The sequence below is a fragment of the Dromaius novaehollandiae genome, chromosome 19, assembly GCF_036370855.1.
Source record: "Dromaius novaehollandiae isolate bDroNov1 chromosome 19, bDroNov1.hap1, whole genome shotgun sequence".
NCBI classification, from domain to species: Eukaryota; Metazoa; Chordata; class Aves; order Casuariiformes; family Dromaiidae; genus Dromaius; species Dromaius novaehollandiae.
Genome location: NC_088116.1, coordinates 6979945 through 7101840, shown reverse-complemented (window position 1 = coordinate 7101840; position 121896 = coordinate 6979945). Strand labels below are relative to the sequence as shown.

Below are 121896 nucleotides of genomic sequence, written 5' to 3'. Positions count from 1 at the left end.
AGCAGACTGGCTGAGTGGGAAACAGAAGCCAGCAGTGATAGCTGGAGCTGTGGCGTGTCTGGCAGCTGTAGTCGCGGGAGTCTTGCTCTGGGCACGCACGCAAACTTCCCTCAGCACGCTGTGTCGCCTGCTCTGGCACTGCTGGATCCGGGTTTGTGCTGCATCCACCCCCCGGACACACATTTGCAGGTCTCTTGGTGTAGACAGACACTCTTGCTGCCCTCTGCCTCCCAGCGCCCCTAGAGCTAGATGCCCCATAAAGCAGCTCCGCAGCCATTTCACACCAATGAGCCTTTCCCCAGCCTCAGGAGGGCCGAAGAGGCCCAGCTCAGTGTTGCCCCCAGAAGAAATAGGCAAGGCAGGAGTTTCAGTGAACTACAATGCACCACGGCGTTTATTAACTCCAGATCAGTGTGATAAGCACAAAGCTGCACACACGGGATATCTCACCACACTCTAAGCTTGTTCCTTCAGCTTCTTCAGCAGCTCCCTCAGCTCCTCGATCTGGGCAGTCACGCTGCTCTTGGCGGTACCACCCGCGGCCGTGTACTGCTCCACACTGTTGATGAAGCTGAAGACCTGGGACACGTCGCTGGCAAAGAGGGGGCTGGGGAGGCAAAGAGAAGCAGAGTAGGTAGAGTGATGGGTGCTGTTTGCTGGCTTTAGCTGCTCCCTGCCTGCAGAGAGGGTGAGGGAGGGGAGCCTGAGCAGGGGCAAAGCAATGAAATTAGGAGCTGGACTCCTCTGGAGGGCTGGTGCTTCTGGGCCAGGCCATGAGTCTCTTCCATTCCCCCCACCACCACCACTGCCTGCTGCCCCTGCCCTGCTCGAGCTGAATGGTAGCAGTGGTGTCCCCTTGTCCCACTCCTGATATTCAGGCCTGGAGGATGTAGGGGTTCTCCGAAGGGCACCACAAGGAAGCCCCTAGTGAGGCTGGTTGATACCTGCCTGTAGAGGGGAAGTGTGGCAAGTAGTAATGGTACAAACCTGATGCTCTTCAGGTCTTCCAGGGTGAGATTATTGATGGTGATGCCCTTAGTCTCAGCAAGGTGGACAGCCTTCCCAGAGGCAGTGTGGGCTTGTCTGAATGGCATCTACAAGAAGAAGCAGAGGTAACAGTCAGTGACGAGGCAGCTGGAGTGCAGACTCAGAGGCAGAGATGGAGGTGCTCTCTTTTTTGGGTTGGTTGGTTGGTTTGCTTTTGAGTTAGGGCAATGCAGTCTGACTCCGGGTTTTCTGGGGTGGCATTTCTAAGAAATCACAGCTCAAAGTCTCCCTCTGGTACTTACTCCTTTACGAACCAAGTAGAGAGCCAGGTCAGTGGACAGCATTTCAGGGGTCAAAGCTTTCTCCATATTCTCCTTGTTGATCTGCAGAGAGGAGGGTCAGAGGGAGACATCACCATCAGCTCCTGCTTGGGGACACACTCGCTGTCACAGTGAGGGCATTTCCTCTGGAAGGGGCCTGGCTCTGCGAGGCCCTCTGCCCCTGGTGACCCCAGAGCAGAGGGGATCTGGGCAGCTGACAAAGGGGCTGCAGTGAGCCCCTGGATGAGTGCGGGCCTGAGGGATTTTCATCTTAGGACCAGGCTAGAGCTCACTTCCCTGTGTCAGTGCATCAGGAATGGCATCCCTGTGGATGCAAGCAGGACCAGAGTGTGTTCAGTAAGGAGAGGCCGAAGCCTTACCTGGAGGGTAGAAATGACTCCAGTGGCAACCTGGAGCACAGCAGTCAGGGTATCCACCACATCAAAGACTGCCTCCTTGTCCTCCTGTGTGGTAACATGGATGGAAGTTGCAGTAAGTCAACCTGAAGCAGCCAAAAAGCCCAGCAGCCTGAGCAGCGTGGCCAGCAGAGCCGGCACGGACATCGGAGGGGCTCCCCTGAGGGCTGCAGTGTGAACTGGAGCATGCAGGGCCTCATCCCCCCTTTTAGTGTCCTGCACCCCAGCAGGTCCCGCACAGGGAAAGCTAGTGGCAAGGACTGCTTGCAGATCAGAAGACAGTTGTGTCTTTTCAGAGAAATGGCGTGAGAGCAAATATTTGTTTTACCTGCAGATCCTTGTTGTAGGTGCTTGGAAGTCCTTTGAGAACCATGAGAATAGAGGCACACTGCAGGGAAGAAGAGGTCAAGCACTTAGCTATAGGAAGAGATGCATGTTGCCCCAGCAGCAGTCCCGAGCCAAGACTGCGCACATTTCTTTACACAGAGCCTTGAAGATCTCGAAGAAGGAGATTTTCTTCCTTTTAGAGCTTTACTAGCCCCTCTCTGAACAGTTCCCCCATTCCACTGCTTTCTTTAGCAGGCTCACCCGTCCAAACACGCGTCCAGCTTTGCCGCGGATCAGTTCCAGGCTATCAGGGTTCTTCTTCTGAGGCATCAGGCTGCTGCCAGTGCTGACAACAAAGGTGTTTGGAGTTTAGTGGTGAACAAGGCATCCCAGTCCCTGCCAAATGCCATCTGCAGGGATCAAGCAAAGACAGGCCATGCAGTGTGCTGGCCCAGCCGTCTAGGAGCAACATGTGGGTCTTCCTGCATGGATACCTGTCTATGGTGTAGGACAGTAAGGTACTGAGTTTCTCATATTTCCCAGAGCTGAGCCTTCATTTTTAGAGCCTTGTGTGGAGCTCCCATACAGTCCTGACCTTACTTGTGTCCCAAAGAGAAAGAAAAAAGGAGGCCTCCCCCCAAATCCCCCGAGAGGTGGTATCAACAGGCAAGACTAACAGCGTTTCTAAGGAGGACGCCGGGGCCTCAGAGAGCGAGGGTTGTGGTTGTGCCACCCGGAGGAACAGGAAGGGTGTTGGGATTGCAAATCACGGCTGTTCAAGGAAGGGCTTTGGCAGCAATTCCCAGCAGAGGAGGAAGTTTCACAGTTCTGCCATTCTACAGCCTGATCCTGCCAGCAGTTGCTGGGGAGCAAGCAGTGTCCTCTGAATACAGACTTCAGCAAGTTACCGGAATCAGTAAAAAACAATCATTGAAGAGGAATGGTGACCTTTAAGGATACCTCTACATAAAGGCAGCCTTTAAAGGCCCCAGAGTCTTAATTCTAGTGTCAGCCTTGTGCAACAGGGAGCCCCATCCCTGCCATCTGTAGCTTTCAGGTGGGGATAGCTGAGGAGGAAAGAGTGAGGGAAAAGCTCTCTGCCTAGAAACCCAGAAACCTACCTGTAGGCATCGGAGAGGGTCACAAAGCCAAACTCGCTGGTACTGTAGATGATGAGATCTTCAGCCAGCCTGCTAAGGTGGGTCATCAGCAGGGTGGCAACAAAGAGGAGTTCCACTGCAGAGAAGGAGGGAAATCAGGAGGTGATAAATGCCTTTTTTTGCTGACAAGCTAGGGAGCTTAGGTACAGGAACACTTACAGTGGGCAGAATCCCTAATGGTCTATAAAAGATATGAAGTAATTTATACCTCAGTGAAAGCCAGAAAGGCTAAAGACATTGGAGCTAGAGTCTTGGTAGAACTTTGGCTGATGTTTGCTGGGTTGTGGCAGGAGAACTCTATATTGCTCTAGGAAAAGGAATTCTGCTGCTTCACATACTGTTTCAGTCTTCTTTAGTGTGAATGACTGAGGGACACAGCCTAGGTAAGCAGGCACTGCTGATAGCTGGGCCAGTTATGAATGAGGTATGTGTCCTAATTAACGTGGGCTTAAGATACTTGCAAAGACACTGTTTGTATAGTTACTTCCCAGCAAGGCATTTCAGTCCCCTGATTAAATCAGGTTAACAGGGAAGGTCTTAGAAGCACAGTTATGAAATGAAGGAGGGAAGAAATAATAGAGCTGTGCTCACCCACAGAGTCTCTCTCGCTGATGGCATCCATGCTGTTCAGGCTGATGGCAGCAAAGTCCAGCTCTGTAAGGAAAGAGATGGACAGAGGAGCTCAGCCTTGGCACGACTGGAGCTTGAATGCAGCAGATGGTGCCAGCATGCAGGTAAGCCCTTGAGCAGTCCAAAGGACACAGACCTGCTGAGCGTTATGCTGAGCTGGGGCCCTTGTTATTTGCCCCAGGCTGCCGGGGTGCAGCAGAGGTGGTTGTGTCTCTGCTCCCACCTTGCAAGCGTTAGCTGTGTCCTTGCAGCAAAGAGCCTTAGGAAAGCAGGGCTCTGGCAGAGTCATTGGGAGCTGCATTTATTCCCCCCCATCCCTGCGTTAAGGTGCCGCGGTACATGTCCAGCTAGTGTCAGGGCAACGTGTCAGTGCTTGTCTCTGTCTGAGCTGGGAGGGCTGGACCTCTGCCATTCAGTCATCGGGAGACACTTACCGCTGCGCAGCAGCTCTCTATCGATATCCAGTGGGTTGCCAGCCAGAGCACCGCTGCCAGGGAAGAAAGCAAAACGAGTCACGCGTGACATCCTGCCCAGTCCAGCCAAAGCTGAGCTCTAGTAGACAGGGTAGCAAGGGTTGCCCGCTCTGAGCTCCACCCCACGTATTGCATACAAACGCCAGAGGTTCAGGGCTGGCGAGGCTCTGCCCCTTAGGCATTTTGCCAAGCAGGGTGAGGCCTAAGGATTAGGCAGGATGTAGACCTCACCTTCCCAAGGGCAAGACATTCATCCTCTTCTTTATCTCTCCCAGGCGCTCGGAGTCACGGGTCAGTGCAACGGCATGGCTAGGAAAGGACATGAGAGATGAAGCATCCCAAGTCAGGAAATGCCACGCTTCCCTCCCCAGGCATCTGACTGTGGGATCAGACCCAAGGTGTAGTGACCATGGGCAGCTGCAGTTCCAGCTTGCAAGGTTGGCTTTGGTGTGTCACCCCTGGCTGCCGCATCAGAGGACGATGCCCTTCCCGGCTCAGGCTGAGCAGGGCCCTGGGGATGGAGAAGGCTTGCTATGGGGTAGCAAGGAAGGAGGAGAGATGGTTACCTGAGCAAGAACTGGCTCCATCTGATGGGCTGAGCTTTTTGCAGGTGAGTGTAGCCAGGGAGGATAACATCAATTTCTCTGCAGGTGAAAGGAGAGAAAGCTCTTGTTGCTGCCCTGATCAGTGTCAGTCAAAGAGGAAGCCTGCAGGTCTCCTCCCCCGCCAAGAAGGCTGTGGCCTTGGGAAAGGACTTACATGGCAGCACGTTCCACCAGGGTCTTAATGAGCTGCAGCAGGTGAGTGGAGAGCACAGAGACGGAGTTCTTCATGAACAGCTTCAAGTCAGTCATAACCTGGACAAGATCGGCCAGGGTCAGCCAGAGTGGAATGTGAGCTACCCTGTGACCACGGTGTTCAGCAGAGAGCCTGATGGGAGGGGACATCTCCCCTCTTATCAACTGTGTCTTTGGTCTCTCTGACAAGTGAAAGTCACTATGTCTTGCTCTCCAGGCAGAGGACCAAAGCCCATTCTGATCAGTGGCCTCGTGAAACTGAGGAAGGGGAGGTGTAGAGAAGGAGAAATCAACTGGTTTTATACTTACCTGATCATTTCTGCTTCTTCCAGTGTGCAGCTTTCCAGCAATATCTCCAATCAGCTCCTGAGGACCAGAGAAAGATGGCTATGAGTGTCTCTGAACTGCAAGCATGAGGTTCCCAGGGAGAGCTGACCCACCCTGCATGGAAGGGCTGAGCTCTAGGATCCTGTAAGTAGCCGTGGGATCTCCTCTGGAGCAGGACAAGTATGAGTTCTATGCTTGAGGAGCGTCTCTTCCACAGAAGTGGAGACACTTTTTTGTGGCCCTGGGGTTTCAGTGCCACAAGGTGCTGAGCTGTTTTACCGTGGGACAGAGGCACGTGCGCTTAACCTCAGGCAGAGCTAGCTAGAGAGTAGCAGGAAGGAGAGGTTAGAGAGCCCAAACCTTCAGTCTGCGTTCATTGGCAGTGTGGATATCCTCATCACTTTTGTTCACCACAAAGACTCCTTTAGACCACTCCTCGGAGATCTGCAAACAAACACCAGCAGAAACACCAGTCAGCCACTGCTGATTCCCTGCTGCACGTGGGGGTTGTAGGTACCCATAACAAATAGCAGCTTCTGCCATCACAGTGGGAATCTAAGCCGAAGTCTCACGCAAGCTCTGGCATTGCTGTTCTTTCAGGCCGTGGCCGGCTGCTTGCTGTATCCAGTTATTCTATAGTGCCCTTGGTGGGATTCCCCTTTCCTCTCTGTACCTGTGCTGATCCTGCAATCTTACGGCTATAGGAGGACTTAAAAGCATTGCAATGAGCAAGCGAGTAGAGATGTCAGACACCACATTAGTATTGCACGCACAGAGTTTCCTATACAAACATTGTATAGTCTCAGCATTGTCCACGGTGGGTGAGCAGCAACAATGGATATTTTAAAACAGAAGTGCTTAGTTGCCGACTGCTCTTCACCCCTATGCAATACTATGCATCGACTACTACTAACTCAGGCCGCCAGACACAAAAGGATCACAAGCGCCAGCTCAGAAAGAACATTGTTAACTCATAGGGAAAGAGTTGCGAGGGGAAGTTCAGCGTGGAGAGGGTGGAAGGGAAGGGCATAGTGTGCCCCCCTGCGAGGCAGCAGGGCTTCAGAAATGCTCGCTGGGGCCTCAGGGTCTCATGCCTGGCTTGTCAGCTGGTTCACATGCTAGTGCCTGGCTCTGGTGCTGCTAGTGAGAGGGAATCTGAGCATCGATGCACCTCACAGGGTGCCTCCGAGAGTGCTGAGGAGCAGTGCGCGTGGGCCTCTCGGGCTGGCCCATGAGTCAGGGCAGCATTCCCCCTTTCAGCAAGGGCTTCAGGACATGCCTTGCTCTCAGGAAGAGGACATGAGGATATTTAAGAATGCTTTTTAGAAAAGCCAGTCAGGGAAGATGCCAGAGATGCTGCCAGGTAAGCTGCCATTGGTTCCAGGGCTAGTGCGGGAACTGTACCTAGGCCAGAGTAGAGGGGACAGTTTGCCAAGGACATAAATACCTTTTCCAGGCCACTCAGGATCTTCTCCAGCTCAGGTTTAGTGAGGATGCTAGCCTTCTCCAAGGCTTTGGCATAAGCCATGCTTGCCTGGATATCAACTTCAGACAGTCTCTGGTCAACGGCAATGGAGGAGTTGAGAATCTCCATGATGGGATCCATGCTTCCAACAAACCTTCCTCCCCATAGTTTATCCCCCTGAGAGAAAGGAAGTAAAAAAGGCCTATTAACTTCTCTTAAGGTCCTATGGACTATCTAATATCCAGTTAATTCTTTATCCAGCTCAGAGTCCATGCTCAAGCATGTTGTTTCAGTGCAGTAGCCCTGACCAGAAAGGCCGCTGGACTTTCAGACCTTTGCAAGCAGTTGAAAAGGTGGGGCCATGTCACTGTCAGTAGCATTTAGCCCTTAAGCTGTCAGGTCTGGCTCAGGAGTGCTCCAAGATGCTTTAGTTCAACAGGCCTATGGAGTGAGCATGTCCTGTCCTTGCAAACAACTCTATGGGCATGGGGTGCAAGACCAGCATGGAGCTGTCTAGTACGGCAGCTGCAGGTGCCCCAGCCTCTGATAGCCTCTTAGAGGGGAAAAAAAAGTCAGCAGGTCAGTGAGGAATACAGTGCAAGCTAGTATCTTGCAGTTTTTGGAATCAGGAGTCTTTTTTGTGTGGAGGCAATAGGAAGCTATTTCTTGGATTGCCAGAAGAGCTCTGAGCCAACGCAAGCCCGTTCCATTCAAACACTTCTGTAATTACGAAGTGCTTGAAGTTACGGTTTGAAGCACCTCCGGAGTCCAGGATGTGCTTTGCAAGCTTTGGCAGAAAATTTGCCTGAAACTGGAAAAGGTGCAGAGTCCAGAATGGGGAGGTCTGAGTACCTTCAGGATTAGAAATTTTCAGGAAAATTAAACCAGCACAAAGAAGGTTTAAAACAAAGTAATGCAAGAAGTTGTTTTTCCCCCCACCCTGACATTCAGGTAGTAACTTCATATACTTGAGCGTGTCATCGATAACTTCACCAGGTGACAAAGACAGGCACACAATTCCCGCTATGCATCAGAGAAGGGTGTGTGTAGACTTCTTCCCACCAGTGTTTCCAAAACTGAATTGGTTCATTAGCTCAGACATTTGTTTATCCGGGTAGGACACCTCCTGAAGCCCTAACTCAGGCAAACTTCCACTGAAGTGGACTGGAGTTTTACTTGTGCAGAAGCTTTACAACGTATTGAAACTCTAAAAGCAACTCTCCAGTGCTAGCAAGCACAAAGATGACACTGAGGAACATTTAGAGGAAGGGCCTATACATAGTTGCTACTGTCCAGTGGATAACACTGCTCTTTTACTTGATTTCTTAAATACCCCTGTCAGTCTCTTACCATGCCGTACATCGTAACTAGCAAGAACCTCGGCAAGTTGGCTGGGACAGCTGCAAGCTAGTCTGTGCCAGGCTTTTATCAGTTAGGCAGAGCACCGCTGAGTAACCTCACACACTCTTTTCCTGGCAACTGTGTCCACGTCCCTGCCAATCACGGCTGAATCAACGTGCCTGAGAGAGCAGGAGAGAGTGCCTACGGAGGAGGTACGATTGTAGGCACGAGGTGTTTGCGATCTTCAGGACAGCTTTGTCAATATGAACGGGGAGGAGGGAGGGCGAGAATCAGAATTCAAAAGTGTTACAGGTCCTGAGCATGGAGCCTGACATCCGCAGGAGAATGACAGAGGGGATGGGAAATCAAAGCCCCATGCCAGAAGCTAAGCGCTTGAATAGGGAACAGAAATCTTAAGGATTTCTTCAGTATTGTGGATTTCCACCCAAATCAGAGGTGGGTCAGCAGAAACATTGCAACAGATGTGTTTGTAATCAAGAACTCAAAACCAAAAGAACTTTTGATAGCTACAGAAGTCTGCTTAGAGAAGGAAGTGGCTGGTACATTCTGACAGCTGATGGATATTTGTGACCAGGAGCAGAGGAAGCCAGGACTGTAGCAGCCATTTCTCAAGGCAGAAAGCATGACTTGCTAGGGCGATTAGTCGTGCTTCATCTACCAGGCACAGAAACTGAAAATGTAGCTTTTGTGCATAGAAGTGTTTACACAAGCTGTTGTAAAGTATCTGCCTATGTACAAACAGGCAGGAATGAACTGCATCAGTTAGTCTCTCGCAGGTAGGAGGAAGAACCTGAAGGAAGGAAATGGCAGGCTGCACTGCCAGGAATTTGGAGTATAAGTAAGTTCAGCTTGCATTTGTCAGCACACCCCAGAGACAAGTACAGTAGGAGAAGCAAAGCTCGTCCTCACCTCGGTTGCCATTTCGGCCGACGTTTTGCTGGCATCCGTAGCAATCTCTGCAACTTGTGCAACCTGTGGAACAGCAAGGCTCAGCTCCGTCCCCCAGCACAGCCCCGGGGTCCCCGCCTGCTGCCCCAGCACCCCGCAAGCTGCTCTCCCCTCCAGAAGCCGAGAGCCCCAGCCCGACGGCAGCAGGACAGAAACCTCCGCTGCCTCCCCAGCCCTGCTGCCGGCCCCCCTCCGCTGCCTGCCCAGCCCCGCTGCCTGCCCGGTCCTGCTCACCGGCTCCAGCGCAGCCCCGGCTGGTCGCTCCCTGCTCCCTCCCCACCACCCAGGCCTTTACATGCCTCGGACTGGGGCGGGCAGCTCGTCCCGCCCCGTCGGGGCGGGGTGTCCCCGGGGCCAGCCCTGTTCCGTCCCCCGTGCCACTCCGCAGCACCAGCACCGGGGAGTTTTCTGCCTTGCCTTAGGAGCTGTGCAACTCTGCCATATTTTCTCTATGCACTGTCAAGGCCTTTGAGGGAGTGCTGGAAACATATCTGAATTTTTTTGTGCTCATTTGGGTTTTTCTTCTCCTTACTCAGCCCTGTTCTCATAGGCTCATAGGATAATTCAGGTTGGAAGGACCTAGTCCAGGTGTCTTTTCTGTGTTATTCTCTCAGTTCTACTACTCATCCCTTTTCTGAGTTGAAGATGAAGTCTAAGGTGCAGTAGGATCTTTGCATGATTAGAGCATGCTGGTTTCTATAGCAGGGTGGACGCAGGTGGAGTGACAACGCTAGCATCAGGCTTGGCTCTCCAGCCTCAATGAGCAAGTATCTTTTCCAGCTGGGTTTCCAGGGTGCTACACTCAGGCTCAATCCAGAGCAGGGCTCAGATTCTTTATCTGGTTTCATGGTTAACTATCTTAATGCAGCACCTTAAAAGCTTTCCCATAGAATCATAGAGTAGTTGAGGTTGGAAGGGACCCTGGTCCAACCCCCCTGCTCAAGCATGGTCAGCTAGAGCAGGTTGCCATGGACCATGTCTAGTTGGGTTTCAATTATCTCCAAGGATGGAGACTCCACAGCCTCTCTGGGCAACCTGTTCAGTGTTCAACCACCCTCACAGTGAAAAAGTGTTTTCTTACATTCAGACTGAATTTCCTGTGTTTGCATTTGGGCCTATTGCCTCTTGTCCTGCCAGTGGACAATGCTGAGAAGAGTCTGAAGAGTTCCCCTCATGACCATTTTCCTAACATGATGACCCTGTTTCCTTTTAGACTCCCAGGCTTGAAGGCCAACAGCGGATCATGATGTCTACACCTGAAAAACCTCTTTGAACCATATTGTCACCAGGTTGCTTTCTATTCTGAAGTCCCATATTTTTACTGCTTCTCTTGTCTTGTTCACTCTTTAGGAGCATCGTTGTCCTTGTTCTGGGTTTTGACAGGACACTGCTGGGGTGTTGGCAAAACAGTAAGTACTAGATTTATGTTCAGAATGAATCATATACAGGGAGAGGCTTTGTTTCATGATGTCTGTGATATTGGCTCAAGATTGGCTGTGTGGAACATACACAACTCATGCAAAGACTATAAATCTTTCTGTCTGAAGATACTGAACAGAAATTGCCCAAAGTGAGAAAGGAAAGGGGGATACCCAAGGTACTGCAGCCAGGAGGGCTTAGAGGGCACCCAGCCAGTCCTGGAACTTTTCCCTGAGATACCTCATTCTTGACTCACAGGGCCAAAAAAGGGAAGATGTGATTTCTGTGGCACTTTTAAAGTTCCCCTGTATCTGCTTTGTTATCTGCATTTTCATGTGGTTAATCACCCTATGTATGTGTGATACGTGATAGCTTTGATTTCTGTATATTGACTATATTTAAATGGTTAAATGGTTAAATATAACAATGAGAGCTCCAGTTTCTGTTCCATTAGTTTCAGGCCTCTTTATAACGTTTTCCACTCTGTGTGTGCCTCTGTAATGTGAGGCAGTAGAGTAGCTGAAGGTTCACAATACAGTAGGTTTGTGTCACCCCTGGTAAAGAGGCTGCTAGTCTACATGGACACATTTGGATATCGCTATCTCAAATTCATCCATGCTGCCTGCAGGGGACGTTGCAGTCAAACAGTACGTCTGTTCTCACAACTATTTTGTGAAGGCAGAGAAGTGTCATTAGCCCTACTTTAATAGAGAATTAGGGGATAGAAAGACCAGACATAGCAATGTTTTTAGAGCCAAAATATTCAGTGGGATTTTTCCAGAGCATGAAAGTAGCTTAGCTATCTTTTGCAGGGTGGAAGGGAAGAGGGACAAAGGAAAGAATTTACTACTTTGTGCAGTGTTTCAAGAGCCCCTCTGTGGGCTGGTCATCTGCCCGGTGTCCAGTGGGAGATACGTAGTCCTATATGAGATTTTCAACACCTTTCTGCCATTCTAGGTGCCCAAATAAGTTTTGAAATTTTGGCTGAAGTGTCTTTCCTGTGGTCTGTGATGGAACAGGGATTTAAGCCCAGGTTGCCTCAGAGTAGTGTCCTAAGCCACTGATCCTACTGTCTACCGAGAACTTCCTGTGATGAGGGATGATGTCTTAAAAACTCAGATTGCAATGAGTCATAGTAGAATGATGGTGAAAGTCTGCAGATAGTCTGCTCCACACTTCCCTGTAGTGTCTGTGGAGCTCCAGAGACCTCCACAGGTCCCTCCCAATCTAAATTATTCTATAATTTAAGAAAAGGGTGGATGGGTGGGAAATACCAGTGATTATGGACTACTCATTTAAGCAAGAGTCCAAGATGCAGTAATCTACTGCGACCCCCCCTTTTTCTTTTGTTTGACAGGGCACGGTATCACTCAGCACTGGCCACGGAGATGCTGAACTGTTGCTGCTGGGAACTAGAGGAAATCTAGTCAGCTGAGGCCTGTGAAGGTACTGAGGAGGAGCTAGAAGATACAAACAGGGAGGAGGAGGAAAGTGGCACAGATGAAGAAAGTTTATGGGAGGAAAGAAAAGAACTGTGAGCTGGGGGTGAGGAGACATCGCTTCTTCTGACTGGTTGGTGTTGCGTATTGGTGTCGTCTCTCCCTCTCCTGCTCCCTTCTCCTCTCAGCTAAGTGTGTTAAATGGTTTCCCTACCACAGCTAACCTATCTGGAGAGTAAGACACAACTGCCAAAAGAGAAACACTGCAGTAAGCAACAGAGCAAACACAAAAGAGCTTTACAGAATGGTGATGGAAATGTGCTGTTTTTTAAATGCCAAAGAATGGATCTGGTTTAGGGTCAGAATAAGGGGAGACTGAGGGTGGGAGGAACTGTTGAAGAAAGGGAAGTTTCTGTTGCTGGTGCTTCTGCATGCTTAAAGCACACATGCTACAAAGGTAGAGTGAAAGCGCTTTATGTCCATGAGGCACTTCGTTACTGGCAGGAGATATACATTTTGCACTGTTTGTGCTAGAGCCCCTAACATAAACACAGTGAGGCAATGCCTGTGTTACTGCCATTCCTCACCTGTGATACGGGGTCTTGTGATAGTCAGAGTCAATAGCATGTTGCTGCTTCAGCATGGAGGGAGGGGTGCTGAGCAAAATCACCAGCTTCATAGTGCTGTGACACAAAAAAAAAGCTGTCTATGGAAAGTGGCACCTCAGCACTCTGGTGCTAAGGCCAAGCTGGTCTAATGTTTAATGAAAAATGCCTCATCTTCCCTATGGACAACAGTTTCTTCTCTGCCTTTGAATCAAGCAGCAGGTGCATTTCATCCAGAAATGACAGCAGAACAGTAAGGGAGGGGTGATGTTTCAAGCATTGTATAATCAATTATTTTCTCCATAAGAAAGACAGCAGGTTTCTGCCCCTTCATTTCTCAAGTAAGGCTTTTCCTGGTCCTTGTTCTGATTTTATTTTTGTAAGGCCAGGAGGGAAGGTGGTAAATGATTTGCTAGAGGCGGCCACCGTGCCAGGCCTCTTTCAAAGCGCTCTGCCCTCAGCTAGCCTGGAGGCAGAGCAAGCCTGAGTCACCAGAGGAAGGAGCTTGGCCTGGCACCACGCAACCCCTGTGCTTTGGTGTGAGCCAGAGCCAGGGGTGGTTGTGTGATGGGCTGGGATCGCCTGGCCACGTCCTGCCTCAGACTAAGCAAGTTTCAGTGCTGGGTGGTGAGGAGACTTCTTTGGGGCCCTTAATCCCTCCTCGCAGGAGGCAAGCAGACTGGCTGAGTGGGAAACAGAAGCCAGCAGTGATAGCTGGAGCTGTGGCGTGTCTGGCAGCTGTAGTCGCGGGAGTCTTGCTCTGGGCACGCACGCAAACTTCCCTCAGCACGCTGTGTCGCCTGCTCTGGCACTGCTGGATCCGGGTTTGTGCTGCATCCACCCCCCGGACACACATTTGCAGGTCTCTTGGTGTAGACAGACACTCTTGCTGCCCTCTGCCTCCCAGCGCCCCTAGAGCTAGATGCCCCATAAAGCAGCTCCGCAGCCATTTCACACCAGTGAGCCTTTCCCCAGCCTCAGGAGGGCCGAAGAGGCCCAGCTCAGTGTTGCCCCCAGAAGAAATAGGCAAGGCAGGAGTTTCAGTGAACTACAATGCACCACGGCGTTTATTAACTCCAGATCAGTGTGATAAGCACAAAGCTGCACACACGGGATATCTCCCCACACTCTAAGCTTGTTCCTTCAGCTTCTTCAGCAGCTCCCTCAGCTCCTCGATCTGGGCAGTCACGCTGCTCTTGGCGGTACCTCCCACGGCCGTGTACTGCTCCACACTGTTGATGAAGCTGAAGACCTGGGACACGTCGCTGGCAAAGAGGGGGCTGGGGAGGCAAAGAGAAGCAGAGTAAGTAGAGTGATGGGTGCTGTTTGCTGGCTTTAGCTGCTCCCTGCCTGCAGAGAGGGTGAGGAGTGGAGCGTGAGCCTTTCTCCAAGGGGAAAGTCCTTGTGTGGCCCTGATTCTGCGCCACTAGTGCCTGACAGTGAGAGCTGGGGACAGACAAAAGGACTTGCTCCAGGGAAAAGCCATGAAATTAGGAGCTGGACTCCTCTGGAGGGCTGGTGCTTCTGGGCCAGGCCATGAGTCTCTTCCATTCCCCCCACCACCACCACTGCCTGCTGCCCCTGCCCTGCTCGAGCTGAATGGTAGCGGTGGTGTCCCCTTGTCCCACTCCTGATATTCAGGCCTGGAGGATGTAGGGGTTCTCCGAAGGGCACCACAAGGAAGCCCCTAGTGAGGCAGGTTGATACCTGCCTGTAGAGGGGAAGTGTGGCAAGTAGTAATGGTACAAACCTGATGCTCTTCAGGTCTTCCAGGGTGAGATTATTGATGGTGATGCCCTTAGTCTCAGCAAGGTGGATAGCCTTTCCAGAGGCAGTGAGGGCTTGTCTGAATGGCATCTACAAGAAGAAGCAGAGGTAACAGTCAGTGACGAGGCAGTTGGAGTGCAGACTCAGAGGCAGAGATGGAGGTGCTCTCTTTTTTGGGTTGGTTGGTTTGTTTGCTTTTGAGTAAGGGCAATGCAGTCTGACTCCGGGTTTTCTGGGGTGTGAGAAGGGGAGGCATTAGGAGGTAGAACTCCACCTGTAAATTACTATCAAGTCCACCTGGCAGCAGTTCCACTACTTGGGATACATGTAAAGAATGGGTTTCCAGCTCTCGCGTTTGTTGACCCAGACTGATCCTCACCTGGGGACAGAACAGAAGGCCTCATCTCAGGCCCTCACTGAGCAGCATTGTGAGTCTAAAGAAATCACAGCTCAGAGTCTCCCTCTGGTACTTACTCCTTTACGAACCAAGTAGAGAGCCAGGTCAGTGGACAGCATTTCAGGGGTCAAAGCTTTCTCCATATTCTCCTTGTTGATCTGCAGAGAGGAGGGTCAGAGGGAGACATCACCATCAGCTCCTGCTTGGGGACACACTCGCTGTCACAGTGAGGGCATTTCCTCTGGAAGGGGCCTGGCTCTGCGAGGCCCTCTGCCCCTGGTGACCCCGGAGCAGAGGGGATCTGGGCAGCTGACAAAGGGGCTGCAGTGAGCCCCTGGATGAGTGCGGGCCTGAGGGATTTTCATCTTAGGAGCAGGCTAGAGCTCACTTCCCTGTGTCAGTGCATCAGGAATGGCATCCCTGTGGATGCAAGCAGGACCAGAGTGTGTTCAGTAAGGAGAGGCTGAAGCCTTACCTGGAGGGTAGAAATGACTCCAGTGGCAACCTGGAGCACAGCAGTCAGGGTATCCACCACATCAAAGACTGCCTCCTTGTCCTCCTGTGTGGTAACATGGATGGAAGTTGCAGTAAGTCAACCTGAAGCAGGCAAAAAGCCCAGCAGCCTGAGCAGCGCGGCCAGCAGAGCCGGCACGGACATCGGAGGGGCTCCCCTGAGGGCTGCAGCGTGAACTGGAGCATGCAGGGCCTCATCCCCCCTTTTAGTGTCCTGCACCCCAGCAGGTCCCGCACAGGGAAAGCTAGTGGCAAGGACTGCTTGCAGATCAGAAGACAGTTGTGTCTTTTCAGAGAAATGGTGTGAGAGCAAATATTTGTTTTACCTGCAGATCCTTGTTGTAGGTGCTTGGAAGTCCTTTGAGAACCATGAGAATAGAGGCACACTGCAGGGAAGAAGAGGTCAAGCACTTAGCTATAGGAAGAGATGCATGTTACCCCAGCAGCAATCCTGAGCCAAGACTGTGCACATTTCTTTACACAGAGCCTTGAAGATGAAGGGTGATAATTCCTCACCTACAGGATGTCCCTAAGGTGAAGGGATGAGAGGAGTGCAGTTTTCCATGGCTGCTTTTAGAAGGGTGGATTGTCTCCCACAAGGGGCCAAAGCCTCTTAATGCTTGAGTACTGCTTGGGGCAGTACTTTGTTTCGTAAGCATGTGCTCTGGTCATCTGTGCATGTTTGACTGCCCTGCCAGCCTGTGATGGGTGCCTGGGAGACACCACTCAAGATATTCTATGGCTCAGGCTATTTTTTCTGACATCTAGTCTCCCAAAAAACTAGTCACAGTATACATAAGAGCTGTTTGATTATATTAAAGTGCCGTATAAAGGTAAATGTAAATATTGCCATTTTTATGGTTAGTATATACTAATTAGCCCACTTTTAATGAGTGTCTCAACGAATCCTCAGGAACCTAATGTAAGACTGCTTGAACTCAGCACCCACCAAGATTTACTCTAAGTGCTGAGACTCTGTGGAAAGGCAGAGCTAAGGAATCTCCCTCGGCATTCAGAGTCTGGTAAGAAGAAAGGAATCTGATCTCATTCCCCATTGAAACTGTACTAGCCCCAATCTGAGCCATTCCCCCATCGCACTTCTTTCTTTGGCAGGCTCACCCGTCCAAACACACGTCCAGTCTTGCTGCGGATCAGTTCCAAACTAATGGGGTTCTTCTTCTGAGGCATCAGGCTGCTGCTAGCACTGAAAATAAAGGTGTTTCCAGAGCTGAGCCTTCATTTTTAGAGCCTTGTGTGGAGCTCCCACACAGTCCTGACCTTACTTGTGTCCCAAAGAGAAAGAAAAAAGGAGGCTCCCCCCCCCCCAAATCCTCCGAGAGGTGGTATCAACAGGCAAGACTAACAGCATTTCTAAGGAGGACGCCGGGGCCTCAGAGAGCGAGGGTTGTGGTTGTGCCACCCAGAGGAACAGGAAGGGTGTTGGGATTGCAAATCACGGCTGTTCAAGGAAGGGCTTTGGCAGCAATTCCCAGCAGAGGAGGAAGTTTCACAGTTCTGCCGTTCTACAGCCTGATCCTGCCAGCAGTTGCTGGGGAGCAAGCAGTGTCCTCTGAATACAGACTTCAGCAAGTTACCGGAATCAGTAAAAAACAATCATTGAAGAGGAATGGTGACCTTTAAGGATACCTCTACATAAAGGCAGCCTTTAAAGGCCCCAGAGTCTTAATTCTAGTATCAGCCTTGTGCAACAGGGAGCCCCATCCCTGCCATCTGTAGCTTTCAGGTGGGGATAGCTGAGGAGGAAAGAGTGAGGGAAAAGCTCTCTGCCTAGAAACCCAGAAACCTACATGAAGGCTTCGGAGAGGGTCAGAAAGCCAAACTCGCTGGTACTGTAGATGATGAGATCTTCAGCCAGCCTGCTAAGGTGGGTCATCAGCAGGGTGGCAACAAAGAGGAGTTCCACTGCAGAGAAGGAGGGAAATCAGGAGGTGATAAATGCCTTGTTTGCTGACAATGCTCTGACTGGAGCTTAGATACTTGCAAAGAGACTGTTTGTATAGTTACTTCCCAGCAAGGCATTTCAGTCCCCTGGTTAAATCAGGTTAACAGGGAAGGTCTTAGAAGCACGGTTATGAAATGAAGGAGGGAAGAAATAATAGAGCTGAGCTCACCCACAGAGTCTCTCTCGCTGATGGCATCCATGCTGTTCAGGCTGATGGAAGCAAAGTCCAGCTCTGTAAGGAAAGAGATGGACAGAGGAGCTCAGCCTTAGCACGACTGGAGCTTGAATGCAGCAGATGGTGCCAGCATGCAGGTAAGCCCTTGAGCAGTCCAAAGGACACAGACCTGCTGAGCGTTATGCTGAGCTGGGGCCTTTGTTATTTGCCCCAGGCTGCCGGGGTGCAGCAGAGGTGGTTGTGTCTCTGCTCCCACCTTGCAAGCATTAGCTGTGTCCTTGCAGCAAAGAGCCTTAGGAAAGCAGGGCTCTGGCAGAGTCATTGGGAGCTGCATTTATTCCCCCCCATCCCTGCGTTAAGGTGCCGCGGTACATGTCCAGCTAGTGTCAGGGCAACGTGTCAGTGCTTGTCTCTCTCTGAGCTGGGAGGGCTGGACCTCTGCCATTCAGTCATCGGGAGACACTTACCGCTGCGCAGCAGCTCTCTATCGATATCCAGTGGGTTGCCAGCCAGAACACCGCTGCCAGGGAAGAAAGCAACACAAGTCACGCGTGACATCCTGCCCAGTCCAGCCAAAGCTGAGCTCTAGTAGACAGGGTAGCAAGGGTTGCCCGCTCTGAGCTCCACCCCACATATTGCACACAAACGCCAGAGGTTCAGGGCTGGCGAGGCTCTGCCCCTTAGGCATTTTGCCAAGCAGGGTGAGGCCTAAGGATTAGGCAGGATGTAGACCTCACCTTCCCAAGGGCAAGACATTCATCCTCTTCTTTATCTCTCCCAGGCGCTCGGAGTCACGGGTCAGTGCAACGGCATGGCTAGGAAAGGACATGAGAGATGAAGCATCCCAAGTCAGGAAATGCCACGCTTCCCTCCCCAGGCATCTGACTGTGGGATCAGACCCAAGGTGTAGTGACCATGGGCAGCTGCAGTTCCAGCTTGCAAGGTTGGCTTTGGTGTGTCACCCCTGGCTGCCGCATCAGAGGACGATGCCCTTCCCGGCTCAGGCTGAGCAGGGCCCTGGGGATGGAGAAGGCTTGCTATGGGGTAGCAAGGAAGGAGGAGAGATGGTTACCTGAGCAAGAACTGGCTCCATCTGATGGGCTGAGCTTTTTGCAGGTGAGTGTAGCCAGGGAGGATAACATCAATTTCTCTGCAGGTGAAAGGAGAGAAAGCTCTTGTTGCTGCCCTGATCAGTGTCAGTCAAAGAGGAAGCCTGCAGGTCTCCTCCCCCGCCAAGAAGGCTGTGGCCTTGGGAAAGGACTTACATGGCAGCACGTTCCACCAGGGTCTTAATGAGCTGCAGCAGGTGAGTGGAGAGCACAGAGACGGAGTTCTTCATGAACAGCTTTAAGTCAGTCACAACCTGGACAAGACCGGCCAGGGTCAGCCAGAGTGGAATGTGAGCTACCCTGTGACCACAGTGTTCAGCAGAGAGCCTGATGGGAGGGGACATCTCCCCTCTATCCACTGTGTCTTTGGTCTCTCTGACAAGTGAAAGTCACTATGTCTTGCTCTCCAGGCAGAGGACCAAAGCCCATTCTGATCAGTGGCCTCGTGAAACTGAGGAAGGGGAGGTGTAGAGAAGGAGAAATCAACTAGTTGTATACTTACCTGATCATTTCTGCTTCTTCCAGTCTGCAACTTTCCAGCAATATCTCCAATCAGCTCCTGAGGACCAGAGGAGGATTGCTATGAGTGTCTCTGAACTGCAAGCATGAGGTTCCCAGGGAGAGCAGACCCACCCTGCCTGGAAGGGCTGAGCTCTAGGATAGCCGTGGGATCTCTTTTGGGGCAGGACAAGTATGAGTTCTATGCTTGAGGAGCATCTATTTCATCATAAAGGTCTTGGAGACACTTTTTTGTGGCCCTGGGGTTTCAGTGCCACCAGGTGCTGAGCTGTTTTACCGTGGGACAGAGGCACGTGTGCTTAACCTCAGGCAGAGCTAGCTAGAGAGTAGCAGGAAGGAGAGGTTAGAGAGCCCAAACCTTCAGTCTGCGTTCGTTGGCAGTGTGGATATCCTCATCACTTTTGTTCACCACAAAGACTCCTTTAGACCACTCCTCGGAGATCTGCAAACAAACACCAGCAGAAACACCAGTCAGCCACTGCTGATTCCCTGCTGCAGGTGGGGGTTGTAGGTACCCGTAACAAATAGCAGCTTCTGCCATCACAGTGGGAATCTAAGCCGAAGTCTCACGCAAGCTCTGGCATTGCTGTTCTTTCAGGCCGTGGCCGGCTGCTTGCTGTATCCAGTTATTCTATAGTGCCCTTGGTGGGATTCCCCTTTCCTCTCTGTACCTGTGCTGATCCTGCAATCTTACGGCTATAGGAGGACTTAAAAGCATTGCAATGAGCAAGCGAGTTGAGATGTCAGACACCACATTAGTATTGCACGCACAGAGTTTCCTATACAAACATTGTATAGTCTCAGCATTGTCCACGGTGGGTGAGCAGCAACAATGGATATTTTAAAACAGAAGTGCTTAGCTGCTGACTGCTCTTCACCCCTATGCAATACTATGCATCGACTACTACTAACTCAGGCCGCCAGACACAAAAGGATCACAAGCGCCAGCTCAGAAAGAACATTGCTAACTCATAGGGAAAGAATTGCGAGGGGATGTTCAGTGCGAAGAGGGTGGAAGGGAAGGGCATAGCGTGCCCCCCTGCGAGGCCACAGGGCTTCAGAAATGCTCGCTGGGGCCTCAGGGTCTCATGCCTGGCTTGTCAGCTGGTTCACATGCTAGTGCCTGGCTCTGGTGCTGCTAGTGAGAGGGAATCTGAGCATCGATGCACCTCACAGGGTGCCTCCGAGAGTGCTGAGGAGCAGTGCGCGTGGGCCTCTCGGGCTGGCCCATGAGTCAGGGCAGCATTCCCCCTTTCAGCAAGGGCTTCAGGACATGCCTTGCTCTCAGGAAGAGGACATGAGGATATTTAAGAATGCTTTTTAGAAAAGCCAGTCAGGGAAGATGCCAGAGATGCTGCCAGGCAAGCTGCCATTGATTCCAGGGCTAGTGCGGGAACTGTACCTAGGCCAGAGTAGAGGGGACAGTTTGCCAAGGACATAAATACCTTTTCCAGGCCACTCAGGATCTTCTCCAGCTCAGGTTTAGTGAGGATGCTAGCCTTCTCCAAGGCTTTGGCATAAGCCATGCTCGCCTGGATATCAACTTCAGACAGTCTCTGGTCAACGGCAATGGAGGAGTTGAGGATCTCCAAGATGGGATCCATGCTTCCAGTCAATCTTCCTCCCAGATGTTTTTCCCCCTGAAAATAATGAAGTTAAAAGGCAAGTTAAAAATATTTATTTATATGTTCTCCTAAAAAAAGATCTTTTGCTCAATGTAGTCGTTATCAAAGTAAAGCAGAGTCCATGCTCAAGCATGTTGTTTCAGTGCAGTAGCCCTGACCAGAAAGGCCGCTGGACTTTCAGACCTTTGCAAGCAGTTGAAAAGGTGGGGCCATGTCGCTGTCAGTAGCATTTAGCCCTTGAGCTATCAGGTCTGGCTCAGGAGTGCTCCAAGATGCTTTAGTTCAACAGGCCTACGGAGTGAGCATGTCCTGTCCTTGCAAACAACTCTATGGGCATGGGGTGCAAGACCAGCATGGAGCTGTCTAGTACGGCAGCTGCAGGTGCCCCAGCCTCTGATAGCCTCTTAGAGGGGAAAAAAAAGTCAGCAGGTCAGTGAGGAATACAGTGCAAGCTAGTATCTTGCAGTTTTTGGAATCAGGAGTCTTTTTTGTGTGGAGGCAATAGGAAGCTATTTCTTGGATTGCCAGAAGAGCTCTGAGCCAACTCAAGCCCGTTCCTTTCAAACACTTCTGTAATTACGAAGTGCTTGAAGTTACGGTTTGAAGCACCTCTGGAGTCCAGGATGTGCTTTGCAAGCTTTGGCAGAAAATTTGCCTGAAACTGGAAAAGGTGCAGAGTCCAGAATGGGGAGGTCTGAGTACCTTCAGGATTAGAAATATTCAGGAAAACAACCCCAAAAGAACAAAGACAATCCCAAGAAGGGTTTTCAAGCCCGCTGTCTTTAGGACACACGGACCTCGCACTGCAATACCATGGACAGCGGAAAGCTGCCGGGGCAAGTCGCAAGGCGGTCTGTGCCCGGCTTTCATCAGTCAGACAGAGCACCGCTGAGTAACTTTAGAAACTCTTTCCCTAGGCACTGTGTCTACGTCTCTGCCAACCCCTGTTGAACCATCATGCCCAAGAGGACAGCCAGTGAGAGCCTACAAGGTAAGAGTGTAGGCGTGGGGTGTTTGCGATCTTTTTTGAGGCAGCTTTATCAATATGAGCTGAAAATCGGTCGGAAAAGCAATCTTTTGCAGATCCTCACTGGGAAGATAGTCCTCAGGGAAAAATAGCACTGGGGGTGGGAAATTAAAGGCTAGTGCTAGAGAGTAAGCGCTTGGGCAGGGAATAAGCATTTAAGTATATCTTCACTACTGTGGGTTTTCACCAGAATCAGAGATGGATGATCAGAAATACTGCAGCAAAAATTTTTGTTGTTCCCTCCTCTGTTTAAAACCCCAGAAAAACAAATCAGGTGGAAAAAAGCACTCTAATGAATATGGTAGGTTGCACTGCTGGGATTATAGCTAAGTTCAGCTTGCATTTGTCAGCACACCCCAGAGACAAGTACAGTAGGAGAAGCAAAGCTCGTCCTCACCTCGGTTGCCATTTCGGCCGACGTTTTGCTGGCGTCCGTAGCAATCTCTGCAGCTTGTGCAACCTGTGGAACAGCAAGGCTCAGCTCCATCTCCCAGCACAGCCCCGGGGTCCCCACCTGCTGCCCCGGCACCCCGCAAGCTGCTCTCCCCTCCAGAGGCCGAGAGCCCCAGCCCGACGGCAGCAGGACGGAAACCTCCACTGCCTGCTCAGCCCCGCTGCCTGCCCAGTCCCGCTCACCGGCTCCAGTGCAGCCCCGGCTGGTCGCTCCCTGCTCCCTGGCTCTGCTGCCCCGGCTTTTAAGTGCCTCGGACTGGGGCGGGCAGCTCGTCCCGCCCCGTCGGGGCGGGGTGTCTCCGGGGCCAGCCCCGCTCCAGTCCCCCCAGCTCCTTTCCACCCTACCCACCCCTCTCCTGGCTCCTGCTTGACTAGGGCATAGTTAGCAAATCAGGGAGAAAAGTTGCCTCTGAGGCAGAGTTGTGGCAAGGTGCAGGGATGGGAGAGATGCCATCGTTTTGCTTGGGAGCGCACTCCTGTTGGTCTAGCTTAAGGCACTGCTGCTGCAGAGCCAAGGTGGCATCTGGGTGGTTTCACTGACAAGACAGCTCCTTTTCTAGGAACCGTTTGCAATGTGCTTGCACTGAAGGAGTTGTCTCATTCCGACATCCCTCTCTAATGTGTATTTGTACATGTACTTGGTATGATGGATGGATCATTGATGCTCCGTCACCATCGCTGCCCCCCACCTGCAAACACACAAGAATAAAATAGGAGTTAATTGCTCTTTCCTCTTCCTGTGTGGATGAGCCTTCCCCCCCACATCGAAGGATGCTGCAGGTCCAGCTTTGGGGATTCCCTGTTGTCACCAGTTGCACAGGGTCACTCTCAGACTTCCTCCAGCCGGCTGCAGCTATGGGGCTGCGATTGTGCTGGCTGAAGTGCCCGTGCTGCCGTGGGCACAGAGTGTAGGATGGGGTCACTGGGGCTAGTGCCCTGCAGCCCTGGCAAATAACCCATATCTTAAACCCATCAAACTCTAAATTATCCTGGATGGAAAGAACTGATTTAAAATACAGGACAGCCACGTGAAGAGTAGCTCCCAAAGCTGTTCCTCAGCACCAAAATCTCATTAACTCCCCAGACACAAGGAGTACTTTACTGCAGCCCCTCCACAGAAACCAGATTGCTTTCTGGTTTGACTTAGTAAGTGTGCTACTGCAGTATAATATTTTTCAATCTGCACAGTCCGGACCTTTGAGGGAGCTCGGGGAGCATAATCCACTTTTCCTGTTCCCATTTTTTTTTCTTCCCTTTAACTGACCCACTTGTCATTTTCTACTGTTCTTCTCTCAGTTCTGCTACTTATCTCCTTCTCCTATTTTCACTAGGACATCTACACTAGGAAACAGTGCTTGACCATTTTGTTATCACATTCCTTCCTACTCTGAACCCCTCATTTATACCACTTTTCTTGTGTCGTTCATCCTTTAGGAATGTCCTTGTCCTTATTCGGGGCTTTAACAGAAGGTTGCTGATGTGTTGGGAAAATAGTAAGCACTGAATTCGTAACCAGAATGCATCATGTACGGAAAGCATCTTTATTCCATGATGCTTGTGATATGGGCTCAAGGTTGGGACACAACCTGTGTAAGGATTGTGTGTGTTTCTGTCTGAAGATATTGAACAGGACTTTGCCAAACTAAAAAAGGGGGAAAGGGAGGGATCCCAAGTGCTCTAGCCCAAGACTGGTAACACAGTGACTTCATATGAAGTATTTGTGATGATATATCCTGGATTTTGGACTTGCTCCCATTGAAATCAATTGTTCCACTGGATGCTGTGGGATAGGGTTGGGACATGAATCTGCAGCCACGTGCACCTGAGTATTACTCGGGGGGGACAACTTAGCTGAATTTCCATTGTGTTCCTTTTCGTAATCTATGCCTCGACTCCAAATCTGGTTTTGCAAGCAAGAAGCCCTTTGTGGGTGTTACCAGATGATCTTATTTTTATTAATCTAAGCCTGATATTATACATAGTAATGGATGTATGGTTTCATGTGGCATCTGTCAGCAGTATCACTGTGTATTTAACAAATTTTATCGGGATTAGTTTGCTTGTAGTATGTTATTTTAACTGCTGTCCTAGTTTGTATGTAGGAGATCTATTAAGTCTCTCTTCTCCCATTTCTACATGAAAGAGGCTTGGCATTTGGGAGCTGAACTTTTTTTTGGAAAAACAGTGAAACAGCACTGCAAAATAGGTCTTCTAATGCACACTGAAATGTATTCTCATCATTACCATCTTCTCTATTTGTTCTGTTTTTGATGTTTTTCCACTTGCATTTCCTGTCTTATTCTTTCAGTCTTTTATTTGCTTAGTGAAATAGAAAGTTTATCCCCTAAAAACCCAACCCACAGTTAAATACCAAGGAAGTTCTGGTGGAAAAGTATCATATGCTCCACTTATTTTCCATTCTGGGCACAGTGTCACAGCCTGCCGTGCATCCCCCTTCCAGGAGTTTAGCTGGCTAAGTCAGAGTTGAGCTCGGTTAGCTGGCTGAGTCGAAGGTCAGCTCCTTTACTGATAAAAGCTGTTGTGAAGAAAGCTCTAAGTGCGGCCTGCCTCTCCTTGCCCTTGGGAACTGCTTTGAAGCCGCGGTTTTACCGCTGGCTGGGGCCTGGGCTGCACCGCAGCTGTGCAGCAGCTACGTCTGCGCCTGGTTTCCCACCTCCGCAGCTCTCACCTGGACCCAGGCGCCCTGGCCGGGCTTCCTCGGCCGGCCTCGGACCTGCCTCCTCGCTGCAGGCTTGCTGGGTGAGCAGTGGACTGTGTCTGACCCTCACCGCTGTCTCTGGCCCTGATCCTGACCCGGCGGTGCTGCTCTGCATCCCAGCTCCTTGGTGGTGAGAGGTGGTCGTCATCGCGCTCTGCTCCCGGCTCCCCTTCCCTTGCGGAGCAGCCAGCCCTCGCTGCTCCACCACACATAGGTCGTACATTAATATTCCCAGCTATACTCTTTTCCAAGCTGATGCACTATGAGATAGCGAGTAAATTGCCCATTTTGCAGCACGGAGAGGTTTAATTAAATATATTTTAATGTCCTCCGAGATTAGAACATTATTTGTGCTTGTTTTTGTAATTAAGGTCACATTCTTACTATTTCTTTTAGAGTGCCTTTTTGTTGGCAGAGACTAATACGTGTGGAGCTCAGCTCTGAAGGAGTGCCTTAGCGATTTCCAGAAATACACTATTCATAGTAGGACTAATTGTAAAACCTGAGTCTGGTAAAGAAAGAAGATGACATAAGCTGCTGCACTGCGTTGTCTTTAAAAACATTCTTTTTTAACTGTCATTTTGGTTTAGAAAAAGAAAAAAGCTCTATAGACTGAAAGTGCTAGTCAAACGCACTGTCAGCTAGACCGGTGTGAAGCAGTGCTGACATTTTTTGTTAAAAAAAAAAACTTTGTTTAATGAATTTTGAATGTAAAAGAAAAAAAGACACTATAGGGTGATCAGCAAAATGCTGAATACAGTAAACATCTTTCATGACAAAGAATACAAATACCATGCAGATCTGCTTTCAATAGCAATTACTAGGCCCCCTGCTTTCAATAGTTAATGCCGAGGCCCCTCTCTCACCAGCCTTAGTGGTTACAATCACAAGCCAGTGCTTAAAATGTTGACATGCTAAGCACATTTAGAAAACCTATGTCTGCATTCCCTATGGATGGTGTAGCATAACTGTCTAACATCTAAAGTGCAGCAGTTAAAAACAAAGTTAGCTCAGCGAATCACCCCACCTCTCCTGGAAAGCTGTAGGCATGCATCTCTCCTAGAGATCTCCCTTCTGCCTTGCATGATGTCAGTGGATTTCTGGCTGGTCTATTTTTGTGAAATTTCCAACAGGGTTTATGTCTCCATGGGAAAATACTTAGGAAGAATATGTTTCTATCGGAAAAAAAAAATCAAAGCTATTGAGAGAGGCATGTGTATTATGCTGCTTCTTCCCAGCGGCTGGGATGGGACACGGTCATGGTGGATTCTAACACGGTATATCAGCAAAGGCCTGGAATGAAACTTGGAGAAACACTGAAAATGTAGATGATGAACTGGATTTGGGGCAGGGGGATAAAAAGGAGGTGCCAAGGAGAAACAAAATAAATGTGCTTAAGATTTTGAACCCATATCTAAAGAGAATGATGAGGGGAAGGCAAGGATTAGTGGATTTCTAGAGCAAAACTCTGAGAAAGTGTGGAAGTATATTCCTGAAAGAAAGCTGACATCCTTTCTATTCTTTTCCTCCCTTTAGCCTAGCTGGGAGTGGGTGTCTCAGCAGTTTCACAGGCAGGGTTTGAAGCATGGCAGAGAAGTTACAGAGCATTTGCTGTGCCAGTTTTGGCCCAATTACAAGGTCAGTTAATCCTGACATGAAAAAGGACAGCATCCATCACATCCTATCCACTGATTCACACCAGTGGCTTTCAGGCTGCAGCCTGAAGACCTTTCTGCTGGCTCTTTTTCCTGAGGAGTCTGTGAAAGGTGATTCTGGAATATGAATTAATTTCCCTCTGTGCTACAATTCGTGTATGTGAAGGGGGGCCACGTATCCACTGACACTTTTTTAGGGGTCTGCAACTGAAAAGGGTTGAAAAACCTTTGCCGTAGGCTTTCAAACTTTGCCCACCGCTTAGGTGTACGATCACGATGGGACACCCGAGTGCTGTGTCTCCCACTGCCCTCGCGTTGCAGATTGCCCTTGAACCGCTGCAGCCTGGTCCCATCGGTCAGAGCCGGGCGAGGAACAGCCCAGCGAGGAGCAAAGTCCCAGACCGAGAGCGGACTTCCTTCCGACTTGATTCTGGAGGGAAAACGGGGTGGTGAATTTTCTGCTGGTATCACAGGACAAGCGAGGGAGGTATGCACAAGGTGTGCAACCAGTTTGGCTCCCTAGATTTCTCTTAACAAGCATGCAAGTGCTCCTTAGGGAGTTACTGCTTTCATGTTTGTATATAAACTTTTACCTGAGGGGCCAATAGCAAAATAAATGATTTAATGTATTCCTGGCTCTCCAGCTCTGATGCAGACATAATTTTCCCTGCTGCAGCCATTGGGATTTTCAGCTATTTGCACTCAATCAAGTGTGTTCAGTTTTCTCAAGAGTGAAAAGAGCTCTTGCAAAATATAATAACGCCTATATGAAAAGAGAAAGAATAAGGGTGATGGTAGAAAAAGACATATCACGCTGGTGAGCTCGATAAGTTGTATGCACAGGTGCTTTCAAAGAAGACTGGAGGAAAGCAAGTATTACACAACTATTTCAGCCTCACATTGTTCTATTTGCACAGAGCTAGAAATTTGCTTTGGAAGGACCTTTAAAATACAATTTTCCCCTCATTGTCATCATATCTAAAGGTGGCTAATTTTCAGAATCCAAATAGATTTTCAGAACATGTTTTGCCCCAAGTGTCCTTATTGTACTGAGCTTTTTGTCCATGGGAGTTACTGTTCTGCAAAAGTGCAGTCTGTCTTTCGTTTAAAAATATAAAAATAATTCTATATTATATGCTAATTTTCTATATGATCCAGAGAGACTGGCAGGCACATGTTTTAAACTTTCGTGAAAGCCCAAGAGGTCATTTACTGTTCCATAAAGGTTTTGAAAAACTCTTTTTTGCTGAAGTGGCTGTGAGATACAAGAGTAATGGAATCCAGGCGTGAGCGCCCTCGCTGCGGTAGAAGGGCGCGGTCGGCAAAAGTGTTTTCAGCACCGGCATTGGTGGTTCAGTGGTAGAATTCTCGCCTGCCACGCGGGAGGCCCGGGTTCGATTCCCGGCCAATGCAGTTGGCTTCTTTTTTTCTCCCCCGCCGGCCCCGACCTTTCTTCCTCCTTCCCGGGCTCCAAAACCTCTTTCAGCTCAACCCCGACTCCCGACCTCCCCAGCGCTCCCCCTCGCCGTGGCTCTGCGGGCGGCGGCAGCACCGGCTGGGGAAGAGGAAGGGGGAGGGGAAGGGGAAGGTCCCCGCCCCGCCCCGGGCAGGCGGAGGCCGCGGGCCGCCTCAGCGCGCAGCCGCGCGCGGGGACAAGATGGAGGTGTAAGGAGCCGGCGGGCGCGAGGGCGGGCAGCGGCAGGGGGTCCGGCCTGCCGGGGGCTAACGGCCGCCGGGACCCGCGGCTGTGCTGGGGGGGGCGGTGTGTGTATATGGGGCTGCCCGCAGTGTGTGTGGGGCGGCATATGTATATGGGGCTGCTCGCAGCGTGTGTGTTTAGGGGGGGAGGGTATATGTATATAGGGCTGCCTGCAGTGTGTGTGTGTGTGGGGGGGCAGTATATGTATATGGGGCTGCCCACAGTGTGTATGTGGGGGGGGATGTATATATGGGGCTGCCCGCGGTGTGTGTGTGGGGGTGTATATGTATATGGGCCCCCATGCCATGCGTGTGTGGGAGGTATACGTATATGAGCCGTCCCACAGTGGGGGTGGGGGTGTATGTATATGGACCCTCCCGCCGTTTGGGGGGTGTGCATGTGTATGGGCCCTCCTGCAGTGTGTATGTGGGGGTGTACGCAAAAGGGGCCTCCCGCAGTGTGTGTGTGGGGGGGCTATATGTGTATGGGCCCTCCTGCAATGTGTGTGTGGAGGGTTATGCGTATATGGGCCCTCCTGCAATGTGTGTGTGTGGGGTTATATGTGTATGGGCCCTCCTGCAATGTGTGTGTGGGGGGGTTATATGTGTATGGGCCCTCCTGCAGTGTGTGTGTGGAGGGTTATGCGTATATGGGCCCTCCTGCAATGTGTGTGTGGGGGGTTATATGTATATGGGCCCTCCTGCAATGTGTGTGTGGGGGGGTTATATGTGTATGGGCCCTCCTGCAGTGTGTGTGTGGAGGGTTATGCGTATATGGGCCCTCCTGCAATGTGTGTGTGTGGGGTTATATGTATATGGGCCCTCCTGCAATGTGTGTGTGGGGGGTTATATGTATATGGGCCCTCCCGCAGTGTGTGTGTGGGGGGGTTATATGTGTATGGGCCCTCCTGCAGTGTGTGTGTGGGGGGGTTATGCATATATGGGCCCTCCTGCTCTGCGTGTATGGGGTTATACGTATATGGGCCCTCCTGCTCTCTGTGTGTATGGGGTTATACATATATGGGCCCTCCTGCTCTGTGTGTATGTGGGGGGTGTATGTATACAGGCCCTCCCGCCGTGTGTGCGGGGTGCCTGCTGCAGAGAAGAGCGGCCGTGGCAGCGGGTGCTGCTGCTCTGGCGGGAAGTGCGCTGTGGCCGCCGCGGCGTTTCATGCTGCCCGGCCAGGACCTGGGCCCTCGTCGCCCTGCCCTGGGCCCTTCCGCTCCTGCGCCTCCCCTTCGCTGCGCCGTGCTGACCAGGAGCTGAGGCTTTCTGTCTGCTCTACAAATATTGCTGAAGCGCCTGTTTGTTTGGGAAAAAGACATTGCAGCTTAGTCTTAATCCTCCTCTAAGTCAGCATCCCCCTGTCCTTCCTGCCCGGTGGGACGTGCGCGCACACAGCCGTCTCCCCTTCCTCTCGTTCGTGCGCGCCGGGCAAGGCGGCACGGAAACCCTCTCCTGCCGCTTCGGGGAGGGAACCGCTGCGTGCCAGCACCGCTGCCCTTACCCAGCTATTGCAGTTCGCGCTGTCCACGGACACTTTCTTATCGTTGAATGTGCCACACTTCGAATTCAGAAGTAAATAACGAGTAAGAAACATTCATCGAAATACTGGTTTATATTACATTGGCCTTAGTGTGAGTAGCAATCCATGGGGAAATGCCCTGCTGCTTTTGTATCCCCCAAAATGCTGCAAAACAGGTACACAGCCAGGCTTAAAGTTGCCCGAGGAAGGATAGGATTTACTCTACTGAAAAAAGATTCTTTTAGTACCATTAATTCTAATGGTGCCATTTATGCACCGCTTGTTTTTTCCTACGCTGAGTAGCCCAGTTTATTTGAATGCTGCTACTTCTTTTGGTAGCAATCAGGGTGCATCGGGGGCCCGGAGTCCTGGTCGGTGAGCAGACCCTTGCATCAGAGCGGCGCGATCTAGCCCGTTTCGGCCCTGGAAATTGCTACTGGAGTTTGATCTTGTACTTCCTGACCGCGTACCTCTCGCCTGGCAGCCCCTTCGGAAAAGGGCAATCCACAACTGGAAAAACCTGTCTTACCTAAGTCCCTACTGTTTCAGAAGGATCTGTTACTAGAGGAAAAAACCCTCCACAAAATGTTTTAGTTTAAATACAAAGCATTTCTCAACATCAGATTTAACACATGAAGTGCCAGTGATGTTTTTAAAGATGTGATACCACACACTAAGATACTTTTTGATGTTACATGGAGAAGACCTTCTCAATAATGTTTTGAACTAAAATTTGAAGCAGTAATAGCTGTTTAGTGATTACTTTACAGATTTGGTGTTAGCATGACGTTCTCCTATATTTTTTGTTTAAACCTTAATCTCACAAAAGTTAAGCATACTGTTTAGCTCTCTATTTAAAAATATGCACTAGAATTCATTCTCTATAATTTCTTTTTCTTAATGTAAATTCAAATTTTTTTTTAGCATTTATGAGAGGACAGAAAAAAGCAATTATATTTCTACTTTATGGATGCTACAGAAGTTTTTGAACAGTAGACTTGTTTGTCAATTTATAACTGTGGTGTTTCAGCACAACAAAAATTCTTGAAGATTTGAGATTCAGCTGGGCTTGTGTTTGCTATCCATTGTTACAAGAAAAAACAGGCATTTTTCTAAATGCCAAAATGTTTTTTAATTATAAAGGAAGCAATTGTCTTAAAGAGTTTTAAAATCAATTTCCCAGAGACTCTATTCTTGCACAGTAGATTATTGACTCTGTATGATCATCTCACCTATTTAATTGAGAAATTCTATATATTTAATTCTTCCATAGCAGTATTGTTTCTGACAGAGAATGCCCTTGATCCATAGGGATTTCTGTAGAGAGGGCCTGAATGCACAGATTCTGAAGAATCGCATTGACCCAGCAGCAGAAGCTATATGGTTTGTAAAACATGAATGAAAGCTAATGCATGTGTGAGCTCACTCGCTGAAGTTTCACCCCAGTCAGCTGAATGGAGTTTGAAGTTCATCTCAGCATATTTTAGAAGGTCCTTTTCATTTAAAAACAATACTAGAACCTGTGGAAGTTTGTGGACGGCATTTAACTTGTTTGAAAGTGATGAACGTGGCAGTTCTATTGAAGCGGCTGGCTGTGCTTGACAATACATTGTACCTTTTTTTCATATGCTGCCGCGCAGACCTGAGAAAGGCCTTTTTTTCCTTTTGTATGGTAACTTTCTGTTGTTGCGGCTGCCGCCTGTTCGCTCAGCAGATTGCATTGTTCTGGCAATGTATGGGCTCCTGAGTCAGTTTTTCTCTCTCCTTTCTTTTTTTTTTTTTTAATTTAAAAATACAAAATTACAATATCCCGTAGTAATAGAGCCATGATTAATTTGGAAATCCGCTTAACTCCAAGAGAATCCAGTTAGCCTGGTGGTGGTGGCTAACGATGATTCTTGCTTAATTGGGACAGAATTAGCGGGGAAGGGTTTGGCTGCTGTGCTAATACAGGAGTAGCTGTATAAAGATTGAAAGGATGAATAAAGAGTAAATGCAAGATATTTTTTATTCAGTATAGTGTGCGCGAATATAGTGCCATATCTGTATCTATACACATGCCTATTATATATACATTGTACTACAAATAGTCATATTGTCTTTTTGCTTGTTCTTGAGGAATAAGTAAATAAAGAATGTGTGTGACCTTACGCTTTTTCCTGTCAGTCTTATTCAGTTAAAACTTTCGGCATTTTTATGTAAGGAAGAAGCAATGAAATTGGGTTTTAGTTGGTGAAGCAGAGTGGATGAATAAAACAGTTGTGGCTGTATGAAGGGGTTGTGTGGTGTGAGTGTATTATGATTTATGGTGTGAATTGTGCAAAATATGCTGTATATTGATGTAATAATTATGATATAGAAAAGTAAATATTTTCCAAAGGTGGAAATGGCTTGATAATTTTAGCATTACCGAAAGTAGACTTCTTAATGATATTATGGAGAAACAAATCAGCTGTGAAAATCATGTCTGTTCTTTTAGAGTCAGCATGACTCAACAAAGAAACATTTCAGACAGTTTCATTTTGAATATAAATGATTTTTTTCTTTTTTTGTTTTCTTAGAAAAGATGCAAATGCTGCATTGCTAAGTAACTTCGAGGTAAGTTTATTTGCATCCTGACTTTAAACCAGCAGTTTAGTGCTACAGTCAGTCACTTGCATGCTGCTTTTGAAGTTGAAAGGTGCCAGTGGCAATCAGGAAGACCTGTATGTGATTTTTCCCATTTGATTTCTTTTTAAGAAAAAAACATTTTAAAAGGAAAACTGGAAATGTTTTCACTAGTAATGGCTCTTGTTTTATTATTTGGTTGGCCCCAAATTTATAAAATTGTTTTTTCAAATGAGGAGCAGATTTTTAGAATGTCAGTAGCTGCTGCCTTCTCTTCTTTTCACTATTTATATGTCATTAGTTTGCTGAATCCTCTTGCGTATGGTGGTTTGGTTTTTAGGATTTGACTCTCACCCAAATACAGAATTGCATAAAAAAGTGAAGTGACTGGATTCACTGTTGCTTTGACTTCAGATGCGTCACGTTGCATATCCTGAAAGTTGACACTCCTGTAACTGGACAGCAATGTCTAAAATACCTTTTTTGAATTTCGTCTTATGACAAGCCAATATCCCACCAAGTGAGCGATACCCTGATTGTTGGAGTCTCTTTAATGTTGCAGCTAAAACTTCTTGCAAAAAACTTCAAGCACTTTCCCAGACAGCTGCTGCTAGAATCAGTGTTTCGTGTTTAACTTGAACCTTGTGATGTGCAGCATCATCCAAGAGCCTACAGCTCATTACTGCATGATTATATTAAAGCCAGTGCTGCTGGAAACACAGTCGTACACCCCTGGTTGCGTGGCAGTGTGTTTTAAAGCTCTTGGGGTGTTTCCAGAGTAGGTTAGGTTAGAGCAAGGGTGAGGCCGTCTGCACATCTGAGATGTGTTAGTCGGGGTAAACACTAGCAGGAGCCAGGGATGTGCTGTGATCTGCTGACGTGGGGAAACTCCAGTGGCCTGTCTTAAAAACGTAATGAATATTGGCATACAAATAGTAAGAAACAAAACAAAAATACGTTGTTTCCTAATGTAGACAAGTTCTTAATAACTTTCCTGTCTCCTGAATAAAGGTATTTTTAGCAGGAGTAGAAAGAAATGGGGTGTTCTTGTTAGTGTGACTTAACCAGATAATGGAAAGTTTTCAGTGTTTTTACGATCATCATTTTTTTCAACAGTTTTAATAACCTAAGCCCTTTTGTTTAATTTTTTTATTGCTGAGATTTGAAAATTGCACAGCTGTTTCATCCTAATTCTGAAGTAAGTCTTGAAATGTTTTGTCTTGAGCCGCATCTGGGCGTACAGCAGAGCACACCATCTGGCAGATATTAGAAGAGCTTTAATGAGGTACTTAGAAAGAACTGTCTTACTTAAGAAATAGATGATACTATGTCAGCCAAACTAGTATTAAATGTCTGTTTGTTAAAAACATATACTGTTGTAGCAGAGAAAATAGCAAGTGTTTCAGAGATTATTTATTGCAAGATCAACTCTGCTTCTTTGTTCTTCGCTTGCTGGGATATTGCTGGGAAACTAGGTATTGCTGCCTGCTCGGGTTCAAGTAGTAGTGTTGGCCACACGTGCAATCTGTAGGTGTCCGAAAGTGATGGACCAAGCCAGGGAGGTGCTAGCCGCATTTCAGAATCCATTTTTTATGCTCTTCAATCAAAACTTTCTTCAATTTAGTTCCTCAATTTAGTCTTTGTGTTGGTAAATGTTCCCACATGTGTTGAGAAAGAGCAAAAGGAAGTGGGAAATGAAGTTACTGATCGGACTGCTTATTCCCAGTTCCCTTTCCCAACATGGCAGTTATGCATACAGCTTTCTGTTTCTTTGCAGGAAGGGATTTGCAGTGTCTGCGGCTGTAGGCTTCTGGGGCATGGTTTTTTATTGCTCTTCAAAATACTTATTCCCCTAAAACTCTGGTCCTCTTTTTATGTGGTCGTTATTTTCAGTTGCAATTTGACTGGCATTGCTAACATTCTCCTTACCAGGATAACATTTTGGACAGAAAGTGATGTTTAAAAGAAGAATTCCAGGCTGACACGTTCTGTGTTCTGTGCCTAGATTTCTTCTGTCATCTTGGAGTTGTCATTTAGTGTGTTGTTGTCACTAGTTGCATGTTCTTCATATATTTTCCTACCTTTCGAGGTGTTTTAAGGGTTAGATGTGCAACTCATGCTTTGAGGAACTCGATAAGAAGAACACTATAGATGGTGACATCTTATCTGAGTTGGTCTGGTTGCATTTATCTTAATTGCAGTTGGAAAATCCTGAAAAGCGTTGAGGGAATGGTGTTGCTGAAGGCAGGTTCTTGTGCGTATTTTTCTGTTTTCTTCCTGTGAGAGGAACTGTTACAAAAGAGGAGTGGATCAGCTTATGTAACTGAAAAGTGCACACACCTCTGCTTTACTTTCCTGAAATTAAGTTAGTATTTACTAAGATATAAGTTCATAGCTTTAAATTTGGCTCTCAAGTCATGGATTTGTTGTTATTGTGGTAAATACATGAGGTATTCCTTTTACATTGACGGTACAATATAGAAGCATTTGCTGAAACTGCAGGATTGGTAGCTGGCAATGTTCTTCTTTCTCACTGTCTAGAAATGTTTGTATTCTTCTATAAACTTGTCAGTTTACAAAACCATTGGAGGCGGAAGTGGGACTTAAATGGAGCTAGTTAAAAATAGAACAATAAGAAATGGTCTGTTACTTTGCTGTAGGTATTGGCTCTGGATATACTGTTAAGCTTGAAGCAAAAAGGCTGAAAAATTTCAGCCAGCTGTGATTTAATATGGGGTGATAATCATGCATCCAGTACTTAGACACCACTTTTTAAAAGTGTATATAAAAATTACAACAGATAGTGCAGAATATGGGCAAATAAGTTGCATGTGTTTATTTCTGGTGTGCTAAAATCAAGTATATTATTCAGGGATTTTATATATAATAAAGATGTTATATAGTGTTGAAGCATAGATAACAGATACTGTATTTTTATTAAACTCTCAGGGCATTCTTTTGGTCATCATAGAGGCTTTCTTTATTCTTTGGATTTCATTAATGATGTTGCAGAATTTATCTTTTCTAAACAAATCCCAACCATGAGGGTCAGGGGTTGCTTAGTGATAACTTTGTAGTGCTCATTAACAAGTGTGTTGCATTCTGGACTGTGACTTGGACTACAGAATCACCAATGAAGTCTCATCTAGTATAAATTGACTATTTAAAACATATTTCTCTGTTGAAGGTCTCCTACAGCCTGGTTAATAGGAATTATGCTTTGTAATTCAAAATCAAAATTACATGTGCTGTGTGGTTGCTCGGCTTCATTATGAAGTTGATATCTTCAAAGTGAAAGAGCTGATGCTCCATTTGAGTGAGGATTGGGCAGTTAGCTTTCCTGGCAACTTCGAAATTTTCTATCTAAATGCTGTGTTACATGGTGCACTTTGGAAAATTACAAAGTATGCTCCTTTTATGCAGTAGAAATCTGTGATTCTGAAAAGGACTGGTGAACCATGTGCTAGATGTTGGTGGATATTAAATTCTTGCCTTATTACTTGGTCATGTATGAGAATAAAAGAGTAATTTTGATGTTGTCTCAGCATTTTGCTGCATACCTGGCTATGATGAGTAAAGATTTTGCAGAGTTGCAACAGACTTGACAAAGCGCTTTCGCAAAAATTGAAACGTCTTCCTTGCCTTCAGGCCTGCCTCTGTGAATCTCAATCCTACATTTTTAATATTCACCACATCATAAATGTGAAGACATCTTTATTACATCTTTTCAAGAATATGACTAGTTATATTACACTGTGGTAAGGAAATAGGGAGCTAATGTAATCTGTGTAGTTTAGCATACCATGCTGGTTACTGCAATAGTTATTGTTACGACTAACTCCACTGGAATTTACAATAGCGTCCCTAATCTCAGGAGCATCTATAGATCAAGCCTGGATTTAGTTGGTTCCTGGCCACGTGACTGTTGTAGAGTTTACTTTTCTTCATGCAGATAATGTAAAATAGCATCTGTGTGAGACAAGGTATATATCCATTTTAATATTGTAGGTACATCTGTCAGAACAAAACCAGCAGAGCTGTAAACTTGTGTGAGATTATGCTTCCAGAATCACTCATGTATTTCAATGGGAGCTGGGTGCCAGGACAGCTGGGTATGACCCAACTCTGTCTGGGACATGAGATAGCATAAGCAGTGCGATGGCTTCATCCTGGCAACTTCTTCCTTTGGGATTTTTGGAAAACATTCAGCAAGTGCTGGAAATCTGTTTAAAATATTCATGTATTTATGCGCTACCAATTTATACAACTTCTTATTCAACGTTGTGTTGCCAAAACATTCTTCATTTTAATTGCTGGTATAGTTGCCAAAGAAACAACAGTTTCTTCTTGGTATGGTTGATAGGATTTGGCATTGTTAATTTATGCTTTCCTGTCGTAATATTTTAAAAACATTTTAGAATATTTTAACTAAAATACCCTCTTTTATTACTTTGTTTTTTTTCTTTCCCCAGGTGTACCAGTTACTTACTGATCTTAAGCAGCAGCGCAAAGAGAGTGGGAAGAACAAGCAGAGCTCTGGCCAGCAGAACCTGAACACAATCATGTATGAGGTGAGTAGAACTGTGAATTTCCTTTGCAAATTAGCACAAGCCAGAGTAATTCACATCCTGAGATGTTTATATTAATCACTTTGGATCATATTTATCCTATTGAAAAGTACAGTAAAATATCTATTTTTTTTGTCAGTTTTCATTATCCATGGCCAGTTTATCAGGCTGACTGTGCCGTAAGTGCAAAGGCACGGTGCTGGTTCCCTGCAGAGACAGCTGAGTCAGGGCAGCTTGTTCACTCAGCTGTAATGTGCTGTGGTCAGAGCTGCAGCATTTCCAGGATCACCCCTGGTTTCATTTTCTTCTCCTGTGCACAGAACAGAGTGTGGGCTAGCAGGGCCCGTGGATCCATGCTGACCACACGGTATCTCCTTGCTTCTCCCTGCTCAGTATTTCCTTTCCGGTATCTCCTTGCTTCTCCCTGCTCAGTATTTCCTTTCCGTAAGAACACCGGGCAGTGCAGTACCTCGGTCCTAAGTGACGAAGTGGGGCCGTCCTGTGTCCGGCACTGGTAATTCTGACCCCAGACTAGCTGGTCCTGTCAGGGAGGGCATGGGCGTCTGCACAGGGCTCCCTAAAATCTGTATCACCCAGGCTTTTCCCTTCTTTGGAGCTTCCAGCCTCCCAGCTACCATGTGACACAGCATCGACTACTGTTAGAATAAAGCTCTCCTATTCAGAGATTTGGAAGGAAACGTACTGGCTAACTGTTGCAAAGCACAGGGTTGAGACAGGCGGTGTTAGCTGAGGACAAAATCTTGCTCTTATTAAAATCTGTCACAAAAACAACATTTCTGTTTTAACCGTGGGGGTTTTTTTGTTTGTTTTCTTTCTTTGAAGATTGCCAATGTTCTGTCCCACCAAGATTAAGGGCAGAACTTGCTGTCATTTAACGAATCAATGATACCACCTAGTCATGGTTTCAAAGCTGAGGCATAGATCACATATAGTATTTTCTTATTAACAGAATTCAACTAATAATTTATAAATAAAAAGAGGAAGACTTGGACAACCAGAATCACAAAATTATAGATATACATATCAACAACAGGTGGAGACCAGATGAGTAATAAATATTATCTGTTGCTAGGAAGAACTTAAAAAATCATATAATACAAATATTAACATTTTTAATATCTCAAATTAGCAGTTTCGTAACAGAATAGCGATACGACCTCTTGTGTCCATGTCTGAGATTTGCATGAGTATCCCCATGGCTGGCAGTGAGCTGAATGCAGTTTGCCTTGCTTGCATGAGTAATCCCATTGAGCAGTGAAACTACTCATGTGAATAAGATTTGGCCTAGGCTTTGTTTTTGTTTTAGTTCTGGCTTTGTTTGAAAATTTCTAAGCCTCAGATTCAACAAAATAGAGGCTTACCAAAAATCTAGTTTAAATCTTTATGGAGGCTAACAGTCTATTCCTCTACTTCTTTGAAACAGCTGAGAAAGACCCCGTAAGTATTTTTATATCAGAATATACCTTAAAGTTTTAACTGTCTTGTTATATTGCTGCATATTAAATGCCTATGGGGTGCTCAGTTTTGTACAGGGAGTAAGGCTAGTGTAAAATCTAGATATGTTTTCTCTGTATTTCTTATATTACTGAAAGAGAACAGGAATTTGATCTTAAGGAATTTTTTTTTGTTCATGCTGAGTATGTCTTTGCAAGCCCTGTTCAGGCATGTATCCACTGGTATTGAAATGACTAGATGAAGCTTACTAAGGTGGAGCCATATTTTGATACATCTGGCACTTTAATTGATTTGAAAATGTGGAAAAAGCCAACCTGGAACACAAATGACTCCCATTAAGTAATTAAATTTTATTACATAAAAATATGGTGGTTTCATTTCAGTCATTATTGGTAAATAATAAATCTGTTTTACCCAAAAAGGTCAGTCAGTCAGGACTTACAGGAGGGATAGTTATCTAACACATTATTATGCTTTTAAATATATATCTCAGTAGTTGCATAAAACTGGTCATTAAGAATACTAGTGATTCATATTTCATCAACTCTGTCTATTAAGTAGGATGAACTGTCCTGTGTTGTTGAATTCTGTTTTCATTTACCTAGGCTTTTAAAATGAAAATATATTTTAATGGAAATATACTGGAAATAAATTTGCATATTTTCTTAGTTGCCGTATCCTAAGAGAGTCTTGTAGATTATTTTTTTTCCCAGTATCTTGTTTTCTGTTCTGTAAATACCGATGCAGCTTTTTTGGCTTCTGACTTTTCAAATACTCACTTTAAAGATTTTCTGAGAATAATTATGTATGTGGAAGAAAACTGAAAGCGTAACATGTAGAAGGTACTCTATGCATATGGCATCATACTGCACATTTCTGTCTTTTTGTGTTTCCGCTCTAGATACTGCATCATTAGTCAGTTGTATAGATATCTTTAAATCTTTATGTGTATAGCTATGCAGTATCAAGAGATGAAGATTTTTTTCCTTAATTCAAAACAGATATTGACAATACTCTTACAAATCCTTCAGTTGCTGGTACATACGATGCAGACAATGCAAGTATTTCTATAACTTTTCCTTTGATTCTCATTATTTCCAATCCTTCATTTTGGTGTCTAATTTAAGCAACATTTAGAAAGATTTTTAAGCTGCTGCCAATGAAAAGACAGGTATAAATTGGAATTTGTTTGTGTTTTTCTTTTAATAGAGGTTTGTAACCACATTTTTTTAATCAGCTCGAATTATGTGATATATTTATTATCTGTCTACTCGGTGTCATGTTTTAAAGAAAGCAAATACAACATCTGCTGTGAAAGTTAGCTGAGGTTGATAAGTGTTATATGTAAAAAACGGAGCGAAGAAATAAATTGTCTCAAGTCAGATAAACATTTCTGAATAAAATATGACAATATTCTTGCAAATTTTTAATGGCAACCCACTTAAACTGCTTCTATGCACTTAAAGAAAGCATTAACAAATATGCCTCTAAAAGATGAGAACAGCCATAGCTTGGAAAGTCTTTGCTAGTGCTGTGCAGCTTGAGCGAGCTATTCATGGGCTGGCCGTGAAAGTATCCCTGATCCTGAATTCATGAAAACGTGGCAGAAGATAATGTGGTTTTCAGGATCAATAGTATTCAGCTTTTCTCAAGTGTAACAAAAGGACCTGGTACCTTTCTGAGCAAGCTTTGAATCTGTAAATATCTGTTGGTTTTAAAAGGAAAAATAAATCTGAATGATGCCATTCAACACAGTAATAAACATTCCTTGATCACAACCTTAGATTATATCTCACACCTGAGATTATTTCATTCCAGCCAAGAAAGAAAATACATTACTAACCAAGTGTCTTTCACAAACAAGGTGTGTTTCAGTAGACAGAGCTAAAACTCATTCCTTTCCTGTACTCTTCAACATGCAACTTCAAGCTGATATAATCCCTCTTTTGTGCAGATCGGGTACATGACTGTCCAGAGCTACAGAGGGAATGGTCAAAGCTGAAACTGTAACACGGGTGTGCAGTGAGGTAGCTGGATATGATGTCTGTATGGAGTTAATTCTCTGGGGCTTTCTTGACAAGTATTAATGTAATTTCTGTCACATAAAGTTGTAGCTAGGTATTGCCTGTTTCTTACTCCTTTAGTAACTCTCAGTATTAGTCTTATTGAAGAAAGAAAAATCTAAATGATCTGTGTTGACTGGGACAGCGCTTTCCACTATTCAGAAAAAGTTTAAAAAAAACAAACAAAACCCTAAATTGACTCCAGATTTTTCTGAGTAGTCCTGAGGAGACCTTTCAAAAAATAACTTGTTTCACAGACAACACAAAGGCAAATAATAACTGTTAAATAATGTATACTTTCCTCCTACCCCCTACAGACGCTGAAGTACATATCAAAAACACCATGTAGATACCAGAGTCCTGAGACTGTAAGAGATTTCCTCATAACAATGAAAGGCCATAAGCTAACCAAGTAAGTAGAGATGTATCTTTAAATAAAAACATAAATTCATGGGAATGTTGAAAAAACACCATATGCACAATATGATAACCTGTTTTTGATTAATGTATTAACATATTCTAATTATTTTCTGTCACTATTTATATCCTCATCCAAGTATCCTTTCCTGCACTCATATTAACACATATATGCATGAATATTTGCTTAATAGGCCTGTGTTTTCCAGTGTTTTTCTCAAACAGATTCTTGTCAGTATTTCTTTTTTAGCATGGTTTCATATGGTCCAAGCACAAAGTAGAATTTATAAAATGTTTGGTGAGGAAGAACAATATAAAATGCAAATGGGTTTTGAATACAGTAAGAGAATTGTGATGAAAACAACCTCAATTTATTACCAGCTTTCTCATTTTTATGAACTTTCTTAAGCAAAAATGCATTCATTCCTAAAAGTGGAAGAAGATGACTATATTACAGGGAGGTAAGAAATAAATAAAATCATGATGCAGATGTATAAGAAATGTGTTCTTCTGAAGCTAAATTTTATGTGAATCCGTGAACCGCAGCTGCTTCACATTATCTCTCTTTAATCAGTGTTCAGCAAATTAAGGTTTTCATCTTTCCTGTTTGTGGTCTTTATCCACTGACATTTGTGTCCGCTAGGGTTTCTAAGAGGTGTACACTGCTTGATTAATGCACTATTCAGATAACAGAAGTTTTTTTCATCGTTTCCAGGAAGGCTGAACTATAGGTCATTCTTCTTATTTTGGGAAGTCCTGCATAGAAAATCTGACTGTTTTCTTTTGCAGTTACAGGAAGATTCAAAGGTTTTTTTTCTCTCTGGCAGTGGTATGAATGCATATTTACAGTGCTGGAAACACATAATCCTCTCAAACCTCTCTTCAGAGTGTGAATGAAGCCTGTCATAAACAATCAGACCCAAAAGTAATTGAATCAGTGTGTTACTTCTTCAGATAGCTTTAATCAGTCATCTTTTTGTGAAAGGGTGCATTTAAAGCAGAAAGTACAAAGGCTTAGTTGCTTCTGAATGACTCCCTCTTCACCATGAAGGGATGGTTTATGCTGTATAGACACTGGCTGCATTTTTACTCTCTGCTGGTTTTTTAAGGAGTTCATGCTCTGGGAAGGAGGCTTTTGCTGCTTTGGTTGCATCACAGAAAGAAATGCAAGTTGAGAGCATCTGGAGAGCGCAATGCTACAAGGGAAGTGTTCAGCCTGCCCAAAAGCATGGTAATTTGAGTAGAAAGCAGGTTCAGTGAGCTGTTTCATTGACCTTTTTGTGCCAGTGCTCTGCAGATATTTATCACAGTATCCAGTGCATTAGCAGCTCTGATCCCAGTATTGCTCTCATTGCTGACGTTGGGGAGGTGGCACTTGGAAGTTTTGTCATGGGTATTGTCACTTTGCTTGTACTGTACTGCTTTCTTTTGTAGGACTGAAATTGCCAGGTCAGTATGTCAGTGTTTCATCCTCATATAGCTCATTTTATCCAGCAGGATACTACTAATTTATATAGCAGGCAAGCTATCGTAATTCTTTTCTAACACAGAGGTATTTAAGCAAGGGGGAAATACTCTATTTACTATAGAGAGGTGGTAGTATGGAAATGAAAGAGGTATCTTAAAATCTGTAGCAAGCATCTCAGATTTCTAGTACTATATGTGTCATCTTTGAAGTGAAATAAGCTTGCTCAGTACGTGCAGGACAACAGTTTCAGAAAGCAACAGAAGAATGCTGTATCACAGAAAAACAGGAGGAAGTTAAAAAGGCAGAGTGGGATTTTTCAGAAGTAGCTGAATGAGTTAGGAATAAAAGTCCCATTAAAAGTCAAAGAGCTTTTTGTTCTAAGTCACATTTCTGAAATTCCTTCTGATAAAATTACAGAGGCAGAATTTGACCAGGACCTCGGGGTTAACACTGATACTCTTACAGAAAGTCGTGAGAGCTCTGCTACCGTGTGTGAGATACCTTGACTGCGTCTGATCCCCAGCATGGTCTCTCTGAAGCACTAAATGACGTTGGGCCGGAAGGGCGGAGAATTCCAGCTACAGAATCTCCCGTCCTGCCTAGGTGTCTTGGAGAAGGTTTCCTACCCAGATATTCACCTACCCCAGTCCTGTTTGTTCTGTGAACTCTAATAGCAGTGCCACAAAGCGTAAAATTGTTACGAGCTTTAAATGATTTTAATTTACGAGCTTTTTAACTATTCTGTCTTCTCTATATGGATGCCAGAAAGTTCCTTTGGTTTTACATATCATCCTCTGTCCTTTTTCTCTGAATGAGAGTCTGTAAGTGAGAGAATTACTTCCAAGCCATTTTTGTCTGTATAACAGCAGAAGGATGAGAGTTAAGAGTAATCTGCTAGTCTAGGTTAAAAAAATAAACAGCATTTATGGCCTGTTAGAGCTCAGATTGGACTGTGATACCTTTGTCACTTGAAAATCTTTTACAACTTTACTCTTAGCTAATATCTTTGTCATCTGAGAAGGAATTTGCCAGCACTGTGCTTGCCATGTACTTTATGAAATAAGAACCAGAATTGTTTAGTATGATCTTGGCACTTTTTGTTTCCCCTAATCTTTTCCATTCAGCCACTCCAAGCTAGAGGTATCCAAGCCATCTGGCAGCCACTTCTCACCAAAACACAGAAAGCATGTGGTGTGCAATTACCATATAATACGTTTTATGTTAAACATTATTGCCTCCAAAGAACTCTTGAACTACCCTTTGGTTCATAACCAAGACCGTTTCAACGCTACTCTGTTGTTAACTAAATAGGAAAACTGAAGGTTTTAATCATTTCCATCTTGTGGGGTGAAGGTGATGTTTGTATAAAAGGTTCCACTTGAGGTTTCATTCTAGTTAGCTGGTACAATGCTTTCTTCCTCTTTGAGAGGAAAGAAGCTGTGACATTTGCTCTCCAGACCTTGCTTACGTGACCTTCTCAGTGTAATGACCTTTCCTCCCACGAAGAATGATGAACCCCAGAGTCTCTTTGCTGCTTCCATCCTGGGTGAGGCATTTGAGAGACACTCTCTCCCTTAATCTCTTAGCTGCTCATATGCTGTCTCTGTTGGTAACAGTTTTTTACAGGTAGCTGATTTGATGCAAGATACATGTAAGATGATTTAGTATTGGCTTACTGGCAGAAGATAAAGGTATAATTTACTTAGTGTCTGTTCTCTTACTGGGGATTGATGCTGTGTTTGTGAAACCATGAACTCAGTTGTGGTGTATCCGATTATTTGAGCTTCTGCGGTTGTATGATTTAAGAGCAAACGACGCTTTTAAATACGTCATTTGATTTACTTTTTAAATAACCCTAAATAATTGCACTTGTGGAGGGGTCCATTATCCTCTCCCACCATATAAACAAATTCTTCTGTATAACCAGTGAGTGCCTAGAACTCCTCTAGCAGCAATTTCTGTTTTCTCGTAGCGGAATTGAGGTTCTGGTTAAAAGGGCTGGTCTAAAGCCCCTGTCATCTGCACTGCTTCCTCCGCCCCTTACATTCCTTGTTATGTCGCTGCCTCTAATCGAGGAGAAAACCATTAAGCAATGTTTGTGCTGTTAATTAGGCTCAGCAACTTATTTTCTAATACTGAGGCTTTGAAAATAGTTCACCAATTCAGGGGTTTTAACATAAGGAGAATTTGCAGCTACGTGGGAAGAAAAAAAAAAAAAAGGGAAGATGAGCTCCCTTTCCCTGGTCAGCATGTTATTGCAGCTCCCAAGCACTAGGTCGTGCTAGTGTATATAAAACTGTATATAAAAATGGTGAAGACCAGATACTTTCTAGAGAAGCACCAAGCTGTGGATCGAGGCACGTTCATTTAAAGAATGGAGCTTTAATCAAGTGAAATCTCAGTTTTCTTGCCCTCCTCTTACAAATAGCAATACGACCCGTGTAGAATGTGTTGCTGGTATGGCCACGTGTGATGTCCTAATACGTTTGAGCTCTGGTTACATAGCTGATAGCATGATGGTACTGGCAAATGGTCCAGTTCCAGTAAAATCACTCTGAAGTCTCTGTTGTTGTTGATATCTGCTACTCAAAACATCAGTTTAAGAGACCAGTGTATGTTTTATCCTGACATTCTTCTACTTTGTGATGGGTTTTTCTAATCAGTGTTACAAGCAGAAAAAAAAATCCTTTTCCTAGAAGACAAATTTAAAAAATAAATACTAATGTGTAAAAACAGCTTATATTTTTCAGTTTCAGCTAGCTGCCTTGCTAAATTGAGCAATTTGAAAGCCATCTAAACGTTTATTTCACTGATACAGTCGAAGTATGGCAAAGCACAGATTTTTCTTTCCTTGTCATCAGTATTTCAGTAAAATTGAAACCATGGAACAGAGGTTTTTTTTAATGAAAAAGCTCTGAACTGACATCACAGCGAATTTTATTATTACCCTGTTGAGGCCTCAAGCTTTGGCTAAAGCTTCAGTACAGCGAGCCATGTTATACTTGGAAATAAAGTATGCTGCTAGCAGCTAATTTTCCAGTTTTAGTCCTCTGGAAGGGCTTAATATTTTGTAAGGTAGTGTATCTCATGAAAAAAACATTTATTAAGCTTATGCTTTGTAATTGTGAATTGGCTCTACTTGTATTTCTTCCTGTTAGTGGTAACCTGTGTTAGATCTAATTCTGGAATGATCAAATTTCCAATCACTACATAGTATTTAAATTTTAAAATATGGACATTAACATGGCTTTCTTAGTTTTTAAATCAACGTGTTCAAGAAAGTATTGAGCTGAAAATCAGTAGTACTTTTAGAAAATATTTTCCCTTATTACCGCCAAAAACTACAACAAAGGTAAGCCTCTACAATAATAAAGGCCGAATGACTGACTTCGTGATTTTTGTCTCCTCCAGAGCTTTAAAATTATATATTCTATATATAATATATTCTATGCCAAAGGCAGGATGGTATTAGTTTAACAATAGCCCTATCTAATACTGTCTTGAAAAAGACCATTGCGTTTCCCACTGCATCAGTGGATTTGAAATTAGTCCTTTGATATATAGTAGTGTTTCCCCAACTTTTTGGATTCATATACCATTATCAGCCCTCAGACTTAATTCTGGACAAATGTGTCAACACTGAACTTCAGAGGTGACCCGTGCTGCGAATACTGCCCAGTATGTTTCCACAGACTGCCTGCAGACCGTTACTGCCAGATCCTGCGATCCTGTTTCAGGCAAGATTTCACACAGGTTGTCTTGGTTGACTCAGGACTGCAGGATTTCACTCTTAAGTATTTTCAGCTAATAATAAAATATAGTGTTGCACATGCTGTTGTTATTTTAGAATTTTCCCAGCAGCTAAAAAGCATACATTCCTGAGGCTAAATCTGCCTTTACGCAGTCACAGATATTTCAGCGGGTTTTCTTAGCCCTGTGTGCTGGATCTTGGCACTACTGCTCTTCTCTTCTTACCCATGCCTGCAGATCTTTTTGCCAGAAAAACAAAACGTGTATGCATATGTATTTATGCATGTGCTCCCTAGGAATTCAGTAGATTAAAAAAAGGGCAATATAAAGAAGTCTAGTATAAGTATTTGGTTAAAATATAAATGCTGCAAACATACTAGGCTCATTGCTGATAGAAGATGATACATTTTGTCTTAATTTGCACAACAGTATGGATTTTTATTATTATTTTTTAGAATCCATGGGTTTAGTATGCAGATGCACTGCAGCAATGTGCTGTCAATTCTCTCTGCCCAAATACTCAGTGATCTCGCACACAAGACAGTAATTTTTGTCTTCTAGGAGAACATTTTTGTGACCTTGAATGTGGAGAAGTCCTGCATCCCAACCTCTTAAAATATATACTCTTCCCTCGAACCAGGACCTCAGGCCCATTTTCTTCTCCCATAGCTGCACACATTTTTGCCTCCTGCAAACTGAGCTTTATCTGTCCCGAAGCCTGCTCTGCCTCCTTTCGCCCTCAGCTGGAAATGCTGATCTTGGCACTAGCTGCGTCTCAGCTACTACTGGACGTGGCCCAGAAGTGGGGAGGCACTGCTCAGCCAAGCAGCAGTGATGGCCTTCGTGGGACTTCTCCCTAGGCAAGGCCAGTGAGAGTCTGCATACAGGTAATTAACTCTGATTACTGTGATCTTGCCTTTATTTTTTGGTGAGAAAATGGCTCTCAATTGTCACTCATCTTATTTTTGTATTTATTCGTCTCTAGAACCAACAGCTCTCATGTTTCAATCAGTATTACTAAAATCCAAGTAGTCCAGAAGAAAAACAAATCACAAATGACACACCTTTTGGGGTCAGTTATCCTGAAAATATTCTTTGCCTTCTGCTTAGATAGCTAGGATAGTTCTCCTGTCTGTTCAGTGAGCAGGAATGTAAATACACATGCTGTAGAAAGATTCAAGATAGATTCATCCAAACTGGAAAAAGTTCCTTACATTTTTTAGACGTAACGAAGCATGAACGAAATCCAGGCTTATCGGGTCTGTATCTGTATAAAATAGCACAGTCAGCATTGATGCGGATAGGAACCTGTTCAGGCTTGCAGGATTTGCCTTTTCTGAAGCTTATTTCCCCTGGGGTTGTGAGTATTTGGGTTCTGATTTGTGTATGTGCTGGCAAGCAGTTCTAGGTGCAGAGAGACTGGTTCTAGCTGTGATGCTTTTGTATCGACGTGAGAAAAAGGCAGTGCAGTGGGTGCTGAGCCTCAACGCGTATTCCCCGCAGAGAGAGGCTGCTTCCTGCTGACGTTGGGGCTGAGGATTCCAGTTTTCTATCGCAAAATCGAACTTCCGAGCTGTTTTGTGAGCGTTTGCTTCAAAGGGATGCCAAGAGAACCCTCCTGGTTTCTGCATTCATTCACAGTAGGAAAGGTCAGAAGCTGTAATTAGGGAGAAGAGTCTGGACCAAAGCATCAGAAGGGTCCCCCGGGCCGGTCTCAGATCACGTGCTTGGAGCAAAGGTCTCAGTTCTGTACGAGCAGTGGGGAGAGCTGCTAACATTGACCTCCCAGCTAAGCAGATGTCATATCTGGCACTCATGCATGCTTGGTATTTCTTAAATAATCTTGGTGGCTGGATATTTACTAAACAAAAGATAAAAGGTAAAATATTATTATTCTAGACTGTAGAAGGGAAAATACCTACCAATGCTGGTATCTAGTGTACCCATACTAGTATCAACATATTTGTTCACATGACTTCATTTACCCTCAATTATCCCTTCGTCACCTTGAAATATTTTGCCGAAATAAAATAATTTACCTTTTCATTATCAGAATGATGTTTAAATTGATCAGCAAATAACTGGCTGGGTACAACTTTTCAGATGACATATACTGAATAGTTGGTCGTTTCCCTGTGTCTTCAGATTCAAGCTCTATGTATGTAATTCAGTTGCATTGCTTAAATCGTAAATGCATAATTTTAACATGTCTAAAGGTTATTATTTTTTCAGTGTAAATTAGTGTTTACAATTTCTAACACTCTACAGCCCTCCTCAGGCACCTTCAGCTGACAGAAGATAAGTCATTTTTGTGGCTTTCGTTTTTTGTACCCTGCTGCTAATTCATTTTTGATGTTCTGTAGTCATTTTTCCGGCAGGGAGCTTTGCAGATCAAAAACTGGCATGACATTTTTCTGATAACACATTTTAATGACTTACTTGCAAATTATCTCTCATTTTTAATGTTCTGAATGATACTGTCTTTGCTGAAATAATGTTGTTGAGATCAGTTTGTCCTGACTCTAAAAATTCTACATATTCCCTAATAATTTATAATGATGTTAATGGCTTATAAGCAGAATGTCTTTGAGAGATGACCTTTTTTTACTTTGTCTTGTAGTTCTTGTGTTCAGGAAGGATGAACAGTTTTTCTAACTGATTATTTTAGCCAAGAGGTATAATTGTCTTTAATTTATTTCTGTTGTTGCCAGCTCTGCCAATAAACTTTCCTTAATGAACAAGGTGGAGCTCTGTCTGATTTAAAATAGCTCTGGATAAACGAGATTCCTGTTCTTTGGCACAGGCATGATAGGGCTTTGATTATTTGATTCTGATAATTTGGTTGTGAATTTTTGTATAAGTGTGTACCGGGGGGGGAAAGTGTGTATTTTTTCATGTAGGCAACAAAAATCGAAGATGATATTCTGAAAAAAAAAAAGAGAAAATGCATCTTCCATGTTATTTTGTTAAAATCGAATTTTTTTTGGTCTGGAGACGTGACATAGCTATCTGATTGGATTGAATACCACACGTCTCGCTGCAAAAGTGAGAAAAGACCTGTCTGAAAAGGCTCTGCTCCAGAAGCTGGCGTGTGAGCGTGCAGTGCTGCGAGAAACCTGCCCAAAGCATGGATTTGTTAAGCATAAAAGTTTCTCTTGGTAAATAGGACTGGGCACAGGGAGTATTTTGCAAATAGATATCCTCATAGCTCTGCTGTGAGAGCTGCAAGCGTTATCTCTGTTGCAGACGTCTGGAAACTGAGGCACAGACAAGTTGTGCTTGGCCAGGGACCATAAAACAAATAACATCGAAAGCCAGGATTAAAACTGCTCCAGGTGCCGAGCCGGGCTGTTCCCCAGCTCTTGAGGAAAAGCACTAAATCTTCCATACCTTTGTTCAGATGAATTGGCCAGATGCTTTGTATGCTGAAGATATTGTTAAATATTCTTTCCCCAGCTCTGGTAGGACTTCTGCTTTTATGTGTGATGGTGATGTCTTTTGATACAATTTTAGAAGAGGTTTTTTTTCTTTTTTCTTTGATTCCTTACATCTCCTGCTCTCAATTTTAATTCTAGGCTGAGAGAATTTCAGTACTTGTGTCTAGTCAATATTTAGGTTTTGGTTTCTGTCCCTTTCATGGCTTATTACAGTAGCGAACAGCAGCAGCTATAAATGCTTTATCTTTCTGACAGTAAGGCAGCCAGCAACGGTGATCTCAGTTCAGTTTTAAATTCAGCCATGCTGTTAATAGTCTCCGTTGTTGTGAGCATCAAGCTGCTAAATAAATAGACACAAATGATGAGCATGGGCAAACAGTGGAGGCACCCTCCCTGCCTCGCACCCGTGGCAGCCTGTTTGGCTTGCATCCTCGCTTCTCCCAAACCAAAGCAAACGAACGTATCTGGGTAACGAAGCTAATCTCGATTCCCTTGTGTTGTTTGTAAAATCGCAGTCGTCGGAGCTGAAGACCACGCGCTGCGCTGCCAAAGCGTTTGTTAACAAAAAACAATGCAGACAGTTGCTCTGTAGGAGAGAAGGGAGAATTCCCGCTACAGTGGGAATTACGTTTAAATAGCCTGATTTATACTGTGGTTGACGCGAGGGACCTTCTCCCCAGTATCTTCCTGAATTTTTGCTGCCCGTACGCGCCCAGCAGTTCGTGAATGAAAGGCCTGGCGGCGGGCCATGGCCACACCGTCCTTTTAAGTATTATTTGATGGTGCCTTCAAAGAATGAAGCAATGTCTACTACCCTGTACTGTGTTAAGGGCCTTTTCTTTCCTCCCCCCACCCTCCCTCTCTTCCCCATTCTCAGACCTTCCAAAGGTAGAAGCATCTTTCCTGTTCTTACACAAAAATACTCTTACAGGTGAAATCGCATGTGTGATCAGTACAGCATCTGCTGCAGTTGTTGGCATTCGTCCACGTGCCAAGCATCGCTTTACTGCAGCCTTTTCCTGAAGACTGAGAAAAATCATCTGCTGTGGTCCTGTAGAAGTAGGAAAGAAAATTAAAAGGGTAGGGTGGTACCCCAAATGTTTGAGTTTGCTTTTCGAGCAGATGTGTTGGGCAGTTTTGTGGTTGGTTAAAATGAAGGGGTTTTTTTTCTTTTTTTCTATATTTTCAAGTCGTAATTCCTTATCCACTTCTCTAATTTTGAAATTCAGAGGGTAAACAATAGGTCCATTTTAAAGTAAATGTGAATTCAGAAAGATTTGGAATTGCAAAAAGCTTTTTAACTGTTAAATTGATATATGGGAGGATTTCTTGGAGTTTCCTGACGTCAGTTATTTTTTATTTCACAAATATCACATTTAAATATTGAAAGCTTTTCTTCTAAAGTTGCTCGTCCTGATTAGAATTATTTTCCAGCATTTTATAAAAATGGCAGCTGAGTGGCTCAGGGACTAGGTGGGACAATCAAAAATTTTTCCTTTTTAGGATTTTGTTTTGTCACTAGCAGGCCACATCTAAAACCAACAGTCTGTGTCATTGCGGTGGGGCTATTTTCTGTGCTTACGGGCTATGAATACACATCACAAAACCCGCCGATATAATTAAATCCATTGTTTTGTATCAGCAGAGCAGTTGTCTTCGCTGAACCCCGGAGTCTCCGTAATGCGATTTGCATCGTTAACTGCCATGCAGTCATGGCCGTTTTAGGTGGAAAAGGGCCTGTTAGATCATCCGGCCTTTGGCAACACCCGATTTTTCCTTCAGGACAGTCTGGAGGCATCAGCCAGGAAAATTTTATGCTGCTGCTGCTCGTTCTGCCTGTTTGGGGGATAAATGAAGGGCCTTATTCCCCGGCTGCCGGCCGACTGCCTGCATAACTATTAAATTTGCTCCCTCTTGACACGCGTGCACACGTGCGTGTGCGCAGCCGAGCAATGCATCGCTTGCCATAGGCTTCCCCGGAGGACGGTAAATACTTTGGCGAGCACACATACGTGGATGCTGGCGTTCTGAAGCGCCTTTCAGCGCTGAGCTGGTGCTGGACTTCAAAGGCAGACGGTGTCGAAACGAAGCTGGTCTCTCTGAAGTATCTCTAGGCAGACGGACGGTGACCCGTTAGCACCGTGCTGTTAATTACAGCATCTATTTTCTCTTGAAAGCTGCAAAGTTTCCTTTTGAAACCCCCCACAGGTCCAAGAAATTGAGGAGAAACTCTTCAGAATCACTTTAAATATGCCTTAACGATGCCCTGGGAGTAGCACTCCATTCCGAGCTTTAGTTCTCCAAAATTGTAGTTTGCTGCCGTATGACAAACTGCAAGACGGTGCCTGTTAACTGGCAGTGTTCATTTTAATGTTCTGCGTGCGATAATGAAATACTGCATAAACACAGATGTCTGTTAGGAGAAGATATGCATCAAATATAATCATGGAAGATTTTTGCCCAAAAATGTATGTTTAAGTTCCTTTACACATTGTATCTATTATTATTACATTGTAGCTATATGTTTTTATAATAAAATGCCTTTTTTACTGCTCCATATGCCCTTTTAAACATGTCTCTCACATCTCTAGCAGTCCCACTTTAGTGTGCTTTTCTTCACTAAAACACAAAGACCAGCTCAGGTCATTAGCCATGCTGCTGTTATGTGATCGGTGTTAATGTTCTGAGCTTCTGAGATTAATGAAATATGTATTACTGGCCTATGACAGCTGTTTTGGACTTTGCTGTCAGAATGATTTGTATTTCAATAGGGGCTAAAATTAATCATTTTTGGCTGCAGAGCTATTGCTCAAATGTTCTGGTTTGACTGTCATAAAAATGCTTATTTAAGCGCATCTTCCCCCCACCCCCAAAAGAGAGAGATCTTTAAGTGTCAGTGAAATTTTTTCCCCTTATACCCATTTTCCTATTTTAAAGATCAAAGCCTTGAAAAAGAAGATGTATGAGATCTCTTCATTTCTAGAGGAAAAAGCAGAGCTATTAGCTGTTTGGCTACAATGAATCCAGAAAAACAGTGAGCATAATTGTGGTTCTGAATTTATTAGGAACTTTTAACGGTGGCATCTGTGGTGCTAAACTGTTTCCCTGAATATTAAAATGTTTTTGTGCTTAAATATCAATATCAGGCTAATTCTACTGACTTTTCCCCCCTTGCAGGCAGAGGAGAATGGAAATTGAACTATTAAAAATATAGATGCACAGTGTGTGTCTAAAATCAGAACAAACAAGTTAATATTGAGGAGAAGTGCTACTGTGGCCAAGGCACAGGACTGCAGATCTGGATGCACAGCACCGCTATCTGTCTGCCTTTGAGTGCGGGCAGATGGTCGGACGTGTTTGAATTAATGTAGCGTAAGGAATTGCTCCTTGCCGGTTAACCTGCAGCGAGCGATGGCACCTTTACAACTCAGGCGCTGGCTGAGTATTTTTTCTTTGGCAGTTTCTGTCTCTTTTTTACCTTGCTGGTCGTGCAGCCGTATGGTGGGACTGTGCAGTGAACCCAGTCAAAAACAACCCAGGAAAAAGAAATGGATCCAGCGCAGTTCCCCCGCTGGTTTGCTGCACCTTGCCCAACAGCTGCAGAGGCACAGCTGGAAGGTAGATGTGCACAGGGACAGAGGGCAGAAGCCATCGCTTTTGCCCAAAGATGTGTGTGTAAAAGTACGGCTGTAACCCGCTGTAGTAATGTATGAAAAAATACACTGGCTTAAACTCTGTGGTTTGCAGACAGTATATGTGACCAGGTGGTTTCGAGCTAATTTTTAACTTCTTTGGTTTAGATAACTATTCTTGAGGTCACTTGTCCGTAGCACAAGACACTGACCTTTGGCAGCTGTTTAGCGTTTCTGTACAGCAATTAAGAGAGTAACTGTGCAGGTTAAATAATGCTTGTGCAGTGATGAACTAAGGGGATCTGCTTTGCCACCTTCGACAATAGGTGGCAATAGCAATGTGTCTAGACACACAAGGAAGTGCTATATTCAAAATACCCAAATTATCATGGCAATTAAGGTATGAGACCACACCACAAACCTAGTCAAAATTATTCTTGGCAGCAGCTTTTCATCCGTAAGTTATCTGGAATGTATTTGCATCTTATGAGTCATTTTTTTGTGGATCCTCAAATTATATAGTAATTCAGAGTGTTTTATGTTTTTCTTTTAAACAGAGCAGAAAAGCTACAGTTGCTTAACCACAGGCCTGTAACAGCAGTTGAAATACAGCTGGTGAGTAACAATACTCCTAACTATTCAAAGCACTTAAACAAAAGCAGCTTTAACCTTGAAGATTAATTATTTTCTCGTGGTCAGTGATTGAATGCATCCTTTTATACACATCTTTACATTCATGGTTTCTAATCCCCTCTGCCTCCGCTCTGAGACCTGCCTTAGAGACTGGCACTTCTTTCTCGCAGACATATTCTTCACCCTTATGTTTGCTTCAGTGTCACGTGTTGAAAATACCCAACAAAATTATTAAAAGGTTAGTTACGGTATTGTGCACAGAGAATATATTTACCTAAGACTTTCTGCTGCTGCTCTGTAACCAACTACTTCACTTTTTGACAACTATCGGGGGTGATTGTTTTTATGATTGCATTTTATGTTATAGTAAAACCAAACACACTGAAGAAGAATGAGCAATGGCTGATGCTGTGTTTTGAGCAGTTGTGTAGAATAAGAAATGAATATAAACAGGCTTTCTGATGGAAAGGAGCCATTGCCAATCTGTTAAGCATAATTTTCATGTAAAGAGAGGTTGTCGCTAAATAGAAATAGATGGGCCATATATTCTCTGAAATATCTCTTTAGGAATACAAAGTCTTGCGGTAATAAAGAGATTATTATAATAAGGATATTCTTTTAATAAAGGTCTCTTACCTTAAGAACATCTGTTTATAATCTTATCCTGAAACCAGACTGCGTAATAACAGGATCGTATTTGCTGCAAAAAAGGGAAGGATTATAGAGATGCTGGTGGGACTGTTTTTCTTTTGTAGCCGAGGAGTAGCCATTCTGGTGCTGAAAGCATCTCATGTGAGAATGCTTCTAGTCAGGGAATTAATTTTGTATTCTGTGACTGAAGAGATCAGTGTCAGTCTTGTCATCGACTCAACCAAGAGCATTAAGGCTTCATCAGTTTTGCTTAGGAAGTCATTCAAAGTGATGATGTAAAGCCTTTCTCGTACCTTTGTCAGCTCATCTGTTAGACACAGATTCATTATGTCCCAGTTTAGGCCATATGCTGTCTTTTTTTCTTTTCTTTTTTTTTTTCTTGAAATGCATTAATGTGTTTGTTCCTTTGAGGTGACCATTTTTGTCTGCCTTTTCCCTCTTCCCCTCAGTTCATTATTATCTTAAGTATCCACATAACATTGAAAATAGTTTTGCTCTTGTGTCATGTTTCAAGTCCAGGCGGCAAGTATAAGAAAGTAAGATTTCTATATTAGAAGTCAGGTTTTTGTAGCGAGAGTTGTACTTCAGATATTTCAAGGTTAGTAATGTCAAAGTTAGGCAAAACTCACTGCTAAAATTTACTGAGTACAGATATGTGATGTGAGTTCAATGTCAGTTCATTAGTGGTATGTAACCCTTCTGTAATGGCCAAAAGCAACTGGTGGAAAATGTAATGTTAATGCATTTGGGGACTAGTCTGGATTTGTATAGCCATGGAAGGATTGGGGATACAGTTATTTCTGTTGTTACAGTGATGTACCCCTGTAACTTCAGAGCAAATTTCTCTAAAACAGGTCTGACATAAATTAGGTTGACTGGATTGTTAACACTGTTAAGTTAAACCTCCCCAAATTGCAGTACGTAACTCTTTCATCAAAGCACATCGAAGTCTTTTGAGAGTAATATCTGCTAGAGAATTGCAGGCCATTTTTGTTGGTGAAATACTGAGACTAGGAGCCACAGCGCGCAAATAATTTTGCTTTTGGATTGCTGTGATGAATCATTTTGATTTCTGCTGAGAACAGGGGAAAGAGATTGCAGCAATGCAGCATCTTCGAACATAAAGAACTTCCGTCCTCTCAGAGCGTCTGAGTATAAAATAATGCCGAGCCATGGAGGCTACCGGGATTTTTTTCTTTGATGTCAGCAGGGAGAAGATTGCTCATAAATAGATTTTGTGGAGGCAAGTCTATTTACTGCAGTAGACATATGAGAGACAGCATACAGCAAAGTGAATGCTAGGTCTAAAATTGGCTTGATTCTCTTTTCATGGGACTCCCCCCTGCCACTTAAAAGCTTTGAGTCGTTCCTGGAATTGAAGTCAGAAATGAATGTTATTGCAAATTTCTGACCATTTCATAAAATATAGGCAAATCAATTCAATTTTTTTAAGTCAGTTTTAAGATACCAAACAAGTCATATCTCTGTGTCTTTCTTGCTCAGTTTTGATGCCTCAAACTTTTATTCAGTGCTGCCTGTACATGGAGTGGAATCAAATTTACCCTGATACACTTTTCGTAATTGCTGCGAGGCAATAGTTATATTCACTACTGCTTGTTACTCTTTGTCTTTGTGGCTTCTTGTTGTTTACTCTCCCTCTGTCTTTGTATGCAAAGGATAGATCAATTTAGATAAAATAATATTTACACTAAAAAGTGAATTTATGTTTTGATGTTTTGGTCTCATGTTCTTTCGTAAGTCTTTATGCATAAATACTTGTATATTTTCATCTTTGTCCTTGCCAGACTATGGGCTAGGTTTTATTTTCAAACAACAATAGCAACAAAATGAGCATGAAATTCTAATTCATATCCCACTGGGTAAAACACTGTGCACATTACAGCTATCTTGACCTCCTGTTTTAATCTTTAACATATGTTGTTCCTGGCTCAGTGATTCACAAAGGGGAAGAAAGACAGTGATGTTGATCTAACCGTGACACTGCTCCAGCTTTATTTAATGCTGAATAGTGATAGCTTGGAAGATTAAGCAGCTTCTCTTTTAATGAACAAATTGCTCCACATTCCCCTCTCTCAGTGGAAAAGTAGATTTTAATTCTGTGCTTTTTAAAACTAGATTTCCATCTCGGAGAGCTTTGTACCTCGTGATAAGTGCTCTGCATAACCTGACTGGCAGATTGTCTTTTATGGTTGAATAGAAAATAATTTAATGTATTCTTCTGGAAAATGGAAGATGTTAGAGGATTTAAACATTTTATTTTCTCAACAATATATTTTGCTTTCCACTTTGCATAGTTGGTTAATTATCTCTCGGAGGGACATTAATCCTATCATTCAGTCTTTTACTTCTTTTTTATGCTGTTTCTTCTGTTAGCGTGTTGGTGCTGAACAACTTTGAATTACCGCTTGAGAAGGCAATAGCAGTCATTTGCTCACAGAATATGTACCTCCTACACTGCAGTTAGATTATGTGCTTGATAGCTTTTGAAGTGATCAGAAACCCATTTTCCTTTTTATTATAGTTTATAGATTTTTAATAGAATCCTTAGTTCAAATGAACAATGGCTTTTAAGCCGCCGATTGTTCTGTTCAGTGGCGCTGAGGTTTGTTACCCTTCAAACATCACATATACTTGAGACAGTTTTTCAGTTCTTTTCAGAATTCTTTTTGAGTTCTTCAGTGTGGATTTATTTATTCGCCAACATTTGTGGTATATTGTCTTGTCTCTGGAGGCTGAATGAAATAGATATTAGTTTGAAAGCTTAAAAGAAGCACAGAGAGGATGATAAAGTCTCTTGTACTTTGCTCCTACCTGGGTAAGCAGAAATGATACGGTGTGATTATAAACGTGCGACCGTGTGTTCCTAAAGCATTTGCCCTTGTTTCACCAAGTAAAGAAAAGTCTAGACAGGTTTGTATGCATGTCTGTGTATGTGTCGTGTGCTTCACGTACACATGCCGCTATGAGCATGCACAGATTTGCATGTTTATTTTATGAATAGCAAAAACACTTTGATCTTCAACTGAAATCGTGTTGATGGTCAGGTTACCTGTTATTCTCACATCATCAGCTTTCTGATTTGTCATCTTGATAAATAAAATCTTTAAAAGCTTCTGCAAGTAACTTTGTGCTGCGAGAATTTATCAGCAAGGTTTTGATGTGACTTGTCACGTAATGTAATTCTATTATTACATTCTGATTTGGTAATTATTGTTATTTTGTGCCTCCGAGAAATTCATACATAGCATTTAATTGAAAAAAGCTACTGTTAAAAGGCGCAGCTGGGAAAGGCTGCGTGGTAATGAAGTATTCCACATACACATTTGTTTAATAAATACAGCTCCAGTTCTCGGCAGCAGTCACATCACTGAGCCAGGCATCTGCCAGTGTTTAATGCTGCAGCTGACGAGCAATTCATCTTTTCATCCTCTTCTAAGAGGATTGAAGGGATGGATGGTGGATGCATGTTTTATTTTGCTACATTAGAAAATCCATGCATAGATTTAACTGGAAATAAAGAACAGAATTGGCAGACCATAAGAGATACCATGCTGGGCTGTAATAAAGGTCAGTCTCTTCCAATATCCTCTCTGTGATACTGACCACAGAAAACAAAAAAAGAGAAAACAGAAACATGGGTGGTTATCCTTCTCTTTGCATGCTCTCTCCTTTTCGTAAATGCTTGCTTAATTTTAAGCACTTCAGCTTATAGTCCAGCGAAGTTAGTTGGACCTATTATGTACCTGCAATTGAGCAGATACTTAAGTTATAGCTAGCAGTTCCAGGTACAAAGTGCCTGAAGAGGTGAGTATTAATTGCTTGTTAGACTTCTAAATAAAGATAAAAGGACTCTCCAGGGTGAGCAGTACAGTGGCTTCAGCTGGTTTCCTTCTGATGTGTAACTATTCCACAGTCCTGAAAATGTGGCCATTTTTATCAATGCATCTAATATACACATTAAGAAGCTTAACCCTAGATACCTAGGCTTGAAAAGTATATACTAACTGCAGAGGAAGCATGCCCTTTTTTAGCTCTAAGATTTTCGTACCAATTAAATTTTTGCTGCCTCCTTGCTTGATTCCTTCTTTGGCCCTCTTACAGATGATACTATTTAGAGCATTAGGTAGGAGGAAAAATAAATGTGAAAATTGCTTATTGTATGAATATATTGCAATGAGAGTTTAATAACTGTTAATGGTTTGTGTGAAGTAGAAGCTATTGTTGAGGCCTAGCTTGACAATAAATTAATCACATAGCTGCATTTTATACAAAATTTATGGAAAAAAAATAACATTGATATGTTATATTATCTTCTACAGAAACACTTTATAGTTATTTTGGGGTAATATAAACTTGAATGCTGAAAAGCAGTCATGACCTTGGAGTTATTTATTAGAACAAGAAACATCAACAACATGGTTTCTGCCTTTTTTTTGTATACATTTCAAGAACATCCTTGCTCTCAGCCTTGAAAAAGAGATGTGCTTGTCTTGCTGCACATCAGGGTGCTTTTTATCTATAAACTATATTATTGTAACATTGCCTAGTTCCGCTAGTTGCACAAAACCGTTAATATTGAAAATACACAGCTCAGTGGAAGCTTCAGTTGAGGATACCCTACAGTTTGCACATGGTATCATCTGTGAGGATGATCTATTGCCATTTGGTTCGTGTGGCACTGCCAACATAAATATCTTATGTCATATACTTACTTAAAACATTTGCATTTTCGTTTTCCCTAGTGTAAACTTTGCATTCCTGACCGCTTACATTTTGAATCTGTTGCTGTAGCAGTTTCAGCCAATTCCAAGTAAGAGGTTAGCAAGGCTTTTTGATACTCATTGCTGTATTGGTAAAATTCTTGCTAGGAAAGTAAGTACTTGAATATAATTGTTTCTTTTTCCCTTTTATGTTTTTTTCTTGTGCAATTCCTCTCCTGATCATCATATTATTTCCTAGTACTCTTTGTCTTACAGATGCAAATCAGAAGATTGTGCTAACATCTGTTGCGTCTAGAATGAGTCTGGTCACCTTCTGTTTCCTTTGCTGTCTGTTTTCCTTTAGCACAGTGTCGTTTCTTTCTTTATCTACGTGTTCTCTGTGCTTAATTTTTGAGTTTTTCATTTTGTCTCACTGCTTTGCTGTTTCCTAATTGCTTAGGTCTTCAGAAGTCACTGCCCTTACTGTTTTCCTGAAGAGTGAAAAAATTGAATTTTATAGTTTATGCTTTTGTTCCTTTGAACTCTTGAATGGTAATACAGCAAGAGTGCTGAAATATCAACATGAATAATAAGCTGTCCATCCTGCCAAATGTAGATTTTTGTCTATCCGTAACTCCTGTGTAAGCGCTGGCAGTCAGATGCATGCCTCTGAGCTGCTGAGAGGTGAGCCCTTGATGAATTTGCTACTGCGGTTTAAGGAATTACCACTTCCCTCTGGCAGAGACTGCTAATCTGACAACAGGAGGGGATTTGGAAGTACACTACCCATTCCTCAGCGCCCTGTCCGGCATCTTGCTTTACAACCTCCTTTCTCAACAGTTTCGTCTGAGACAGCAGTTCTAGCACCAGTGCATCTGAAACATGGGAGATGATTTCCTTTTGTCAACTCTCTGGTAAAGTGTGATTTCTTAAACTGCCACAGCAACCACCAGAGCTCATCTGTCAATGTCCCGCGTTGCTGTCTGCAGCTTGTCAGTCCTGCAAGCTTGTGTGTTCAACCGGTACAAACACCATCAACATGACTGTTCACATTAGGAGCTGCAGCATTGCTCATTCAGCCCTCAGGAGCTTGTAGGGAGCTCTGATTAGGCATTCATGTAAGCATATTCTGCCTTAAATGCAGAGGCTGGGAAGAGCAGAAATCACTCTGTATTCTCTCTTTAGAAATTCTGATCAAATGCTTGTGTTTAACTCAGGTCACTGAAGCAAGGACCTGAAGGAGAAAGTGCTTGGTGAAGAAGGGGAAAGGAGATGTCTAGGAAGGGATGAAATTTAAATGTGAAAGGGCAGACTTCATGTGATCCAATAAATCAGATCTAAGCCAGACAAGGTGCCAGTTTTGTGAAAACTTGAAAGTAGTGAAATGGTAACAAATGCATCAGGCATTGGCTCCTGCAGAATAAATCAGTCTTAAGTAATTTTGCCTGTCCAAAGGATGTGGGCTTTTTCTTTGCTATACATCTGTACCATTCCTGCTGCTGTGGGGCTGTCACCTTTGGAGTTCAATGCAATAATGATTAATAGCACTATAATCCTGTCCTAAAAAGAGACTGACCATGCTTTACGCAACCTAGCAGCACAGATCCTCATTCCACAGAGGATCTCATCCTTTGCTCAGGACAGTCCCCAGAAACAGTCACCTGCAAACGGGTATTCGTGCTCTGCCCTTTGCCACGCGAGTGGATTCTAGTCTGCTTGATTTCCCCTCTTCGAGGATCTGCAGACAGCGGCTGGTGAAAGATGAGCAGTTTGGGCAGAGAGGGCTCACAGGGCACTGGAAAAAGCTTTTAACTGAACATACCACTCTTCTGCTTTTAAAAGGGAAGCTGCATCTGCATAGCTGCCAATTTATAGCCAGAACTGATTAAGCCTATGTTGGCTTGGAGCTGTAATTAATGTACATCACCACTCTTCAAAGGAGATTTTAAAGGACTTTGTATAAAAAGAAAATCTCAAGCCCCACAATCCTAATTGGTTTCGTTTGCGTTTGAAGAGTTCATTTGGCTTGCTTTTCCAGCCCCCTGACAAGCTGTTCCTTTTAACAGCTGGCGATAAATTAGGGCAGCTGTTTTTACTGGTAGCAGTGATATAAGAGTTCTCACAGCTCCACTGTGATAGTAGGTCCCTAATTAATCCTAGGGAATCTTACTGTTGATTCATGACAGCATGTTTTGTGTTGCTCGTACCTTTTGCGTGCTTTTATATTCAGGATGCTTGCAGTCTAAGTAAATGCCAACAAAATATGACTGTTCTAGGATCAAATGGCATGTTTTATGGCCTCCTTACTTATCTTTTGGATGAGGGATAAGACACCGAGATTCGGGTAACCACTTTCAGGTTACCTCGTTCTCACATAAAAGTACAGCAAGTTAGGAAAATAGCTCTGGAAGGCAGCTCTGCACATCAGCTCAGTGAAAAGCCTGGCTCAAGATATCTGGTGTGTGGGTTGGGAGAGGCTTTAGGGGATTCCAGGGAGGAAGGCCTGTTCCAAGTGTTTTGTTTTCCATGTTTTAAAGAAAATAGGGCCTCCTTAAGGACTGTAAATTGCCATGGTTAATGGTGGAGCTCTTTTTTCCCCTTTTAAATATTATAAGAGTCCAACTCTGTTGCTTTTGTAAAGCGCTAATTTTTTGTACTGCTTTTGTAATGAGCTAAGACAATGTATTACATCCATCGAAATGGTATTTCCCTGTTAGTTTAGTCCTTCTGCTTGGAGCTGAGGAAGGAAGTGTGGATTTGATGGTTACGATAGATTGTTTTTGACCTGCAGATGGTAGAAGAAAGTGAAGAAAGACTAACAGAAGAGCAGATCGAATCACTTCTCCAGACAGTCACCAGTATTCTTCCAGGGGATCCGGAGGAACAACAGAGAGAATCACCCATGGCAACTGAAGACAAAGGTGACCAAGAATAGAAAGCGTCTAGAGAAAGCCGGCCACATTTTTGGCAGAAGAGAATCAGGGGTTTTTTTTTCCCCATTTTTATGTGATCCGGTTTAATCTTGTATTGGACGTTATTGTGCAATATGTTACAATTTTTATTATTCAGGGGTGATGAGAGAAACAATTGTTTACAAGAAAGCATGGAAAAGGGTGCTATTGTTTCAGCATTTTGTGAGAATGATAGTAATTTGGTTTGCAGTGTTAGCAGCCTGAGAAATTATGGGGCACAGAATATGAAGCTTTGGCCTTTTTTTCATTAGTCATGTAACAGCTGTAGATTTCAGTAGGCTTACATACAGCTGGCAGTGTTTTAATTATCATAGCAGTACTGTAATTATAATCGCTTTCATATGCTTTTGATTTGCCCAACTGTTTTTCAGCCAATACAAAGCCAACTTTTGGAGCTCTTTGTGAAAAGACCTATTTTCGGGGATCAGTACATAGGATAACGTACAAGAATTGCTTAATATCTGTTCAGACAAGTTCAAGTAGGCTGATGGAGTCGCAGAAGTGAGAGGATCTATGTATGAGGTAACTGTCCCCAAAGATGTCTGACAATCTATACTTGATAAAAGATAGATCCAGGTCATCAGCTAAATCAACATATTGCTACTGAAATCCTCTGAATTAGACCAGTTTACCCCCACTGAGGATCTGGACTGTAATGTTGAGGCTCTTAGTCATACAAACAGAAGAATGTTTAAAAATGAGGTGTATATTTTCCCTTTGAGTTATTCTGCTGTTCCAATATTTAGATATAGATGAGTCACAGTCTTGCATTTCACATGAACAGTACTGTCTCCCATGGAATAAATTAGTAAGTCAACACTTAAGTGAAGCCCTCATCTGGTTTAGAAAAATGAGGATCAGTCCTGGCCAAAGCAGAACTTTGTGCAGAAGCTTTGTCTGATTAAAGACTTCAGGGTCTAGTATTTAATGTTAAAAGCATTTATGATTATGATAAATCATGTGTATATATATGTATATGATTATGATAAATCATATGTATATATATATGTATATGTACGCAGAGTTGTGTTACAGATGGCACTGGTTTTCTGCTGTGACTGCAGACCATTCTTGTACAATTTTGTATTGGAAATAGAAATAAAGTTTGAAGTACACCCTGAGAATTTTGTGGCTTATAGACAAGAATAAGAGCTTGAATCAGAATATCTGACTTTTGTTTTATTTTGTGATCTTGGGCAAATAATTCACCTTTCCGGAACCTTAGTCGTGCCATATATGAAAGGGACTAATAATTGCCAGTTTGAGAGGATTTATGATACGCATTTCCTTAATATTTGTAAGCTTGTTTGATGTTTGGAGGGGAAAGGAAGATACTGAAAAATTTATTTATTACCTCTGAAAAATGATTTCTCTTACATTAAATGCATGCCAAGGCTGAAGACTAAAGGTACATTTTGGCAAGGTAAAAGGAATACAGTATTAAAGAGAAAACTCCTCAGCACTTTTTATGATACGTCGATACATATTTTCGTCTAAATGTGTAAAGAAACAAAAGAGGTTAATAGATCATATAACTCAATGATGTGAAATTAATTTTAAAATTAGCATTTTTACTCTTAGTGGTCACTGGTGGTGTTTGACATCATGTGGCCTTGGGCTACAAGTGTTTACATTTTATCTGTTGTCTTTTTTAAAATTAAGTTGTTGAAGCGTGTTCTAAGCTTGTGAAAAGCAGAAGGAACCAAATCACAAGAGATCTGTAGCCAACAAGAACATTTTAACGGGTCTCTTAAGTTGGCTGTTCCATCTTAGGAGTTGCTGATTTTTTATCATAATGGATTTTTGCCAGCATTCACGTTGTTTTCTGTTGTTTGTATTGTACCAGATACAAGGAACTGCTCACTTCCTATTTTATTTAACCTTTTTAACAAATCAATTCCAGATGGAGGCCTATATTTAAACTCGTGCAAATGCATGCATAACTTATTCAGTCTCAATTAAGATACATAAACCATCCTCTTCCTGAAAATGCCATACAAATAACATTTCTTTAAAAGGATCTGAGATTTCCACATCTGCATTACATTAAGAAATCTTCTTTAAATCTACTGTCTGTGTTCTCTGGCTGCATAAGTACAGGTGAGGAATTACTCTGGCTCCGCGAACAGCTCTCGCTTTGTGCTGTTTGCTCTCCAGCGTCTTCTCTGGGATCCCAAGGCTCAGGAATGGTTTATGGAAAGCAAAAGTCATCTTGTTTATGTGACAGCATTTTTCCGGTGTCCTATATATTACATAAAAGATCTGCCTCTCTTCCAGGGCTGCTTTTTGTTTCTTAACTAACCAGCTGCCTAACGCCGTAAGTGTGCTCTGCTAGTTCTTCTGGAGGAGACGAGACAGTGTGAGAAGAGGCAAAAAGACCCGCATAAAATAAGGGTTTTTTCACACGTGGCCCTGTGGTGTCATGTGTACAAGAAAAACTTAAGTGCGCATTAGGCACTTAAAAGCTTGGTCCTTAACTTTGAGAAGAAAACTGTAGAGCACAGAATATTTAAGAAGTGCATATTATTTTTAGCTTCTCCATTTCCTGCGTGTTCCTCGTTTCTTTATCACACGTTGGCAGATTGCAGGCTCTGCTTGCGGCAGCTCTGCGCGCTTCTCTGGGAAGGCGAGTGGATGAGCTGCCAGAATTCTTCAACTGCTTTGATGCTTTAAAATTCATGGAGTTTCAAGCTATTTGTGTCTTGGTTTCACTTTTTATAAGCCCAAGCCCGAGGAGGCCAGCCTTTATGATTGCTTGGCGCTCCTCGGTGGAGAAACTTTACTAGCAAAAAGTTTTGTTTTATAGGAGGAGGAAATGTCTCTCTTGCTTAGCTCTGCTCTGGTGCTGAGAAAGAAAACTAGGTAAGGTGGAAGCGGAGACTTCCTAGGGAGTTTCGAGGATGATGCATGAAAACCGTGTCAATGAGTCGAGCAGGTTGGGTGGTGATTGTGCCGCAGGGTGGTGGCAGGGCACTGCTCGAGGCCGTTGGCCACCCAGGAAATGCCGAATTTGTCTGGCCAGCTCTCCTTTTCTCGCAGGGAACAAAAAGTGTGGTGGTGGTGTATTTCACTAGCTAGAGGTGTGTCGTCTGAATGAGGAAAAGCAAACAAGGATTCCAAAATTTTGGCTGTGGCCAGGTTTCTCTCTGAGAAATGGCATTCATGCCTAATGCATGGCTGTGCTGGAAGGGTTAAATAACATCTACAGAGCGCCTTGAAATCAAAAAATACTTATACAAATGGAATGCTTTAAAGAAGGCACTGTCATTACTCCATACATAATGTATTACCTACTAAAATCTCTACTGGTCTTAGGCAAGTTATTGCTTTATTGCTTCTGAAGTCAACCAAACCGTGCTGATTTATACCAGTTGAGCATCATGCTCTAAAATATTTAACCTGTCACATCGTGATACTGCATCGGCGGCAGATGTTTGCAGCTGCTGTAGTCCACACAGCCCAGTGACACGTGAAGAACCATCAGACTGGAGATACTTTTGAAACTGTTATGTCTTAGAGGAAATAAAGTAGAGAAACATAACTTGAATGCAGCTCATGGCTTGTAGACCAGAGAGAGTTTGCCTGGAGAGAATTCCTGCTGGGCCTAGAGCTGTCTCGGAGGCTGTGCTCAGACGGGTGGCAGGGCGGAGGCTGCTCAGTGACTATGGACAAATACTGGCCCTCTTGGTGTGGTTCCCTTCCTCTCTTTGCTCAGCGGTGCCGGCTTAGCGCTGTAGCCCCCGGCGCCTGCACGCTGGGCGTTGCAGTGAGTTGAAGTTGCGCAACGTGAGCGGAGAAGCTGGCACCAGTTTTCTTCTGCTGCATGTGCAGGTGGGAGAGTAATGTGGGGCGGGGAGACGCGGGAAGCCCCTGCCGATCGGCTGCTCTGCTTCTGCTGGGCTCCTCCGTGCTGCGCGAGGAGCCTCTCCCTCGTCCCTCTGTGTCCCTGTGCCGGGTGGCCTCGCTGCAGGCGGCTGCTCGGGGCTGTCACAACGCAAGACTTTGTTCCTTCGATGTTAGCAAAAAGCAGCGAAGGGCAAGCGCTCCTTTCGCAAGGATTGCAGCAGGATGTTGCGTTACGGAGCGCTGCGGCATCGCTGCATCGACGGCCGTGAGCTGAGGCGCCTGTACCCAAAGGGGCTCGTCTGAGCCGCGAGGACGTGGCACAGTCACGGCTTTCTCTTGTGCTCGCTTAACCCTACGCCACGGGTCAGATTTGTCTGTGGTGCCACACCACTGCCTTAAATTTGGTCCAAACGTGGAGCAGTCGCTCGTTGACGCAGGCCGCGCTCGGCCCTGCGAGTGAAGCCTCCGACGGACGCGACCGACCCAAGTCGTGGTTATTCGGGGTGCTGGTTTTGAGACACACACGCTTTCCTGTACTGCGTTTTCTGTGGCTGGACATTTTATCGTCTCCCTGGGGGAACAGCTCCTTGCTGTGCGTTTCCCAGGAAGCCGCACCAGGCTTCAGCCTCGTGTCCCTGCGAGTTCCCCTAACGCGAAGGCGTGCTGCGTCCGCTGCGAGTCTCTTGCACGCCGGGTCTTGGAGACGGCGCGGGGCTGCGCTCCGGGCCGAGATGCTGTGCGAAGGCGGACGCCCGGGCTCTCGGGCGCGAGATCGAATCGGCCGCGGAGTTTGAGCCACGGCCCCGCTGCGGAGCTTTCGCCGCGCATTGGCAGCGCCGGCGCGTCTAGCGGAGCGAAGCCTTTCTTGCCAGAGCAGCAGTTATTCAGCATAAAGCAGAGGCATCGCACAGGAAACGCAAACTATTCAAGTCCCTCTCAAATCCCCCGTGCGAGCCTTCTGCAGCCCCCAGGCCCCGCGCCGCACGGCCGCATCCCGCCCTGGCGAACCCCTCGTTCCTCCGCGCCGGCGGGGTAACGCCAGCACCGGCTGCCGGGTGGGCGGGGGGGGACAAGCATCACCGGTCCCGGGTGGGATAGCGTAGAAGGGGGGTCCTGGAGCGAGGCGGCAGGGAGCTGGTGGCTGTGGGCTGCTGATGCTCTTTAAAACACCCCGCAGCAGCTGGGCCGCGTCCTGGCCCACCTCTCGCACCAAGGAGCCCGGGGAGCCTTGAAAAACCGAAGTGGCATTTTGTAACCTTCCTGGAAAGAGGAAAAATCACGTTATCCCGCTTTCCAAAAGGCTGCAGCAGAAGCACCGGGTCTGGGGCACGTCCAGAGTCCTCACGAGAGCGGATGGGGGTTGTGAGGTTGGAGCTGAGCGAGGCGTCGCCAGAGGAAATATTTTCTGTTCCCACGGCGAGGAGCCCTGCCGCAGGCTCTCGCGGCGCGGGAGGAAAAGCTGTGCTGAAGCAGCAGGGCCCGTGCGCGGCTGCAGCGAGCGGCGCGGTGCCCCGAGCGCACTGCTTAAATGACTTTCCTTCCGCATCAAGGGTCTTTATTTCATTAACGTCGGTGTTTAGAAAAGCAACCGGGGCCCCGACTGGCCGCCAGCCCCGGCACACGGGCTCCGGCCGCCTCGGCTCGAAACCTGCCTTTCCTGTTGCTCTCCCTCAAACGGGGTCACTGCGTTTCATTCGCATTGGGCTCCGCGAGCCCAGGCCGGGTGCAGTTTATCCCCTTTCGCCCAAAGCTGCTCCCAGCCTCGAGGGGCCACAGGCCGGCTCGGCTCGGCCTCCCCAGCCCGGCCGGGGGGTGAATCCTGCCCATCACGGACCCGGCCCCAGCAAGGAGAAAGGCAGCCACAGACAGCGAGGCCACACGGCTAAAATCAGCTGGCTCAGCTCAAAAGGTGCCCTCTGCCAGCTCCCCTGGAATTTTTATATATATATATATATATATATATATATATATATTTGTGTGTATATATATGTAAAAATGTGTGTGTGTATGTATGTGTGCATATGCATATGTATGTATTTGAAGGTCCTGAGTTAACCCATGAAGACATGTTAAAAGCTTTTTTTTAATAAAAAAAGGCTCTGTTGTACCAGAGGCGGTTTTGCCCGGCCGGCTCCTCCGCTGGCTCCCCGGGAACCTGCACGGTGGGAAGGTTAAGGGGAAGTCGCTGCCTATCGAGACACGGTTGCTTGTTTTCTGCTGTTTGGATTCACCTGATTTTTTTTTTCTTTTCCAGCCCGATTCACTGATTTCATTAGAAACCTCGGCGGCACAAGCCGCTGCTGCTGGGGGCAGCGCGATGGGGTGGCGGCGGGCAGGGAGGGGCCGCTGGAGCCCGGCGAGGCTTCGGCATCCCCCTGCACCCGGCAGCCCCCGCCGTGCCCGGAGCCGCGGCCCCGCGGTTAATCATTAAAAGGCTCCTGCGTAAGCGGCCCCGGCGGGTTGCGGTTACGTGGGGCGGTTTAGGGGGGCGGTGGTGGGTGTCCCGGGCCGGCGGGAGCTGCGAGGCTCCCGTGCAAGCGGGGAGAGGAGATGCCGCCCGCTGGGATGGAGCACCGGGCACTGCTGCAGGTACGGAGCCGGGCAAGAGTGCGGCCCCCCGGCCTGGCCCAAAATTGGGCTCTCGACCCCGAATCCCGGCCACCCCGCGGCGGCACCACGCGAAATTCGGGGCGTAGCGGGCGAATGTGTCTGCCGAGAGCAGGGAAGGGGGCCGGGGCGCGGGGCGGCCGGAGCGAGCCCTGCTTTTGCGGTGGATTTGCCCCACGAGCTGCTGCTCTCTTGGGCTGAACTTCAGTCTGGACAATCGGTGGCTGCTCAGTGCTTGAGAAATGCTGTTACAGGGAGCCGCGGGTTTCATTGCTCACCTCGGCCGCAGCAATTTCGCAGGGCGGCTGGAGGTTTTCTGCAGAAAATGCGTGTTTCGTTTGGTGCCTCGGGTCTTTGGGGCACAAGCGCACAGCTCCGGCCGGGGACGTCCCTGCGGCGCTTCGTGCTTCTCCGCGCTGCTTTTTTCACTCAACACCTGCCCCGTAGCCGAGGCGGCCGTTACCTGGGGGTGCGGGTAGCCGGCAGGGAGGAGAGAGATCTGGGTTTTGCATCTCGCCCGTACCCCATTTAAATGGTTTCACCCAGGGTCATTTTTTTTGGGGGGGTGCAGATTGCAGGCACGGGGACGCGGCCCCCGGGGTTATTTCCCTGCCGGTGCCGGACGCGGGCAACCCGCAGCGTTTCCGCGTCGGATGCTGCGAGCGCCTTTTAAAGGCCGCCGTTGAAATGGATGATTGATGGAGACCAAACAAGCGGCAGTGCGGCCGTGGAGGGCACCGGCGGCGGCCCCGGCCCCGTGTTTGCCGTGCCCAGACTTTGGCTCAAGGCTTCACCGGCGCCGGTGCCCTGGAAGCAAGGACTGCCCTAAGGCCAGGTCCCGGGGCAAAGCCGGGGCTCCGGCCACGTGGGTGTATCCATGGAAAAATCCCCTCTTCCTCCTCTTTGCTGACGCATGAAACCTGTGCCCAAAGGAGGGAAGCGATGCTGGAAGCGCTGCGGCGCGGCGCAAGCGGGGCCGGAGCCGGGCGCCGGGAGGGCTCCCATGGCCCCCTCATCCCCACAGCCCCCCGCGCTTCGGCAGCGGGCTCGGGGCTCTTCTCGGAGACCGGCGCTTGAGGCCGCGCTGCCGCCTCCTCCCGCTGTTTTCCAGACGTGGGTGAGATCATCCCTCGCGCTGCCGGCGTTATGAATGAGCCGATGGGTATTTTGCTCTCTAAGTGGCTCCTGCCCGCGCTGCGGGTTTCGCTTTACAAACCCAGCACTCGGTCCTGCAAACCGCCATCCCTTTCTGAGCCACTTCGGTGCTGCGGGACAAGAAGCAGCTCGTAGCTCGTCCCTCCGGCGGGGACCGCTGCCGCGGGATGCCATCCTGCCGCATCCTGCCCCGGCGCCGCGCCAGCCCCTTGCGCCATCGCCGCGGAGGCCGCCTAGGACAAAAGCTAATATTTAACGGTGCTGGCGAGAAGGTGCCCGGCGGAGGCAGCGCCGGGGGCTCCGCACGCGGGGGTGAGCAGGGCGGGGGCAGCAGCTTCCCCGCTGCCCGCTGTCTGCCCGCGTCGAGCCTTCGTGCAGGGAGGTATTTGCCGGCTCGGTTGAGCCGCGGTGCCGCGTTACGCGGTGATTTTCCGCCGTCCTCCGTGGGCACGGGCTGTCCCCGGGGCCCCGCTCGCCGCCGCGGCCGGGAAGCCTCCCAAAGGCTCGTCGTGCCCGAGTCACCGCAAAAGCCAGGACCGAAAAGCCCATGAAGCGCGCCGAAAAGCGCTGCTTAATGGCTCGAGGCAGACTTGCTGGAAATGGGATCCAGAGTGCTTCAGCTTGAAACCGTCAGTTCGAACCGGCCCCGTCCGGGAGCAGAGGACAGTTATTACCCTTCGCTGGCTGTCGGGGAAAGGCGCTTGGAGGGCTCCTGCCGCGCGGGGGGTTCTGGCTCCTCGGTGCTCCAGCAGCCCTGAGCGCCGCGGCGAGCCCGGCACCCCGGCAGCTCCCGGCTGCCCTCGGAGCTCGAGCAGAGCCTTTCCCCCCCGTGAAAACACTTGTCACTGCCCTGCACACATCTGTCCACTCGCATTTTCTTAGGGAATAAAATGCACGTGAGCCACGCGGGTTTGGCGGAGATAGAAAGCGTGATGTCAAGGGGGAGCTACGCCGTGTGGTTGCCCTTCTGAGTTATTTAACGTGCAAATGTATATAGTTGGCTTTTCTCTCACATCCAGTATAAATCAACAGTTAAAAAAAAAAAAGACAGCGTGCTAAAAGCAGCGGCCTGCTCTGTTGCTGAGCATTACGGATATTAAGCACCCGCCTTTGCAGGGTGCGGGCAGCCCCTCGCCGCCTTCGCCCACGGGCAGCGATGTTTCCCGGCGCCCCGGCCCCGCGGGCTGCCCTGCGAGTGCCTCCCGGCAGGTCATAAAGGTTTTATGGCGGCACTTTGAGAAGCGAGTTAATGGGCTGTGATTAATTCTTCCATCTTAACGGGCGCCCTGGCGGCCCAGGCACCGTCTCCCCGCGTCCCGCGGGGCTCGGACGATGGGAGACCTGGCTGCTCCTCCCGGGAGCCGCGTGGGCCCCTGCGCCGTGGTGCTGCGAGGCGGCAGTGGGAGCCAGGCCCCGTTTTAGGGCTTTTGGGATGAAAGGGGACGTTCTCCGGGACACCCCGTCCTGTCTGGCTCGCGTCGAGCTGGCGCTCCGGCCGCTCTGCCCCGGCTCTGTCTCGTAGATCGGCGGCTTGTTCTGTCCCCGTGGCTGGTTTCTTTTCTCACTCGGCAAGCGGCACGAGGCCGGGGACTGTCCCCGGGGGCTGCTCCTTCTGAGAGGAGCCTGGAGCGGCGCGGACGCTCCAGCAGCGTTTGCCTGTGGATGGTGACGCCAGCCGGATCAGACCTTCCATATGGAAAGAAATACATTTCCAATTTGATTCAGGCTTTGTATATCACCGTGTTCATGTTAACAACCTAAATCCAGCTTTACTTCTCCTTTCTTTAGGCAAAAGCTGTTTTGCCTAGTGCATCGGGAAGGATGTGGTTAGCGTGGCCCCTGGCCAGGCTTTGTTCGCAGTGACTTAATCCATGGGCGTGAGGCCCCTCGTGGACTGAGCGCCTTGTATCTCCGCCTACGCGGGCAAAACAGTAGTCCCAGCCGTCCTAGCTCCCTGCCTGGCTACTTTGCCGGGTTGCAGGCGCTGTGCGGCACGCAGACAGCCCGCCCGGGCTCCAGTTTGTGCTCCAGCCGGGCCCACGCGTGGGCAGCACGTGGCTCCCTTCTGCTTCGCCGCTGCCGCAGGCACACATGCCCCAGCACCTGCACCTTGATTTGTGACAGCACCAGATTCCCTGCTCTCTTGTGCTCTAGGTACCACATGGCTATTAAAATATTTAACGGTTCCTTTTATGAATTTATCCGACTGTTGTAGCACTGCGCGTCAAACCTGTCTGCCCAGAAGAGCTGCACAATGGGATTCTAAGTTTTGGGTGATTTCTCCTGCAAAATCGGTCTCTGAAACATAAGACTGGCAAAGACAGAGTGGGTAGTGTTTGTACTGAGTTTTATTTTTAAAAGATCCATGTAGTTGAAGTCTTTACTGCATCTTTCTTCCTCAGAAACGTCATTAGATTGCTGTGGAGTGAACTGAGTGTGTATGGAAACCTTAGTGTGTATGGTATTTGTCATTTTCATGGTTCACTCACTCATCCCAAGGCTTGTGGCCTCCCAGGAAGAAAACATTTATCCGCCTTTGCCCATGCCCGCCCTCCCCACCGAGGCGTGACGCCGCCAGATGTGCGCAGAGGTGCCCCGGGGGGCACAGCTCATACTGTGGGGCAGACAGCTGTTCCCGGTGTGCCGCAGGGGTGACACCTGGCCGGCACATCTGCCCAGATGTTCGCGCCGCCGCGGGCGCCCAGGTGCCGGCAAGGGCCCGCCCGGGCCCGCCCCAGCTGCGCGCCAGCTGCGGCGCCGCCGCGCCAGATGTGCGCGCCCGCGGCGCCCCGCCCCCCAGGCCCGCGGGGGCTAACGGCCCCGCCCGCTCTCGCCAGGCCCCGCCCCCTCCGCCCGGCCCCGCCCCACAGCTGTCAATCCGCCGCGCCGGCCCAACCGCGTCCCGCGACACATCGAGGCCCGCGGCCAATCAGGGCGCGCTTGTGATTTCCATGGCAGCCGCAGCCGCGCGGCTGACGGGAGGTGGCGGCGGGCGAGGAGCCGGGTCCGGTGGCGGCCGCTCCGCACTGCGATGGTGCCCGAGGGGAGCCGCGGCGGCGACGGTGGCGGCGGGGCGGCAGCAGCGGTGCCGCTGCTGCGCGGCTCCAGCCCGGCCCTGGCAGCGGCAGGCGCGGCGCCGAGGCGGCAGCAGCCCAGGTGAGGAGCCGGTGCCCGCCGCTCACCTGAGGCGCGGCGCGGCGGCCCGGGCGCGGCGGCCGTTGGCGACCGTTAACCGCCCCCCCTCCCGGCTAACGGCCGCCGCGCCCCGCCTCGCCGGCGCTGGGCGGCTCCGGTGCTGCCCGAGCCGTTGCCTTTGTCAGCCGGGCTGGGCAGCGGCGGCCGCGCCGGGGTCGCCTCTCGCCGGCGGAGCGGGCGGAGGCGGCGCCGGGGACGGGCTGAGGGAGCCGGGTGCCTGCGGGAGCCGCCGCCGCGCTACGCCGCGCCGACCTGGCCGGGCGGGGCGGGAAGTTTCCTCCCGGAGCGGGCGCGGCGCCTCGGGGCATCGGCGGCCGGTGAGCGCGCGGCGGGCGCGGGCAGCGGAGCCGTCGGGGGCGCAGGAGCGGCGCGGCAGCGCTGCGCCGGTACGGGTGACCCCGCGTGTCGGGCGCGATGCGTGCAGGCGGTTCGGGAGCAGCTTCATAGTGCTGCACTTGCCTCTCTCTTAGCTGGAAGCGTTATTGCTGGGGGTATTGCGGAAAGAAGCAATTTATACGTGTTATTATGAACCTGAAGAGCAATTTTTCTTTTTTTCTTTTTTTCTCTTTTTGTAGGTTCGTGTATATCTAGTAGTATTAAGCCGTTTCACCCTTTAAGTTCCTTACTGAATTTTGAAATGTTGGGGGGCATTGTGCACAAGGCAGGAGCTCGGCTGTTGCTAGTATGCTGTGGTGGGGTTTTTTGGCTTTTTTTGTTGTTGTTTAGAGGGAAAATAGTCCATATGCGTTGCTCATAAAATTCCATTTGTTTATTTAATTGTTCTCCAGGAGCGTTTTTTTATTGCTTAACCAGTATCGTGTGTTCTTGCATCACTGGGAGCATGCTGGTTAACTTCTTTTTTTTGACTAGTCAGCATGCAAACTCTGATGACTTGTGTGTGTTACATGGGTAGTTGGAGCTTTCTTTGAAGCAGAACATTAATTTGCTTTCCTGAAGACTGACTGGAGATGTTTAAAATGGTGAAAACCCGAAGAGCACTTCACTTTGAGTGCTGTGGTGACCTTCTTAGCTGGTTGGGGTCTGCTCCACTTTTCCTTGTTAGGAAACCTTGTAAGTGTTGGTAGGTCCAGAGAAGTATGAAAGCTTCTGAACTTCCCCATTTTTTAAAATATAGCTAGTGTGATGGAGAATTTTGAAGAAAGCTGGGCGGGGGCTGTTGGTTGTTTTTTCTGGGGAGGGAGTTGGAGTGGTTTTTTTTTTTTTTTTTTTTTTTTCCCCCCCCTTTGGTAGCTGGTGAAAGAAAAGGAGGTAGATGCATAAAAATGAGCACAGAAATTGTGTAATTATTGCATGTTTATGTGTAGTATTCCCCAGTAGGGAAACTTCTGATCCCGCAGTGGTCTCTGGCTGGGAAGGTTAATTTGGTCCTTGCTAATTTTTTTTTTTTTTTTTTGGAAAGAATTGTAGGTGCTGGTCCAAGGGATATGATGTGTGAACGATATTCCTTCATAGTAATTTTGTCCAACTGTATCACTCTAGTTGCCGTGCTGTTGCTGTTCTGCATGAAGTTAGGCTGCCCGTGGTCCGATTGGCTTTTTTTTTTCATCCCAAATGTTTACCACCAGCTGACTTGCTGCTTGTATCTTTGTGGGGGTGAAGAACAACTCAGTTGCTCACACTATTTTGTGGTCTCCTCCCCCCTCTCCTGGGCAGGGGAAAGTTTAGAGAAAACAGCTTGCTGGTCTCGCCATGGTGATTTAAAACACTAAAGATGGACTTAGTACTCAAGACTTGTCACTTTAATTCCAGCTTTGCAGAGGATTTTGCTTGGGATTTGCTTGTTTGCGCTGTACTCTGACTTCCCTCTGGCTCTGTTACATGAATGGTGGTAGTACATGATGTCTGCCCTTCAGGGAAATCATTAAGATGATTGTCTGAACGCTGCTTAAAACGATTTTTTGGATTGATCTTCTAAATGAGTCTACAACAAACAGTTTGGATAGCTTCTTTAAGTGCTATATCAGAATACTTTGGTTGTGTTTCTCGCTGTTTTGCTATAACATTATCGTGTAACTGTCAGCTTCCCTATGCAATCTTCTTTGTGGTGAGCAAACGGGAATGACCAGAAACAAACCAGGTCCTTGAAGGGAAGATTTTTATGGAATTCATGTAAAACCTTTCCTTAACTTCAATTTAGAAATATAGCAAGACTGCCACTGTATGCAGTAGCTTATTGGGATTACTATTTGGATGAGCTTAATACAGAATTTAAGAAATATTTTATTGTCTTCAGTGTTTTAGAAAACATACATGCTTTCAGAGAGGATTCTTGAGAATTTTTAGTATCTGTTTCCATTCCTCTGTGTGTATGTTTATTTTTATATATATATTTACAATGTAATTCCTGGCAGGGAAAGTGATAACTTGAGACAAAATGCAGATGGAACAGTATTAAAACTGGATCAAAGAAAAAGCAAGCTGGCCATTGCCTCTGTTCTGGTTGCCTCCAATTCCAGAAGAGAAGTGTAGGAGTGTAGATTAATATATTTTTGTGCATGGCTTAGTTTTGGGAAGGGGTAAACTTCTTCCAGCCTCTATCTCACTTGATCTTTTAAAAATGGTAAGAGTTTACAATGCGACTGGCTTTTCTAGCACAACACCACTGACGCTCTGGCTGTGGGACATCTGTGTCATGTGAGAACCCAGCCCTGTTGTTTTGCCCACGTTTTAGGCAGGTGACTTGACTGTCTGTACAGGGCAGCAGGAATAGATACCTCTGTGTAAGACTGTCTAAAAGCCCTCTGCAATGGGGTCTTGTGCGGGCAGTGTACGGCCAAGAACCGGGCCTTGAAGGAGGATAGTGGTCTTGCAGCTGAAGACCCTGACTCCCCCTCCTCCCCCCTTGCTACCTTAGGGGAAGGTACTTTTATAGGTAGGTTTTATTTGAGCAAAGTAAAGTGGCTTTCAGAGATCGTGACCAAAGTCCCTTTGTGCAAGGAAGCACTTCAGCTGATCCAGTTAATAACGTCAGAAAAGCAGAGTCTGCGTCTCCCTCGCTACCTTTGCTTACCTTCCCGCTTCAGAGATCAAGGAGATGCAATATCGCTAGGTTGCATGGAAAGGGTTTATAAACTGGCAACATCTGTTGTCACTCTTCCCTCTGCTCCTGGCTACAGAAGGAAAATGCTGTTGGTGTTAACAAAGCAAATCTCCACCATGTCAGTATCTTCCTTTCCTCTTCCTGCACTTTGAAATTTCTACTCTGGTTAACTACCTTCTTTAACCTTGCCACTGCAAAACGCTAGATGGATATCAGTGTTGCTGTCCTGTTGATTTAGTCTTGGAAAAAGCTTCGTGGTTGAAAATCAGTAGGTAGATGATTATCACGTTTTCCAGTTTCCAAAGCAAAGTTTGAGCTCTAAAGCCTATCAGGGTTGGTTATTACTGGACAGCAATAGATCTTTTTCCCCTAACAGTGAATGTTTTTGTTTTGTTTGTTTTTGGTTTTTGGTTTTTAAAAACAACCCACCACTGAACTGTTTTAACATAAAATACAGATGAGTAACTTGCCTCTTCCTTCACCAAGCAAAAATCTTCAGCATTTTTTTGGACGGGCTTTAGCAACATAGGTCTTGACCTGTTGCGTATGTGGGGAGAGAGAGCTAGTGTGTGCGGAATAAGGAAACAAAAGCAGTCATTTTGCTTTGCTAGCATCTCTGTGTGACTGACTCATGGGCTTGATATTCTGGGAGTAATTTTCAGTTATATCCAATTCTGCTTAGCTGCACTTTCTCGGTTATTGAAACTTGTAGATTCTGTCTTTGCTTCGAGTTACACTTACGTTTTCTAGAAACTTGTTTTAATCTATCACTTGAAACTGTTGCTGCTAAAGGCCTGATCTACCCTAGTAGAGTTACCTTTGAATTATGGCTTCTGTATTTTGGTTGCTGTCTGTGCTTTCAGTGGGAGTGGCAATTTGCTCTTCTAGGTCACAGTGGGTGAAAAATCAAGGTTTTTTCAAAACTATACTTAAACTAACAAGGGATTGCTAACAGTCTTGTTGTGACTTTAACTGTCGTAAATTCAGTTGCTGCTAACAGCGGAATATTAGTGAATTGTAATGAAGCTTCTCAAGTTGACATTGATGTGATCCAGAATGCTTCCTCACGCAGAGGAGGGAGAAGATGGGGTTTGCTTATTTGCAAGCTGCTGTAAGAGCCGTAACTTCCATGTGTCATACTTAGTTATATTTAAAGCCTTTTAAGATACGGTGAACAAAGAAGAGCTTACTAGCCTGTAGAATTGGTTAGCTTGCTGAGAGAGGTGCTGTTTCTGTCGGCTCCTCTATTGATTCCCTGACGTACAACACCGTGATCTTGCCACGCAGTATGGTGGTCGCACGCTCCAGGTATTCCTTTTGGGCAAAAAGCAATAGCACAGAAGGTCTTAGGACCGTTTACTCTTAGCTGTTCAAAGTTTTTTCAGCCTTTGGCATTGTTGAACTTTGCAAAGTTGCTGTGTCAAACTAAAATGTCTGTTGTTGGTTGGTTGGTGTGGGTTTTTTGTCGTGTGGATTTTTGGTTTTTGTTCCTGAGTGCTCAATACTTAAGGCAATTTAGGAATCCTGCTCGCAGACTGCAACCCTTGCTTGCCTTCACTGCGGGAATTGTGCTGACAGTGAGTCATCATTCTGCCTCACCAAACCTGTGAATTGAGTGTTTTGGCCTTTGGTCAACAGTCTTTCCCCGATACTACTTGCTCCTCAGCTCAGTTATGCAAGCTCTTTTCTTAGTGATATTCTACGTAAATGACCAGAGCAAAACAATTAACACACACATAGTCTTGACGTGTTTTTTTCCTTGGTGATCAGCTAACTAGCTTTTGCATTTGGGGAATGCTAGTGGCTTCAAGGGATATTTTTTTGTTTGGAAGATGGAGAAGGCTTTTTCCTGAGGAAGCTAATTTTATGGAATTTACTCAAAAACTGAACAGTGTTAGGGATTGTATGAAGTGCAAATATTTGCAGGTCTTGTGTGCTCTGCAGCAAAGCAGTGTTTCTGTTGCATTAACTCTTCGTCTAAAGAATATTAACTCTTGGAAACAGTAAAGATTTACTTAAAGCATTTGAAGCGATTCTGTATACTATCTTATGCTGGTTTTATGAAGAGCAGTTTCCCTTCCCTAATTGAAAGCTAGGTGTGTAAACTAAACCTGTTCAGAAGAGAGACTTTCTCCTTTGCTGCTGTGGAGGTATTGACTGAATGATTCCCCTCCCCCTTTTTTTCAGCTCTGTTGAGATAACCTCCACTTAGGTTTTTTGGATTTTTGTTTTTTATGTCCTGATATTTAACGTAAAGTTATAAGCCAGCCCTTCAGGAAGGGAGGCATGTGAGTAGAATGAGACTTGTTGCTGAGGATGAAGTGATTTTAACAGTGCTGTCCCTTCAAGAGAGTGCAGAAGATCTCCTTGGCTGCTTCTGTAAAAAGGAATGTGTTAATCTTTGGATTACAGTTTCACTTTAATTTTGGTGACAAAGACCACAGGCTGAGCTTTAAGTGTAGACTGTGACAACTGTTGATTGGAATAAGCTCTGTTAGTGTGGAGGTGGCAAGACATTCTCTCGCCGTTCAGCTGGGAGCTCAGAGCCTAGCTCTCTGAGCTGCACTGCAAAAGAAAGAAATATCGATGTAGCAGCTGCCTGCATGAGGAATTCCCTTTCTTCTTTCCTTCTGCTCATGTATCTGGATGCTCCTCCAGGGAGGAGCTGTGGCACTAAGTAGGAATGCTGTAGCCTGTCTAAATCTGCTGCTGTCTGGTTCCTCAGCCTGACCGAACACCTCATAAAATGGGGACTGCCAGGTGCAAGATCTGGGCCAATTCCTGGAGCTGACGGCAAAATCTGCAAGACTGGCTGCCAGCGACTGCTGGTCGCTTTGTGAGGGCCAGCTCTCTGGTACGGCGTGAGTCTAGAGAATCTCACTCGGATCTTACTGAGAATTCCTGAGTTAATGAATGGATTTGAAAGGAAGAAAATGTTGCTAAAGTTTTGGAGAGGGGAGAGAGCAGGGATAAGGGAGCTCTTCATTCGGAGAAGTGTCCTGTATTGCTGACAGAGATGGAAAAGCTTTGAGGAAACCAGTCATTTAAAACGTTGGCAGTATCTCAGTACTCGGAGCTCTTTACAGCTAAAAGCATCTGTGATTCATATCTGCTCTGTGAGTTATTTCAGCCATGAAAAGCAAGCTCTTATTTAAAATTTCAATTAAGGAGTTTTAATTTCATTTGAATTTGGAGAGGAAGAGTCATCTTTCAAAAAATCTAAAGCTGATGAGCAACAGAATAAGGGTAAAAGAACAGTCTATACAATAATTAATGAATGAAAAATGTAAAGGTGTAGTGTATAGATTGGTTTTCTGACCAAGTAGTCAATACTGCTTAAATTGTAAATTACAAAGTGGAATGAAAGCTGTATTATTGATAACCTGCTGAAATAGATGAATCATCTTTGATTCATTTTTTTTTTAAACAGTTGTGTCAAACGGACTGAATAAGATAAGTATGGTATTGTAGAACCAGAAGAAAGATTATACTATGACACATGAGAGTCAAAATATATTTTCAAACTATTTCTATACCATACTATAAATAGGAAATGACTAAAACCATAAACTTCACAAATGTGGGTTGCCATGATGCTTTCTGAAGTCCTCTTACTGTTATTATCAATTGAGTTGTGATTTGCCATTTGGGTACTTGCTATAAAGCTTTCTGTGAAGTAACCACATAATCAAATTCTTAACTTTCAAGTGCTACATTTGATCTCAGAGGAGGAAGACTTGCTGTCATACCAGCAAAAATGCAGATTGATCTAGATGAAGTAGAAGAGATTAAAAGAAACTACAAGCTTACCAGCACTGCTTAAAAGGAATCCAAACCTTCTTGTCTGAAGGTAGAACACAGTATATACTTTACTCTGGGAATGCTTTATTGTATGACTTAAACTTATGCTAGGTTTTAGCTCTTTCCCTGGAGTGCTGACTGATAGTGGGATTTTTTCCTCTTTTGCAATTTATTTAAACTTTTTTTTAGTGTTTCAGCTAACATTTCTCAGAAATTCAGAACACTGCATAAGATATGCATTTTTTTTAAACCAATGGAATAATAAGTATTTTGATTACAGTTGCATTTTCTCTTTTTGAAAGAAACATCTTTTGAGAGCCAAACTTTAGAAAAAGAAAACTATAAAGAAGGAAGTTGAGATCAAATTCCTTAATTTTGTTTTGCATATCTGCTCTGGATTTTCTGGATACTGGGATGGATGAAAACTTTTAAGTCAGCATGGGTTGATTGTTCTTTGTCATTACTTAAATTAAGGTTTACCTTAGTTTTAATCTTAGTTGACTTTAATCTTGGATTGTGTTTGTAGCTTTTAATGACTAAACACTTCTTTAATCAAAGTTTACCTTGAGGTAAAATCTGAAATTTTCTTTATTAAGTGCCAATTGCTTTTCTTCATTGCTTAAATGCCTTACCCAAATATCGAAGAATCATCACTATTCTACTCAACCATGGAACGCTTCTTAGTATCATCTCGTATCTACCGAAGGAAATAGATCATTTGAAACATAATGGAAGATAATACAGTTATGTGCAGATGTGAAAATGAGCAGGATATTGCTACCATCTATTTAACAAGCCAGAATTATTCTAATACTTAAATTTTTGAGTGATTTCTAAGATAGTTTGGGGGGGGGGCGCCTTGTTCACTTGCTTTATCTAGAGGACTGGCTCAAAGAGCTTCTGTTCTTTTTTTTCCTTTTTTTTGTCTTTGGTTATAAAATGCTAAGAGAGCTGTTAAACCTCACTTAGAAAAGAAAGATGGTCTCTTAATAGTTTTTTTTTCCAATTTGTAGAGTCTTCTTGTATAAATGGCATCTTTGCTTGACCAAAAAATTAATATTCACTATCCAGTGGTGGAAGTATTTCAAGTATGTTGTTATAATGTACCTGAGAAATTAAATGTAAACAGTAATGATAATTGCAAATCTTGTTATGTATTGTGTGCTCCTCCTAACAAAAGAACTTTTTGTTATGGGAGGTTTGTGTTTAGACATTGCATTTAGTAGTCTTAATGCAACTCCAGGAGATCAGTTATACTGAATGCTGTCAGATATTTCTGTTGCCAATTAATCATAGCAGTTGTCAACAAACTTCTAAATTTCTTTTTCTTTTCCTCTTCCTCACCAGACCTTGATTTATTTTGGATTAGGATCCCCATGGCATTGGAACTAGAAGATAATCCGAAATAAGTCTCTTATTTTGAAGTGACAGTCTTTACCAAAATGGTTGGAAAACTTAAGCAGAACTTGCTATTGGCATGTCTAGTGATCAGTTCTGTGACAGTGTTTTATTTGGGCCAGCACGCTATGGAGTGTCACCACCGAATAGAAGAACGCAGCCAGCCTCTGAGAGTGGAAAATGTGAGAAGCACAGTGAGAACTGATTCTAATGTAAATGCAAATAAAACCTTTGCTTACAACAAAGACATGCCTTTAATATTTATTGGAGGAGTACCTCGAAGTGGCACTACTTTAATGCGTGCCATGCTTGATGCCCATCCGGATATTCGATGCGGAGAGGAGACAAGGGTAATCCCGCGAATTCTGGCTGTTAAGCAGATGTGGGCTAGATCAAGCAAAGAGAAAATCCGACTGGATGAAGCTGGAGTCACGGATGAGGTTCTGGACTCAGCCATGCAAGCCTTTTTGTTGGAAATCATTGTGAAACATGGAGAGCCTGCTCCATATTTGTGTAACAAAGATCCTTTTGCTTTAAAATCCTTAACTTACCTTGCCAGAATTTTCCCCAATGCCAAATTTCTTCTAATGGTGCGGGATGGTCGTGCATCTGTACATTCCATGATATCCAGAAAGGTCACCATAGCTGGGTTTGACCTTAACAGCTACAGGGACTGTTTGACCAAGTGGAATCGTGCTATAGAAACTATGTATAACCAGTGTATGGAGGTTGGTTTTGAAAGATGTATGCTGGTACACTATGAACAGCTTGTATTGCATCCTGAAAAATGGATGAGAACTCTCTTAAAGTTTCTCCGTATCCCATGGAACCAAGCAGTGCTGCACCATGAAGAAATGATTGGAAAAGCAGGGGGTGTTTCTCTTTCAAAGTGAGTACGAGTCTTCCTCTTCTATCTTGTATTGTTCTAAAAGGTAAAATAGTACACTTTGCACACAAGATAGTAGTTGTGACTTTGTTTCAGTTTTAAGTAGCTAATCATGTCTCCAGAAGCTGACTTCTGATGAAGATTATCCAGAAAATAAGAATGGTTGATAGCTAAGAATTTGCAATCTCAGGTTGTGCCCTCTAAATACTTGTCCCAGTAACAAATATTTAAGGAACATACGAACTTGCTTTTAGTTAATCGTCAGTCTAATTTGAAGTGGGACTTCTAATATCAGCCTTTCTTCAGATGCGTCTTTGCCTTTCCCTGTGCCCCAAAATAAAGCTGGACTGTCTTATCTAGTGTGGCATTATTCATTTTCGCAGGATCTCTTGTCTGATTTCAGGAACTTAATGATTCTTGTTCATGCAAGAATAGCCCTCGAGTTACATGTGCCAAGAATGTAATCTTCCAGGAAACTTGAGAAATTGGCATGCTTTTCTGTTGGTAATAGCCTCTTAAAAGGATAAGCATTTCAAATAAAATAAACCTTGTTGTAGGCAAATCTCTTAGCATTATCCTGCTGTCTGTGCACCTGACCAACCTACTTTCAGAAACCAGAATCCAGCTCTGCTTAGAAAACCTAGATAAGTATTGTGAAAGAAAAGAAGCTAGTTTATTCTTCAATTAAACCACTAGCTCTTTTGGTTTGTTTGCCACTATTTACAGCTGGATTTCTGAGATACGGAAGCTTGCATGTTTTCACAGTGGGGGAAGAGGTGAATGTTTGAATTGCTGCCCTTCCTTATTTGCTATGACAAAGGCATCTGCCAGATTGTGTTTTTTAAGTTTCTAAAACACTGATTTAAAAAAAACTGTGTCCTAACAGCAAGACATGCCCAGTTAAGTTTCTTGGTTTCTATGTCTTGAATATCTATCAGTGACCAAGCGCTTCGGAAGAGCAGAGGAGACTTGCATAGCAAGCAGTGAGGGCTAGGTAGGGGCATTTCCAATTGCTCAGTACAGAGTGGCTTTACTTTTTTAAACTACAGTTTTGAGAAATAAAAATCAAAGACTTTGTTTATTTGATTTCTGGGGAAGTGACTGGTTTGGTTGCGTGGAGTTCTTTCATGAATTATAAGGGAATATGATTTAAAGCAAGGCAAAAAATTATTAGTCAGCAGCTACGAAGCAAACTTAAAGCTCAAATAATGGTTATATATTTACTGTCTGTCCTGTCACCCAGTGGAGACTTTTCATCACCTTTCCCACTGAAAAAACAGACACCACCATTGTGTTTGCGTAGCTAGTAAGAAGGCATCCCAACTCTCTTTTGCCTTTGCAGTGATGTGTGTTAGCAGACTGAAGGCCTCCGAAAGCGTTAACCCAGAGCAGTGTGCTGTTGCCTGCCACTTTGCAGGTTGTTTCTGCATCTGAACTTCCCTTTTGTTATTTGTATCATGTTACCGCTTCACAGTGGCTGCTGAGGCAGGAGTAAGTAAACTTGCTTATATTAGCATAAATAAGTGGTTGCCAAATTCTGTTAAGTGTCCTCTAAAAAAAACTGCATTCTGCATAGTTACTAGTAAAACATTACTACCTTACAGCTCCCAAATTAGTATTTATAAAACTTAATGGACCTCTAGACAATAAAACTCAGTAGCCTTATTGAATTTGCACAGTTTCAAGTAGTATTTCTTGCTAAAGCTGGTGGAATGGGATTTGAGGGTGTGGGAATACTTGTTTGTCTCTCAAAATGTAGTGTTGAAAGCAGAGTGTTGCTTCATCATTATTCTTGAATCAAAATTTCAAATTTAAGACTGAAACAAGTATTAAGATGTTCTTGTCTTGTGACCCTCCATTCAATCTGTTCATGGATTTCTGTATCATTTTACTATCCATGGTTAGATGGTGCACAAAACTAACATTATTTCAGAAGGTTTCAGCAATACTGGGAAAAGTAGTTTATTAATGTTACATCTGTAGCATTTTTATCTAATCAAATACCCTTGAAATATGTGGCCAGATTTGTTTTTCAGTTGCAAGAGACCTTTCTAATTTGATAATGATTTTAGTGACTAAGCTTTTAAAGGTCTGTAGGAAAAAACAATAAATAGGAGCTTCTGTAACTTGGGTGCCTGGTTCGTGTAGTCATATGATACCGATAGAAATTGTGCAGGGGGAGCTTGAGATTCTCCAATTTGATTTCCTTACACCAATTATAACCAGTCCGTTCCTGGCATCCTTGGCTCCTCTCTGCCCTCTCGCTTGCGGTGGCAACGCAGGCAGAGGCTTACGCATGTGGCAGGAGACCTTGTGTACACGGAGCATAACTGCCCAGCGAACCTACTCTTTGAAAAGATCCTTGGTAAGTGGTTTACCATGACCCTTACAGAGGCTGCGCTGCAGACAGCTTATCAGACTGAGAACTGAACAAGACGTACCATGTGGTAGACTTAGCTTTCCTTTCGTCAGGTTGCCTTAGGTTTGTTCTCAGCTGCAGCTAAATTCTTTATGGCCTCTTTTGTACTTGACTCTTAAGTTCCAGGATCAGTTTTTAACCAACCTTGTTCTCTTGTAACTTAGTATTTCTCTTAGGCTTATGGTAGAGTGTTCTTTACATCTTCGTGTGAATGCTGTCTTCTAGCTGAAACACCAGAGTTTGGAGTGGTGGAGCTCTATATTCTGACTTTGCAAAGGACAGTGCTGAAGATCACTTCAGAGATTATTTTAGGAAACCCAAAGCACCGCATGCCTTAGACCAAATTCTTCAGGCTGTTAATATACTATTACTGTTTGTAATAGTATATTAGAAATCAGAAGACTCAAATTATTTGCCAGTTTTTTTCTGGCAGGCAGAACATATCACAAGTATCAAATTATCTGTCTTTAAATGTGATGCTCATTTAAAAGAGATCAACACATAGGCCCAGTCTCTTTTGCACAGTAGGGAGAGTAAGGTCTGGTTAAAACTAGTTCTCCAGTTGTCTGTAAAGTATTAGTTAGGGTAGAAAACCTCTGAAGTCAAATAGAGAATGAACTGCTCATGTAATCTGCAAAATCTGCAATACGGTGTAAGAATTTAGGAGAATGAGCAGAGAAACCTGCCTCAGTCATCTTCCAGCTCACCTCTAAGACTCTGGGATCAAGGGGGCTTAGCATCCGCTTCAGAGCCATGACCCCTGCTCAGGTTGGGTCCAACATAAGATGCCAGGAGGTGTTTTTACTGTTGGAGAGTTTTTGAACAAAAATCTGGCAAGAGTTTGTTGCCTTGAAATATTTCAGCATTTTGAGAAAGGGACCACAATATCCCTAGAAGACTTTAGAGTGATGTTATTGCCAGGTAATAGAAAGTGAATGTTTAAAAACACTTTAAACTAGTCTGAAATCAAGATAAGCTGTCAAGTGAAATCTGTACAAGACAGCATGCAGCTCTAGGTCAATGTAAGAAGCTTAATTTTCAGTTGTATGTGGAGTTAAAGCATGCATGTAGGTTCCTTCTCTTTTGGAGAAAAGCTAGTGGCTCAATAGCTTGCAGAACTCTTCAGGATGCTGATTGACTCCATTTTTGTCTCTTATTCCAAACTCTTATGCAATAGTCTGTTAATAGCAATATTTAGATACTAGGCAGTTTGTATTTAGTATTCTGACTCTGTCCATTCCACTGGCTGCTTGATTTGAGGAAATTGTTGGCTGCCTTTATTCTCTTTTCCAGCATTTGCTTAGTAATCCCTGTTTTTTTCCTGTTGCTGAGACAGCCCTAGCCTCGTTGTTGTTCTACTTTACTTAATTTTTTCCCCCCTTATTTTGTTTTTTATCCAGCTTGAAAAACACTGCAAGGGTTTTAAGGATGTACACCACAGAACTTGTAGTTAGCGCAAAACCTTCTGTGGTTTGAAGTAATTGCCAGCGTGGCTGTTGAAGGAATGTATTATGGCTGGACTACATGCTATAACTAGTATTGTTAATATATCTCTGGCATTTGCCTTCTAACTGAAAACAGCTGTGGTGACCACAGATGCAAAGAAATATCAACCCTTTTATAGCAATTTTTATTAGGCTTATGATGAAAATAGCTGTCTAGGCAAAATCACTTTGGAATATACTATTTTTAATACATACCTTTCTTTCATTTTATCCTGGTGCAGATGTAAAAGCATTTGGGGTTAGTCCTGTGTTCCGTGCTACCAGCTGCTTTTAAAGCTGGAATTATTACTGCAGCTTTGCAGAGGAACCTGAAAGTATCGTCCAGGCAGCTTTTGTCCATACACATACGCAATCAAATCTGTCAGGACTTGGTATGTTTTCTTGCCATTTTTTCTCCTTTCCTTTGCCATCCTCTTGCTTTCTACCCCATGCTCCTCAGAGATTCTTTCTGCTTGAGAATCTTTCCCAGACCTTGTGCTTTACTTTTTTTTTTTTTTTTTTTTTTTCCCTCCTCTCCTACTTTAAATGAAAGGACAGTAAAGGATTTTAAAGGAAGACCAAATGTTCTGTAGTATATATTTGAATGAGTGCCTGGGAGCAGCTAAGTGTTAGCTCCCTGTTAATCTCTTGCTAGCTATTAACTACCAGGAAATGTTTTACGCTGAGCTCACTGTTACCAAAGACTGAAACGACAGTAGGGCAGGACATGCGGATTTCTTTTAAAACACAATGGTTTTACTTCAGGACCAAGTGTATGCATTTGTACTATTTTAGTTCTCTGGGTCCTTATTGCTGTTTAGCACACGTTATTTTGGGGTTCCATTAAGCTATTAGCTGCTCACTTGGTTCTTGTAGTAGCCCCTTTAGAATGAAAGGACAAATCAAGCTACGGTTTTGAAGAAGGGATTTCAGACGTGGCTGAGTGTCTGGGAGGGGGAGGAGCATGAATCTTAGCTTCTGTTGGTTCTCAAACATCTAATGGCATATTTCCTCAACTGGAGGCATCCACGCTGGTTCTGCAGGCTTTTTACACTCGTGATTCTTCATGCTCTGCCCTGCCACTTCAGACTTCTTCAATTTGACTCATAACAGCTTTTTTTGCTAATTTAATGAAAAGATGAGCATCTAACTTCATATCAAAGAGCTTGACCTTAAAATGAAACACATTAGAACGTGCAATAATACCTGTTTTCAAAGATACTGTGGCAAGTTCTGTGTCCTTAAATAGTGCTGCAGAATTTTGAAGGCTGGAGCTTAATTTTTTTTTCTTTAACTCATTTGAAATGCAGTGCCCGGACTCTTTAGTTTGCTATATCAGGACCTCTAAACAGACTTGTGTCTGCAGGTCCTCAGCCTAGTAGCCTCAGAAGACTGAAACTCAGTTGCAGCTTCTTGGTCCTGAAATCCCATCCTGAGATCTTCCTTCAACCATTTTTGGTAGCTCACATCAAAGGCAATGTGGATGAAATTCTGGTGGCCTGTTTAGTTTCCCAATTGCTAGGTGCTTACTGATCAGCTTCCACTAACCACCTTTTGCAGCAGCATGTGAAGGCCATGCTTGCCAAGACGATTTTCCCAGTGGTGACCCGTTTTCCTGCCTGGCTTGTTGTTTGTACTAATTGTGTTTAAAGATGCTGGAAGGTCAGTGACATGTGATTAACTTTCTTCCTGTGTCCTGGAAGAATTTTAGCGATGACGACAGTAAAAGAGTAAGTCGGTAAAGGCTAGTGTTAAGATCAGATTGAGTTAACGCCTGGCAGACATGGGTATGTAGTTTTTAATAGAAGGCATTTACTGCACAGAACAGTTGCTTTGGAATTGGGTGCCTCTTACTACTGATCTAATGTCTGTCTACTGTGCAAGAATTCTTCAGCCTTCTCTTGAACTCATTAGGTTAATTAGATAGCTGTGATCAAACTTGTTCTTGTGACTTGACTGAAGTCAGTCCAGAGAGCAATTTGACTTTCACTTCAGGCTTTTGGTCACAGAAACTGCAGGGAATATTTCATTAAGTTTTCATTTATTTTTCTCAGGATATAACTCTGAAGAATTAACTGATTTGAGTATTAGCTTGAATCTCAGTGTTTTTATTCTTTGTCTCTTGTAGATAAGTGCTGTTGCACTTCATACTGTTACAGTTTTTTCAAGTATAACAGCTTTGTTTTCTGGGTGGTAGAGCTTTTTTAGACTGAAATGCTTTATGCTGTAAGGAAGGCACAGGAAGAAGGATAGCTGCAAGCAGATGTGACAGCTGTATCCTCAGCATCAGATTTCATATAGGTTTAGCTGGGCAGTGGGAACCAGTGATGTGGAATGGCATACCTTAGGGTATTCTGTGCAATGCCGATGTAAATGCTCCTTTAGGCATCTTGCATATACAGACCTGATTTTTAACCTGCCTTTTAAGAAGGATGAGCCCTGATATCTAAAATGTGTGTGCTCTTTTTTCCTGAGTTCAAAAGAAAGTTTGGAGAGTTCTAAATTGCTCTGTTCTGAATAATCTTGGCCTGTTTCAGAAATAAATGCAGTAAGAAAGTTGTACATCTCCTAATCTGATAGGAGGAAGGAACATGGGAGAGGAAAGTGATGCCTGATTTCTTCCAAAAAAAACCCAAACAAAAAACCCATGAAACAAATACCCCAAAAGCTAGGGTGCAAGACTGAAAATGAATTTTGGACTGTTGATTAAATGAGCAACGAATCAACAGTTCTCTAAATATAGTACATGGGACACTGGTATGATTATGCACTTGCATTTAAGAACTGTGTAATGACCAAATATTTGATCAATTGAAGTGCCTATGAAAAAATATTATCATACTTTATATCTTCCTGTCATTTCTATGACCTTTTCTATAAAAGCATCTTTCACTTGAGTTTTACCCTGTTAAGATGGCGTAATCTTCAAAAGTGCCTCTGTAATTGTCATTTATGTCCTGTTCCAGAAGTGAGTTTAGTTACAATATGAGAGGAAAAAATAAATGACACAGATTTAATTTTGAATACAACTTTCAAGAGCAATTAAGACAATCAAACAGCAAATGTGGGAGCGTTAGTGGGAAAACAGCTTTGTATGTAGGTGTATGTGTACTTGGGAGCTATTTGGCTTTCGCTGCTGTCTTTATGTAAAGAACTTCCTTCAGCGCTTTCTGTGTGAAAGCCTAAACCAGAAAACATGCATGAATGTTGTGGTAGCTGTTCTCATTTTAGCCTTATGTAGTAAAGCTTCACTTCCCACCAGCTCTACAAAAACATGAGATTTTGGGAAGGGGAGGGTGGGTAGGGGAACCTAAAGGTCTTAATGTTAGCTAACAAGCAAGTATTGGTTGGAGTGCAAAACATAATCTTTCTCTTTCCCTCCACAGAGTTGAAAGATCAACTGACCAAGTAATCAAGCCAGTCAATGTGGAAGCACTGTCAAAGTGGGTTGGGAAGATACCTGCTGATGTTCTGCAAGATATGCCAGTGATTGCACCTATGTTAGCAAAGCTGGGCTATGATCCGTATGCCAATCCACCAAATTATGGAAAGCCAGATCAAAAAGTTCTGGAAAACACAAGGAGGGTAAGGTATTTTTGTGTGTTTAAATTTAATTGTTGACCAACTGGAAGTGAGCTGTAGAGCTGAAGATTCTAGGATTTTTAGGTCTATTTCTAATGCCTTTTAATACTTAGCAATACCTTTCCCTTGCTGCTGCAGGGGAGGAGCGGGAAAATCCTGTAGGACCTTAAGCACTGGATGTCCAGCTCCTGTTGCTTCATCTTCCTTCCCCCTGACTCCAGGCTTGAGCTGTGTTCTTTGGTATCTGTACCTGAACCTCTTATAAGCGTTGTCCAGAGAGTTGGGGAGCCAGTCCTGGAAAAAAGCTAGCTGATTGGCCTGGTCAGCAAACCAGACTGAGCTCAGCTTTTTATACAACTGGTTGGCAGAAGCTCTGTTACAAAATTATACTCCAAATACTTGGGAGAATTTGAAAAGTAACCCATTGAAAATGGCCCAAGATGATCAAAATGTCAGGCTTTCCAGTTCTTCGCTGTCCTCTTTAGAATAAACAAAAGATGGAGGAAGGTCTGGTGCTGATTAACCTAAACATGAGGATTTTAGTCTGTCTAAATTTAATGTTGTTGGAATTTGAATAGTTAGGCTATACAACTGTTTATCCCTGGAGGTGTCCATTTAAAAGCTTAGTACTATTGTTTGCAATAAGAATAATTAACTTCTGCTCTTTTGAGAATGTATACTTTATTAAAAGAAGCAAGTCATCATTGACACAGCAAGGCATCACTGGAAAAACTGAACAAAACAATTTGAAAGGCTTGTCTTTCACTAGCCTTCTGGTATTAAAAACTGGTTGGTATCCTTTGCTAATGGGTTGCAGAAAGGGTTTTTTCATTAGTAAAATTTCTAAACACTTTGCATTATTTCTTTTTAAGAGGCCCCCCCCCCCCCCCCGAGAAACTTGCATTAAACAGCTGATTAATGTATTGAAGGATGGCAGGTTAACTTTTTAAATAACTGTCAGCTCAGCATGGAAAAGGTAACTCCCTTCTCTAGTGGGGTAGTGGTTAGTATTTTATAGGTTTCCTGGTACTTCTTGCTTAAGTCTCGCAAACGAGCTGACTTTTCTGAACCATTCAACCTGATTTAAAAAAAAAAAAAAAAAAAAAAAGTTCAATACTGCTTCACTAAGACTTGAAAACAAAATCCTCGTGTATCCCCTCAGTACATGCTGGAAAAACAGTGACTCAGATCCAAATTTGTATTGTAAAGTAAAATTTAAGCTTGATTTATCTCTTACCGATACAATTTAAGTAAGTCAAGTTTGTTACCTTTCTGAGGCTTCTGCCTGTGCAGGGCCAGCTCAGTCTTCAAGTTATAAAAACTGGATTGAAGTCACTCTTGAGTGACTTCTTGAAATTTATTTTGATTCAAAATGCAAGAGAAGTTTGAGTAATAGAGAATGACCCAAAGACACCTTAAAAACTAAAGCCTAATCTAAAAGCTTAAAGCGTATTGAAGGTTTTTCACAAGTTTGCTTTGAAGCATAGTCTGTTTGTTTACTAGTGTTAAATACTAGTGTTAAAAATAGTAATGAAAAACTGGAGGTTACTGTAAAAAAAAAAAAAAAAAAAAAAAAAAAGCCATTATTTAACAAGCATGGGGAACATTTGTTAATATTTTGCCTGTCATTTTATACTAATATTTTACTTAAAATTGTCTTGAGACTTGGACTGTAATTGTGGTGGCGTTTGTTGTAGTACCAATATGTATTTTGCTGAAGAACAAGAGGCCAGGGAAAATGGCTTCTGCATATACAGCTTGTATAGATAAAATGAGGGAGAAGCGATGTCTTGAATTAAAATTAAAATCCAGAAAGTGAGAGAAATAGCTTAACTCCCAAACTTGTAAAATTCCTTTTGAAAATGTTGAAACATGAAGCTTTCAAAATGACGTGTACCCCAAGGAGCCGTTTCAGACGATGGCTCAAGTCAGCGTTCGAGCTTGTATCTGGATGGTCTAAATTCCTCCATAGTCGCTTTGCTTTGTTTCCTCCTGGCTGGGTCTCGGCAAATCCCCGCTCAGCACCTCTGGGCCCTCTGTCTCGCTCTTTATTGACTGTCAAAGCATTGACGTTCCGACTTCCTGGGGGTTCAAGGTTTGAAGGCTTCCCAACTCCCAGAGCAGTTTGCTGCTTGGGTTGCTTAATTCTCCGGGCAGCAGACTCATCAGCCTCTCTAGAAGTGCCAGATTTCGTGGCTATCATGTATCTTGCAGAGTAAACTGCCAAAGAGCTGGCCACTGAGCTTGGCCTTAAACCAAGTAAATTTTGCAATAAGTAATGTTCTGGTTGGTGATCAGTTGGAACTGATTAATTTCTGAAAAACACTTTGCTTTGCTTCCTTCCACCCCCTGCCTTCTCCTCTCCCCACATTTTTTTTTTGGGGGGGGGGGGGGCGGCGGGAGACAGATTTTAAAAGGCCTTGTATTCAAGATGGTTTAATTTTTTTTTTTTCCAGAGAACTGTGATGCATTGGCAGTCTTGCCTATCATGGATAGCATGTGCTCCTCTGTACATTTCTCCTTTCTCATAAGCATATGCTAATTTATTTCTTGCTACTGTAGCTTGGAGAAGAGATTTATCAAAACTGATTTTAAGTTCTTGATCTTCATTTTCCAGCCTTTGGGAACTTTGAGCTAGACAAAAGTTATACTTAGAGTATGCAATAACATATTCTTAGCTGGTGGGTTTATAAACTCCTGCACCAGCTTTGTTCTTGCTCTCTCTTATTTCTTCTCCTGGGATAGTCTTTTTTTTGTACAGATTTTTGTACTGGGTATATTGTAGGAGTCAAAGCTGTTCAAATAAAATCTTTCCAAAGTTGTTATTCAGTACATAATTAGGAGTATAAATAAATCATGCACGTAACTGTTTATTGCTTCACTTCGTGCATTGGAAGCTGTTCTATTATATTTGTATTTGCGGTCTCTGAAAACTTTAAACTGAATGCAGAACTCAAGTTTTATTCATTGAAAACAGATTAAGTTTAGTCTTCTAAACTGAACCGTGTTGTGTTAGTATTGTAACCCCTTAGAGCACCTGACTAACTTGAAATAATTATCTGATGTTTGCTTAACTGCTGGAGTCAGTTTTGGTGTCTGCTTAAGATGGCAGAAGCTAGCACTTCAGCTGCTGCACCAGTCTGTATGGGGGAGCAGGACTATGTTTTTGGGGGTGGGGGGGTGGGGAGCGCTATGTAATGCTGGCTTAAACTGATTGTGGAAGTCATGACAACAGGGTGGAAGCCCAACGCCACTGAAATTTCTGGCTGGGGAGAGTCTGGCTCCACCTAAAGATGGAACAACACGGTATGATCTAGTTCATAGCTATCAGATGCATTTAAAAAAACAAAACATAATTCTCTCACTGTCACTGAGTTCTTGTCTTGTATGATTAAAAGCACTTTTATACAGTACGTGCAAAATCATAAGAATAGGTGGAATGTAAGATATGAGAAGTGGTCAGGGTGGAAACAAACTTGTAGCTAGAAAGCCTCCTTGGAATGCAGACAGTTCAGTATTTTTACAAAAGTTTGTGACTAGAAGTTTTTGTATTCTCCCATTGTAGGAGACAGTTTAAAACTGATTCCAAACAGTGTTTGAAACAGTGAGATGTCTGTGTTTTAGGACATTGTGCTTAAATACTACTTGTATAATGGCATTGGTACTAACTATATTGAGCAAGATCTATCACTTCTTGGAAAGACTACAAATTAGACCAGTGCTCAGCAGTGAAAATACTGGTTGGCAACTTCAAAGCTGCTGCTGTTAGTCCCCAGTGTAAGGCAAATGGTGTAAGGGTACCTAAAACATGGCAGGGCTAGTGCTGGAGGAAAAATGGAAAGGAATGGCTAACATAGTGCAAGACATTAGCTTCCCTTAAGTGTTCCAACCAGTTTAGTCCTGTACTTTTTTTTAACCCTGCCTCCTCTTTCCCCCCACCCCACCAGTGACTTGCATATGTACTGCTTTATATTTATCTCTTGCTTCAGTCTTGGAAACAAAATGATGATTCACACCATCTAAAGTATGATACTTGAAGAAAGATTTCTACAGAAGTGTAGGTAATGCAAGGAAAATCATGATCTCTGCTGGATTTGGATTTTTCACTTTAATGTTACCCCTCTCTGGCCCCAAAACAGGTTGCTTTTTCATGCTTCTGTAACAGAGCACAAAAATAAGATGCGGCTGGTGTTTGCTGTTTGTTTGTCATGTTAGTTCTGGCTTTGTTTTTTGAAGTAATGGAGCCTGAAACTTGCTGCATCTCTTCTTGCATTGGTCTCCCAGCGCTATGTGGCATTGTGGATTAAGTCATTTCCAACAATATCTGCCCTGGTAGAGTACAGATATAGCACAAGTATAGCAGAGCTATCTTTGTTCTCAATGACAAAGCCATCTACTTCTTGTTTATCTGTGTTATGTTAGGACTGACAATATTATCCTTTGTGATACTTTTTTGATTCCTTTTGAATAAGGAGCACAGCAGAGAAAACGGGCTGGATAGCATGGCACTGTTCAGCAGATCTCTGTACACGTGGCCTCTGCAAGAGGCAGCTGTCAGTTACGCAGTGGCTGATGACTTGTGCTCACTTACACTTTTCTTGTAAGCAGATCTGTTGATGGTCCATTCACTTCATTACAAGGACGACAGGAGTCTCATCCTTAATAGATACATAAGTCATTTTTTCCCCTAAAGTTGTAGCAAATTCTACATCCTGAACATAAAGGAAAGGAACTTCCTGTAAGTAAAATGAATCATCTTCTGTAAATGAAACAAATGCAAATAATTAAACTCTAACATGGTAGCCCAATTTCTATATGATGAAATACAAAAAGAATGACATTTGAAAATTGTCTGATATGTCTTTATCAATGTTGAGAGTGTGTGTAAAAGTCTGTCAGCAGTTCAATAGAATGTACCAAGAGCTGGAGACGGCTCGTAACTGTAAAACTGACTTATGCCCAGTAGAAACTGGCTTATTCTTGTATTATGATTGGCCATGTAGCTTTCTTTCACATCTGTAACATATTACATCAGATTTTTTTTGGCACACACTTCCTAGCCTACAAATTCATTTAGTGGGAATACATATTCCAGTCAGTTCTTCTGAATTCTTCATGAAGTTACAGTCCTTGCCCTGCAGAGATCGAGAGGTGGAAATGTACAAAGCTCCACAGAAAAAGCGTGGATTTTCATCATGACTGTTTAAACGTGTGGGGGTTCTTCCAATCACTTCTGAAAGCTGTATCTACCTCTGCCTTATGTTCTATTGATGATGTTTTCTCCAGTAACAGCTAGAAGAAGAAACAGAGCTCTTAACTCTTCTGTTTCATACCCCGCAAGACATTGAGGACATGTCTCCTGCTGTTAACAGTTGAGACTTCTGTGATAATCATGGTTTCAGGACTTAGTATGTATTTGAGGCTTTAAATGGAGACATGATCTGTGATAATGGGTGTGAAACATGCCTATACTATTGTATGAGAATAATTGTGTTGTCAAAGCTGTGTAATTGTAGGTCTATGCTGTAATGATAGACTGCTCAAGTAGCCTAAAAAAGGCTATGCCTCTCTTGTTAAGCTGCTTAACATAAGTTAAACGTAAAGGCATTTGTGTGGGTGTTTTCTTGGCTCTTTAATAATTTAAAAAGCTTTTTCCTTCAATCTGTCTTGTGACCACCAACAAGGTACTTTCTCAGTGTCCCTGTGAAACTTCCTGCTTAAGGGGGATGGATTCTTTCAGCTGCATTGTTTTTCTCCAGTGGTGGTGATATATGCAGATATAGAAATATTTCATATATTTTATATTTTTCTTTGTATATCAGCTATGCATACATATGATCAGTAATGGAATAATGAGTTATTAACAAACAAGATGCAAAACTAGGTATGGTTGCAAGATGTCTTTTGGCAGATGTTCAACGGCCTGTCTAAAAAACTTGCTTTCTGTGTTGTTCCTACTGGATAAATGTTTGTATCTCGGATGTCTCCATTCTTGGTGGCTCCAAAAAGGAAGTAAAGAACTGTCTAAGCCTTGCAAACTGTCTTAAAAGTTAAGGAAAGCCAGAAAGAGCAAGATTAGGACACCTCCATGTAATCTGCAGTAAAGGATTATTGCCGGGAAGGAGCTTTGTTCCTTATTTGCCAGTAGTCCATTTTTTTGGTGGACAATTAAACATTGACAGCTTTGTACTCTGAATCTTTGTTTTGAAAATCCAGTGAGTGCACGTACATTTATCTGCAGGCCAACTTCCAGACAGAAAGACACATTATCTCTGTGTACCGGATCTGACCAAATATAAAGTGACTTTTTTTTTTTTTAAACCAAGCTTGAAAGTGGGTGAAAATGAGCGCTTTAGTCTTTTGTAAAAATGAATTACAGGTTGCACTTAGAGTTACGCTTCTTATGCTTAAATTTTCCTTGTGTATTTGTAAGGGTTTTGTCAGATAACTGGATGTGAAGTCTTTTCTGATTCCTTTTGAGAAAAAACATGCATTTAGTTTAATAACTTTTTTAACAGCTTGAATAGCACCAACACTGAATAACAAAATGAAACAACCTACTTAAGCTCTCCCCCTCCCCCTTTTGGAAATCCATTTGGGCTTGCAAAATAATCTCCTAGAGATAGTAAACGCCATTTCTGCTCAGCTTCCCTGAATTCTTGCGTAGACTGGAAATCATTCCAGTATCCTCCTCTTGCCTCTCTGCTGCTGCTCTCCAAATAATGTATTTTAGACTTAGAAATGGGTCAGAAAAGAATTTTGAATCTGAAAGCTCTTAACTTCTTTGGCTGCAGATGGAGGCATTGTTTTTTGAATTTCTGGATTGTAGCAGATCCCTGGCCTTTGATTCAAAAGAGACCACTTTCTGTTTTTGGAGCTACTTTAAACCAGTTTGTATGCAGTCTCAGTCTTGACAAAACCGTTATTCTAGATAATGTTAGCTTACAAGCAGAACTATGCACAGTTGCTTTCTAAACCTAATCTAAATGCAGCCTCTCTGGCCAGTCATTGATTAGATTGTGCTTTTGTAAATTGTGGTATGGCTTAATTTTAAATATATATGTATAAGCTGCATATAAACATATCTTGTTATACTACTTCTGTAACTTTATAATTTAGTCAGAAAGGTGCAACAAGAGTAAACAACTTGAATAGATTACTAAATTATTAGAGCTCTGAGCTGTCCAAACAAAGTGCATTTAAGCTCAAGTCAGTTATTAAACAGGGTAAAACAACTTTTGCGTCACACAGGTTTAAAAATTAAGCAGTTGAATGAAAAAGAGCTGCCTGAGATGTCGTCAGACATAGAGGAGACCGACTGTGATGTCAAATGTTGAATTGTGGATATATAATGAGGAACATATGCTTTTCATCATTGTGCAAAGCAAAATTACTCTTGTGTAGTTTTTCTACTCTGAAGTGGTGGGCTTCCCCCCCTCCCCCCAAAGGTTTCACTGTTTTCTAGAAGACGTTTTAAATTACAGCAAATATCTCTGTGGCTTACAAGATATGCTATAGCTGAAACTTCAAGAGTTGTTAATGATGCAAATAACCAGGTGTTTATAAAAGATGAACAATTGCCTGTACTACTTTCTTTCCAGGCAAGTAAGTCTTCAGAAGTTGTTGCAGGTCATGCATGTGTGTTGGGACTACTCAATCAGCCACATAACATTTTTTGAAATATGTCAGAGGGGGGGAACTTTAGATAAACTTAAATGCTCTTGGTAGTATTACTAATTCTATAGAGGTGGGCTTTTGCTCATAATCAGTTACTCAGTATTTTAGTTGGCTCAAGTGAGCCAATGAGTAGGTTAAGTTGATGTGAACATGGTATCAGTATTTAAGCATTTCAGAAACACTTGATTACCTTGCTTTTTATATATATATATATATATATATATATATATATATATATATATATATATATATATAGTCAAAGTGTTAGTTTTTCACCTTTGTAAGCTCTGGCTGGCTGAAGTCTGTTTACTGTTTTTTATGAACTAATAACTTGCATGCATCTCTTTTCTTTTTTTTCCTCTCTAGAATAAATTTCAGTGTGAATATAATATCTTATGCCTGAGGCATTTTCTTATTTTTCCTGGATATGACATTAGTGTTGGGGTTTCTTTTTTTTTTTCTTTTTTTTAAATGTTGCTGATGGATGAATATCCATGACTATTCAGTATTGATGGTTACTAGGAGTAAATGTTGTTGCTACAAAGGGCATTACAATACTAAGGTTTTTAGAGCAGAGAAATATATGTAAAGTATATTATACAAATTGGACTAAAACATAATTGCAGGAGAAGGATGGAAAAACAGGCCTTCAGAGAGACAGAGATGGTTTTGATCACTTTGGTCCTGAACCAGACACAAAGTAGCAATGTCAGAAAAACTACTGTCTTTAAAAATGCCCAAATAAGGATTACAGTGGCTTACACAGAAACCTAAAGAAGCCTGTCTGTCTCTTCCAATATCAGTACTGGTCTAATAAAAGATGTTGTAGGCTTTTCTCCCGTGCCTCTTGCGTAGGTTGCTCTGTAGCATTTCGAATGGAGTGACACTGTTGACATGTAACTTCCATATCTGCTCTCTAGAAACACAGTCTGCATTTTAATAGTTTGGTTAAAAGCTAAAAATATGAAATACTGTCCTTCATTTATAAATATTTATAGTACATCTAGGATCAAATAAGCCACACACTGAATTTTTGACCAGTGTGGCTTTCATTAAGGTTACCATGGGAATGACAGTACCCCCTTGCTGAATGTAAATGAGAGCTGTGCCTGTCATTGTGAATTGCTCTTTCTCTTTTAACTAATAACATGGACTATCAAAAGAGCTAGAGTTCTGCAGTGCGTACATAATAGTTCCTACACTTGTGTTGTGTCTCAGTAAAGCCTTGTTGTTTGGATATGTTTAGCCTGGTGATAAAGAGCGAGGAGAACTGCCAGTATCTTAGTCCACTTGACATGAGTCATGCGGCTTAATGCTGCAGGCCTGGCTTGGGCTGAGGTGTCTCGCAGGCAGGAAACTCTGAGCTGACTCAGCCGCGCTCGCAGGCCACTGCACCATATTGACAAAAAGAGTACTTCTTTATGTTCCAGTGTTTTATTCACAGGAAAGCAGAGAAAATGTATGTTGTTAGTAAGTATCCCTTGGCTTCCTGAATCTTCTTCCTTTGACATAATTTGCAAACCAGGGATTGTAACTTTGAGTGAGGCTTTAGAGGAGCTCCATTTCTGTTTTATGGCTTTATTGGGTTTTTCTAACTAGGCTTGTGTCCTTTGATTCTATGTGATTACAACTATGCAAGACAGCACAGAACCCATGAGATTAAGGGGATTAGTCTTCCTTTCAGTGGAAAGGATGGTAAAACTCTTTCTAGTCTACTTTGCCAAAAAAATAATTGATAATGCAGAACACAATTTTTTGTCACTGGAATGCATTCCAGTCTCATGTCAGAAGCAAGCAGCTTTTGTATTGTCTCCTCCCCCAGAGGAGACTTTTTATTGCCAATTTATTTCCTAATTGGTCAGATAGTAGAAACACTTGTTTGTTGTGGCTGTTAGTATGTCTGAGAATACTTATTGCTTGCTCTTTCTCCCAACAGTGCTTGTTTCAAAAGTAACATTACACTCTAAAAGATTGGAAGTTACAGTAATGGCAACCTTTCACGATGTAAGGCTGGTAATGAGACTACAGCTGTCGTAGAAATTCATAATCATTAGAGTTGCTGGCTGTAACTTTGAGACCTGTTAGAAAAGGACTGTACCTGTTTTGCCAAAATAGGAAAGATTACTTGAGGGTTTTTTACTATCAAAGTCTGTAGGAATATGGAAATACCACCCTGGAACTCTTCTATACCAATATATGAAGATATTAATCCATGTGCCTATTAGTGTAGGAAACTAGTATCTCACTGTCTTATAGGTTTCTGTAAATAAAAAGCAAATTAATGACTGAGGGTTTTGAAAATTTTTACAGAATTCTTAACAGAATTTAAACCTAAGTTACTAGCTTTCTTCAGACTCTTTGTAGTTCTGTCACCTGCATAAACCATTATCAAAGCTAACAAAACTTTCCTTTGACAACAAGGTAAGGTAGGCTCAATTGTTGAAGTATGATACTTCTGTTTGCATGAATGATGCATATTTTGTATGTGGCAAATAATATGAAGCATCAGAAAATGTTGTATTATGTGACATATGGTAAGTCTGTAAATTGTAAGACATAAATGTTTGAGAACTGCAAATTGTTTGTCGACTGGCTGGTATATTAATTCTGACACAGTCCATGAGATCATGACAGATAGCTTTTTTGGTAAACTTTAAATGAAGACACTCTTAATTATAAACTGTAATAGAGCCCTAAGAGAATTTACTGAAGTTGCTAAACCTGTTGCTTCATATTTTATATATAACTTCAAAAAGTATTACTATAATTCAATCCTAGTGTATTTAATCATGCTGTAAAACATTTTTAAAAAGTATAGTGAATGAATTATACAGGACTTAATTCATGAATGATTCATAACTCGAGCAAGCTTGAAATGTAATACGAGTTATATACTTTTATTTTGACCTTGTTTGCATTAAAATGCTATTAAATACTTTTCCCAAACATTGCCATCTGTCTTGAGTAAAGAGCAAGCCTGGGAATGAACATAAAGCTGTAGAACTCCTTCAGACTACCGAACCTCGTGATTAAAACTTTGCTTTTACAGACGGGTTGTGCTCAATTTAGAAAGCTCCCAGGTAGATTTGATTTAGTGTCACTGGACACTAATAACCTAAACTACTCCATTTTTGCATAATAGGCTCTTCAGCTTTTCAAACACTAATGAATGCTTGTTTTGAATAGTAAACTTTTTTGTTTTTTCCAGGTCTATAAAGGTGAATTTCAACTTCCTGACTTTCTTAAAGAAGTGCCACAGGTACAGTATTGGATTAGTTTCCTTTTTGCAGATGTACCAGTGAGTTAGTGTCAAACCAGTCTTATAAACCACTTCTTCATAAACTTGATTTTCTGTTTGTAAGAGAGTAAGTGACTAGCAGTTTGCCATGAAATTGAATCTCCGCCACTGTTGCTCTTAAACTCAAAAGAGGCTTGGGATTTTTGAGTGTATGGGCAACCTTAGCATTAATGGTAAGGTGCCTCTAAACCTGAGCTCATTGAAGGCTACATCAAGCTCTGCTGTGAAACTCAAGGAAAGTTTGACTTTGTATTTTGCCATGTAGACCAAATGCAAAGATTGTATGTTGTTTGTAAAGCTTTGTCTTTTGTTACCTTATACGGAAAGGTTTAAAGCAAGTATATTACAGATTGGTCAATGATAACGAGAGGTTTTTGGAAATAAATACTACTGTATCTGGCAAAACAAACAAAACAGCTCAGCCATGGGTAGTGATCATGTGTTGATCCAATAATCAAGTGAGCTAAACTTCAGACTATGATGAGAATTTGTAATTTGGTACTGTTTGAATGCTGTTAATTTCTACCGGCTACCTAAGGGACCTAACCTTTGCAAAATTCTAGGCTTGGAACTGTTCTCTTAAATCGTAGCATCTCTTAGCCCCCGAGCTTTGTGAATGAGTAGGTGTGCTTCAAGCCCCAGGCCCTCTTCTCATGTAGACACAGTGGAAAGGGTTTGGGCCTGGATGATGGCATCCTGTGCTGCAGGAGCAGCTCTCTCTGTGTCTCTCCTGAACATAATACGGCAGACAGGATGAACTCGTTCCAGGAACTTCCACTTGGACTGCTCAGTTTTAGTAGCTCGAGGGGCTTTTTTGTGTGTGTGTGGTTTTGGCTTTTTGTTTTTTGGTTTTTTTCCCCTCTCCCCTCAGTGTGTAGTGAAATTAGTTCCCCATGCTGACTTTGCAGATTTAAGCTTAAAGTGAATGTATGTTGCTCTGCTAGTCTATCTGTTAAAAATCATCTTGAGGAATTTACTTTATTTGTTAAATAATGTTTTAGATGAATAAGTGGAACATGTAGTTATTGTCCTTGTATTTTCTCAGGGAGGAGCTATTCAACTAGGCTCACAGAAATACAGATTTGGTAGGCTCTGTAATTGCTAAATGTGTAAATGTTGTCTGAAGTGCCCTCTGCATTATCCTTTGACAGAAGAGGCAGGGAGTGACTCATCACTGTTACTGTCTCAGGGTGTGTTCAAGTAAAGCTAAGTAAAAGAATATATATGTAGGGTTTTTTCCCAGTTTGTCCTACATATAGCATTGCAGAGGTGGGAGGAAAAGCATTTTGGGGACCCTCTGCTTCCAGGATTTTGTATCTCTGCAACAACTAGAAGAGCAAGGGGCACCCTCCTCCCCCGTTAGCCTTAATAGAAGCTTTGAGTAGCCAAACCTTTAGTTACCCATGTTAGATTTTTTTGTTGCTGTTATTTTGTGTGTTTGAAAAACCTCAATTGTAGAGCTTCCTTCAGCTGCCTACAAAGCAGTAGGAAGCTCTCTTCCAAGGGCTAGAGGCCACCACCATTCTTTGTTCACTTGTTGTTCTGTTTAGTAGCTCATTCTTTTGGGTGGGAGGGGGTGTCTCCTTACTGGCCAGGCCTCATTTTGACCAGTTGTGATCTTTTTGCAGGGTAATGCTATTCAACAGGGGCTACTTTAGTGCAGTTGTTTGAAAACAAATGAATTAGTGAGCAAAGGAGTACGTTGAAGTGGTAGCTTATAGCATAGCTGTGGCCAAATATGCCAGTATTTTAAGCAAAAGAGGAAAAGATCACGTGCTTCCATCCAGGTTTCTGAAAATCCTATAAAATGGCTAGAAGTAGCCAAGTTATTTAAAGTGTTTGTATTACTTATATTTCTACTTTATTCCCCATCTTTAATGCTACTTGCACAGTACAGAAGTTTAGTCTGAATATGAATGTAAGTAGTGTATAAAGAGTTGAATCACTTGCAGCCTCTTCCCTTAAAAAGAGAAAAAAACCTAACTTTAAAAAAAAAAAAGCAAATCCAACAGGCACAGTATTCTTAACCTTGGATCTCCACTATTAAGGAAAGACTCTTTGAGTGTGACTTCTGTTAGATGTAGAGATTAAAGAATAAACAGCAGAATCTACCACATGCAAACAAATGTTTTTGACTTATTCCATCCATTCTAATGAAAATTAGTTATTAAAAAGGAAAAACTGGTTTCTTCTGTTCCAGCTGAAGAAGACAGTAGAAAGGAAGTCCCGTGGCAAGATAAAATGAACATGGATCAGTAAAGTAGAATAGCTCTAGTATCTGTCTCACATTTTCAGAGCATAGCTTTTCGCTGTGGACACCAAATCTTTCTAATAAATCTTTGTGTGATTTCTAATGTGGGCTTTGCTCTCTTACTGGATGTTTGCCTGCTCTCGCCCTTCAAACAGTTAGTGCTCATGCTTTGCAAGTTGTGCTCAGCTAATAGAAAATCATTAAGAATCTGACACCGCGCAGCTAAATGTGCTGTTGCTCACAGCATTGTTCACTCTCAAGTGCTGGCCAAAATGCCTATGCAATTAAAGGCAAGAAAATTATTTAAATGTGTGCTGCTTAAAAGTTATTGTCAGCAAATTGTTTTGAGAAAGTGTGTTGTTTCATAATGCTTTCAAATGCAGTTATTGTGGTTGTGTCAGGACACAAATATTGCTGATTAGGATTTCTGGAACATGCAGGGAGATGAGCTATCTTGAAAACCTGGCACTTTGTGTATAAATAGTGTTCCAGTAACATAAATGATCCTTGATCTGCATGAAATAGCTGTTAGTTGAATTATAATGTTTGTATTTAGCGATTACCTTGCAATATGTCAAAGGAATTTGGTCCACTATTTCTAGCAAATGTTCTCTTGCAATCCATATGATAGGTAGGTTTCAAAATGAGACTCCTCTAAATGTCAGAGGAGCAGGATTTATACAATTGGGTGAATACTGTAATTGTATTAAGCTAACTCTGGGCAGATTTATCCAAGTAAGATCTTCTAAAAAGCAAAAAGAAGCTTTGAAATAGTAACAGAATGTTTCTGACACCATAAATACTGAAGCTGGAGTTCGAAATTGCTTCTGTTTAAACTATTCTGCTTTAATATTAGAGACTAAAATTAACATAACACAACCAAACAACTAAATGACCTTGAATGCAAATATTGGTGCTGATAATGATATCTCTTCCTTTAATGTAAAATAGCTAATTTCAATCTAATTATTTGCTTAACAGACTGAACCTATGGAATAGAAGATACAGTGGATATTTCTTGCACAGAAGGTAATAAAAGAGAACATCCAGTTCTTCTTAATTGCTCTAAATTTAGTTAAGGTGATAGTTACTTCATTTCTCATTTTAAACTTACATAACTTTGTGTAAGATTCTAGATAAGAAAAACACAAAGATACAGATCTTAATCCAGAATCTGTAAAAATCATGCTAAGATAAGCTATAGTGTTTAGAGCTACGAAAGCATAGGTTATATGGTTTTAGAGTTACTGTACAATTCTAAATGGTGCATCTCAATTTGCAGTATTTTCTATATTATTTGATTGTCAGAACTACATTAGAGGCTGAAATTGAAAGGAGTGCATAAAACTATTCTACTATTTGGCCAGGCATTCTTCAGCAGAGTTTCTTGTTGATTTTCAGTATCTGTGTGTCTTTCAGTGTTATAGCATACTTAAACAGCAGATTCAGGTCCCTATTTTAACAAGATACTAAGACTTTAAGGATGAATCTTCATTGCTATTTTCTTTCTTTTATAAATCAGTTGCCCTTTTGAGAAAGAGGAAATGGCTGAAGATGAACTGATACGTGTCACTTGCCTTTTGTATGTTCCATAGCCTCTATTTTCAATACAACTGTATTTTAGTTGTTGAATTAACAATAGTGAGATTGTGGATTGAATTCAGTAAGTTCTAGACTAACTTAACAAGTGGTGTAAGAATTACTGTACTAATCCACATTTTTACTTGTCAACCATTCTATCAAATGTCCTAGATTCACAACAAAAGATGCAAAATATATCTAATTTAAATACAGTCAGAAGCAACATGCCATAGAAATATAGCCAAAATATATCTAGCTGGACCTAAATAGAGCTCTATACATAAAGCCATAAATAGAGCCAAGTGCATCGTATCGTTATTTCTGTCGGGTATGAAAGTTTTCCAAAGATTATTTTTAGATGTTCAGAAATCAATAGGGAAACCATAATCTCTTCACGTAGTCAATGTTAAAATGACTAAAACCTACTTCATGTTGCCAATTATTTCTTTGAATAAAATGTATTTAAAGCTGGAAAATATTTCTATCTAATACTGCTATTATAGTTACTGCTAGGAAGTTAACAATTTTGCTGCCTCAGAACTTTAACAGGTACACTGTAATGATAGAGACACTTTCAGCATGTAAAAGTGGGCTGTATTTAGAAGTATTTTTAATGTTAATGGAAATCCAGATATCTCACATCTAAGTCTACTTTTAAGAGCAAATCTAATGATATCTTCTGTAGAATGTACCCGCATTCCTTAGAGGAAAGCTTTTTTGGCATTGTAGTTAGCCTTGAGAATGACTTTGCACCTCCTGAGATGACAGTTGTTGCTCTTAATTATGCATCGCTATTCATAATTCTGCAATGTTACAAAGGCTTAAAATGAAGGCCCAAATGTAACTTTATTTTTCTCTTTCTCTAGAAAGACTGCTGCCTTTTCAATAGAAACGATGCTATTAAGAACTGTCCCACCGAGATCAGTGAGGTGTAACTGCTCTTGGCCTGCTTTTTTCCCAGTATTTTCGCCCCAGTTTCTTTCATACTGTGTCTTTGTTCAAGACTTTGTTATTGTGAAAGCATGTAAACCTGTTTAAGAGGTGGTGGTGGGGAACCTACATTGATGTTAATGTAGTACTGTATTACATTTACACAACTATTTTAAGGTTTTATAGTGCAAAGCAACACCTGTCTCTGAAATTGCTATTCTATCTAAATTCCAAACCTCAGTCTCTGGTGTTTTCTTTTCTTTTCTTTTTTTTTCTCCCCTCCTTCCTGTAACAGTTGTGTTAAATGTATGAATCTTTCAACAGAGTCGTCTGTGCTTGTCCTAAAGGATTTCTGGTGGAACAGTTGTCCGTTTTATTGACATGTGGAAATTGTTAAATATCTTTTATTTAAAAAAAGAGATGTTGATAAATTACATGTATAATTACAATTTAATGATCTTTTGTATTTTATTTTTCAAAATAAATGCTTTAAATGTGATTTTTCTTTTTTGGATAATGCATTTGAGTTGAGATTTAAATAATTAAAGATAATGTGGCATTGCTCGGATGAAAGGTGTAGTCTAACGTCCTGGGTCTGGATCTCGCTTTCAGCTTTGCTGCTGAGTGCACGTGAATTCTCTTCCGTAGCCGGGTGCTGGGGCAGAAGGGAGTGACAGTTGCACCCCCGGGAAGGGCCAGCGCGGCGCAGCAGCGAGCCGAGAGCAGCCCCTAGCGCCCCCGCGGCGCAGCGCCGCCCCGCCCCGCTCTGCCTCCGACACCCCCCGCGCCCTGAGTCACGCTGCAGCGGCGGCGGGTGCTCGGCGCCCCCGGCCTCGCCTTTCCCAGCCGCGGCGGCCTAAGGGAGAGGCCCGCGGGGCAGCCCGGGGCCAGCGCGAGGCCTCCCCGCGGGCCTCCGCGTCCCCCCAGGCCGACATGGCCGCCCCGCCCGCGGGGGACCCGGATGGGCCCCGCGTCACGCGGCGGCGGCCGCGCTGCCCCCCCGCAGGAGCCGCCGCCACCGCCCGGGCCGGGCAGCAGGTGAGGGCGGGCGCGGAGGGACACGGCGTCCCGCTCGGGGGGCGGCGCGCGGAGGGAGGAGCTGCCGCCGCCCCTCAGATGTGGCGGCGGGCGGGCGGGCGGCGCGGGGCGGGAAACCCGCCGTCGGCCGCGGCGAGGCGGCAGGTGCCTCCCGCTGCCCCGCGGCGGCGCCACCGGGGGGCGCGAGCGCGGCCGGGGGGCGCCCGCACTGGGGCCTCCGGGGCAGTGGTCGGGTCGGCGCCGTTAACCGTTAACCATCAACCGTCACCTTCAGCCGCCGCCTGTGGGAAGCGCCTCGACGACACCCCCCGCCCCGCGGACGGCCGCGCTGCGCAGGTAGGGACCGACGCGCTCCTAATGCAATTTGAGGGGAATTATCCCGTTTTTACAGCCCGGGAGGGTTTCTGAGGGACGGTGGGAAGAGCAGCAGTTTGCAGCAACTTCGGATGGGGAAATAGGGCTGACCGGGGGTAGCGAGGGCGATGACAGCACGGCCCTGGTGCTGTCGTGTTGCCAGAGGCAAAGTGCCGCATTCGCCTGCCCTTGCTGTCAAGCACTAGTCCTGTCCGAGCCGATTTGTGGGCGCTGGCAAGGTGCTGAGCACGAATTAATATTTAATTGCCTGGTAAAATGGGAATTTCCAGTTGTCTTTTCACATCTGAGGAATGAGCGGGAGCTGCAGGTGACCCTGGGGCTGGCGGGGGCCCAGCTGGGCCTGGGGGCTCCGCATGCCCGTGCTGCCTGCACATCTCCCTGGGTTTCTCACCTCCGGCCCATCCGCACACCGGGACATCTTCCATGCCTCACAGCCGGGGACCTGCGCCATCGGGCGAAGTTCCTACGTGCACGTCAGCGCTGTAAAATTCTGTGTAAAAATACCGTTGTTGCTCTCAGCAAATACAGGCTGTGTAGCCTTCGTCTGTTGGTTGCTCACTGTCCTCCAATTAGGTCCTGTTTTTACTCAAGAAAGTCACTGTTGCTGATGAAGCTTCCAGTCCTATCCTCCCATATGCTATATCTTCGTTTTTAAGCTTCTCTGCTTAGTCTGATGCAAAAGTTAAGTTATAGTATCCCTACACCATAATTTGCGTTGTGCTTTGCTAATGGCTAGGTTTGCAAAGTACGTCCAAAGTTGTACTTTTACAAGCAAATCCGTTTGCAGCGTAGTTTGCTGCAGCTCAGGGCTTGCTGCCCTGCTCCAGGATGTTTCTCTGCTATCCCTACGCAGATTTATTAGAATTGCCATAACTAGATTTTCTTTTTCTGCTTTGTTCTCACAAACCTTTGATCATCTGAGTCTCTCGGAAAATCTTACGGCGAGACGGCTAAGTCATGTCTCACTCTGTCCTCTCAGAGACCCAGTTTCCCTTAAAAAGGGAGAGACTTCCTAACAATCTGCCTGTTATCTTGTAAAAACAAGCATATGGCGGTGACCTGCCTTTGAACAGCAGTGTGGCTAGGTTAGCACATCTCCTCTGACAGAGTCACAGATCAGTATTTATTGATGATAAATACTTTGATCATGTAATTATAGTATCACCTTTTTATGTATATGTAACTTTATAACCTCAGAAGGTATTTAAGAGAAAATTGCTTATATGAAAAAAGGGAAGAGCAATTCCTTGAAAAGCTGCTTTTTTTGATCTCCACATCAGTAAAACTCAATACAGGTCTAGGGTTGCTGTCATTCCTGAGGGCATGAAGCACAACTTGCAAGTCCGGCTCATATGGTAAGCTTTCCTTGAGGATAGTGTGTGCGTGCGGTGTGTGAGGGATGTTTTCTAAATTGTCCATAAACTAATCTCAGGGAAGTAATCTCTGCCCTTTAAACGACAAGTAGTTTGTGAATCGGAAGGAGGTATGCTGGAAGACGTGGATGCTGCTGAAGCGTGGTTCAATTAGAGACTTGGTTTAGAAATCAATTTCTTTATTAGTGTTGTTTTCTCATTAATTTTGTGTTGACCTGTGTCTGAACATACTTGAAAATGAAATGGATGCATTTGCTTAGTTCAGATAAACTAAACAAAGCACAGAACTTTAATGAGACATTTAATAAGAAATAATTTTGTGGCTAGTTAATAATTGCATGTGCTCTAAGTAGATTTTTTGAGGGAATGGGATTTTCAGGGGGATGCATATTCCTCATGAAATGCCGAGAATCAAAGTGCACAATTATATATCAAAAACCTGGGCAGTGATGAGCTTATGTTTTTCTTTTAGGAAGACTCTTTGTTCCAGTCAGCAAGCTACTGTGTCACTAGTCCGTGTCCGTGGATGAACAGGAAGTGAAGCAACCCCCTAGAGCAACATCAGTTACCTTTTAATGAACATCAAAAAACAGGTTAAACAACCTTATTAATGATCAATCTCTTCATTATTATAAATCTTATTCTCTAAAACCCTGAGTTAATTATGGGCTGAGATGTTATATTCTAAACCTCACTATTTAGGAGATTGTTTTGTGTGGAAAGTTCCAATGGAAAAAAAGGTTATAATTTATTCGTTGATAGATGATATTCTGTTGGAACTAGATTGCTGTTACATTCATGAAGAAAATAGAATCTCTTGTGTTTTTTTCCTATACCTTTGTGTCATGTTGAATTAAGAAAGAGGAAGAATTCCTTTTTCTCAAACCTCTACTTCTATGAGAAGGAGGACCTTTCTGGTGCAGTGCTGAACTGATGTACTTACCCAAAACTCATTCTGGGGGACCATGATTCTGATATACTTAATGGAGCTGAATTTTGTTCATTCAGAGTACATTCCATTTACTTGAAAATTATGGGACATAATTCTTGACAAATGTAGATAATTAAAGATTTGTCAGTCAAATTCTTTGATTATTCTTAGGAGAACTGGAAGTATAGCAGTCAAAGCACTGGTTTCAAGTAACAGCATTATAAATATATTCACAATAAATACAGGCTTACACCAGATTTTTACTAGGCATCTTACAAATTAGGCTTCCACAAGCTGCTGCTTATTTTACTGATAATTTACCTCATTAAAGGAGTCCATAGAAAAATAATCTTTAGTTTATATTTTTATATGCTCTTTATGAGTGAAGCATATTTGACTTGATAATTGGTGACATCAGGATAAAAATTCTTGTTTCAGGGCCATCATTAAAATTGTTACTATGGTGTGGACGTGAAGAAGTCCTTCCATCCTCGTTTATCTGCCTATACATTTTACTATGATGAAGAAATGATTGTGAGGTGAAAGTCCATCTTTTCAACTGTAGGGAAGAGAAGCTAAAGTACCTGTCTTGAGCTGGGCCCAAGTTTCTTGTAAGCTGCAGTTTAAAAAGAAATTTCAGAAGCTTCCATGCTACTTATCTAGGCTTACTAGAGTGTTAAACAGGATCTAGAAGTTACCTCCAGATTTTGATAAAAGAAGGCTACATAAGCTCCCACAGAGTGTGGAGGTTTAGTCTGATCAATTCTCCGAAAAGTATCTGTTTTGACCAGGAACATAGCGTTTTTGTCCATTTTGTCCATCTTCGTTTTGAACCTGCAGCTTTTCCTTCAGGAGCTGGTTTCTACAGGCAGCCTGACAATGCACGTAGTAACGATATTGGCAAATTTAGTAAAGCGGAATAATTAATCATAGCTATTAAAATTTTATGTCACTTCCACTTGTTGCTTTTGATTGGAAGCAACCTTTATGAAACATTTAATCAAGAAACATTGCTTGGGTACCAGATCTAGTTGCACAGATTTTCCTTCTCTTTTGTAGTTCATAGTGATCTGAGACAAGAAGCTTGGAAAGTTAGGGAGCTACATAAAGCCTACAGTAGTGTGTTTTCTTTGTTAGGATGTTGTGGTGCCGCTGGACACGGCACAGCAGTCTTGTAGCCAGAGGAACTTTTAATGTAAGCAGGCAGTGAAAAGAGAACAGCAGAATTTCTAGTCTTTCTACTCTGCTCTTTGTTGAATCATTGCTTTTGTAGTGTCAGTTTATTGTTTCAGTTTATTCGCCCTATACTCTGGTTGAAGATTGACTGTGAAAGCATTGTAGTTGCTGTTGCTACGCATTTTTTCTGTGCAGGAAAGGGAATTGGGTAATTAGCGGTAAATGCACAATATAATACATGGAGTTAGATACGTGCATATCAGGTAGATGTGTGCATGACACGATACGATGTGATGCGGTGGGCAGGAAAACTTCCACTTTTGTCTCCTTTGTCCAGTTAGAAAGCTAGATTTTCACATTTTTCAGGAAACAATAGAACTACACAGACAGCCTTTAAGATGCCTGGAGCTCCTGTCATTGTATGCAGCCAGGCCTGATCTGCTTTTGCAGTTGAAGGTGATCAAAAGGCTCTGGAGCTTTATTGTGGGCAGCAGTTGGGGGTTTGCCACGCGCGCACGGGCGAATGAGAGCGCAGGTTTCAGGGCACGCTTCTGCAAGCGGCCTATTGCAGCTGAAGGGGTGGAACAGCGGCCGTCCAAATTCGCCTAGCAAATGGCATTTTGCTGCAGAAGCGTGGCGGAGCCAATCAAGCACTGCACCGCGCAGCCAATGCGTGCTGGCCTTTCATCCAGCCACTGGCCGGAGCTCTGTCTGCGGGACCTTGGTACAGCTCTGCGAACTGCATCCCTTCAAATACAGTCCTCTTGGAGCTTGCCTGTCCGCACAATACTCATCCTTGTTGTGACTCATTTCCCAGTAATAACAATGCCATTGTAAATTGTCTGTGCAATGCAGGGGAGTTGCATGCCTTTGCCTGCCACGTGATCATCTGCAGCTGGTGAGGAGAGTGCCTAAATAATTTAGGTCTTGTTTGCTATTTAGCATTGCCACGGCTGCCTGTCCAGCAGACCTGCTTACGAGAGCCAGAGGGATGGTGGTAGTTACAGGGCAGAACAAAGTGAGTGGAAACCCGGATGATGCCATGTCGAGCTCAGATGCAGAGGATGATTTCCAAGAGCCAGCCACTCCTACTGCAACCCAGGCAGGACAGTCGCTACCTCTGCTGCCTCAGCAGGTAAGAGCTCTGTGGTGCTGTTCCTCTGATAAGATCCAGTTATACTGCTCAGGTGCCAAAGAATTCAGGGTTTCTTTGTTGGAGTATTCATGCGTCTCCTGTTCAGTTTCCATTACTAGCTGAATTGGTTCAGTTCCTTGTGTTCTTAGTATTCCTTCATTATTATTCTTAGTATTCCTTCAGTACTAAGTTCCATGTATTTTACTTCAGTAGCTTGAGCCTGACAAATACAAGGAAGTGTTTATTCTGGTACTGAAGCATGTTAAGGTGTGTTATTAAAATTTTAGGCCTGCTATGCATCTAATGTAAGTACAGAATCACTGATTTTCAACATATACACTAATGCGTAAAGAGACCAGCGGAGCAGCAACTGAGTTTAAGTCCCAAGTATGGCCTGAGATTTCCTACCCATTTTGGGGTGGGGGGAGAGGGGATTTCAAACAAAAAAAAAAAAGAGAGAGAGAGAGAGAGAGAGAAGGCGTTCATGCTTTTAATGAATATCTGGTATTAAAGCTGTAGACACGACTGCTGTTGCAGAATTCCAGCTAAAATGAAAACATTCACTGATTGTACCCGGAAGCCAGTCAGAGGATACAAGGTGTTAATCCCTTGAATCTCAGTGTTTTGTGGCAACAGGCCAGGAAAGGGGCATTTGTTGGACCAAATTATGTCACAGTGGCAAAAATTATCAAGAAGTGTCAAGATGAACATATGTAAACTGTAAAATGACTGTGCTTCTTCTGTAATTGTTGCTGCCTCTGCTGTTGTTGCATCATTCAGGTTTGGAACTTGTCTGCCTTCTCAGATCCTCTTGTCACAATTTCAGTCATGCTCTTACTGTTATTTTTGGAGAGTGAAAAACAAAACATTGGCAGACTCTTCTCTTTGGCACTGCCATTCCTCTGACTCCCTTACCAGTCTTAGCAAAAGTACTGCTGAGATTGCCTTCCGTGCCTGCTCGTTTTCTACCCGATGTGAATTCCCTCCTAGTCTTTCCAACCTTTCTGCATTTGCTTCAGAATTGTCTCAAGATAAGCAAAAATTTATATACTGTGCTCACTTCTTTCTGTCAAATGCTGTCTTGTGGTTTCAAACTAATAAAAAAAATCTCAAACATCAAGGTACATGAAGACCCTTTAGTTAATGCTTCATTTTACACAGCAGCCCTATAGCTGAGTGAATTTCTTTACTTTCAGAAGATCTGCTGGTTGATTGTTCTGCTTTTAATGAAGGCTTCTAAATGTGCCTTTTTGCCAAATCTCATTTGTAATTTTATCCTATGTCTTCTGGAAGCTCTAATCATTTTGGCCTATAGGTGTTTGCAAAGCACTACAGGCTCATTTCTGATGATGTGATTACTTTTTCAGTTTCCAGAAGTTGTTCCACTAAACGTCGGAGGCATGTGTTTCACAACAAGACTGTCAACGTTGAGACGTTATGAGGACACAATGTTGGCGGCTATGTTCAGTGGAAGACACTATATTCCAACAGATGCTGAAGGCAGATATTTTATTGACAGAGATGGAACTTACTTTGGGTATGTGCAGTGTCCTCAAAGTGGTTACTGACGAAAAATTTATTTGTAAAGAAAAACATGTTACCTTTTTTTTTTCTTATGGTTAAATCATATTTGTGTGGTAGCTTTTATGAAAACTTGACGAGCTTGCATCCATGCCTTCAAAACATCTCAAGGAGAAAATCAGTCACAGTATATCACAGTTGAAAAACTATTTATTTCATTCCTAATGACTTAAGCTTTATAACGGGGAAAGAAAAACAAGCTATGTTTTGAATCTGTGCACTGTCTCCTCTAGAGTATCCTTACAAGTTACCAAGTTGTTTTGCTGTTTTTTAAGAAAGAACATACTGAAAATTGCTTTTCATAGAAGCTCTTTTGTATGTCAGTGCTTTTTTGTTAATATTACAGTATTATGCGAAAGAGGGAATGGAAGGGATGCATCTAGGTTTCTCTGCACACATCATTCTTCCAACTGTTAGTTTTCAGTGTTTAATGGAATATTTATGGATGTCAGTCCAAGTCCAATTATGCAGTTGTATGTGTTAAGAAAATAAATTGTCCAGAAGTTGACTAATTGAAAAGCCCGACTTTGTTGGAAGTAGTCTACCCTATTAAAATTGTAATAATTAGAGGAGTTCTTTGGTAAATTTCCATTTTATTAAAATTTTTTTCATATTATGTCTTTTAATCATATTTTCAGTTGTCTAGAATTTACATTGTATATCTGAGTTCAGTTAATTTTACATTCTGCTGAACAGATCAACATTTCTCGATATATAATACAACTTATTTTGAATACAGTTAGCCTCACTCATAAACATTGATTTCCTCTGAATGAGAATTTGCTATGGGAAGGTTTGTCTTGCTTTAATTAATGCATTTCTGAAATACTGTTTATATAAAAAATGGAGTGCTAACTCAAAATCCATGCTTCCAATGGGTTTTAACTTTCCAAGAAAAGAAATTCATCAAAATATATATGTTTTTTGGTAAATTAATAACTTACCTCTGGAGCGCTGCAAAAGTAAATTATATTAAAATATAACTGGGAAAAAAGCACAGGACTCGAAGAATTTCTTTTAAATTATTTTTGTTGGCATTGCCATACTCCTTCATCTTCAGGACTTCTCCTGAAGCTTTCAAGTATGTATGTGGCTTTCTTTTTATTTTCAGTTAAATTAACCATGGTCCTACTAATACTCTGTTTGACTTGGTGTGAGATTGCTAGAATACGTAAATACCATTTCCTGTGATGTTTATAGGTTAAGGTCTTCACCCAAAGCACACTTTACATACAACTTTTATTTCTTTTTTAGTTTTTTTCTTGTAGAGATTCTCCTGATCTCTTCAACTGAGAAGGATTGAATTTTTTTCAAAACCCATTCAGACTGTACCTTAATTTGGAACAGAAATAGATTAAGCTAGTATATTTATTTGAAAATAATTATTTCTTTACATTTGGAAATTTGGAAGTGCCAGCTGCTTTGTTGGAAAATTAATTCATTTGTGATGTTATCAATCTGAATTCAAAATATAACAGGAATCCAGAGCCAAGTTACCACTTCGTATATTTGTTGATATTATAATGAAAATTGCTGTAATGTTTGTTTTACTTGATATAGTCAGTAATAGATTTTGTTGGTTAATGCTCGTAAAGTGACTTCTTTCCCTATTAAAAATCTTGTAACTTTAATGGTTTCAGAACTGCATTACAAGGAAATGTTCTTTTTTTTAAAAGTAATATAAAAGTATACAGCCCTGGTCCTACAATGAGAACACCTCTTTTGCAAATACACCATCCATACCACTGGAATCCTGGATTGAGGTGGGATAAAAGGTCTTTGCATATAATTCTCCAGGAAAATCAAACTTTATTTTGTCACAGACTTGAGTTTGAAACACAGTGACTTCAGTCTTTTTCACGGAAGATTGTGTGTGTCCTGTTTCAAGTGGAACTTGAATTAACTCCAATTTACTCCACCCTGAGCTTCTTGTTAAAAATGTTTTGGTGTTTTCTTTGAAATAAGTTCTGACATTACCAGAGTCATAGTGTGATTTTTTGAATTGGAGGCTTGAAAGGAGCAAGTGCTTTAAGAATACATGTTGGCAATACAGTTTGCAGTTCTCTCGGTTACTGTCTAATCTTGAGGGTGTTTATCTGCATAGAGTAATCAATGAATGTCCAGTGTTTTCTGTGCTTCCCCACCTGCAACAGTTTTTGGAGAAACTGCGCTTAGTAGTATTTTTCCTGTTTTGTTTAGAGACATACTTAACTTTCTGCGATCTGGTGACCTGCCACCTAGAGAACGAGTGAGGTCAGTTTACAAGGAAGCTCACTATTACTCCATAGGACCGCTGCTAGACAGTCTAGAGGATGTCCAGCCCCTTAAAGGAGAAAAAGTTAGACAAGCTTTCCTCGGCCTAATGCCATATTACAAAGGTAAATAAATGAAGTAGTATTAATTGTGTTTTTCTAACATGACTCAAGTAGTATAAATAGTCCTTTGAGGACCACTTTTAGCTTTCAAACAAATTTCGTCATATTTGAGAAGTTTCTTTCTTACTTATCTTTCATGTTCTAACTCTTTAGATCTTTGAGGTCTCTGTGTCAGATTTATTCTTGCTTTGTGTGAGGATGTGAATTTTTACGCTGTCTTAAAGGGAACAGGATCTAGGTCATAAGATGCAAGGCTTATTATTGAATAAGAAGGTTTTTCTGCTGCTGCATTTGTTCTGTTCAGAGCTGCAGTTGAATAAATTTGGGCATTTAGTAAGAACATCGAGTTCACAAGATACCTGAAATTGATGTAATTATTACCGACTCTGTCTGGATACATGCAGCTTCCCACTGCTGCTTATATTACATTAAGAATGACTTGTTAAACGCTGCAGTAACATTTTATATGAACGAATTGCATTTGTTTTCTCTTACAAGGTGCTTCGTTGCTATTTTCAACGTTTATTGTTTTTTAGATCATTTGGAACGGATAATCGAAATAGCAAAGCTTAGAGCTATGCAAAGAAAAGCGAGATTTGCAAAATTGAAGGTTTGTGTCTTCAAAGAAGAGATGCCCATCACTCCCTATGAATGCCCACATTTCAACTCTTTACGTTTTGAAAGAAGTGAAAGCGAGACAAAGCTGTTTGAACATCATTGCGAAGTAGATGTGTCTTTTGGCCCCTGGGAGGCCGTGGCTGATGTATATGATCTTCTGCACTGTATTGTGACAGACCTGTCTGATAGAGGGATAACTGTGGATCATCAGTGCATTGGTGTGTGTGATAAACACCTGATAAATCACTATTACTGCAAGCGTCCTATTTATGAATTCAAGATTACTTGGTGGTGAGTTATTTTGTCCAGAATGGTGCAGGGGGAAAAAGGACTTCTAGATGACAACTGCTGTTAATATTTCTGCAACGTGTCTCTGGAAATGCATTGCTGCTAACATATATATTGGAATCAATCTGCTGAAATGTTGGCTAATGCTTAGCTGCTCAGCGAATGGGAACCTGTTACAGAGTAAGGTCTTGAAAAACCAGCCTGAAACAAGACTGTTGGCTCAGGTACCTTAACGAGGCACAAAACAAAATCACCTCATGGAAATTATACAGAGAGGAGCATCTAACATCTTTTAAAAGGTGCCACTTACCATGTGGCTTTAGCATCATAAGTCTGCAAAATGGATATTACAGATCTCACCTGCATTATTTTAAAGCCATGGGTGCTAATAATGCTGACATAATGTGATTGAATTTTACCCACTTAGAAATATTTTAATCACTACTTAAACTTACCACTTTATAAAGTTGAGTGAGTAACACCCAGCACAGAGATTCTGGAAATGTAATTTTGACATAATAGACCATTTTTTTGGAGAAAGGCATATTTCCTATATATTACTATTTGTTGTGATTATTAAACTATATTTCTTTTTTAATTAGGAATCTGCATTGTGAATTAAAATATTATATTTCAATTATTTCCATTCTTATAAAAAGGAATAGCAGATTTGGAATATATTCCTTAATGCTTTTAGGAGTAATTACTGTTCACAAAAGACTTGTGCCTGTTTTTAGCCTTAGAAATTCTAAATGTTTACAGTATCTACAAAAAAGAAGCTCTATAGAATCAGGTCATTTGCAAAGGCTTTTGGTAAATGAGAAAACCCTGTATGTATGTTCCTGTTACCAAAATAAGAGGAATATTTAATGTGTATTATTTTATTACTGGCTCTTTTTACATTTGGTGATATTAAACTTTGTTCTAGAGTTAGAGTTGAACGAGGATACTAGATAAGTGCTTCCTTCACCTCACCTTCTTCAGAAAATTAAGTCTCCTTTGTAATGTTTTTGTTGACCTTTCCTGGTGCAATATCAGGAAGTATTTTTTTTCGACCTGCATACTTAAATGTTTCGCCAGTTATCAGCCCTGTATCTGAGTAGTAATGTCTCCAGGCTGAGAGAGACAGCCGTTGGAGAATCATATTCTTTTTCAAAAGGCAGTTGTTGCACTTCTGACCTTAGTGACCATCTCCTGAAGTTGAATAGTTTACAACTGAAATGAAAAGACAGATCTGAACATCTGAAGGTATTACTGTTTTATGGGGTATAGAAAACTCAAATATTTTCAAAATACCTCACTTGAAGTGAACGCAAAATAATCTTGGGGAAGGAGGGAAAGTAAATGTTACGTTTTCATATTGCATTCCATTGGATTAATTAATCCAAGTAGCTTGCTTAGTTAAACTTCTGACCAAAACAGTTTTAAGAAACATGAATTAATAATGATGATCAAAACTCTCAGTAAACTGAGGTAGTTTTTAGAATAATTATAAGAACTTTATGGTCAAATTGTCTTGTAAAAATATTTTAAAGAAGACAACCGTTTGCATTGATTAACCTTCATACCTCTATGTTTTTAATTTAGGATTTTTTAGTAAACTTTTCCTGAGGTGGGGACATACAGCTGTAATTTTCCATTTCCAAATGTTTTATAACAGAGGATCATTGTCAAGTGCTGAGTTTCAAGTCCAGAGCTTAGGTTTTGAACTGAGAGGAGGGAAGAAAAATAAGAATTGCCTGTATTAGGATTTTTTAAAGTTGGTTGAAACTGTTTTCTTAAATATTGACCTTTGCATTACTTGTACAAGTCACTGTACTTGTACTTGACAACCTAAAACAAGAACTGAAATTAATAATGTTTCCCTAAAGTGAGAGGAAGCTTGCATGGTTTCTTCACTTCTATGCTGGCTTTTTTTTCCAGGGAATCTTAAGTTGTACTCCAGAGTTTCTAATAAAATGCCATAAGTTCTTAAAGCTGAGACTTAGAAAGTTTCGGCTGCGTGTACCCTTGAAAGATTTAAGTTCAAGGTCTTCAGCATCAGTTTATTTAGAGACTGCGATGAGAACTGCAGTTTTGCTTGGTTATTGAGTGTTCTTTGCTGTTTCCCATGTAAGTTTTTTCATGGGATATAACTCTGGTTTGAATATCAGCACTACTTACAGAAACAGAACACAGTTTGACTTTGTTTTTTGGTTTGGCTTTAATAATTTTTCAGCTGTTACACTAGAGAAGCTACAATAGCAAAATTGCTGTTCCCAGTCACATTTGCTATTTCTTAATATTCATGCACTAATATTTTATAGTTTTTTCCTGTTTAAAAACCAAAACAAGTAAGGAAGACTATCTAATCAAAAAGATTAAAATGAAAATCTTGGTCTGTATCAGTTGCATCTTAATTGGAACTTTCATCCTTCAGATCTTCCAGAAGACAGAAAACATTAAGTGCAATATTAAAAAAGAAACCACAGATTTGAGCCAACATGCTTTCATTAAACACATACAGTCTATGTCTTGTGATTTGTGCAAATTAACAATATTGTTATTGACTACACTTGTTTTACACAGTCTTTGTTTACAGTGATTTAGATGATATTGCCTAATATGTATTCATTTTTTGACAGAAACAGAAGAGTTGTGCAGGAGGATGTCAGGGGAGTATAATCTAATAACTGGTTTATATAACGTTATTGACTTACCTTTTCTTGGTGTATAGCATAATTTTTGAAATTCTTCATTTGCAACAAAAATGTGAGTAGCTGATCTCTAAATCCATGTTTAAGATGACTGATGTTTTTGTATATCATGAATGGTATATAATTGTCTAATTAAACCTAATGCTTATGTAATACTGCTTTTTTTTTTCTTTACTTTAGGACATTTCTTCATATCTAGTTAGGCCAGAGATTTGCTAGAACATACCTACCTATTTCTCTGTGCTGCTCTTAATTTTTCCACCACTTTATTATCTACGTAACTGCTTTTCCACCACCACCCCTAAATCCTGTGTGAGCTGATACCATGCTCTTGGACAAATTGGTCATGCAGTAAATGTTTCCTCTCATCAGTATAATTTTGATAGGAATATCATGTGTTCAGATTATCAGAAAGATGATACATGTCAGTCCATTTAGCTTATTCAACTTGAAGGAGAGATACTTCTCATTTAGCATTCTGGGACAGGATGCATGCCATTTTTGGTTCCTAAATGATGTACAGGAATATGCGTATAATAAGCAACACTCCCCCTCTCCCAATCCCCCCCAAATAAAAATTCCCAAATATTTTCAAAGCACAAATTGCATATCTGCATTGCAGTGATTTCTCTGCTTTTTTTGAATAATGGAGTATTGGTGGGACAGTTGAGGGGTAGTTATTTGAAAAGCAGAATTATTCGCTCTTCTTGGGTTGCTGCATGTCTAAACACAATTAACAAGACTAGTCTTTTGTAACATCCCCTGTGTATGTGGTGGTTTTTAACATGGAGCAAAAAGAGATTTTTTTTATCAGCTCTTAGATTAAGTGACTTGGCCAGTTTCACTGCACATCATTACACGTTTTTGCATCGGTTTCGCGTTTCTAAAATGAGGATACCCACTCATCTTTGTAAAGCACTCAAACGACATGAAAAGATCTTTATGTGCAGTGTTGTGTGCTCAACATTTATGTAATGTGCCCAGTTAATGCCCATTGATTTCAAGAGTTACAAGAAAGGGCAACATTAACTTTTTAACTTGGTGTGGGCTTCTTAAGTTGAATACCGCAACACTCTGTACAGTAATCTGAGGTACCTGTTCCTGACTCTGCATTCTCCTGGGAGGAATGTGGAGGTGCCAGTGTCTTCTATCTGACAAGCCCTTGAGCCATTAGAAGATTCTCTCCTGTCTTCCTGGTGCATGTTTTCTTTTGAGACTGCTCAATATTTTCTGCAAGTCCATTTTAACCCAAACCTTTAATTAGTGATCAGTCTCTGCATTGGTGAGGGGGCTTTTTTTTTTTTTTTTAATTTAGTAATGTACTGACACCTACAACGTAGCATATATACCACTACATGAATTTGCTAGTACGGGTATTTTTGTGATTTTGTTGTTGTCCAGTTCTGTTCCCCGCCCCCCCGCCAGCATGAGAGTTAAGAGAAAGTTCAATATCAGGTTTCTGAAAAGTCTGCTTATTCTTTAGATGCTCCTGCTCCCATTTTGTTAAAACACTTACCCCAGAGGTGTACAACATATGGAAAGGTAAAAGCTATTGCTGTTACAGGAGCTCTTTCTTAACAATGAGTCCATTAAATGAATCCGTACTTGATAATCCAGTTGCAGCCTCCATTCTGGTGCGCTGCTGAGATGAGTATCACTTAGCCGTGAAACAAAGTAGTCACAGGGTTGGATCTGGTTAGTACAAGTCCTTGAAAAGTCAAAGACTTCTAGTCACATGAGAAGTGCACTGATTTGTGTAAGCACATAATCTGGCCTTTACTAAAGTGATTGTTAAAATTCCAGTGAAGTCTGAAAAGTTTCAAGATTTCAAACTGTTCTAAATGTTTGCTTTCTTAAACTAATATATTTTGAGCCAGGTTGTTCCAACGTACGTCTTAACATGTCAGGGAAGTTGGCCAGTTCTCGTCATGTTTCCCGGTATATCCGCGTTTTCTTGGTCAATCTTGAAGGTCTCTGAGACTGCTGATCACTGCCCCACAGAAATGAATGTTTCAAGTGTGTCCTGTGCATTAAGTGTGTGCTGGTTACTGCAAAAATGAAAGTGGGAGGGATTTAGTTCTGCAGTATATTTTCCCCAGGGATACTCCTCATGGGCTCTGAAGGACGACTTCAGTGAGGTCCTGCTCCACCTCCCTACCCCCCATCTCCACTTTTCTGCTGAAGTGTAAGAGGCATAAGGAGATGAAGTGTCTAGCCCGAAGATTCACAATGAGATAATGACTCTGAGTGGATTTCCCCTTGGTCCCCGCCCTTTGCTCTAACCCTTTAAGAAATATGATTCTAAGGCAGGAAATTTGCTGCTACTGTCTGCTGCACCCTCAGATTTGTTTGCAAGGTGAACGGCCGGTCTGTTTTTACAAGCTGGTGACTGATAGTTGCTAAAGAATCAGTGAAATTCTCATGACTGACAAAAATACCTGAATAAATTAATAAAAAAAATTACTTCTTTCATAATCCCATTAATTTCATTCTTCCATTTTATCTTTTACTAAAGACAGTTTAAAAAAATAAACCTTAAGACTTCTTTTTGTTAAATAGAAATACATATTTAGGCTAGGCACTTGCATTTTTCTATTTTGAGGGTCTTTATTGCTTGCTAGGAGCTGGAGGATAAATGCATGAACTATCTTCTCCTGTGGTTCTCTCTCTTTTTTTTGTTTTAAAGTTATCAATATAGTAAATGGTCATGATTTCCTAGATTCATAGGGCATTTCTGAATTAGTGACCCCGGGAACCTTCTTGCCCAATTTTATTTTCACTGCACGTTCTTGTTTATAGATGATCTGAGACAGGAGACCTGATGGGAAAGATGATGGAAGTGCCAACAGAGAGAGTCTCATAGCAGAACTGATGGTTTGCATTGTACAGTGGGGTTTCGTTGTTTGTTTTACTTCAACTCTTGT

At 43.3% G+C, this 121896-nt stretch overlaps 5 protein-coding genes, 2 long non-coding RNA genes and 1 other non-coding gene across 28 annotated transcripts; 6 read left to right on the top strand and 2 right to left on the bottom strand.

Annotated features, from left to right (window-relative positions):
- Nucleotides 1-365: 365 nt before the first annotated feature.
- On the bottom strand, nt 366-9541 carry LOC112987421 (argininosuccinate lyase). 2 transcript variants are annotated; one of them, XM_064523346.1, is made up of 17 exons: nt 9447-9541; nt 9174-9236; nt 6885-7079; nt 5798-5881; nt 5420-5476; nt 5073-5170; nt 4880-4957; nt 4545-4622; nt 4275-4327; nt 3802-3864; nt 3172-3286; nt 2312-2396; nt 2052-2111; nt 1688-1771; nt 1290-1370; nt 988-1094; nt 366-607 (listed from the first exon to the last, which is right to left on the bottom strand). In XM_064523346.1, exons 2-17 carry the CDS (start codon nt 9183-9185, stop codon nt 457-459), a joined length of 1401 nt encoding a protein of 466 aa, XP_064379416.1. In that variant the 5' UTR covers nt 9186-9236; nt 9447-9541; the 3' UTR covers nt 366-456. The 2 variants fall into 2 exon arrangements, with proteins under 2 accessions (XP_064379416.1, XP_064379415.1); XM_064523345.1 differs by lacking the exons at nt 9174-9236; nt 9447-9541 and adding an exon at nt 7236-7280.
- Nucleotides 5446-13720, top strand: LOC135330325 (uncharacterized). The gene is made up of 3 exons (XR_010392284.1): nt 5446-5581; nt 10563-10621; nt 11989-13720. It is a non-coding gene; the product is annotated as an uncharacterized LOC135330325 (long non-coding RNA).
- LOC112986378 (argininosuccinate lyase-like) lies at nt 13714-22221 on the bottom strand. Of its 2 annotated transcripts, XM_064523343.1 has the most exons (17): nt 22168-22221; nt 20564-20758; nt 19477-19560; nt 19102-19158; nt 18756-18853; nt 18563-18640; nt 18228-18305; nt 17958-18010; nt 17485-17547; nt 17161-17275; nt 16472-16556; nt 15679-15738; nt 15315-15398; nt 14917-14997; nt 14717-14821; nt 14426-14532; nt 13714-13955 (listed from the first exon to the last, which is right to left on the bottom strand). In XM_064523343.1, exons 1-17 carry the CDS (start codon nt 22177-22179, stop codon nt 13805-13807), a joined length of 1506 nt encoding a protein of 501 aa, XP_064379413.1. In that variant the 5' UTR covers nt 22180-22221; the 3' UTR covers nt 13714-13804. The 2 variants fall into 2 exon arrangements, with proteins under 2 accessions (XP_064379413.1, XP_064379414.1); XM_064523344.1 differs by lacking the exon at nt 14717-14821.
- Nucleotides 19122-22177, top strand: LOC135330326 (uncharacterized). Its single transcript, XR_010392285.1, has 3 exons — nt 19122-19290; nt 21661-21734; nt 22121-22177. It is a non-coding gene; the product is annotated as an uncharacterized LOC135330326 (long non-coding RNA).
- Nucleotides 22222-27939: 5718 nt separating the features above from the next.
- Nucleotides 27940-28010, top strand: TRNAG-GCC (transfer RNA glycine (anticodon GCC)). The gene has a single exon. It is a non-coding gene; the product is annotated as a tRNA-Gly (tRNA).
- Nucleotides 28011-28153: 143 nt separating this feature from the next.
- CRCP (CGRP receptor component) lies at nt 28154-63379 on the top strand. Of its 6 annotated transcripts, none has more exons than XR_003259988.2 (6): nt 28154-28262; nt 32382-32418; nt 36900-36998; nt 40852-40946; nt 46839-47056; nt 47572-52163. XR_003259988.2 is itself a non-coding variant. In XM_026105582.2 (6 exons), exons 1-6 carry the CDS (start codon nt 28255-28257, stop codon nt 42923-42925), a joined length of 402 nt encoding a protein of 133 aa, XP_025961367.2. In that variant the 5' UTR covers nt 28154-28254; the 3' UTR covers nt 42926-46722. The 6 variants fall into 6 exon arrangements, 4 of the variants coding, with proteins under 4 accessions (XP_025961367.2, XP_025961364.2, XP_025961366.1 ...); XR_010392283.1 differs by having other exon boundaries at nt 46839-50686; nt 51252-52163; XM_026105582.2 differs by lacking the exons at nt 46839-47056; nt 47572-52163 and adding exons at nt 42061-42182; nt 42885-46722.
- Nucleotides 63380-68507: 5128 nt separating this feature from the next.
- Nucleotides 68508-105885, top strand: TPST1 (tyrosylprotein sulfotransferase 1). Of its 11 annotated transcripts, none has more exons than XM_064523334.1 (8): nt 72732-72979; nt 79788-79929; nt 81228-82167; nt 89454-89652; nt 100535-100585; nt 102825-102884; nt 103857-103904; nt 105323-105885. In XM_064523334.1, exons 3-6 carry the CDS (start codon nt 81323-81325, stop codon nt 102867-102869), a joined length of 1140 nt encoding a protein of 379 aa, XP_064379404.1. In that variant the 5' UTR covers nt 72732-72979; nt 79788-79929; nt 81228-81322; the 3' UTR covers nt 102870-102884; nt 103857-103904; nt 105323-105885. The 11 variants fall into 11 exon arrangements, with proteins under 11 accessions (XP_025961415.1, XP_064379404.1, XP_064379403.1 ...); XM_064523335.1 differs by lacking the exon at nt 72732-72979 and adding an exon at nt 73119-73335; XM_026105630.2 differs by lacking the exons at nt 72732-72979; nt 79788-79929 and adding an exon at nt 68508-68650.
- Nucleotides 105886-106145: 260 nt separating this feature from the next.
- KCTD7 (potassium channel tetramerization domain containing 7) lies at nt 106146-119125 on the top strand. Of its 4 annotated transcripts, XM_064523340.1 has the most exons (7): nt 106146-106424; nt 106699-106760; nt 108645-108765; nt 111222-111414; nt 112782-112951; nt 115195-115373; nt 115907-119125. In XM_064523340.1, the coding sequence occupies exons 4-7, from the start codon at nt 111271-111273 to the stop codon at nt 116281-116283; spliced, it is 870 nt and encodes a 289-aa protein (XP_064379410.1). In that variant the 5' UTR covers nt 106146-106424; nt 106699-106760; nt 108645-108765; nt 111222-111270; the 3' UTR covers nt 116284-119125. The 4 variants fall into 4 exon arrangements, with proteins under 4 accessions (XP_064379410.1, XP_064379411.1, XP_025961410.2 ...); XM_064523341.1 differs by lacking the exons at nt 106146-106424; nt 106699-106760; nt 108645-108765 and adding an exon at nt 108775-109714; XM_026105625.2 differs by lacking the exons at nt 106146-106424; nt 106699-106760; nt 108645-108765 and adding an exon at nt 110959-111112.
- The last annotated feature ends 2771 nt before the right edge of the window (nt 119126-121896 follow it).

Bases quoted from the DNA above. Each gene is read 5' to 3' on its own strand.
- LOC112987421 (XM_064523345.1), bottom strand. From the start codon at position 7,265: ATGGCCCCACCTTTTCAACTGCTTGCAAAG. The intron at 2,112-2,311 runs GTGAGCCTGCTA...TCTTCCCTGCAG, and splicing joins CTGGACGCGTGTTTGGACGG to TGTGCCTCTATTCTCATGGT. The intron at 1,371-1,687 runs GTAAGGCTTCGG...TCCTCTCTGCAG, and splicing joins GAGTCATTTCTACCCTCCAG to ATCAACAAGGAGAATATGGA.
- KCTD7 (XM_026105625.2), top strand. The intron at 111,415-112,781 runs GTAAGAGCTCTG...TTACTTTTTCAG, and splicing joins TACCTCTGCTGCCTCAGCAG to TTTCCAGAAGTTGTTCCACT. The intron at 112,952-115,194 runs GTATGTGCAGTG...TGTTTTGTTTAG, and splicing joins AGAGATGGAACTTACTTTGG to AGACATACTTAACTTTCTGC.
- LOC112986378 (XM_064523343.1), bottom strand. The intron at 18,011-18,227 runs GTGAGGTCTACA...CTTCCCTGGCAG, and splicing joins AATGTCTTGCCCTTGGGAAG to CGGTGTTCTGGCTGGCAACC. The intron at 17,276-17,484 runs GTGAGCTCAGCT...CCTTCTCTGCAG, and splicing joins CAGCGAGAGAGACTCTGTGG to TGGAACTCCTCTTTGTTGCC.
- CRCP (XM_026105579.2), top strand. The intron at 32,419-36,899 runs GTAAGTTTATTT...TTCTTTCCCCAG, and splicing joins CATTGCTAAGTAACTTCGAG to GTGTACCAGTTACTTACTGA. The intron at 36,999-40,851 runs GTGAGTAGAACT...TACCCCCTACAG, and splicing joins TGAACACAATCATGTATGAG to ACGCTGAAGTACATATCAAA.
- TPST1 (XM_026105630.2), top strand. From the start codon at position 81,323: ATGGTTGGAAAACTTAAGCAGAACTTGCTATTGGCATGTCTAGTGATC. The intron at 89,653-100,534 runs GTAAGGTATTTT...TGTTTTTTCCAG, and splicing joins TTCTGGAAAACACAAGGAGG to GTCTATAAAGGTGAATTTCA. The intron at 100,586-102,824 runs GTACAGTATTGG...CTTCTGTTCCAG, and splicing joins TTCTTAAAGAAGTGCCACAG to CTGAAGAAGACAGTAGAAAG.